At 40.5% G+C, this 128,048-nt stretch overlaps 3 protein-coding genes across 3 annotated transcripts; 2 read left to right on the top strand and 1 right to left on the bottom strand.

Moving 5' to 3' along the window:
- Positions 1 to 11,549: 11,549 nt before the first annotated feature.
- LOC135701549 (ATP-binding cassette sub-family G member 4-like) lies at positions 11,550 to 23,241 on the top strand. The gene is made up of 6 exons (XM_065222387.1): positions 11,550 to 11,758; positions 12,464 to 12,714; positions 12,804 to 13,378; positions 21,863 to 21,955; positions 22,053 to 22,367; positions 22,427 to 23,241. The coding sequence occupies exons 2-6, from the start codon at positions 12,497 to 12,499 to the stop codon at positions 23,026 to 23,028; spliced, it is 1,803 nt and encodes a 600-aa protein (XP_065078459.1). The 5' UTR covers positions 11,550 to 11,758; positions 12,464 to 12,496; the 3' UTR covers positions 23,029 to 23,241.
- A 6,482-nt stretch (positions 23,242 to 29,723) lies between these two features.
- Positions 29,724 to 30,437, bottom strand: LOC135701535 (uncharacterized). Its single transcript, XM_065222358.1, has 2 exons — positions 30,254 to 30,437; positions 29,724 to 30,126 (listed from the first exon to the last, which is right to left on the bottom strand). Exons 1-2 carry the CDS (start codon positions 30,397 to 30,399, stop codon positions 29,724 to 29,726), a joined length of 549 nt encoding a protein of 182 aa, XP_065078430.1. The 5' UTR covers positions 30,400 to 30,437.
- A 33,080-nt stretch (positions 30,438 to 63,517) lies between these two features.
- Positions 63,518 to 114,815, top strand: vir-1 (virus-induced RNA 1). Its single transcript, XM_065222388.1, has 5 exons — positions 63,518 to 63,977; positions 98,349 to 98,564; positions 98,720 to 98,877; positions 98,935 to 99,285; positions 113,864 to 114,815. The coding sequence occupies exons 1-5, from the start codon at positions 63,911 to 63,913 to the stop codon at positions 114,635 to 114,637; spliced, it is 1,566 nt and encodes a 521-aa protein (XP_065078460.1). The 5' UTR covers positions 63,518 to 63,910; the 3' UTR covers positions 114,638 to 114,815.
- Positions 114,816 to 128,048: the final 13,233 nt, after the last annotated feature.

Here is a 128,048-nt window from a genome sequence, read left to right as displayed (position 1 = left end):
GAACTAAACTCAAATTTGAGTCATTCTCATTCGCCGTGTACTAGACTCTTCTGGCATCAGTTGCATACAAGATCACCGTTCAAGTTAAAACATCTTGTGGTTGCATACCCAAAGGCGGTTCGTCTGCTGTACTATTACCAACAATCAATACGAAACTAACGATTTTAAATTGGCTCACCACTTTAGTAGCCTATTGGTCCCAAGCAAACGATTAACGTACCCTATTCTAGTTGAAATTCTATCACTACACTATGTTTGTTTTGATTCGCTATGAAAGTTTGACAGATAACATCAGGGGTGTGTGGATTCATGCAGAACATGCAGGGGTGAGTGAAATAGCTTGGGACTGCTTGGGACCGTTGTTCTGGTACTGAGTGAGCCAAAAATAATAATGATTTTCTTCGGGACCCAGTGGTCTTAGAGTTACCTCTATGCTATTACTCTTGCTCTGATTGATACGTTCGTTTTTGCGCCTCAAAATGAACAGCACGTGCCACTATTGTGCCACCGAAATCACCTGCCATGTTTTTTGCAACGCGGAATTTCATCTGTAATGCAGAAGTCTCACTTCATCAGTTTGGAACGAAATTACCAGCAACAAACAGCTCTTCTAGCTTTGCAAGTCGTGCTCCAATCTAATGGATGACATGCGCCTACGTAGATCAGTGCGTTGCGGTCACGAATCTGGCCAAGAATCAGAGCTTAACCAACATAATGAAATCCTCGAGAGTCTTAAGTCCTAAATTATGAATGAGCTGAAGAATGAATTGCGGCTGAACTTTACTGCGCTCAGTAACTCCACCTCATTAACGCCCAGGTCTGCAAAGCTAACGGACAGTGCATCTGTGCAACGTCGCTTTTTCAGCACACCTAAAGCAAAGAAGCCTCCTCAACCGCCTTTGAGGTGTGGCTCATTGTCTCCATCGCTTGATAATCTAGCAGCAGTTTCGAATAACAAATTCTTGCTGTACCGGTCGCGAATTTCTCGTAACGTCTCGGTTGAACAGGTGCGCTGATTAGCCACTAAACTCCTGGGCACCGACGACATGGAGGTCATCAGACTTGTGGCCAAAGGGATAGACGTCAGCTCTATGTCTTTCATCTCTTTCGAAATTGGGCTGAATGCAGAGTTTAAAGAAAAAGCCCTCTCGTCTACAACTTGGCCGAAAGGCATTTACTTCCGGAAATTCAACGATACTAAATCGGTCATAATTTTTTGGAAACCGCATCCCGAAGATCCATCACCATCGAAAAATAGAGGCAAGTGGTTTTTTTTTTGTTTTTTTTATTATAGTCACTTTAACGCTCTTCGGTCATTATCAAAGTAACCCCAAATCAAAATGCAGAAGTTAGGTCACAAAACTAAAAAAAATAGTGCAAATGCTTTAATTTTCGTTCAACATATTACTAACGAATTAACTCTTGGATCCTCAGTAATTGTTTTAAAAATATAAAATTTGAAAAACATTCATTGTTTTACGGTACTTGTTTATTTTACATTCATTATATTTTATATATTGCATGACTAGTAAATTATTTTATTTCACATATTTAAAATCTCATTATATCATTGTAACTATAATTTTCATTTACAGAAGGTGTATCAAATATCAAATCATTGTTATTTACATTTATTTTATAATAATATAATATGATATCTATGGTTTTCAGAATTTGGATTACCCAGAGAATAAATTGAATATCACCATATGTTATTAAATTGTTTTACCTTTGCAGAGTTTTGCTATTTCAAGAATTAATCATTGATGCTTATTTTTATAATTCTTGTATGTTCAAACAACCTCGATTATTTAGCAAATTGATTCTTTACTTAAATTGTGGATTCATTAAATAGGCAAAGTTGAGTTCAATCATACCATGCAATTAAAATATTCATATATTGCTTGAGTGTAAAGAATTTGAGTGACTAAAATCGAGGTTTTCTGTATTTTCCAGTGGCGTTTCCTTAACCTCGATCTACCTGTGCACCAACTCTCAAAACATAAATAATAATCAATATATTGCTTGCAATAGATAGATATCGAGTAAACTAGAAGATTGAGTGTATTTTCAACCGATTCGAATATGAATATGGCATTAAATCTGTGCACCAAAGGTAAATAGTGAGGTTACGGGACGCCACTGGTATTTTGTTATATTTTCTGTGTTTTAAGGAAATACCTGCATACATACATACATTTTGCATTTCACTACATATATTATATAAATTATACATTGCATGATATACTATTACCTTTAGCTTAATATTTCAGTTTACCCAAGCAAGTCATCGAAATTAATATGAAGCTGATGAAGCAGAAACATTAAATATTATTATATGTTTATAATTATTAAGCAGGTTATTTCTCGTCATGTTAGCTATTCATCACAATTTTTAGCATTATTGTTAGTATCATTCGAGCAAAATATATTTAATTGCTTAATATATCCTATTCATTTCAGTGTTGCATCCACCTGTTGTGAGCTGAGGAGGTGTAGAGCTGCATCTTAAATATTATATGTAAAATACTTCTTCATTGCAGTAGCAACTATATTATCCATATAAATGTATTTCATTATGTCATATTTTAATGTTCTGATATATTTCATTTCTCTATATATTTTCATTATATAAATAAATACTGGGTTGGGAGGGAGCATCAGGGTATCATTCAAACTGAAACTGGACGATGGTATGATTGACAGCCGGAGTCTAGGAGGGAATAAACACTATCATTTTCTTTATCCTACCCATTCGATTGTGGTGATGTGAATTCTACTCCAACAGTTTCAGGGCGATTGACGCGCCCTTCTTAACAAACCATCCAGCAGGAAGCTTAATAAGTTTTGCGAATTGTGTTATTCGATTTGTTGGAGCGTATCGTTGGAAGGAGATTCTAAAATTCCCGTGGATTTCGCGTAAGTGTCTCTGCTTACGGGTCCACCCCTCCGTTTTTGGCCCTTCATACAGCGATATAGTGAATTCAGATCGGTAGCTCAAATTGATCTTGCTATTAAGTGGAGCTGCATACAAGACAAGTCTTGAAGGGATGGTGGCTACCTTACATACATACATACATAGTCACTTTAACCACAGACAAACAGACGTAACTCTTTGAAAAACTTGTTCTTGAAAACATAGTATCTCAAAACATATAATCTCAGTAACGACATCTCTCTGGCTTCTCGCGGAAAACAAGCTTGCTCGCTAACTCTTAAACAATATTGCATAAAAGTTCTATAGAATATATAGAAACGTCAAAGTGATCCGATGCCAGCGCTGCGGCGAGTAGTTCGCGGAACTGATAATATTCAAATCAACCGTTAAATGCATGAACGAAGATACACAATGAAGAGTTACGTCTGTTTGTCTGTGCTTCAACGCTCTTCGGTCATTCGTGACTTGTCCGGGGGTGAGATTTGAACTTGTGACTTTGGCGTATGGATGCTAACCACTACGCCGGGGTCGCCCCCCAGCATGGATGGAGGAGTAGTTAAACCGCGACGCACAGTAGAAAGCATCATGAAGACCTTTTCTCAATTCGACGCCTTAATAAAGATAAATCAATCAATAAGTTCGATGCAGTACTGCCTCTTGCTGTAATCGCTCATCGGCGTCGTCGCGGTCTTGTTGTCGTATCTGCTGAAAAGGTTCTCCAACCTAATCTCCCAGGCAAGTACCAGCAATTTAGTGAACCTTCCTGATCGATCCTCCGCTTCTAACCAACATTGCCATGTAAGTGTATCCAGTAGACAGCTTTATGCACAACTCTCCCAGATTGGCATCCCGTATTCTATTACGGGAAGGATGATTTGTTTGTAGACAGCAAGCTTATTTTTCAGGGACAGGGTAGACCTTCTGTTGATAAGTGGATACTGTGGGCAAGCGCGTGGATCGTACCTATCGCGGACACCGAAGCGGAAACAATATTCAGAAAAAGGAAACACTCGGATAAGCAAAATAAAAGATTACATCGGAGCTACTTTTACAAACGTGTGTATTCAAGAAACTTCGCGTAACAATAACGAAGGGAAATAGAAAAAATAATTCACTTACAGTGGTTTGTTGGTGTTGGTAAGAACAAACCCACTGCTAAAACGCTGGTGCTCTGCATGTGCAAGGTGCGTGATGTGAAGGTGCATCAGTGCACCATCCCACACTCCTCCTCAATGACGACCTTCGCCATCATTTACCATTCACCAATCCAAACTGCTGGAATTTGGTCCCTCCTAGAGGTTTGGTTAGTGCATCCGCCGTAATCTCATCTGACGGGCAATAAAGGAGCTTCACCTCGCCGCGCTCGCACTGATCCTTAACAAAGTGACGCCTTGTGCCGATGTGTTTGGAACGTTTGGTCGTTCGTTCCGCCTGCATGAAACTAAGGCAGCTCTGGTTGTCGTCATAAACAGTCGTTGCACCGGAGGGCTTCTCCCCCAAATCAGTCATCAATCGCCGTATTCATATCAACTCTTGACAGGCGTCGCTAAGGGCGATATACTCGGCTTCCATTCAAGACAAGCTAACGCAGAACTGCTTGCGACTTGCCCAGACGATAGCAACGCCACCCAAGAGAAACACGAAACCTGTTGTAGATCGTCTACTCTCCTGGTCGCCGGCCCAGTCCGCATCGAAGTAGCCAGTAAGCTGCCAGCCATCTCCTGGACCAAACACAAGCTGCATCTCCTTGGTCCCTTTTAGATACTTCACCACACGCTTAGCTCCATTCCAATCCATATACATCGGTGCGCTCACTCGTCGTCCGAGGATTGAGACACTCACGTTCCATGGGAGTCTTCTCAGACTTGCGATTCTCGAGTCAGAATCGCTTGATAACTACCTCGATGTAGCTGGTCAACTGCACACTGTAAATGCCCTTGTCGCAACGAACATTGTAACCCAAGAAATACTTTACCGCTCCTAGGTTCGATATCTCCAGATGCTCCGTCAATGCTTCATACATCTGTATGATCTTCGATGAATCCCGACATCCAACTAGCATGTCATCCACATAAACTAGAAAGATTACCTTGTTCTGGTCTTCTCCGCATACGTACAAACAACTGTCGGATTGACACTGCCTGAAACCTAGCGTGTTCAGAATTGCATGAAGTGTACGGTTGCAGCCGTGCGGACTGCTTGAGACCGTATATGCTTTTGTTCAGTTTACACACGTACTCCTCCTTTCCCGGGACGACGTAGCCTGGAGGTTGACGCATGTCATCCACTGTTCCGTGAAGATAAGCGGTTCGCACATCGAAGTGACTAAGGTGCTTTTTGTTCTTCGATGCAACCGCCAACATTGCCCGCAGTGTTTCATGTCGTGTGACCGGAGCGAAAACTTCAAGGTAGTCCACTCCCCACCACTGACTGAAACCCTGCGCTACAAGTCTTGCCTTGTACTTGACGTTATTTCCTTGCTCGTTTCGCTTTATCTTGTAAATCCATCGTGACCCGACTACCTTCCTTCCATCTGGCAATTTTGCCAGCTTCCAAGTGGCGTTCTGATCATGCGACTGCATCTCCGCATCCATCGCTTGTTTCCACTCCTTAACAAGCATTGCTTCACGGTAGTCCTTCGGCTCCTCTACCGCTTCAACCGCAACACCGACAGCAAAATCATTCAGGTGACTTGGCAAAACACCTGTGGTTCGGCGCTCTTCCCGTCGCAACTCATGCTCCACAGATAGGTTAGGCTCGTTGTCTTCAGCATCTCTCCAACCGTCCGACGAATTGCCATCCTCGGATTCCGTTGCTTCAGGCACACCGTTCGGCTTGGAAACACCCTGAATAGGAAGTTCTATCTCGTTGCATGGACTCTTGGAATCTACCTCTATATCATGCAGACTCAATTGCTCTGATCCATCTGCGAGTTCAATGAACTTAGCGTCCCTGCTTATAACCCCACGGTTAGTTGAGGGATCCAAGAACCAGTATCCCTTATGGTCATCGGAATACCCAACAAAAAAAGAGCTTTACCGCTTTATGATCGAGCTTGGAGCGCTTTGATTCTGGAATCTGAACATATGCCTGGCACCCAAACACTTTTAGATGGGACATATCTGGTTTGATGCCACTCCACAGCTCGATGGGGGTCTTTTCTACAACCCTGGTTTTGCAGGTATGCCACTGTAAGCACAGCCTCCGCCCAGTACAACTTATCCATGCCAGCATCCGCTAGCATACAGATCGCCATCTCCTGAAGGGATCTGTTCTTACGCTCTGCCACGCCGTTTTGTTGTGGCGTGTAGGGCGTAGTGAATTGCACTTTGATGCCTTCCTGCTCATAAAAATCACGCAATTCCCGATTTCGGTATTCGCCCCCACCATCGGAACGAATAACGAAGGGTTTCCTGCCGAATAAGTTCTGAACCCACCTTACACACTGTTTGATCTTGCTGGCAGCCTCGCTTTTATGAATCAATAAGAAAACGACGGTGAAACGACTAAAGTCGTCGATTATCGTCATGAGAAAACGATTGCCAGATGGAGTAGTAGTTTCCATAGGCCCACACAGGTCCGTGTGAATCAGTTCCAGGGGCCGCTTTGTTGTCCGGTCCTTCATAGGCGGGAAAGGTTTACGGGCTAGCTTTCCCTTCAAACAGCATTCACACGTCGTTCGGACGCCTATCCCCTCCCCCTCCCCCCTTAACAATAACCCGAAAGAGACATGGACTTTGACGATCATTTTTTTTTTCCGGGAAATAAATTTTAAGCAAACCACAATTACGTATAAACAATTAATTTTTTACATGCAGAGCCAACATTTTCAAAAAAAACAATTGCTTAACAGGAGACATACACTCGATGCATTACCAACAACTGACTGTAAAACATATCTGGTACCTCTATATATGCAATTATATTAACATCCAAAGTCCATCCTTTTTTACATATTCTGCACAAAAGAACTTTTTGCTCCACCCCATTCATAAAAAAAACGGCGGGAAATCCTATCAGGTTCGGTTGCACATCGTTCTGCTTGAACCTGAAAAGATATAAAACAGCGCTGCTGTCGTGCTTTAGCTCATGCTGTCTCAGGTGAATCTGTCGACGGTTCTCCGTTCACCTCGGAGGAACTTGTGACGCTCGTGGCCGAGGTCATCATCATCATGCGTACCTGCAAGACTCGATCTGAACAGCTTCATGACCGTGAAGCTATAAAAATTGCAAATTGGCTTGCTCACTGACGAACAAGCATAGAGAGCTACTCGATTTCCTCAACACCAAAGAGGTCGACATTGCTATCATCACCGAGACGCATCTGAAGCCCGAACTGAACGTATTCCTTCCCGACTTCCGGCTCGTCAGACTTGATCGCACCTGCTCTGGAGGTGGAGGAGTGGCCATCGCTGCAAGACGGAACATCAGTTGCCGGCTGCTACCAAACTTCCAGCTGAAAACAATTGAAGCCATCGGAGTGGAGGTGAGCACATCACTTGGGAAAATCACCATCATCGCGGCCTACTGCCCCAAGCAAACCAACATCAGGGGCGGGTCGTCAGTGGCCCTCCGCAAAGACATCATCAAACTCACCCGGAGGAGCGGGAACTTTACCATCGCTGGCGATCTGAACGCAAAACATCAAGCTTGGGGCAACGGTCGGAGCAATAGAAAGGGCATCATCCTCAATGAAGACCTGCAAGAGGGCCACTATACCATCTTGGCCCCGGACTCTCCCACCCGGTTGAGTCGGTCTGGGGTCCATGCGACCATCGACATCTTCGTAAGCAACATGGGACACAACGTCTTGCAACCTGTGGCATTCCAGGAGCTGAGCTCGGACCACTACCCGGTGGTGGCCGAAGTTGGATCCTCGGTAAACCGATTCGAAGCTTCCCGGCGCAACTACCATCGAGTCAACTGGGCACAATATCAACACTGCGTCGACACAATCATCGACTACGATGTCCAACCGGGGACGTCGGAAGATGTTGACCGGTGTCTACAAACCATCGAGGAGGCGATTTCCCGGGCCAGGGAACAACACGTGCCAGTATCCAGACAGGTGAGTAACACTCTGAACCTTGACAGCCCTACCAAATATCTCATTAGACTCCGTAACACCATTCGTAGGCAGTACAAGCGTACTGGCCTGCCTAACTTGAAGACCAATTGTAATCGATTAACAAAGATCATTCAGGCCAGGATGGTGGATCTCAGAAATAACGATTTTGCTAGTAAGATCCGCTCTCTCCCAGATTGTGCTAAGCCCTTTTGGAAACTTACAAAAATTCTTCAAAACAAGCCTAGGCCCATTCCCCCACTGACCCCACTGGATCGTCCCGGCGACCCAGTGGTTCATCTGATAACTCCTGAAGAGAAGGCTGCCGCGATAGGTCAACACTTCGTCAGCTCCCATAATCTCGCATGAGGTTGCTGAAAATGCAACCAATCTTCATCAGATTCCTAACATTTTCCAGAGGAATCCGAGATTACGGCTGACGAACTGTTGGCCTATATAAAATCATCTAAAAACATGAAGGCCCCAGGTTTCGACAACATCCTGAATCTGGAACTCAAACACTTGAGTTCCAGATTCTACAACCATCTGGCACTGATTTTTAATCAGTGCCTCAGACTTGGCTACTTCCCCTCGTGTTGGAAGTCAGCTAAAGTCATACCCATCCGGAAACCTGGGAAGGATCCGTCCTCTCCTTCAGGTTATCGACCAATCAGCCTCTTTCAAACTGTTCTAAAGAGCACTGTACCACCGGCTCCTAACATCTGCCGATGAAAACAACTTGTTACTCGAGGAACAGTTTGGTTTTCGCAAAGGTCGTTCGACCGTCCATCAGCTGACTCGAGTAACAAACATTCTCAGACGGAACAAGTCTGTTTCGAAAACATCTGCCATGGCGTTGTTGGACGTTGAAAAAGCATTAGACAATGTCTGGCATGATGGCCTGGTGTTCAAATTGCAGCAGTACGGTCTTCCAATCTTCCTAGTGAAGATCATAAACAACTATCTATCAGACAGGACGTTCCGAGTCTCTCTGAATGGCATCACATCGGATGCTTTCAACATCGGTGCCGGGGTTTCACAAGGAAGCATTCTTGGCCCCATCCTATTCAACCTGTTCTCCTCCGATATGCCGGCTCTCCCTGATGGTGGATCGTTGTCTCTGTTCGCAGATGACACATCCATCGTCTACAAGGGTAGGGTCATCGGAGCTCTGACTGCCAAACTTCAGAGAGGCCTGGACGTTTTGTCTGAATATTTCAACAGCTGGAAGATCCGTATCAACGCGGCAAAGACCCAGGTCATTATCTTTCCACACTCTAAATCTCCTAGACTTGTTCCGTTGGAGAATAACAATATTTGCCTGAAAGGCACAGTGGTGGAATGGTCCAAAGAGGTAGTCTACCTCGGGTTAACACTAGACAGCAAGCTTCTTTTCAGGGAGCACGTTGACAAAACAAAAACCAAGTGCAACATCTTGATAAGATCGTTGTATCCACTTATCAACAGGAAGTCAACCCTGTCCCTGAAAAATAAGCTTGCTGTCTACAAACAAATCATCCTTCCTGTAATCGAGTACGGTATGCCAATCTGGGAGAGTTGCGCAAAATGCCATCACCTTAAACTCCAAAGAATCCAGAACAAGATCCTTAGGATGGTCCTAAACAGGCCCCCGCGGACTAGAAATTCTGAGATCCACTTCCTGGCTGGAATTCAAACATTAGAATAACGGAGAGTATTCATCCTGGAAAGGTTCAGAGACAACTGTCTGATATCAAATCATCAGATCATACGGGATCTAGCACGTTAGGTTAAGTTATACTCGTAGTTAGGTAGGTTATCACTTTTTTCAATTCAAATAAAACACATCCCCAAAGGGATATTCTGTAAACTAGTTGAAAACGCAAATATTAAATTAGAATATCAAATTAAACAAAGATGAAGAGCCAAGTAGGCTAATGATTTAAAATGATAAATCAATGTACTACCATAATCAACAGAAATAAACATAATTTTACTACTACTACTACTGCTTTAGCTCATTGTCGCCTCGGACGGCGTGGCACTTGGTCCTGCAGCAGGACCAAGTCAGTGGCTAAGGGTGGATATGGCGTGACCACAATGAGGAATGCGACACAATGAGGAATGAGGAAAAGGAATGTTTGTAAACCCCCTCCCCCCTTCACAACCCCCCCCCCCCCTCAACAATAATCCGAAAACAGATATGGACTTTGACGATCACTTTTTTCCGGGAAATAAATTTTAAACAAACCACAATTTGAGAAAAACAAAATTGCTTGAAAGACATATTCGATGATATTATGTTGGTGAATTACACACAACTGACTGTTAAAGTAGTAGTAGTATAATTTCATTTATTTCTGTTGATTATGGTGTATACATTGATTTTATATTTCAATTGATTAGCCTATTTGGCTCTTCATCTTTGTTCATTGGATATTCTAATTTAGTATTTGCGTATTTCATCTAGTTTACAGAATACCTCTTGGGGGATGTGTTTTGTTTTAATTGAAACATTTGATAACCTACCTAACTACGAGCCTAACTTAACTAACGTGCCAGTTCACGTATGATCTGAAGATCTGATCTCAGACAGGTGTCTCTGAACCTTTCCAAGGAGACCGTTTGTTTGGAGTTTTTATTTGTTCCACACATGATTTGTTGCAACGTGATCAACAAATCAATATCTATGTGTCGGCCACATACTTAATATATGTACATATAAAAACCATGCGTGACCACACATACTATTCATTTGCGTATAAATTTCATGTATACTTCTGAGTGGATTCTGTTTATGTGTGGTTAAATGAAGATCATGTGGAATTTTACATGGATATTTGTCAAGAAAAAAAAATAAAAATTGTTTTGAGTGAACCATAACCGAAACATTGAAATACTTGAAAATTTTAAGATAAAGTATAATAGTCAAAAATGCATGAAAAACATCAATTTTTGTGTGGTTCTACGTCATACTGCGGTCGTGTCAAGGACACAACCCTTTAATTTTTTATTCTATGCAAAAATTAAACCTTGTTGTAGAAGGAGGAGTTTCAATTCCAGCCAATCAAATCAATGGTAATGTTTTCTTCTTTCTGTGGTCTGTGACATTTCATACCTCTCCCAAAGCGGAACATCATTAGACTTCAATCAAACATACGTTAGATTTTAATCAATTTCCCCTCAGCACCATACCTAATGGGTTATCACTCTCAGACAATATCAATCGAAGAGCACGCGTTCCAGAACTATCCCATCTTGGTAGTTGAGTTTCCGTCTGATATCACGTTCACCACGGTGCTGCATCATGGAATAAATCGCTATCGGTTCCGCGAGGTTCATTCATTCACAAGCTCGATCGTAGAAGAATGAATCGAACCGCTAGGGAGCCAGCCAAAACAACAACAGAGCGAGCGTCTGCGCTTTGAACATGAGCGAGAACCAGAGAAAGCGCGAAGAGCAGCAGCCACGGCCACGAGTCTGTGCAGAGTCAGGTTATGATGGGGAGCAGCCGGTCTTGTGAACTTGACAGCAGCGTGGAGTTTAGTTAGTCTGCTCTCGCGTTTTGGTTGAACCGGTTGTTTGCTTGCTCGGTTGGTTCGAGGTTCGCCAGTTTCAGTGTTTGGGGGTGGAGCAGGGGCTTGTGGGAAGGTGCCAGTGTCTTAATGTCATTTGTTTTCAATTTGTGAGCAGTACTTTGAATGCTCTTGGAGGAAGTAGCTATCAGCGATTGGGTTCTGGATTGGTTTGGACAACTTTCCTTGTTGAGAAAGAAGGTAAGCGTAATTTGAGCTTGGGGCTGAATGTGCATTTGGTGACGTTTTAGACAGTGGGGGAAGTCGGAGCAGCAGCAGAAAATATGTGAATGAGTCAATAAAACAGGTTGAACTCCATGGGTAGAACATTAAACGCAAAGAAGGGGGCCGGGACAACGAAAAGGTGATCGAAAGCCGAACCGGAAAAGATTATCAATTCTCCCTGCTGACGACGGTAATATTCTTTTTCAACCTGTGGAGAGTGTGTCGTGCGGTGAATATAAATAAACCATATACACATGTTAGCTGTTCTGTTCTGAAGCAGCTTGAAGTGTTTTCTCGCTCGAATCCATCCAGTATCGAAGTTTTTTCGGTGCTTGGTTCACTCCAAACAACATTCCAGCTGGTGAGTGATTGGTCTGGGTGAACAAAGTAAATACCCGATCGAAATTTGCACAGCTGACGTCATAGAATGATCTCGGTGCGACGGGAGGTGTGTGTGAACGCGAAAGATAACAAACAAACATTATGAGAAGTCAGTGGTGTACACAGATCAAGATAAACTCATGCTGCTGGTAGTCATTTTACGGATGCTGCAGACCTGCCTCACGATCTTACAGCACACTCTATATGCTTTATGCGATTGCCATAATTGGCGGGCCGAATGTCTGTACCGTTCGGCTGAATGCTTAATTGACCTCTATTAATCGATCAACACGTTTGCAGGAGTGGCCGCCTCGGGGAGCGTGAAAAGAGAAAATGAGCTTGGATGAGACGGTGGAAGTGGTTATACCACTGGTGAAAACCATCACCAGCTTATCGTTTCGGAATCTCAACTACACCGTCAGTCAGAAGGAGAACAAAAAACAGCTGCTGAAGAACATCTCCGGAACGTTCCGTTCTGGACGATTGACTGCCATTATGGGCCCTTCGGGGGCTGGCAAGTCGTCACTGATGAATGCATTGAGTGGATTCAAGTAAGTACAGTCACCTCCATGGAAATGGATTCATTCGATGGAGGTGCACGGTGTTAACCAACTTGTCAAACTAAATTTTTAATTTCTAGAACCAAAGGCGTAACGGGTCGCATTCTAATCAACAACGAAATGACCGAACGGCAAAAATACCGTCAACTAGTTGCTTACAACACCCAGGAAGTCCCACTGCTCCAGAATATCACTGTTCAGGAAACGCTCCACTTTGCAGCGGACCTCAAACTGTCATCGAACGTCACCCGGATACACAAAACCAAAATAATAAACGACATTATAGCCTTGCTGGGATTGGAAAAGTGTGCCCACAGTCAGGCTAGAGTGCTTTCCGGTGGTGAACGGAAGCGCCTCTCGATCGGTTTGGAGCTGGTATCCAATCCGAAGATTATGTTCTTCGACGAACCCACCAGTGGACTGGACAGTGAGTCTTCGTACCAGGTGATTTCCTACATGAAAGATCTGGCCCGGCAGGGTCGGTGTGTGGTCAGTGTGATTCATCAACCGAGCTCGGAACTGTTGGAGCTGTTCGACGACATCTATGTGGTCGCGGATGGCCGGTGCATGTATCAGGGTGCTTTGGATGATATGATTGCGACGTTGGCGGGAGCTGGTTTCGTGTGTCCTCAGTATTATAATCGAGCGGATTTCGGTGAGTGGTGCATCTTTGCTATTTCATTTTACATATAAGACGGGCGTGATTTGAAGTTAATTAGCACATTTGAGAATAGAAACTACAGAGTAGACAATGACGGTGCTAGGATTTAGTCTGGAAAACTGCTCATGATCGGGAATTTAAACATATGACAAAGATAAAAATTAAGATCCTGGATTTGAAAAACATCTATGATTCTGAGTTTTATGTGATAAAAATAAGATTAAACAATCTTTCAAAATTACGGGCACTGCATAATATTTTTGGACTTTTTCATTATTCAGTAGATGAAAAAAAAATTCATGATTCAGGCAAGGTTGTTCAACAACTCAAATTAATTGATTTGATTTCAAGTCTTGGAAGTATTTTGCTGTTTTTTTTAAATCTGTTTCAAAGGTGATATTAGGAACTAAAATTAGGAAGGTAAAATAAGTGTAATGGTTTAGGTGTGTTATTAGATTAAACTATTCAATTAAATTTTCCACATTTTGTTTTTTCCTGGATGAGTTTGTCATTTGAACAGTATAAATGGTTATTTGCATGACCTAATAGCATGCAGCCATATAATATATATTTTATTTTGAATCCCAGCTCACGCCGTTGGATAAGTTAATGAAACATTGAAAAAGTTCTACGAAGCTTAAGAACGTCTAGAGTGTTTAAATGAATGATCAGGAGAGCCCAACAAGCTTTGTAGCAGTATAGGAAGCTTGGCACAAATATTGGAATTAAAAAAAAGAGGGTTAGGCATAAATTTTTTTTACGTAGGACTACGTCTTTGATTTCTATATTGGGGTACACTTTGTGAAAACCGAAAATGAAACATGTAACAAATTAAGAAATATTTTGAACGTTAATAACTCAGCTGTTCCTGGTCCAATTTCAATAATTTTATCACCAATCGATCAGAAATATGGCTACGCATCGAATGTTGATTTTCAACAAGAAACTATTGAAAAACTGGTAAATGTCCAGCATTGTCCAAAAACGTCGAATTAACTAAAAAATCCACCAATTACCTACATGCATATGCTGCTTCCCCAGCACAGTCGTCAGAGAGTAGTAAGGGAGGGAGGATAGAATTGCGTAATATTTTGCACACTGCGAACGCGTAGTAGTAGTAGTAAAACTATGTTTATTTCTGTTGATTATGGTAGTACATTGATTTATCATTTTAATTGATTAGCCTACTTGGCTCTTTATCTTTGTTTAATTTGATATTCTAATTTAATATTTGCGTTTTTCAACTAGTTTACTGAATATCCCTTTGGGGATGTGTTTTATTTGAATTGAAAAAAGTGATAATCTACCTAACTACGAGTATAACTTAACCTAACGTGCTAGATCACGTAAGATCTGATGATTTGATCTCAGACAGTTGTCTCTGAACCTTTACAGGATGAATACTCTCCGTTCTTCTAATGTTTGAATTCCAGCCAGGAAGTGGATCTCAGAATTTCTAGTCCGCGGGGGACTGTTTAGGACCATCCTAAGGATCTTGTTCTGGATCCTTTGGAGTTTAAGGTGATGGCATTTTGCGCAATTCTTCCAGATTGGCATACCGTACTCGATTACAGGAAGGATAATGTGTTTTTAGACAGCAAGCTTATTTTTCAGGGACAGGGTTGACTTCCTGTTGATAAGTGGATACAACGATCTTATCAAGATGTTGCACTTGGTTTTTGTTTTGTCAACGTGCTCCCTGAAAAGAAGCTTGCTGTCTAGTGTTAAGCAGAGGTAGACTACCTCTTTGGACCATTCCACCACTGTGCCGTTCAGGCAGATCTTGTTATTCTCCGACGGAACAAGTCTAGGAGATTTAGAGTGTGGAAAGATAATGACCTGGGTCTTTGCCGCGTTGATACGGATCTTCCAGCTGTTGAAATATTCAGACCGTCCAGGCCTCTCTGAAGTTTGGCAGTCCAAGCTCTGATGACCCTACCCTTGTAGACGATGGATGTGTCATCTGCGAACAGAGACAACGATCCACCATCAGGGAGAGCCGGTATATCAGAGGTGAACAGGTTGAATAGGATAAGGCCAAGAATGCTTCCTTGTGGAACCCCGGCACCGATGTTGAAAGCATCCGATGAGATGCCATTCAGAGAGACTCGGAACGTCCTGTCTGATAGATAGTTGTTTATGATCTTCACTAGGAAGATTGGAAGACCGTACTGCTGCAATTTGAACACCAGGCCATCATGCCAGACATTGTCGAACGCTTTTTCAACGTCCAACAACGCCATGGCAGATGTTTTCGAAACAGACTTGTTCCGTCTGAGAATGTTTGTTACTCGAGTCAGCTGATGGACGGTCGACCGATCTTTCCGAAAACCAAACTGTTCCTCGAGTAACAAGTTGTTTTCATCGGCAGATGTTAGGAGCCGGTGGTACAGTGCTCTTTCGAACAGTTTTGATAGCCCTGAGAGAAGGCTGATTGGTCAATAACTTGAAGGAGAGGACGGATCCTTCCCAGGTTTCCGGATGGGTATGACTTTAGCTGACTTCCAACACGAGGGGAAGTAGCCAGATGGTTGTAGAATCTGGAACTCAAGTGTTTGAGTTCCAGATTCAGGATGTTGTCGAAACCTGGAGCCTTCATGTTTTTAGATGATTTTATATAGGCCAACAGTTCGTCAGCCGTAATCTCGGATTCCTCTGGAAAAATGTTAGGAGTCTGGAAAAGATTGGTTGCATTTTCAGCAACCTCAGATTCATGAGGGCTGACGATGTTTTGTCCGAGATTATGGGAGCTGACGAAGTGTTGACCTATCGCGGCAGCATTCTCTTAAGGAGTTATCAGATGAACCACTGGGTCGCCGGAACGTCCAGTGGGGTCAGTGGTGGAATGGGCCTAGGCTTGTTTTTAAGTTACGTCGTCATCGCGTACAACCCACTAGTCCGAATGACACTAGCCCGAATCCAGCATTCTTAAAACGTGTCCCGCCCATCGTACCCGTCCAGATTTCGCAACTTTCTGGAGGCAGGGTTTGCCTTAGAGTTGCGCCAGCTCGTGGTTTATCCAAAGATGGTCCTAAGCACTCGTCATTTGAAAACACCCAGTGCTTGTTGTCTCGTGCCTGTAGAGAACTACCGGTCTTATCAGCGCCTTGTACATGGTACATTTAGTACGGAGGTGAAGTATACCCGACCTCAGGGTCTTGTGGAAATCGGAAAGAATGCGGGTACTTCCCAAGAAATTGAGAAACTTGCAGTTCCGAGTTTCCAAGTTGCTTGGGTCTATGCCAATTGTTCCGGTCCATATTTACATTGCTTGCTTCCTGTACTTTTGTTTTTTTTTTACGGCTGGCTTGTAGGGCCTGCACCAACCTCCATTGTCTCGCCGGGGGACCATCGTGCACAGCACTGCTTAGAGTCCCACGCTGGTACCAGGACGTTGATCAGCCGATCCTAACATGTAGAACAGACGGCATTCAAAGACGGCACTCCCTTCCCTGTCAGTATACGACCAAGGTCCCACCGGGGTTGGTTACCCGATCTTCCCTATGGTTACTCGTACTTCAGCCGGCACGGTTGATCAAAACGTCAAACAAAAGAGTATTTATTCAGCTTTCAAGTTATTACATTCCATCGTTTCGAACGAACTGTCGCACTTTACTTGTGATCGATGCCATCATGATCTACACAGTCGCTGGTGACTGGCGAATTTATTCCACTTTCAACGCATTTGTTGTGCATTTGTCACTGCTTTACCGCATCCTCGATGTTTTTGCTTGACAATTGCCCAATATTTTTCGATCGGTCTGAACTCAGGGCAAATCGTAGAATTAATCTCTTTGGCAACGAAAATAACATTGTTTGCAGCATCCATTCTAGTACCTCTTTAGAGTAGTGGCAACAATCAATACGAAACTAACGATTTTAAATTGGCTCATGATAGATGCGCTGTGCTCTATCCACACTTTATGATAGATGCGCTGTGCTCTATCCACACTCAGAGTATCCTTGTAACGTTTGATTACAAGACTCACTGTTGACTTTTGCTATTTTTGAGGCAGACCACGAAGGGTTCTCTAGATGTTTGTGCACAATTAATTTTCTTTTCTCAAGTTCCATGATCCGTAATTTCATGATGCGTCGATCCATCGAGAAAAACTTTTCACCAATTTCTTCGTCAATAAAACATCAACAAATGCCTGTCAAACGTTTTTTGTTCCAGCCACCAGGGGCGCGGTGGTGTATTATGCCGTGCGTACAGATTTACTTTGAATCGAGCTTTACTAGAAATTTCACAATGAAACTCACGCAGTGTAAACAATACACGATGAGGCCACAATACAACAATAATACAGTCTCACCCAGAATTTCATTAAGATTAACCCAAAGGGCCAAAATTTAACAGTTTTTTTTTTAAGTGATGCAATTTAACTGTGGACACCCTTTGGTCTTCTGATAAACTCTTAATATAATGCTGAAGATTCTACAATTCTCAAGTCAACTATATCGACTTCCTTTAAATTCTAAAGATATCCCTGAAATTCTCAGGACTTATTGGAAGTTCCTGCTTCTTCTGTGAAATTAAAGAAACCACCTTGAATTTTCCGAAACTACTCTGAAGTTCCTGAAGTATTGCTGAAGTTTTCTGAACTTCCCCAATATTCTAGTACTCTGTGGATGAAACTTCTCTGAAATTCGGGGAATTTACTTTCAATGCTCGTAGCTTCTATAAGGTTCCCAAAAATTTCATATAGATAATTGAACTGCTCTGAAGCTTCCCTGAAGATTTTGGAACCTCGCATACGTTTTCACAATTTTCCCGATAATGTTCTTCAAACTGCTGCAAAATTAATGGAATTGTAATAAAGAGCCCTGAAGTTTTGTGGACTTTCGTGAATTTCTCGAAACTTCGTTGGTTACAATCGTTCGCAATGGTTACGTTTTTAACAGTTCTCTAAACTTGAGTTATTTAGGATTCACTGAAATTGTCGAAACTTTTTAAACGTTTGCACTATTTTCATAAATTAGGGCAGCTATCTTAATCTTTTCGAAATTTTCCAGATATTCATGAAACTTTAAGCTCTGAAGTTCTCAGAAATGTTCTAAATTTTACGTTGCTTTACCAAAGATCTCTAAATTCGCTTTCTATAAAGGACTTCCCTGACCTCCTATTAAATTCCTGTAATTTGTCTGAAGTTATTGGAACTAGATTTGCATGAGGCGGCCCTAATAAAATCATATTATTTCAACTTGATGGCCCACAACAGTTTAATTTGCGATGAGCGTAGAACATTTTCCATAGTACATTTTAAGTCGTTTTGGACGTAGAACAACGTCTTTGTCGACTATACAGGGCTGCAAATCAAAAAATATGTGTGGTGAAGGAGTGTTAGGTTTTGAACGCTTGTAACTTTGTCATTTATAGATGAAATTAAAATCCAAATACGCAAATCGATAGGATATTACATTACGAACCTGCTGAAATAATCATTTGTCCAATTTTGCTGTTATTAAACTTTTGAAAATGTACAAATGATAATTTTATCACTGTTTTCATGAAATAAGCCTTTTTCCCAAACCCAGTCATCATAAACGAATACCACTTGGTTGCACATCATTCTGCTTGAACCTGAAAAGATATAAATCAGCGCTGCTCTCCTGCCTCGTGGCTGACGAAGAGTGCGTTCGACGAGTTCCTGTGAGGGGTAAGTTTCAAGCAATTGATTCCCACACCAAACTCTTGATTCGGCTCAGAAATGTTCGTAGACGCCAGTTTCAGCGGACTGGGGATCTGCAGCGTAAATACGAAATGGTCGATCTGAATCGGCAGATCGCTTCCAGAATGGTCTCAATCCGGAACGAGAGTTTCGGGCGGCTCGTTCAGAACCTGGACGACCGTTCCAGACCATTCTGGAAGGTTGCCAAGGTGCTGAAGTCTCACCCCAAGCCCATTCCACCACTTAGAGTCAATGACGAACGGCTTATCACCAACGAAGAGAAGGCCAATGCGATTGGGGAGCACATTGCCCAGTCGCATTTGCTTGGCTCTAAAATCCCAAGTCCACTCGAGAACCAGGTTGCGCAGTGCGTCCTGACGTTAGATGCCTCCCCTTGTGCCGTCCCTCCAGAAGAACGGATTACAGAGGAACAAATTTGCTCAGCGCTGAAATACAGTAAGAACATGAAGGCTCCCGGGTTTGACGGAATATTCAACCTAGCATTGAAAAATCTCAGCCCGAGGGTGCACTCGCTGCTAGCTGCCACCTTCAACAGATGCTTGGAGCTGCACTACTTTCCAAGCATCTGGAAGGTGGCAAAAATCATCCCGATCCGCAAACCTGGGAAAGACCCTTCACTACCGTCAAGCTACAGACCGATTAGCCTGCTCTCAGCGCTGAGCAAGCTGTTCGAAAAATTGATCCTCAGCCGACTAAACAAGTTTGTGGAGGAACATGACATTCTTCTTCCGGAACAGTTCGGGTTCCGTAAGGGGCATTCCACCAATCATCAGCTAGTGCGGGTGATGAATAACATCCGGAGTAACAAAGCTGTATCCAAGTCCACAGCCATGGCCTTGTTAGACGTCGAAAAGGCGTTTGACAATGTCTGGCACGACGGACTTATATACAAGCTTTGTAACTCCAACTTTCCACCATACCTTGTGAAAATCACCCGTAACTATCTCCAGCAAAGGTCGTTCAGGGTGTCGTTGAATAGTTCCCTTTCGGGACAATTTCCGATCCCAGCAGGTGTTCCGCAAGGGAGTCTGCTGGGACCACTGCTTTACAGCATCTACACGTCGGACATCCCTCCTCTAGGAGACGGTTGCGTGTTCTTTCTGTTTGCAGATGACACCGCGATAGCCGTCAAGGGTAGGATGCCTCGTGAAATTACGAACAAGCTCCAACGATGCCTTGACACCTTTACTGATTATGCCACCACGTGGAAAATCAAAATCAACGCCTCGAAAACCCAAGCGATCATGTTCCTTCACAGACAATCATTAAAACTTAAACCGTCTCCCTCCTGTACCGTAATAATGGATGGTACAAGGGTCGAGTGGTCCACTGATGTTACTTATCTCGGGATGTTGTTCGATGAGAAGCTCCTGTTCCGCTCGCACATAGAGAAAACCCTAGTTAAGTGCTCCGCCTTGGTTAGGTGTTTGTATCCGCTCATTTGCCGCAGATCCCGCCTCTCAAGGCAAAACAAACTGGCTGTTTACAAACAGATCATAGCCCCCGCGATCTTCTATGCCGCCCCGGTGTGGGAATCGTGCGCTCAGACCCACAGGAACAAAATCCAGGTTGCACAGAATAGAGTGTTGAGGATGATCCTAGATCGTCCATTCGACACAAGAATAGCAGACCTCCATCAAGAGGCAGAAATTCCCAAAGTAGATTCCAAAATTGATGATATGACAACTAAATTTATTCAAAAATGCAATCTTTCTGAACATGCTTTAATAAGCAATTTGTACATAGTAGGTTAAGTGTATATAGTAGAGTAGGTTAGTTTTAAGCTGTAAATAGTAGTATTAAGTAGTTTCTCTTCAAATTCTAAAAACAAAACAAACCAATCCCACCAAGGTGGTCGACCGTGTACTAAGTCTAGGACTAATCCTGTAAAACAAATTTTAAATTTTGCCCATACCTAAAGATGAAGAAAGCAATTAAATCACTTAGTAAAAATTTATATGGTAATCGTCCAAGTTAAACTAAAATAAAGATCATTTAAACTAAAAACTAACTGCCTCTGCTCATTACCGCTTCGGACGGCGTGGCACTAGGTCCTGCAGCTAGCAGGACTAAGTCAGCGGCTAAATGTGGATCACGGCGTGTCCACCACAATGAGGAATGAGACTTGAAAAAACGTGCATGTTAAAAAGGAGGGACGTCGGATGTTAACTTAAATGCATATATCATGCATCATCAAGATGAATAGATAGGTTCTACGTCATAGTGCGGTCGTGTCTAGGACACAACCCTTTAATTTTTTTTTCAAACGTTTGTTTTTGCATTTGTTATACCTACTTCCATTTCACATTTAAGGGCGATGACTGATTCTGGATTAAGACAGAATATTTTCGATGCTGTATGTTTACAACGATATTTTGCTTATATGACCACATAGGAATCTAGATGGGTGTTTAAAAATTCTCTTATGCATTTTGATACAGCCTGCATTAGTGGAGCGTATGTAGATCGTAATTTCTGCGCCCAAAAATCATCAATTGTTACTATACAGGCCTGCCTGGAATATTCTCAAATTCTTCAATCTGTGTCAATGAAATCCATTAAGTTCCAAAAAACCAAAACATTGATTAATATTTATCAAAAACTTACAAAATTGAACTAGAGATGAACCAACCACTTACAAATCTGCAATAATAGGTATTTAAGAGTTACCTCTAATTTTTGTCAGTTACAGTACAAATACTGTAAAAAACAGGCAAAACCTCTCGTGACGGTCACGTTCTTTAGATGATGAAAATACTGATGCACTCCCGTTTTTCATTTCCAGCTATGAAAGTGGCATGCACGGTGAACACTGACCCGGATAAAGTCAACCTTCTCATGAAACAGATGCAATCCACCAGTAGCGACCAAATGAATGGTAAGTAAGCAAATGAATCATCTCTCGCGCCTAAAAGCATGCTCTCGCACGTTACTCGCCATACTGAATTTCATCGCGAACACCATCTCCATTGCAGGGTTTCACGACGAACAAAGCATCGACGGTGACGGCCAGCTACTGAACGAAAGCCGGGGAGGTTCGAGTCCTCAATATCCGATATCGCAGTTCCGGCAGTTTCTGATTCTGACCCGACGAACGGCTCTGGGCACGTTCCGCAATCTCACGCTGACGCGGTTGCGGTTTATCGGACACTTGCTGTTCGGGTTGATTGTCGGCTCCGTGTTCTACAACGTGGGCGATGATGGGGCAAAGGTGCTGGCCAACATTAGCTGTCTGATTATGATTCTGATGTTCATAGTGTTTTCCAATTCGATGACTGTGGTGCTTACCTGTAGGTTCTGCGATCGATAAAATCTATTGGGGATTTAATTAAGAGTTTCCTGTTTTTAGTCCCGTTGGAAATGGCGGTATTTGTGCGGGAGCACAAAAGCAACTGCTACTCGGTGGCGGCGTACTTCTTCTCGAAGGTAGTGGCCGATTTCCCGCTGATGTTGGCTGGCGTGACCTGTTGCCAGATAATAGCGTACTACCTAACGGGGCAGCTGAACGAAACCGAAAGGATAGTGATGTTCTGGGGTATTTGCTGTCTGATGGGATGGACGGCGCAGATGTACGGGATGGTGGCCGGCTGTATCTGTCCGGTGGAAGTTAGCCCGTTTGTGGTGCCTAGTTCGATAGTTCCAATGGTCTTATTTTCCGGGTTCTTCATCCGATATGGTGAGCTGCTGGACGTGTTTAAACCGCTGACATACGTATCACACTTCCGGTATGGATTCGAAGGGCTGGCGTTGGCTACGTATGGGTTCAATCGGACGGAGCTCGGGTGCGAGGAGATGTTCTGCTACTATAGGAAGAGCAAGAAGGTGCTGGAGCTGTTGGAGATTGAAAACAGCAACTATTGGTTTGACGTTGCAGGGCTGGGCGTTTGGATAGCGGTGTTGCATGTTATGCTGTATGTAAGCTTACGATTGAGATTAAGGTGGAACCAATAGTTTGTTGGGAAAAGTCATGGAAGTGCATTTAAGATCTGTAATTTACTAGTTAAATTTGAACCAACCCGAGATTAGAATAATGGAATCTGTTACTAACGTTACCTCAAAGTTTACAGTGGTTAAGCACTTTGTTTTAAGTGAGCACAAACTGCCTTGTACTTTACACCGACTAACCATTTATGTGTTAAAAAATAAGCATAAGAGCAGATGAGAAATATATTGACTAACGTATTGATACAAAATTAAAAACTTTAATTCGAAAGAACGGTAAGTCATACTCTGCCGCTCATGGCAAGTCCGTCGAAAAACGCGTTTTAAGTTTGCATAGTACCAACCAGATTGGCTGTTTTCCAAACTTTTCCTGAACAAAAATGTTGAGTTCATGCAGTATTATGAAAATAAGAGTTGCTTGCTAACAACAATTTCCATTGAAAAACTCAGTTTTGACGAAAACGCTAATGGGACCGACTTGCGATGAGCAGCAGTACTGGACAATTCTGAAATGTGTCTTATGCCTTATTGTTATCTCCACGGCACCTTCTCCACTAGTAAAGCAAGTTCCTCATCATCCTCCTTTGGTTGTCACTGTCCAAGAATTTCCACAAACGTGTCACACGATTTTCGGAAAGCTGATGCTAGCAGTATCATCAACGTGCTGTTTAGCATAGACTGGGGAAGTGTCCTGGACCCTGATAACGTTTTTTTTTCACAAGTCTTTGCGTATGTCATTGACAGACACGTTCCAAAAAGAGTTCACCGAAAAGGGTCACACCTTCCTTGGGAGACGAGCCAATTGCGAAAGTTGAAATCAACCAAACAAGCGGCACTAAGGAAATTCACCAAGTATCGTACGCTGTCGCTGAAACACCATTACGTTAGGCTCAATCATGAGCTCAAGCGAGTTAGCCATCGATGCTATTCGCGATATCAACGTGGGATTCAGAGTAAACTCAAGTCACACCCGAAGTCCTTCTGGAATTACGTTAACGAGTAGCGCAAAGAGTCTGGCCTACCATCGTCAACGATGTTCAACGGAGAAGTTGCTTCCACCTCTCAGGAGATCTGTCGCTTGTTTTCAGACAAGTATTCTCTGATGAGATATTAACCGACGACCACGTTACCCTAGTAGCTAGTAATATACCACTCTCCGGTCAAGCGTTGGGTGCAATTGACGTCGACCCAGCCACGTCAGGGATACCTCAAGGAAGTCACCTAGGCCCGTGGATTGTTCAATTATGTACTTCAGAAAACAACTATCAGCCGTGTCAACCACGTAAAAGACCTGGGAGTTATTCTGGATTCCTAGTTAACGTATAAGTAACACACTCGTTCATTGTCGACAAGGCGTCAAGATCTTTGGGATTCATTTTCAGAATTGCAAAGAATTTTTCCGATATACATATATTGTCTCAAATCGGTATACTGTTCCCTGGTGCGCTCTTCTCTGGAATATTGCTCTGCAGTATGGAACCCAAGCTATAACAATGGTGCTGAAAGAGTTGAGTCCGTTCAGCGTCGATTTCTTCGATTTGCTCTGAGGAAGCTGCCTTGGAGAAACCCTTTTCGTCTACCCAGTTATGAAAGTCGATGTCAACTGATTGATCTGGAGCTTCTACGTACTCGGAGAGACACTTCGCGGGCCCTGCTCATCGCGGATAGTTTACAGGCTACAATCCTGGAGAGGATCAACGTGAACGTCCAACCCCGAGCGCTGCGAAATAACGCTATGTTAAGATTGCCTCAGCGTCGCACTAACTAAAACATGAACGGTGCTACAGACGGCCTTCAACGTGTGTTCAAACGAGTTTCTTCAGTGTTCAATTTCAACCTGACACGAGAGATGTTACGCCGGCGCTTTTCCCGTATTTTCTCTAACGCAGTAAACCGTTGAATGACCATCTATTTTATTGTTTTGTGTATTTTAGTAAGCTGGACTATGTATTTTAATGTTATTCACTTAAACATCATTGGGGCTACACTCAGCCTGTTGATGTAAACTAATAAATAAATGGTCAGAAATAAATGCCATGTTTGATAGTATAGGGAGTTCCAGAAAGTAGAAAGTAAGAACACAGTAAGATTTTCAAATGCAAACTTTTTTGTCTTAAAGAATTTAATTTGTGCACATGTTCTTTTTAGTATAGTCTTGCAATTGGATAAATTAATTCCGTAATTTTGTTAATCTTATGTCAATGACCAGACTATTGACATAACGCTGTCCAAACACTTTTGCAGGCCCTGTGCAGGGGGAATGTCGGCTTCAGCAATACCTTAATCTATTATCGTCAGGGGGGGAAACAAAGTCCTAGAGCACTCAAATTTGGCCAAAAGATGCTTTGAAACACAATATATCCACATGCCAGAATCGAGCTTTCAAGGACTTTGTTTTCCCTCTGACGATAATAGAATATGGTATTGTCGAAGCCGTTATTTACCCTATATGTTTTGGCCATATTTGTTTTTTTTTTTCGATGTAATTCTCTTATTTGAAGCGTTTCGTAGATAATCATTGGTCAGGGCTAGAAAAGTTTTATTATGCCGGGCTTTCAGACAACATTGGTGTTTTCGGGCATGATGATTTTTTGCTCAACATTCCATCATATAACTTCCGAGCTTTCGGTTTGTTGGATGCGGCATTGGACGATGGATATTACTCGTCGATGTTCCAGTTTTTAGTCAAATCTCTAACAATGACATTCTTATATTCTAATCTAATCTAATCTAACACCAACACAACCAGTTCTTGAAAGCATCCTGGAAAATGACATATATACCTACATCATTTTTCTTGTCTATTTGATATATGTTTCACATCGAAGATGCGTCACACATATCAAACCGGCCAGGCCTACTGTGCAGCATTTAAGGGGCAAGATGATTCAGAAAACATCGGGCCTGTTTAAATCGAAGGATTTAAGACACTATTTTCAAATTCCGTTCAATCTTGTCACGTTGCCAAAATTAAACCCCGTGCCAAAAGTGAACGGTTTTGTGATTTTGTTGCTAAAATCGAACCGTGCCTAAATCAAAATACTACTGTACAAATATTTAAATTAAATAAATGGTAAGCTCTCACCAGATTCTGCAGTTGTTTGTGACCATTCAACACTGTTGACCATCATAAACACAAGTGTTAATAAGTAGGAACGAACTCACCAAATGAATCCATGGGCAATGTCAACAGAATGAAAATGCATGGCGCTACTGGTACTTTCATGGTCCACATTTCTTGCTTGAATCTGGATGATATCCACTTGACACTATTCAACAGAATTAACATGTTGCCTCTCCTTGAATACATCCTGGTTCCTGGATTGGATTGGTGATTCATTTTCTTCAGTATCTGTTATCTTTTTGTAATTTTCACATATTGATCATCCATATCAGGTTCAGCTAATATGAAATATCACTAAAAGAGACCCCATTATCAGCCCTTGTGGTTCACTTCTCCGTGACGTCGTCGCAAACGAAATAACGTCGGAGGTTCACTGGAGGAGTTTGTTTTCGGAGCTGCTGCCTTCTGAAGCTCTGAAAAAACTTCATGACACGGGTTTTGTTGAGAGTCACGGAAAGACACACCCTAACTTGAATAACTTTAGAAATCACTATCAGATTGGTTTTTATATTGTTTTAAAAATCACAGCAAAAATGCACGTCAAACTTGTTCAAAGGCAGAGCCTACTCCGTTCCTAACAAAGGCATTCTTAAATTAAAAAAAAAGTTTAAGGTGATACTCTAAAGAAGCCTTAGCGTGAAACTTCAAAGGCACAAATGTCAGCTTCCACAAAACATACAAATTTGAAATTGCTACTCTCTGTTTGTAGGTTATATCCGATGTTGTTCTTCAAGAATGTTCGGATTAATGAAAGCAACTTCCTCAGAGCAGTCTCGTTTTGGACAGCTTGAAGCTGAAATAGGTTTTATTATAAGCATTAAGATTGGTTTTGATTTTATATTAGTTTAATAAAACCTATTTCAGCTTCAAGCTATCCAAAACGAGACTGCTCTGAGGAAGTTGCTTTCATTAATACGAACATGGCTATATTTTTATGTGCGCAAACATGATTTTCTATGGATCACTTTCTTTAGTTTAAGGTTCACTGCTGAATGTGTTATGGATCAAATGCAATATGTTTATGGGTAATTCGTACAATTTCAATGCTCATTGCTTAGAAATTAAGCGGTACATTTTTACAATTGTGTTGCTAAATTTTACATTAAATATGGATCATATTGATATTTTTTATGGTTCATTTACACTTTTTTAAGGATTTTCTCCGAAGTTTTATGGATCATTTGGATGTTTTTTATGGAACGTTTTCCAATATTTTATGGATCATTTATTGGTTTTTATGTTCAAAAGTATGTTTGCCCAAATAATTCGCCTATATCATCACGATCTTGAGATACAGCAGCACAAAACATATTGACTTTGAATGAATGCTCACTAGCGTCGCCTAGCCTAAGAAATCTGAATTGTTCTGTCTACCATCAAATGGTCCTTGACCTCTTGTTCAAGTTTGCCAAAGAAATCATTCGTCTAAATTATCAGGATCATAAGATACAGCTGTACAAAGCATACTGACTTTGATTGCTCACTAGCGCCGCCTGGCAGGAGAATTCCGAATTGTTATTTCCATCAATCAATAGTGCTTGACCACCTGACAAACTTTTCTGAAGATATCACCCATCTAAATAATCATAAAATATTCGGATTTTACCTGAACCTTTGTAAAGTAATATATTATTTGAAAATCTATACAATTCTCTTCTCTAAACTTCTCAGAAATGCTGTGAAACTTCACAAAAAAATTTTAACTTCTGTAAAGTTCTGAGAATTAAAAATAAACTAAGTTTTGAGAACTGCTCTGAAATTTTGGGAAATGATTTTCAAATTCTGATGATCTTTGAACTTCTCTGAAATTCCAAAAACTTCTATAAACTTCTGTGAAGTTCTTATAATTAATTTAAGATCTTTCTATGAACTCCTTTGATGATGTTGGTTCAAAAATAGATCGTAGCTAAAGATTCTATGAATCTAATTTGGTATATTTCTGTTGTTTTAAAATCTGTCACAATTTTAGAAGTATTTCGATTAGAGCAAAATTTCAAAAGAAGAAAACTTTATTGCAAATCATCATTCAAATATGTCAAACAAAGATTGTGCAATGCACAACACACATTAATAATCTTCGATGATTTCGATGGCGAATAGTGCAATTGCCGGGCACCTAGTATGCATCGGAAACGATTTTTCAGTACTCCGATGGTCCGGTCAATTATGCCCCTCCCTACACTATGCAACCTATTGAAGTTGCTTTCAGGACTTCCATCCTCCGGTGCTCGGTGTGGAGTTATCAACCATGGCTCAGATGGGTAACCTGCATCGCCTAAAATAAGATTTAGAACATAATCCGATTAGGAAAGGTTGTTGATGAGTGGGGGAGGGGTTAGGAAAGGTTGTTGATGAGTGGTGGTGGGGGGTTAGGAGAGGTCGTTGAGGGAGGGGAGAGATTGTTGTGAAGGGGGAGGGGGAGAGGTTGTTGTGAAAGGGGGAGGGGGTTTACATCATATTTGTGGTCACGCCGTGATCCACCTTAAGTCGCTGATTTGGTCCTGCTTACTGCAGGACCAAGCGCCACGCCGTCCGAAGCGACAATGAGCAAAAGCATGACAGCAGCGCTGTTTTATATCTTTTCAGGTTCAGAACCTGATAGGATTTCCCGCAATTTTTTTATTAATGGGGCGGAGCAGAAAGTTTCTTTTGTACAGAATATGTAAAATAGGATGGACTTTGGATGTTAATATAATTGCATCTATAGAGGCACCAGATATGTTTTACCGTCAGTTGTGTGTAATTCACCAACTGAATGTCATCAAACATGTCTTCAAAGCAATTTTTTGTTCAAATTTGGTAAAACTTGGTTTTACTAATGATTGTGGTATGTTTAAAATTTATTTCAAGGAAAAAGGGATCGTCAAAGTCTGTCTCGCTTTCGGTTATTTTTTTTTTTGTTGGGTGGGGGGGGTGGGGTTTAGGAGAGGTATTTTAGGGGGGGGGGGTTTAGGAGAGGTATTTTAGGGGTGGGGGGGTTTAGGAGAGGTATTTTAGGGGGGGTAGGAAGGATTTGATGGTGGAGAGAAGGGTAGGAGAGGTTTGATGGTGGGGGGAGGGTAGGAGAGGTTTTTAAAGGGGCGAGAGGTTGTTGAATGGGGGGCGAGAGATTGTTGTGAAGGGCGGAGGGTTTACATTTTTGCTTTTCCTCATTGTGGTCACGCCGTGATTCACCTTAAGCCGCTGATTTGGTCCTACTTGCTGCAGGACCAAGCGCGACGCCGTCCGAAGCGTTAATGAGCAGTGGCATGAGAGCAGCGCTGATTTATATCTTTTCAGGTTCAAGCAGAATGATGTGCAACCAAGTGGTATTCGTTTATGATGACTGGGTTTGGGAAAAAGGCTTATTTCATGAAATCAGTGATAAAATTATCATTTGTACATTTTCAAATGTTTAATTACAGAAAAATTGGAAAAATATTTATTTCAACAGGTTCGTAATGTAATATCCTATCGATTGGCGTATTTGGATTTTAATTTCATCTATAAATGACAAAGTTACAAGCGTTCAAAACCTAACACTCCTTCACCACACATATTTTTTGACTTGCACCCCAGTATAGTCGACAAAGACGTAGTTCTACGTCAAAAGGTTGCGGTTTACATTCGGAGGAATAATTTTTATATGTGTTCCATCAACACACATGATCACGCCAGGGATACCAGATTTCTCATAGAAAAATCGTTTTGCTCGACACATTTCTTCATTTGACATGCGTATGTTTATCCACTGAGGACAAATTTTCCTCTCGAAAACAGTAAGAATTTCTGAAAGGATCTTTGAAAACGTTGGCTGAGCTACTGCGACATCAAAGTCTTTTCCGGTTCCATGCTGATAGCTGCCTTCGGCAAAGAAACGAAGACAAGCTGCGAGTTTCTCCTTCACGGAAAGGGCTCCTTGCCTTTGAGGGGGAAATTCGTCAGTAATTTCGCCAAGGATGTACAGAAATGCTTCCTTGTTCAACCGGAAGTTTTTGATGAATCTAAAACAAAATCACAAGCATTAGGACACAGTTGTTGTTGTGTAAGTGGCTATGTTGTAATCTGTTGTAGCACAGTGAGAAGATGTAAGCAGTTATATAAGTACACAAGTGTTATTTTATTACTTACTCTGCATCCGGCAGCTCCATAATATCGGTAGTATTACGCAAATTAGACCGATGCCTTCTCAAAGAGCGCAGCTCTTCCTGCTCTGCAAAGACAGCCAACATTACAGTATCCATTGCTAAAAACAAGAAAATGATGTTAAAAATCATCGAACCCTTCGATTTAAACGCATATTTACCTGATAATCTAATTCGTTTTCTCAACTTTTTCAACAACAATTCATCTTGTACACATCGAACGCTGTTTATTATTAGTTGTTTTGACAGTTTTGGCTGTTCCGAATTGCTTCGAACACTTGTGTTGATGTGGCAACACTTTTTCGCATACGAATCGCATTCGAATACATTCGAACGAAAACAAGAATGCCCTTTTCGAATTCGTTCGAATCGGTTCGCTCGTACGAATGTCGGATACGGCCGTAAACAAGAATAGAGGTGGTAGTCTCCCTCGATTTGTCCAAGGCATATGATATGACATGGAAGCTTCCTATCTTGACTTCCCTTTCTACAGAACCATAGGTTCCTGGTTTTGAACGCTACCCCGAGGTTGCTGGAGAATGGTATCCCGCAACGGTCTGTCATCTCGGTTACAATGTTTCTCATTGCGATGAACTCAGTGTTTGAACGCATTCCCAAGGAAGTACACATTATTGTGTACGCCGATGATATTACCCTCATCGTGTTTGGTAAATACGGTAGGGTGGTTAGGCACAAAATGCAGGATACAGTGCAGTCTGTCGTTGACTGGGCAGATAGTGTTGGGTTTGTGATTTCTCCCGAGAAGTCCAAACTGTTGCACGTCTGCTTTGGCCATCATCACAGACCGAGTCTGCCATTCATTAGTATCGGTGAAACTGCTTGGTGTGACTATTGATAACAGACTCCGATTTGTTAAGCACGCCAAGTTGGCGAAGGGTAATGTCAACAGCAAGATGAATATCCTTCGGACCTTAAATGGTCGCTTCTCTGAAGCCTCTCGTCGTACATTGACCAATGTTGCTAGAGCTCTGATTGTCCCTAGCATCCTCTACGGGACGGAACTGTGGAGCAGGGGTGGTGTCTGCCTGCTCAAGATTCTGGATCCTCAGTACAATGAGGCGTACATAATCTGTAGTGGAGCGCTGAGGTCTTCACCAATAGCTTCCCTGTTGGTGGAGGATGGAAAGGTACCTTTGGTGAATGTTGTCACGAAGACTTGGCCACTAAGACACTGAGGTTATTGGAAAGGGATCCCATCCTCAATGACAGGCCCACGGTTGCAAGGGCGAGTGGATGGTGGAGCGACTTGACGGGAGTAGATTTTCCCACGTTAGCCCAGCGAGTTAGGCTGTGGCAACGGGCATGGGATGCTACTGCCCCGAAAGTTGATTGGACGGTTAAAACTATGTGTGGGGAGGAGGCCAGCTCTGGTGTGGCGAAAGCTGCATTCAGAGAGGTTGCTGCCTCATACGAGGGAAGACCCATGCTATTTACGGATGGTTCTTTGATCGACGAGGAAGTTAGTTATGGGGTTTCTGGGGACGCCACAAGTCGCTGCGGCCGGTTATCCGGTCTCTGTGGTACCTTGGAGGCTAGCAAACGAGTCTCAAGCCGTTGTATTCTCTGACTCAGCGAGTTGTCTTTCTGCCCTTGAGCAACGACAGGTTGGACACCCGTGGTCGTTGGAGGGGCAGCGGTACGCTAACATAACCTCTGTATGGGTACCTGGGCAAGCAGGTATACCAAGGAATGAGGCTGCTGATAGACTAGCTAACCAGGGTCGTCTTGCTCACCTAGAGGTCACTTCGGTGCCCTATAGTGACGCCACCCACTGGGTGAAGCAGACCTTGCGATACGCATGGAATGGCATAACAACTGTGATGCATTCCTGCGTAGAATCAAGAACACTACACAAGAGTGGAAAGATGTACCCGATTCTCGAGATCAGAAAGTTCTGACTCGGCTGAGTATTGGTCATACACGGCTCACTCATGGACCTTGTTTTAGCGGCAGTGTGGCTGCCAGGGATGCGGTACGGTGTTAGAAGTAAATCATCTATGGGTGGAGTGCCCGGCTCGAGCACAATTGAGGGAAGAAATGGGTGTCGTTGGTTCAATCTGTGAAGTATTGTACAACGACAGGAATATAGAACAGACTGTACTCAATTTCTTGCGGGCGGTTGACTTAAACGATATGATATAACCATAAGTAGGTTGAAGTGGCATTAGAAAGAAAATAACTTGCATAGTCACTTCACTTCTTTTTGACAAGAGATTAGTCTTGATAGTCCTAAAGACAATGGTGTGTGAGGGTAAGTGATAACGGGGAGTTATTGATGCTCGGAATGGTTGATGCCTTATGCCGTCTCGAATGAACTTAATTTTACTCTACCAGGGGAACAGTTTAAAGAGAAGTTAATAAATTTAAGCACAGCTAATGCTTCTAACGTACCGCAACTATAGGATCGTATCCCCTATGGGCTCTGTATTGAAGACACTTAGGCTGACATTAGGTACTCTACCGAATTTATTCTGGAGTAAGGCGTTTCAGAAACAGAAGCTTTGGAGTTAGAGTTTAGAGTTCTTAGACTAAATACATTTCATTGAAGCTCTTTGGAACTACATGTGGTGAAATATGAAACACACCTTTTAAAGTGAATTGCAAATAACAATGTCCAGTGTCATCACTTAGTCACAAATTAAATGTGCCTTGACCAATATAAGAGTACAAGCATACCTTTTGATTAACCTTGCAAATAAGCACCTTCATATGTATTGACATTTAGCTCTGAATAAAGCAGTTGATGAAAAATTACGACGCAGTAGTAAAATTGGTCGCGAATAACAAGTTCGAACAAGTATCATTGATCCGAAAAATTGATTTTTCGGTCCGCAAATACCGCGAACAGTGAAATATCATCCGGAAAAACACCGGATAAACATCGGATGCTGCGCGATAGGATTATCATGGGCATACGTGACGTCAACCTCAAGAAGCGTTTCATCTAGAAGCAGGATTTAACATCGGCGGATGTCATCAAACAGTGTCAAACGGAAGAAGCTACCAGGGCAGAAATGGAGAGGAATCACTTGTACGACGCTGGACCATCAAATCAAGCAATCAACAAAGTTACATCTTTCAAGAACAGGAAGTGTGCGTTTTGTGGAAAGGGCTACCACCGAAAGCTTTCGGAGTGTCCCGCTGGTGGTGTGACGTGCAATTACTGCAAGCAGAAGAATCACTATGCGGCGGTATGCAGAAAAAAAAATTGGGGACTCGCTTAAACATGTTCCGAGAACGAAGCCGAACAAGCAGAAGTCCAACGAAGTTAGAACTGCGTCTAACCAGGGAAAAGAAACGCTGTCTGACAGTTATGAGGAATCGGTTACCAGTGCACAATTCCTCTACAGTCTGAACCGCAACAACAAAGCACCTCCACTAAAAGCCAGCATCAGTTTCTACATCACGAATAAAGAAGTAGTTCCAGTATAGTGCATTGTCGTTCTGGCGATCATTGTCGAAGAACCGAAAAACACATATTGGGTGAGCAACCTGGTTAAGCGCAACAACAAGTTACGGGTATGCATTGACCCAATAGTTCTCAACCAAGCAAAGAAACGTCTGCACTACCAAATGCCGACTGTGAATGAGTTGCTACCCGAATTGTCGAAAGCAAAAGTTTTTTCGACCGTGTCATCCCAACGCTATAGGTGGCTCCCAATGCCGTTCGGTATATCGCCAGCTCTTTAAATTTTTCAGAAAAAGTTACACGAAACCTTACATGGTCTAAAAGGTGTTCGAGCATTGGCAGGTGACATTTTGATCTGCGGATGTGGTGATGAAATCGAACAGGCGATGATGTACCACAATAGGAACCTGGAGTCACTGTTAACAAGGATCAAGCAGCACAACATGAAGCTCAACAGTGAAAAGATTAAGCTGTGTCTGGAAAAAGTGAAGTTCTTCGGTCATATTCTTACATCAACCGGTGTACAGTAGCATCCTGGATATGAGCACACCTCATGTCAGCACTTCAGCGATTCCTTGGGATGACCACGTACCTGACCAACTACTTGCCGAACCTAGCAAACGCCGCGGAGCCTTTGCGGAAGCTGACCAGTAAAGATTAACCTTGGATTTGGACACAGGAGCACGGAAACGCATTTCGGAATTTGAAGCAGTTGGTAACGACAGCACCAGTACTTCGCTATTTCGATGCTACAAAGGATGTTGTGATCCAATGCGATAGCAGCAGTGTGGGGCTCGGAGCAGTTTTGATGCAGGAATGTCTACCTGTTGTTTATGCTTCGAAGACTCTTACGCCAACAAAGCGCAAATACGCTCAGATCGAAAAAGAGGCACTGGCGTGTCTGCGTGTCACAACCAGTGATTGTACAAACGAACCATCAGCCTTTGATTCAAATTTTCAAGAAGCGATTAACCAAAGCTCCCCTCCAAAGAATCCAACGAATGTTGCTAGGTTTGCAACGATACAGGATTACACTTCGTTTCACCCCAGGCAAGGAAGTCGTGATAGCTGATATGTTGTCGCGAGCAGCTACATCGGAAGGTGACAACACGAGTCGGGAGATCTACGACATATATGAGATGGAGCAAATTAACTCTGTCCAGTATATCCCTGTATCTGATGATCGAGTCGAAGAGTTAAAGGCAGAATCGCAGGTAGACCCGGAGATCTAAACCATCATACGGTACATTATTGATGGATGGCCAATGAAGAAAGACGTCCCTGAAACTATCCCACCGTATTGGCAGTATAAGGAGGATTACTGTACTTAAAACGGACTCGTATTTAGAAATGACAGAATTTTGATCCCCCGCAGACTGCGTAACCAGATTGTCGAGAAGTTGCATCAGTCTCATTCTGGTATTGAGGCAACGATGAAGCTTGCACGAGATACAGTGTTTTGACCCGGATTGAACGACCAGATTCGGCAGAAAGTTCAGCATTGCAACGTATGCGCTAAGTTTTCGTCGAATCAGCTTGAGCAACCAATGCAAAGCCACCAGATTCCCAGCTACCCATATCAGAAGTTGAGTATGGATCTATGTGAGGTGGAACTAGGAGCGAGGAAGACGGTCTATCTCCTTACGGTGGATCATTTCTCGAACTATTTCGATATCGACGAGCTAACATCATTGACCACAGCTGCAATCGTGAAAGCTTGTAAACGGAATTTCGCAAGATTTGGTGATGAGTGATGAGTTTCGTCAGTTTGCACAGGCGTGGGGCTTCCGACACACTGTCTCGGCGCCTTTCCACCAGCAGGCAAATGGGAAGGCAGAGTCTGCTGTGAAGATTGCCAAACTATTAGTGAAGAAAGCTTACGAATCGAACCAAGATTTCTGGGAGCTCCGGCCCAGCGGTTGTTCAACAGACGTACCCGTTTCGGAATTCCTATGGCGGATGAAAAGTACTTACCGAAGATCGAAGAAGGCGTCAAGGAGAAGTTCTACTACAACAAAAAGGCTAAAGTTTTACCACCACTGGAAGTTGGTATGCCAGTCTACGTCAAACTCAGGCCAACCGATAAAGAATGGACATCGGCAACTGTAGTCAATACAGTCTCTGATCGCTCTACCGTTGTAGCGATTGAAGATAACCAATTTCGTCGAGCCAGCTTCACTTGTTCCTGCAAAAATGGGGTCAGTAGAGAGCAAGGCTTATGATGTCGAACAACGAAATTGTACATCTCAAGCCTACACTACCGAACTCCCTAGTCCCAGACGTACCATCCAGCCGCCGAAGAAGTTTGCTGATTATGAAATGCATTGAATGAGTAGAATGGAGGCTTGCTTAAATCAATGCAAGGGAGATGTTTGAGTACAAGTATACCTTTTGATTAACCTTGCAAATAAGCACCTTGATTATATTAACCTTACGAATAAGCACCTTCATATGTATTGACATTGAGCTCAAAATAAAGCAGTTGATTTTCACACATCATCGCATCCACTCGTCTTTTACAAACAACCAACTTGTCAGAACACGCCCTAACTCTCACTGAACCAAAGGGCATGGATATTACAAAAGATCCCAAAATAGCCGAATTTTCCAAAGCCCCTGAACAGCGAATGCAGCTGCTTGGATTGACATCCAATCTGGAAGAATGACTTTTAAAATCACATTGAATTCTCCTCATAATTCTCTATAAATGCACCTCGTAACTATCCTTGGAATTTCCTAGAGTCTATTTTCAGAATTCCTTCGCAATTTTGCTCGGAAAATTCGATTTTATTGATATTCTTCTCAAAATTACATTGAAAATAACTCTTAAGAAGACACTAATAATTATTCTTAGAGTTTCTTTGGAATTTGACCCAGAATTAATTTGAAACTATCCTTATAATTCAAAACCCTATGAGTTTTTTTTTGAATCACAACATGCTTTAAATTAACTTCAAAACTTATTAAGGCCCATGGTAGTAGCTTTCAACCTCGGCCAGGTCACAACAGATACGAGAGCGTTTATTGCAAGGGTCATTTATCGGTCGTATTTATTCATCTAAGTCCCACGCTACTGATTAGTCATGTAACGCTTAATTACGGAATTCCCCCTACTAAACCTTTAAAATGCATGATCGTCAAATGCTCACATTCTGTAAATGCAATCAATTTACAGATGCGATAAGCACAATGAGAACAACCGTATTTGAACAAGTGTGGCACATACTCTTTCTGGTTCGTTCCAGAACAAATACCTCTCTGGAATGACTAATGAAGCCAGGAATAATGACCCACGGTACAATTGCATCATTTGATACACACGTCGCAATATCTGAAGAGCGGGACTTTCCCAAACTTAGTGTGACTTACGAACGTCTTCTTTAAGATCAACAAATTTCTGTTCCAGGAAGTGCTCTTCAGTGTGCCATTCCATCAGGTGATATTTGAAAATCACGTTTTAAGACCACACGTTCCCGGAACGACGCTGGCAAAGAAGCACTCTCATCCTCGCGCCGAACGGGGAGCGAGCAAGCCCATCACGACTGAATAATTAACTGGTCATCTCGGAGGGATTCAATTGAAGGTAATCACACATTTTCAAACGTGCAGCGAAACGTAAATCAACCACTTGCAACTTTTAAAATCGATTACAAAATCACGATTGGCCAACTTTTCTCAGCAAAGTGAACTTTCCGCATTCATCTTGACCTTAGGTGCACTTTTATGTTCCATGAAAACAATAAGCCACACTCCATCTGAGGCTGGTTAAGATCGGTTCCCCTCCGCCCGCTGGCTGATGAGGGGTCATCTCTTAAGTTGGCAGCAAGTAGCAAAAAATAATAAATAATCAAGACGGATAATAATCGATTTTGGAACGAGTGGCCAACTTGTGCAGATGAAGAGATCCCCTCGATAGCCGGTCTTGCTTCGGCCCGTCTTGAGGTCAAGTTAAGCGAGTAAATCAGCGAGACTCGGTTGGGCGAAAAATTGAATCCCCATGGCTCGATGAGTGTATGTGCTCTACGCAAGCGGATTGCGACATAATCTGTGGAGTCTATTGAAGAGTTGAGGCACACGCTATTGAAAATTTACTGTGCAAAGATAAAAAAGTGTTGAGAGGAAAATTTAAACCAATTTGATCATGCTGGTTTTGAGCCGAATGGCACCGCGTGCGGGCATTCAACATGCGAACGTGTTCATGAGGATAGATAAACTGTTGCGATTGGGAGGTTAAATGTGACGCAGTTTGTGGGTCTATTTTCGACAAATTGTAACGTGCTAATGTGGAACGGAGCGAAGGTATGCAATATATAGTACAATGGAGAATTTCATTTGTTGGTTTTCGAATTAAAAAAATCAAAAGAACACAAACAGCAAACAATGGTACTGGAAGACTCACACAACGGATTAAGACCTTGATACACCTTAATGTTCCTCAAACTACGTGATAATTCGGAATCTATGACAAAAGGTCGACTGACAAAAAGATGAATGGAAAGTAGGTCAAACGGACAAAAGCTCGGATGGAATAAATGATCGAATCACAACCATTGGAAATGAACTAAGAACTTAGCAGTCCCATGCTATTGGTACCCTTCAGGTACTGGACTATACGTTTGAGTGATTACCAATGGTTGTCCGTCGGGTTTTGTTGAAATCTTCACAGGTAACTAATTGGGAAGCACAGATCTGGCCTAACAGTTGTCATCTGATACATCAGGCTTCCAAGAAGTTCCCCATACGGCTCTGCAGTTCTCTTTCCTTCATGGTTCAGATGAAGTGCCTTTTCCATCGGAGTATTCGAAGCTTTGCACTCTGTCATCCGGAACCTACTAAATATTTTGTTCACGTAGACCGTCTGGAATAGTTTAAGCTCACCTGAATTCCGACGATAATTCAGTCTCATCCCCAAGAAAAGTTTAGCTTCACCGCAGTTGGACATTGCAAATTCCAAGGCCAGTCGTCGTTTCAATTTTAGAATGGTCTCCAAGTTCCTATCGACAATAAGGAGATCGTCCACGTACAGCACTAGATAAACCTCGTCGGATTTCTTTATTAACACGTAGAAGCAGTAATCCCGCTTTGATCTGGTCAGGCCCAACTTCAACAATACGCCGTTGAGGCACTCGTTCCAACAACGTGGGAGTCCATATATCTATTTTCGTAGCTTGCAGACAGTATTTGCTTACGTTTTCATTCCATCGGGTACTACCATGTACAGCTCTTCCTTCAGATCGCCGTGAAGAAAGGCGGTCTTCACATCCATTTGATATGTATGGAATCCTTGATGCAGCTACTGCTAGAACCAACCGTACCGTAGGTAGCCTCGCCACACTCTTCCGATTCCGAGACGCCGCAGGAAGCCTTTCGCCACCAGCCGGGCTTTGTGTCGAATGAGCCGTCAATTTTCAGCTTGCACACTTTCCAGCTCGTCTTGTACCGCAAAAGTTGCAAAAGGTACGCAGTGGGTAGCATCGGAGATTCTTCTTCTTCCTATTTATCATCAGTGATGTGGAATTTCAAATTTGAAGTCTCCGAAACATCACTTTCATTACTGCTTCCATCGCACTTGCTGTTATCCGCCTCTTGCTCGAACGTTACCGAAACTATCAGTTCCTCCTTCTTTTGAGTCATGAGATTATCTGCCTATGGGAAGCTGGCTTCATTGAACTTAACGTCACGAGCAATCAAAATTTTACGTAGGTCCTTGATCCACAGCAGGTATCCGTTAGTGGCGTAACCGATCATTATCAGCTCTCTACTTTTAGCGTCCAAATGTTTTCGTTGCTGAGCGGGAATCCAAGCAAATGCTTTGCAATCATATACTCTCAGCTTCTTGAGATTAGGCCAAGGGGTGGTCACTCTACACACTTGTTTCGCGCCAACTTTTTTTTCTCAGTGTACCTCAGTGTGCCGAAGCTGGCACGGTAGTGCCGAGAAGTAATTGAACTGACTTTTGTTTGCTTGTGAATAATGACTTGTTTGGCAACCCGGTATTTTGACAACCCTTGGTTTTGTTTTGTTTTTCAAAACCTGAGGACTCAATTGACGACGACGGCCGGATTTTGGGCGGCCGGAGCCGGAAAGCTACAGCGGTCAAGAAAGTAGTGGACACTTCCGGACAAGTGTTTTCGGAAGTAAGATTACCTCAACTTAATTACCTTAACTCACCTGTGCCACATTTCCTGTGCCATCTAGCGGGCGGAAGCATTGGACAAACAGTCAAAGTATTCTTTGGCCAGTGGGATGCGCTTCAATCCGCTAAAAGGGGACTTTCGATGAAAAATTTGTCAATCGTGTTGTGTTTGTGGTGCACGCTGCTTAAATTTATTTATAAAATAATTAATTTAACAGTGTTAATTTTAAATATAACCAGATTTTATTTCAGCAATTATTAACAGTAGCATATGGTAGCATAATGAAAACGACCATTTTAACCATTTGTATATTATCACTCAACGGCGCCGGTGGTGTAGTGGTAAGCGTGATTACCTCTCACCCCAGCAGGCCTGGGTTCAATCCCAGTCGGCGCCGCCGGGATGTTCTGAGGCATAACATCTCTGATCACGCCTTCCTTCGGATGGGAAGTAAAGCCGTTGGTCCCCGGTTCATGAGTTGATGGGTCGATAGGTAGGGTCCAGGTGTGGGAGCTGCCTTCCTGGCACGTCGGTAGCATTGGTGCTCAGCACGGAAAACAAGATCGACGGAAAAAACAAAACCAAAAGAAAAAAAAAATATATATATATTATCACTCGTCGGCACCTTCCTCTTCTTCGTCGAACTCTCCTTCCTCGTCAATTGTCGTCTCCGAAACCAGATCATTCATGTTGATCTCGGCTTCGGTGAACTCCATGTCGTCCGTTCCCTCGCCGGTGTTCCAGCGTAAGAAGATCTTCCGGTGGAACATGGCCGTGAATTGTTCGGCGAAGCGTTTGAAAATTTCCTGAATTGGCGATGAAGGTGGACGACATTTTCAAACGACGTGATGGAATATCGCACACGGCGGTTTTCACGTTACTGGGAGACTATGAGTGATGGAACGACGGAGAACGAGTTCATGATGCGATCCGGGTGTTCGTCTTGAATCTTGCTACTCATGTGCTCATGCTACTGAATTCCGCTAACATTACAAAAGATTAAAAATTTACCTGAACCAGTTCCACCGCCGAGCGAGTACGTAAGCTGAAAGCCCTGCAGGTAATCGCAACCCTCGGTTTCCTTACGGACAACATCCAGCACATAATCCACCAGTTCGGCACCCTTGGTGTAGTGTCGTTTGACCCAGTTTTTACCAAGTTATTCGGTCGGAACAGCTGTTCAAATGGTCCCGCTCGGACCGAATCCATAGTTCCCGGCTCAAGGTTGATCAGAACCGCTCGTGGGACGTACTTTCCTCCGGTCACGGAAGTCTGCGTAACGACTTTAATAATGGAGCTGGAGCCGGTAATGTTGAGATGGATTGAGTGGTGTTGCTATGCAAACAATTGTCCTGATTTTGTCATGTACCTACTTCTTCCGACAGGCAATAGGATGTGCGCTAACTGTACTTTGTGCAATTCAATTCGATTTTGAAGAATTACTGGCGGGACTGGATGGAGATTCACGGTTTTGGTTTGTAAAAATTGGATTGTATTGTGGCAACATCAATCAGAGCTGCCAGGTGGTTTTATAAAAAATCTGTATCAATTCTATTAAAAAATCTGTATTTTCTGTATTGACGATTTTTTTCTTAATTAATCCTGTTTTGTTGTTTTACAAATACAGTGCATACAAAATAACCATAAAAAGTGCTTAACCACCTATTCGGGCTATCGTACTAACCATACGGGATATAATTGCGCCATTTGTGATATCGTCCGTACTTATTTATAAGAGTGATATGAAGCCGTTTGAAAATGTATGGAGATTTTAGTTTCTATTCATTATCTTCCTGATAAGCAGTTTTAAATGCAAAAAAGTGCACGAGTTCATTACTATTTGATATTTTTAATATACTACCGTGACGGGCGTGACTGCGTTTTCCGTTGGAGGGAGTGAGAGAAGCATAAAAGAAACAGCAACGCCTCGAGCAGATCCCACTGCAAAAGATATGGTTTTTAGCACAACAATTAATTTTGGAGAGAAGGGGGTACGCTGATAAAATCGAGCAAGTTATTTTGTTTTTATTAATTTTGAATTTTTTTTTTCTCAAGCATTTTATAAAAATCTGTATAAATCTGTATTGTAATTTAAAAATCTGTGATAAATCTGTATTCTGTATCGGGTCTGTATTAAGATTAAAAAAATCTGTATAATACAGATAAATCTGTATAAATGGCAGCGCTGACATCAATAACAAATTTTGACACATGCACACTGCGCAGGCGCAGAAAAGGTTCAGTGATGCCAGTAGCTTTAAAGATCATACAAATTGTAACCATGGGTGCCAAACAGCGCGGGTGTGCCCAAGTTTTATTTTGGCAAACTGTGTAGAATGACCAACCCCTTGGATTGGGCTTTTTCTTCATCCAGCATTCCGCAGGTGTTGAACTTCTTGAATTTGGTCTTTCATGATACTTACATTGTGGTAGATAGAGTTGATGTGGAATAATAATGATAAATGATAACTTTATTTGAAGGTACAACAATTTGAGAATTAAATCAAGTAATTAAACATTCAATATGAGCAGAATCTAGTTAGCGTGGAACATGGCAGAGGTGATAGTAGAAAAGAGAACATGAGAACAAAATCCTATTGCTTCATGAGGGGAAATCCCGACACAGCTAGTAGCACTGGGTAAAGAAGGGGAAATTAAGTAGGGTATAAATACGGGCTAGCTGAGCTCGTTGAAGCATCACTCACTCAATTCACTGCTTGATCGTCAAGCAGTCTAGTCCGGTTTCGTCCACTCTCTCTCTCTTGAGTATTAGTTTTGTGACAGTCCGTTCGCGTCTCCCTTTCGCGGTGATAAGTGAAACATCGTTCGATCCCAGTATGGGAAAACCGCCGCGTGGTGATGGGGTTGCAAGCTCGTCCGGGAAGCGTTCCCATCAGGAAATCACCAACGCCCAGTCGGCCTCGAAAAAGCTGCTGTCCAACAACCGGTACGCCATTCTGGAAAATGGTGATGAACCGGAAATAAAGAAGAAGGAGAAACTACCACCCTTTTTTGTCAAGGGATTCCCGCCTGGACTTCGGGAAAACATCGAGTACTACATCGAGAAAGGCTTCATGAAGTGCACCATGCGCCTGTGCTCTGAAGGCATCATGCTAATGTTACCAGCAAGGAAGGACTACAAGGCCGTTGAAGTGCTGTTGAAGCAGAAAAAATGGGAGTATTTATCTCAGGACATCGAGGAGGACAAGCCGCTCAAGGTGGTCGTGCGTGGTCTGCCCGATATGGAAATCGCCGCGCTGTCGGATGAGCTGAAGAAGAACGGCCTAAGGCCATTGCAAGTCTTCAGGATGAATCGGCACGACGCCTCCCGCAAGTACCGTGACCAGCTGTATTTGGTCCACCTCGAGAGAAACACAACGTGTTTGAAGGACCTGCAGTGTATTCGGGCGCTTTTCCACATCGTGGTTAAGTGGGCATGGGACCAAAAATTTCCACATGGCTCATCGCTGCAACGAATGTGGCAAACACCACGAACCCGAAGAATGCGAGAGCATGGAGAACGCCGATCCACAATGTGCCAACTGTGGTGCAGCACATCGAGCTACCAGCAAGTCTTGTCAGAAGGGTGCGGAATTCATGGAAATCCGCTAAAGGGCCTCCACGCAGAACCAGCCAGGTCGGAAAAAGGTACCGGCACGCAATGAGCAGAATTTCCCCGCCATTAGCCAACGGCGTCCGATTCCGATTCTTCTGCCACTACCGCTCAACAACCGTTTGGCTGCTGCTGCTGCATCGGTCCCGCCAACTGCTGAGGTGCCAAACCATCCGGCTAATCCGAGTCGTCAGTCCTATGTGGCAACGGTTTCGTCCCCTCCCCCGGGTCTATCGTGGCGTCGAGATGATGCCCCACCATCGCATGAAAACGAAGAGCTACTCACAACAGAGGAACTTATTACCATCATGGCAGAAGCAATCATCATCAAGCGCTCCTGCAGAACCAGAACCGAGCAGATTCTTGCTGCGTCACATTTCATCGACAATTATGGACCGTGAAACCATCAAGATCGCCAACTGGCACGCTTGCTCGCTCAAGAGCAAGATCATCGAGTTCGTTGACTTCCTCAACAAACAAAATATCAATATTGCCGTTATCACCGAAACCCACCTGAAACCGGAGGTAAACGTCTACCTTCCTGACTTTCGGCTTCTAAGACTAGATCGAACCAGCTCCGGGGGAGGAGGAGTTGCTATTGCTGAATGGAGAAACATCTGCTGTCGGCTTCTGCCGATCTTCCAGCTGAAAACCATCGAAGCTCTAGGGGTAGAAGTCTCCACTCCTGTCGTCCCTATCACCATCATTGCGACGTACTGCCCCAAGCAAATCATCATCAGGGACGGGTCGGCAGCAGACCTGTGGAGGGACATCATCAAACTAACTCGACGGCGCGAAAAGTACATCATTGCTGGCGACCTGAACGCCAAACACCAGGCTTGGGGCAATAGTCGGTGCAACCAAAACGGCACCATCCTCAACGACGACCTGCAAGAGGCTCGCTACACCTTATTAGCGCCGTACTCTCCCACCCGGTTGAGCCGGTCTGGCGTTCACTCCACCATTGACATCCTCATCAGCAACATGGGAGACAACATCTCGCTACCTGTGACCCATCAGGAGCTGAGATCAGACCACTATCCGGTGGTGGCCGAAATAGGCTCATCTGTCAACCGATTCCAAGCTTCCCGACGCAACTGGCATCGTGTCAGCTGGGAGCAGTTCCAACACTGTGTAGACTCCACTGTCGACTACTGTGTCCTTCCGGAGACGCCCGAAGACGTTGACCGGTGCCTGCGTTCCATCGAGGAGGTGATATCCCGGGCTAGGGACCAACACGTGCCAGTATCCAGACAGGTGAGCAATACTCTGAACCTTGATAGAATTACCAAAGATCTCATCAGACTCCGTAGCTCCATCCGAAGGCAATACCAGCGTTCTGGTATGCGTGTCTTGAAGACCCATTGCAATCGTCTTACAAAAACCATCCAAGCCCTGGATGGTGGACCTCAGAAATCAAGATTTTTCTAACACAATCCGCTCTCTCCCAGATTGTGCAAAGCCCTTCTGGAAACTAACGAAAATTCTTAAAAACAAGCCCAGGCCCGTCCCGGCGACCCAGTGGTTCATCTGATAACTCCTGAAGAGAAGGCTGCCGCGATAGGTCAACACTTCGTCAGCTCCCATAATCTCGGACAAAACATCGTCAGCCCTCATGAATCTGAGGTTGCTGAAAATGCAACCAATTTTCATCAGATTCCTAACATTTTTCCAGAGGAATCCGAGATTACGGCTGACGGACTGTTGGCCTATATCAAATCATCTAAAAACATGAAGGCCCCAGGTTTCGACAACATCCTGAATCTGTAACTCAAACACTTGAGTTCCAGATTCTACAACCATCTGGCACTGATTTTTAATCAGTGCCTCGGACTTGGCTACTTCCCCTCGTGTTGGAAGTCAGCTAAAGTCATACCCATCCGGAAACCTGGGAAGGATCCGTCCTCTCCTTCAAGTTATCGACCAATCAGCCTTCTCTCAGGGTTATCAAAACTGTTCGAAAGAGCACTGTACCACCGGCTCCTAACATCTGCCGAACAAAACAACATCTTACTCGGGGAACAGTTTGGTTTTCGCAAAGGTCGTTCGACCGTCCACCAGCTGACTTGAGTGACAAACATTCTGAGACGAAACAAGTATGTTTCAAAAACATCTGCCATGGCGTTGTTGGACGTTGAAAAAGCGTAATAGAATACGGGATGCCAATCTGGGAGAGTTGCGCAAAAAGCCACCATCCTAAACTTCAAAGGATCCAGAACAAGATCCTGAGAATGATCCTCAACAGTCCACCGCGGACTAGAAACTCTGAGGTTCACCGCCTGGCTGGTCTCCAGACACTGGAGTTACGGAGAGCTGCCTTCATCGCAAGGTTCAGAGATTGCTGTAGGCGATCCGACCAACAGATCGTCAGGGATCTGGCACGTTAGGTTAAATTAGGTTAAGTAGGTAGAATAACAAATTAAAACATTCAAACAACATACTTCACAAGAAGAAAATTGAAAAACATTACACAGTAAAACACAACATGTACAACACAAAATCAAAAAGTTCACCAAAGATGAAGAGCCCTTCTGGCTAACCTCTTGCCCTGTATTAACAAATGTAAACCACATAACAAATCAAAAATAAAGAAGAATGTTACTACTACTTTTACTACTCGTTGAAGCATTCTTGTGACGATTGTTGAAAGCAACGGATGCACAGCAGCAGCATCAGAAGCAGCAGCAGCAGCAACAAGAACAACAACAGCAGCAGTGGAAGGAAGCAGATCAGCCGAGATTCGTGTAGCCGTGACCGAGGCTGGAAACCTCGGTCCGGTCACGACAGGCAGCAGCCGGACTTCGGTTAAGCAGAAATACGCCTGTCAGCATTGCTTCTCCCCACATTGTTTTGAGTATACTCGAGTCGATAAGCATGGTCCGTATTTTCTCAGTCATCGTCCTGTTGTGTCTCTCGGTATCCCGTTTTGTTTCGGAGATTACGCTACTGTAGATTCTTTCTGAATTCCCTTGCTCTTGTAAATTTTCTTCTGCTCACCTGAGCTGTTAATGTTTCATATTCCTTAAATGTTCTAAACACCTCTGACTTCTACTTCAAAGAAACGCCATCGCAAAGTGAGAGTAGTCATCAATATATGTAACAAAGTAGCGATATCTCTCCCAAGTCGCTGGCTCAATAGGATAACACACTTCCGAATGTACACGTTCCCTGTTCCCGGCACTGTTTTCCTTGAACAGAGGTATTGAAGAAGTCCAACTTTTCTGGCTTGAAATTCATACCGAGCACAAGATCGTCTCGTATAATCGCTCCCATGCCACTTTCACTGTCACTATACAAGCCGTCGATGCCACAGGTTTATCTGTCTACCATCAAATTCCAGCTCGTATAGGTTTCCTCGGAAATACGCAGTAGCAATTGTTTCGTCACCCTTCCGTAGCGTTGCCACTTACTTGTTGAAAATTATTTCAACTCCAGCCTTCGTTAACTTCTAAATAGGCAGTAAATTGTCTCGGAGTTCCGTTACAAACAGTAACTCCTCAGCAAACATCATGATATCACGATTACTGGTTCCAGAAATCATTCCAGCTTGCTTAGCTACTGTCCATCTTTAGCAACATTGCTAACAACTGGTTAGTCCAATGAGCTCAAAGACTTGAAGAAGTTCTTCGTATTCACCAGATGAACACTCGATCCAGAGTCAAGTTTAAACGTTATCTTCCTTGGAAACAGCACTGTCAGCCATGAATACAACGATCTTCGAACCAGCTGTCATGTTTCTTCAAGTGCCTTCTGTTTCCACATTGATGGCCCTTTCCGTTAAACTATCCGAATTTCTTCACTTTGTCTCCGGCAAACGCAGTAGACTTCTCCTCTGAATTCTGCATCCGATCACTCCGTGTCGACTCTTCGTTGATCAATCGTGACTTCATCAGCTCGTATGTCATATCCTGCTCCGAAAGGTTTTCCAGCGCCGTCACAAGTGGGTCGTAGGATTCCGGTAACAGCCGATCCAGCCATTCGAAGTTGGCGAATCAAGTCTTCGAACTCCAGGAGATGAGCACGCCTCGACGCTCCTTACTTCAAGTGTAGCCTAGCAATCTGCTTCTTGATCATAGTCTGCTTCTCTGCTGACTTTTTTACAACCGTGCCCTCGAGGCTCTTCCACATAGCCTTCACGATAGTTTTGTCCCGAACACAGCTAAGGTATTCATCGGCTACAAAACTCACCAGAATTGCCTTCGCTTTCCGGTTCATCTCTTGTAATTTCACCGCTTGAGCCGCTTCTGCATACGCTTCCTTGATGACCGCATCCCAGACTTTGGAGGCTTGCAAGTAGATCTTCACGCGAAACTGCCAGGTGTCATAGTTTTGACCAGTGAATTGTGGAATTCCGTGGCTTGAAACTTCATTTCGTGAGTCGCCCATAAGCATATTCGTTGATTATCGGGGTTGAAACAGTGCGATACGGAAATTTTTGTCAGTGCGAACCTCAACCTGAGATAGTTTTTAAAAACAACCGATCAAACTGACGCTTGTCAGTAAACAAGCAAAACTCAATCTTGATACCCGATCCAGGTTGAAACTGAATTATAAACGAATTCGCTAATAGTTTCAACATCTTCATAGGATACTATGATAGCGGAGCCGGTGGTGTAGTGGTAAGCGTGATTACCTCTCACCCCAGCAGGCCTGGGTTTAATCCCAGTCGGCGCCGCCGGGATGTTCTTGAGGCATAACATCTCTGATCACGGAAGTAGAGCCGTTGGTCTCCGGTTCATGAGTTGATGGGTCGATAGGTAGGGTCCAGGTGTAGGAGCTGCCTCTCTGGCGTCGGTAGCATTGGTGCTCAGCACGGAAAACAAGATCGATGGAAAATAAAGCAAAGGAAAAAAAAAGGATACGATGACAGCTGGCTTTATTCAATGATTGCTTCGTTTCTCAACATTCTATTTAAAGGGCGAACACGAAATTATTGCGACACATTCAACAGGGCATAACTTTTTTACCATTGGGTAAAAATCAACCAAATTTTGCACACTTTCTCATTGATGTGTATTGTGTACATGCTGTCAAACTCGAAGTCGTGTTTTTCGATTCAACGAAAATGGAGGTGAACCAACGCGAGTTGAGAGAACAAATTCTTTCCAAACACCTGGAATTTCCTGACCTGTCGCACCGGCAGTTGTGAAAAATGTTGAACATTCACCATTCAACCGTCTCCAGAGTGTTGAAGCGGTTCCAGGAGCGGTTGACGTTGGACCACGGCAAAGGAGCTGGAAGAAAACCGGGACCGGAGAACAAAAAGACGGAGGGAAAGGTGAAGCGGATGATTAAAGCAAATCCCAACGTCTCAAGCCGTGATTTGGCTAAAAAGATCGGCATGTCGCAGAGCTACGTCCAGAATGCAAAGAAGAGAGCTGGACTACATACATACAAGGTACAGAACTTCCCAAACCGCGGCTAAAACTCGGGCACGGAAGCTCTACGAGAAGATGCTGACAAAATATGGCTGCTGTGTGATGGACGACGAAACGTATATAAAAGCCGATTTTAAGCAAATTCCGGGGTTGGAGTTTTTCACCGGCAAGAGCAAGTTCGATGTGGACGACAAATTTAAGAAGAAGAAAATGTCGAAGTTCGCCTCCAAATATCTCATTTGGCAGGCCATCTGCTCTTGCGGACTGAGTAGTGAGCCTTTCGTGACAAAGGGCACAGTAAATGGCGAGATCTACAAATCTGAGTGCCTCGAGAAGCGCCTTTTGCGTTCTTGCAGCAGCACGACGAAGCTCCGCTATTTTGGCCAGATTTGGCATCATGCCACTATTCTAAAAGTGTCCTGGAGTGGTATGAGGCCAATTCTGTCCATTTTGTTCCAAAGGACATGAATCCGCCAAACTGTCCGGAGCTGCGCCCGGTGGAGCAGTACTGGGCAATAATGAAGCGGGAACTTCGGAAGAGCAAGAAGACAGTCAAAGACGAGAAGGACATGTTAAGATAATGGAAAAAAAAACTGAGAAACTGGTACTGGATGACACTGTAAAGACTTTGATGGAGGGCATCAAGCGAAAATGCGTTCAATTTTACACTCAAGGCTCCATCGATTAACTTTTCTTTTGATTTTTGAAGTAAATATATGTATAAAACTACCCTTAAATTTTGGTTTGATTCTAAACATTATAAGAAAATTGGCATGACATTTTTGGTGTCGCAATAATTTCGTGTTCGCCCTTTAAAATTCATATGAACATTCCTTAAAATTCCAGTGCAATTCACCGCAGAAAAATGTTGTATTTCTGCTCATGTTTATCTTGGAATTCTACTACGAATATTTTTAAAAATCACCTTGAGCTCACTTCTTAGTGAGAAGTGAGCTCAAGGTGATTTTTAAAAATATTCGTAGTAGAATTCCAAGATAAACATGAGCAGAAATACAACATTTTTCTGCGGTGAATTGCACTGGAATTTTAAGGAATGTTCATATGAATTTTAAAGGGCGAACACGAAATTATTGCGACACCAAAAATGGCATGCCAATTTTCTTATAATGTTTAGAATCAAACCAAAATTTTAGGGTAGTTTTATAATAGCACAGAAGTTCTTACACGTACAGGAGTTTTTCTTTGCAGAGAGCGAACGTACGTTAATTTGTTAGAAATTGACAATTGAGCTAATTGCATCTCAGCCAAATAGAACTAAACAAGCAAACATCCACAAGGTTCTTTGTGAATGATTTATTACCTTCAGACGAGAAATTCGTTTCCGCTCTGTAAGTGCAAAATCTTCACCCTGCGTCTTCCTACATTGTCATATCGTCATATGCTTTTCTTATAAAAGATATGATTCAAATTTTTAAAATGTAATAGGCACTATGAAATTTCGATAGCAAAGAACCAGCCTCTCCCTCCTCCCATGGAGTTTGCCACCAAATGACTGCATCTTGGTGATTTGCATCTGAATCATTCTGCTAATGCAGGACTTTATACAGCAAAACCGCAACCGTAAAGAATGAAGAATGCAGCGCTTGACAGTTCGGTCGGCCAAGTTCTAGCAAATTTCAGTCAAATCAACCTCGGAACGATTGTTCCTCCCACGCCACATGATCAGTTTTGATGAGATTGAAAATGACAGCACAAATTTAAAATGACGGATGACTAACTGTCCAAACGTCTTTTATATAATTTCGTCGCATCTCCTGAGAGTCTGAGTCATTCAAATTAACACATTCATGTCAATCGATCGCAATTTACTTTAGTTAACTAACACTTCCGCTACGGATGCATGGATTGTGATTTCTCTGTGGAACATTCCGAAGATTTTACACGTCACATTAAAGTGCATGTTAGACAGCTCGGTTGATCTGGAAACCACCCGGTTGTGCAAGTTGATAACAGCTGAATCCATAAATTGCTACAGTAACTGTCTGCCTTACCGGGTTCTGTTTACGGTGCAAATGAACGCCGATATGTTCAACGGAAGGTGTCAACGCTACCTTCAGTTCTAGTGAGATAAAATGTTAAAACGACGCATAGCTAAAAAGGCTACCTTTGTAGACTAAGGTTATCACTTAGTCATGCACTGGAACCAGCACAGCGCTCTATCATTCACCGATGATGACACAGGACAGCCATACGTGGTGGCTGCAAATGAGTTTTCTTTGAATGGGCGTGCAAAATTGAAAAATACATTGGCAGGAAATAGCGACTGTATTAAGCCATCGGAATTAGCAAAGGCACATCATCTATCTACCGCCTCATCGCAAAAGGGAAATTAGGTGTGACGAGACCCTGAGATCGGGAATCTTTTGTATTATTCGAAGAACAAATTGATTGCCTCGCAAGCACAAACAGTCGGGCATGACCTTTCAACTCTTAATGGACTCTCTACGGTAAGACGACTCCATTTCGGAAAACAGAACCGGCTGTGTAAGTTTTGTGATTGCTTACCAGATGGTATTCTACCTTTCACATATGTAACCGGTTTAGAATAAACGCAAATCCATAAACTCTTCTGCTAACTCGCAAACTAATGAAAAATTCAGTCATAGGAGGGAACGGTCGTAAAAAAGCATTATCCGAAACGATCAGCCGGCCGGATCAGCAACGCGCGCGCGCTCGTTCAGTATGTCAGTCAGACAGTCGGTCGGTTGACTGGAGATCAACTGTGAGGGAGGAGGTTGAACCCGGCTGGAGGACTGCGGTTGCCATTCGGTTATTTGCGTCAATTGAGATTAGCACATTCGAATTTCGGAACTGTTGGTGAGATCCGACAGACCGACTGCCAACTGATGCGGGCCCACTGCGGTACTTCAATGAATGTCGGCAAGCTGGTAACTAGGGGGAGTGGATTTTTGCATTTCTAACAGTTACGTGGGGAAAGAATCATCAGACAGTTTGCGTGTGCATTTTTGGCTGGAAGATGGAAATTGAAGAATTCATTTTTGCATTTGTGTTTATGCGATAATCAATTTATTGAACTTCTTTTTTTTTTGGCAATCAATAATATTAATAATACCGTTTGAGTTTGTGTAAAAATCGCATATCCTATCTCAATACAATACAATAGATATCAAAAATAGCACACTCGTGACATTAACATAAATTAACTAAAACGATAAACAAAAAACAAAGTTGGTGACATAAAGACTGGAACGCGCAAAAATTGGTCGACAACAAAATCGTTCCTTTCAGTCAAAATTCATATCACAAAAATCTTCTTATTTTTCTTTTGGTAGTTCAATTCATATGTATTTAAAGGAAAAAATGTTCGTTTATTCTTTTGGTTTGCCAAATCCGAACTGCCGTGTCTTCCGCTTAACCCCTTCCGTTAAATTTTGCACAGTGGTCTCAGCGACCTTATTCGCCGGCGTACGCCAATAAGATTTAAATTGCTGCTTGTTTTAGCTTGATTTATTAGTTTTTTTGAGATTCTGTTTGACCGAGGCCCAATACCGTTCGATAGAGTGGAGTTCTGGGCTGTTGGGAGGGTTGTAGCAGCCGCTTTTCCAGGCACTCCTGGACGACGATCTCTTGATTGATGGTTCCCGTAGTAATAAAAATGCCGCTTTTTAGACCACACGTGCATATGGCCTGCCAGACGAGATATTTTTTTCGGGAACTTCGATAGTTTGACGGTTTTGAATATTTCAACCACCTTCCCTTTTCCTGATGCGGTATAAAACTCCTGTCCCGGAAGCTGCTTGAAATCCGCCTTCACATAAGTTTCGTCGTCCATGACGACACAGTCGAACTTTGTGAGCAGATTCGTATACAGCTTTCGGGACCGCAGCTTTGCTGACGTGTTTTGTTTGTAATTTCGGTTCGTAACCTTCACCTTCTTAAACGTCGACAACCCAGCTCGTTTATTTGCCCGCTGCATAGTAGTATGGGAGACAATGAGCTTGCCAGTGACTTCCCGGATGGAGAGGTTAGGATTCCGCTTATATTTTACCGCCAGCTTCTTTGTCGTCGCTACCACGTCCGGATTCCGATTGCCGCCGCTTCCACCGAAGGTCGACAGACGCTCTCGAATACTTTTAAAACGTTTGTCACGGTCTATTTGGCCACATCCAGTAATTTGGCCAACTTGGTGTGTAAGAACGTCGGATTCTCTTGCAGCAAAATTTTGACACGCTGCTCCTCTTGCTTGGACGTCATTTTGAAAACTGGAGAGCAAACGATGAAAACTCATCATAGCAATCATTGTAAATACACTCAACTTCCAAATGCAGCATTACAGGTTTTTTATGCAGAAATACACCAATGTTAAGTTGACCAATTTTTGCGCGTTCCAGACTTTAATCCTTATAACTTAGGAGTAATGGAATATAACGCACCTATTCAAAAAGATAAAATTGCCCATAATTTTCATTTTGTTATTCTTCATTCAGCCTGCGCTTAAATGTTTTGACAAAAGAATTAAGGTCGAAGAGGGTGTAGACATCGTTAAACCTAGTCGACATGAAGCGAACAGGATCATGAAGGTGTTACTGGGAGCTCCTGTGCTCAACAGCAGAAAATGTCGTGGGTTAAGCAAACTTTGAGGAGCGATTGAGTTGACTTATTTTTGACAATTTTTGTAGTAAATAAATGACGTAAAGATTGAACACGAAAAAATTCGGACACATTAAAATCGCTGCCATGATTTTTTTTAAATTTCACTGGATCGAGCTAAGAGTATGTAGAATCACAGTAGGCATTGGTTGCCAGGATATGTTTACATCATGACTTCACCGAAGCAAGTACGTCGCGATTCGATCCTGCACGTTCGAAACGAAAATCCCAGTCTATCTGCTCTTGTCAGTTTTCAATCAAATTCCTGGGCAGGAATTTTATACCTCAGTTGACCGGAAGAGTGCTCCGGAAGAATTTTAAATCCAAAAGCAGTCATAATTCCCCAAACAAAAAAATCCTTGTCTGGTAAGCAATCTGCAGTTGTGGGTTGAAAAACGAAACATTATTTACTTCTAAATTCCACCAAACAATGGCACAGTGATAATGGCGTCACAGTGGATGAATCAGGCCAATACTCCGAAACTGAGGCCAATTAAGGGATACTGGTCAATTGTGAAGCACATACACAAAAGGGTGGAACTATAATTGACCTGAAGGATTTTTAGCTTTTAGATTTTTTGAATTTGTCAGCCAAACAAGTGGGAACAGCTCTCGTGCAAAGACGATGGGCCGTGTACGATGTTCGACAAATAGGCCATATAGTAAGAAGTAAAACTGAAGCAATGGTCTTACAATAAGCATAATACCTACTAATGTATAACTTTTACATTGAACAATGAAAAATAAATTGCATATTTAGACCAAAACAAGATTTTCTTGTCCGGATTTTTTCGTGCTAACCTTTAGAATATTTTTGACCTTATTTAGATAGATATTTCGCAGTGTGCGGAAAAGTTCTGAAATTTTTAAAAGCTACTATTTCATTTTTCTTTCTGTAATTTTTATCAGGGTGTTGAAAATTAATCAATGATTGATGATTGATAGGGAAATTAAAGACATTTATCACTAATCTTTTACCGTCATTTGATTAACGATTTTATTCCTTAAAAGTACATAGGGTTAACTACCCCATTTTCGGCCTATTAAGCACAACCCGCACGTAGTCTAGCGCATCTAGCGCAGTTTAGCACCAAACGGAATGTTATTAATACTGATGGCTTCCAAATTTATTTACCTTTCCGTATGTGCCGTAAGATTGGATAAAGAGAAACCAATCGTTGAGATATTGTCAAAAGTCTAACACTGCTTCTTGACGCCAAACTCGGCCTACGGATTCTAAACTCGGCCTAACGCATTGAAACGCCAATGAATTCACTTCGGCTTATCGGATGAAGAAAAAATTGATTCAGTCGTAGTGCTTCTTTTGTTTTTGGGAATAATGGGTGCAAACCTTCATATCACGCGTTTTCATTGACTTCATTCGGTAGCTTATTAACTAAAGTATCGTACCAAACGCATAATTGACTTGTTAACTCTGAAATCATGGATTTATTTGAAGTTTTCTGCACGATAGGCCCAAAATGGGCGATTAGGCCGAAGTAGTTCTCCACCCTACGGTCAATTCTCCAGAACTCGATATTGAAGAGGACAAATTTCACGCTAACTCGACAAAGGAATTGGCAGCACCCTCTCAGTTTTCAATGAAACTTTGTGGGTGTGTAGATTTCGTCTACTTAAGCAACTTTGCATACTAATTTTTTTTTTTAAACGCTAGACCAACTTTTTTTTTATTAATACTTTCTTTAAAAAATTATAACTCAATAATGTCAAGTCCTACAAAAATGCTGTCCAAAAATGATTTGTAGATTTATAAATGAGCTTGCATAATAAAATACCAAAACATTAAAAATAATATTGCTACACTGAGGAAGAAAATGTTTAAAATTTAAAATTAAGATTTCCCAAAAATTCAATTTTTTTTAATTCGGATTTTTTTTCTACATCTATAACTCGTTCATATATCTCAAGATGGGCACTTTTAAAGAAAAAAAGTTTTAAACAAAAACTTTTACGTGTTCGCACTGAATAAAATCAATGATTTTTTTTAAGTGTAGACATGAAAAATATTGAAATGTTGAGACTCATGTGAAACCTACCACTTAACCGGATTTCACTCAACAAGCTCCAAATGAAAGGTACACCAAAAAAGATATTGAAGACGTATTCAATCCTAATGTGAATAATATAGAAAATTTAATTTTAATGTTATGTTTAATTGGCAGAGTATGAAAAAATTGTGTTCTTATTTCATAAATTTTTATTTTATCTTATTTAGAGAATAACTTATACATATATACAGGGGTTACTCAAAATAACTAGAATAGGCAAATTTTTGGTCAACTTTGGAGTGTTGTAACTTCGTCAAATATGATCCGATTTTAAATCTTCCAAGAGCATTTGACTGCAAAACTAATATTGTGCTACGGTATAGCCACGAAAATAATCCTGGTCACCGGATACCGGAGATATTCCGGGTTTCCGGAGGGTTTGTCTAACCTGGTGAAATTTTATATATGATGCTGGTGAAATATATAAATTTTTAGTAAATACAACAAAAGAAGAACCATTTCATATGCCGAATCATATGCCAAGAACAAAAATCGGCCCATAATCAACCAAGATCTGGCCATTTCCCTGGAATCGGTTCTGGTGAAGGGTTCTGAATGCGGGCAGATCATTTAATCACTCAAAACATGCCGTGCGACAGCTCTTTCTTCATGGATTTTCATGAATATTCTTTCTATAGACTTAAAGTGAATCATTTACCACATTGGCCGCTCTCGGGACCTCCGGTATGCCCCCGGGGGAACCTGGAGCAGAGGACAATTGCATTCTTACACCAAAACATGCCGTGCGGCAGCTCATTGTTCATGGTTTTTCATGAATAGGCATTCATTAAACTTCAAATGGATCAGTGACCCCATTGGCCGCTCTTGGAATCACGGGATACCCCGGGGGGAACCTGTAGTAGGGGGAAATTGCATTTTTACTCAAAAACGTGCCGTGCGACAGCTCTTTCTTCATGGATTTTCATGAATATTCTTTCTATAGACTTAAAGTGAATCATTTACCACATTGGCCGCTCTCGGAAACTCCGGTATGCCCCCGGGGGAACCTGGAGCAGAGGACAATTGCATTCTTACACCAAAACATGCCGTGCGGCAGCTCATTCTTCATGGTTTTTCATGAATAGGCATTCATTAAACTTCAAATGGATCAGTGACCCCATTGGCCACTCTCGGAACCACTGGGATACCCCGGGAGGAACCTGTAGTAGGGAAAAATTGCGTTTTTACTCAAAAACGTGCCGTGCGACAGCTCTTTTTTCATGGATTTTCATGAATATTCTTTCTATAGACTTAAAGTGAATCATTGACCACATTGGCCGCTCTCGGAATCACTGGATACCCCCGGGGGAACCTAGGGGACAATTGCGTTTTTACTCAAAAACATGCCGTGCGACAGCTGTTTTTTCATGGATTTTCATGAATATGCTTTCTATAGAATTGAAGTGGATCATTGACCACATTGACCTTTCCTGGGATGACCACATTGACTGGAATGCCCTGGGGGGAACCTGCAGTAGGATGCAATCACATTTTTACGCAAAACAATGCCCTTGGGGAGCTCATTCTGGAGCCAGCAGATGCCCCAGGATAACATGTAAGAGGAAAATTGTATTTTCACTTCACAATGCCGTTCGACAGCTCGAACTATCTGAAGTCTTGAAATGGACCATCGACTACTAGTAGTGGATAGGGAGGTTAGGTCTTTAAACTCTGGTTGTAGACCAATAAAAGTCTCTCTCTTGTATTAATGTAAGGTGTAGCAAGAGCACAACAACTCTTTAATGAACGAAATGACTGTCGACGTCAGCTCTGGAGATGTTCGCCAGCACTTTTGTGCTCGCTAGTGACCATCAGTTATTGCCATTTCCTGCATTTTAAATAAACAATAGTGACAGTGCGGAAAAACCATTATTATTTGAGAAGTTGCGCTTTTAATCTGGGTTCCAAAGCTATTTGCTATTTGCAAAGCTATGTATTATTAATGAATTATTATTTATAAATTAAGAATGCCATTTAAAATTGTAGGAAAATGTTATAATGGAACCGTCTAATATGATGTTGGCCTACCATTTGCTTCAATAACAGCTTGGATTCGTCTGGGAATTGATTCATAAAGTTTTTGGATGGCTTCTAGTGGAATGTTGTTCCATTCTTGGATCAGAAGATGTTCAAGCGGTTTCAACGACGATGGAGGAGGAAAAACGCTTCGAATACGAGCTTACAACGTCGACCAAAGTGGCTCAATTATATTTAAATCCGGCGTGGTCATCCCAGGAAAGGTCAATGTGGTCAATGATCCACTTCAATTCTATAGAAAGCATATTCATGAAAATCCATGAAGAAAGAGCTGTCGCACGGCACGTTTTTGAGTTAAAACTAAATTGTCCCCTGCTACATTGTCGAACAAAGTAAATTTTTTTGGATGCTCCGTTGAATTAGAATATTTTTAGCTGCAATTTGATTATCGGCAAAAGGCTGAAAACTGTGAAATTTTTGTGTAGCAGATATCGTCTTTGCGTGGTGAAACAAATCTTCTAGTTCTTCTGACATTTTTTCATATTGCTCAGTAGATATATAACAGAAAATCAATTTTGTGATGCTTTTCTCTGTTTGTTTAACTGCCCAGTCGTAGAGCTCTCGTTGGGTTGTAATAGTATTTCCGTATTCTTGGGCAAGGCTTACTCTTTTTGCCATTTGTTTTAAAGTTCCACCAATAGCATCACAGGGACCTTTGCCATGAGATGTTGCAAAGAAATGCCAATCTGCTTCCCATTTGTGCATTGATTTGAAGTTACATAGACTGGCAATTTTTTTTTCTGTTCTTATAATGAGCAGCTGCTCCATCTGACATAAATGTAATTTTGGAGAAATCTATTGATAGTTTCAAGAATTCTATCAGTTTTGAAATGAACAATTGAACTGCTAGTGTATCTTATCTAATCTAATCTAACACCAACACGGACAGTTCTTGAAAGCATCGAAGATTTAAACACGATGCTTCAGAGTCCAATAAATGGACGAAACGTGGACATCTCGTACCGTACGTTCCGATTTTGGTAATTATATGATTGGTTGGTCGTTGGAAGCATCAAAGCTAGAAAGGTTAAGTGATGCTCAATTTTCTTCTGACGGTTGGGGCATGAGCACTAACTCTTGTCCTAAACAGAAAAAAAAAATTTTGTTGAATAGTACATCCAAACTGCTGCAACCAGGTCAATCCATCGGTTGTGTAATATAACGTTGTACGATGTACATCGATTTTGCGAACAAAATTACATCCATTGATGTAATATTGTATCTGCTTTTTGCAATTACATCATTATTTCATACATCAGCTTGAATTACATTGATCGATATTACATTTTTTTTTTGCTGTGTAGCCTTTTATATGACTTATGGCTATAGCGCCATTACTCGCTTTCTGAAAAGAGAAAAGGGAAAGGAAAAGGAGAAGGACGAAGGGAAAAAGATTATGTGAAATCTATGAACATAAAAGATATTTTTGATTTGAAATATACAATATAGAAATGCATAACGGCGCGGTGGTCACTACCCGAGTCTTGTCACTATTATCAAGTCATAAAAAGTAACAAGGACTAAAATGTGATCCTTTGATTACTGGAAAATCTTGATTCCCTAGATTGAAGTTGTCACGACAAGGGTTCGGTGGTAGATCTTATACCAGTAACGCACCACAAAAAGGTGATCTCCCAACGTTACTGGTTTGAAAAAATAAAAATTTACAAAAAGGAACGAACTAACCAAGTTTAGCCAATTGAACCTGAAGGCTGCCTGACATGTGTTGATGTAGAATTCCAAATTTTTGACGAAGCTTGACGAAGCTTGACGAAGATCAACGTGAACTAGTCCAGTTTATGGTAGTTGCGCGGAACATCTTCCTTCGATTTGAGATAAACAAATGTTCGGGTGTATGTAGTCGATTTTTGATGTGCATTGGCAAGCCTTTTCGTGGCCAATAGTCAGGTTCAACGCTGCGACTCAACTAATGATGGGACGCCTTGTGGAGGTTCTACTTGGCTTCGGAACAGCTTCTCAGCGGCAAGTAATAGGGAACTAGAATGAGGAACTATAAAATTGTCTCCTGAGCCTGGTTATGGCCAAAGCAGCAACCGATTATAGATAAAAAAAAAACTCCACGGAAAAAAAACAAACGTCAGGTTCGAACACACGCACAGCCTACTCAGAACAATTGAACTGCTTTTGTATCATGGGCCAATACCTCTGATATTATTATAAAACTAACGTTTTCTATTTTACTGATGTAGTTGTAGCTAATATCAAAACCTAAAAAAGCTCTATACATTATTTTGCGGAATGCTGTTGATGAAAAAAGTTAGAGGCAAATGAATGTAAATGAATGTATGAAATGAATGCAAATCATTTTCCATGCCTGAGTCATGCGCAATGCTCGCTAGATCACGCTCTACCTGGTCCGCCCATCGTGCTCTCTGCGCTCCACGCCTTCTTGTGCCAACCGGATCAGTAGCGAACACCAATTTTGCAGGGTTGTTGTCCGGCATTCTTGCAACATGCCCTGCCCACCGCATCCTTCCGGCTTTGACCACCTTCTGGATGCTGGGTTCGCCGTAGAGTGCAGCGAGCTCGTGGTTCATTATTCGCCGCCTAGAGATGAACTAGCCTAAGGCTAAAAATCTCTTTAATAAAGATTGAAAAAAAAAAAAACAAAATTAATCGCCGCCACTCACCGTTCTCCTGCACACTGTAACCGTTTGGTCACAAGTTCATAGGTTTTTGTCATTTATGTTATATATTCAGAACCTTCACGTTTCTTGTGCAAGAACAGTAGTATACCACAGAAGTGATAGAGTTCTGTACCGCTGTGAAAATGTTGTGCCGTTACGTTATGTCCACCATAGAGCTACAAACAACTATACAAAACAAGGATGATGGGATGACGGGAGGACGGGATGAAGGAAAATTGGGAGAAAGAACGGCCATTGCCCAAAATCGACCTTTTTCAATATCAGGCGTCCGTGTGCTAAGACGCAATTTAATTAGCTAAGTGCAGTGGTTGGTGTTTTAGAACGTGAACTAGGACCCCCCCCCCCCCCTAGCAGCAGCTAGGTGCACTAGGGCAAGCTAACGTTCAGGTAACTAAATACCCTGGACCAAAAACCGTAAATTAATTACGTATTCGTCCGATAGGACCTCTTTTTATATTGGACCTTAAAAAGGTCATCCGTCAGCACACGCCGGCTCGTGAAATTGGAAACAGTTTCCGAGCCTAATTGTCAAGGACCAAAGAATATTATCTGGCCAAACGTAGGCCATAATCGTAAAGGAGTTTTCCCAAGGGGCAGGTCACTCCACACACCAATCTTGGGTAATCTTTTTTGTCAGTGTGCCACAAGTGTGCCGATTGTGCCGGTCATAGAGCAAGCTGCGGTTGTTTGTAAAATATCCATCCCGGCAAATCGGATTTAGGATGACGCGGGAAGTGGCGGGTGTGTGAAATTTCGGTGTTTTGTGTTCATAGGATAATAAAAGTCCTGTACTTTAGGGTTTCATAATACCCTCAAAGGCAGACCAGAAACTTAGCCTTTCGTGATATGAAACCAACCGGAAAGAGTTGGAACTGGCGGGGATCATTGTTGGAGACCGACTATAGAGGATGATGATTACACTTCTGTAGTGTGTTAGTTGCAGCATTATTTGAATTAATGGTACTTATGGGGTTTGATTTACTGCCTCTTTCTCTTGAGCTCGCTCTAGAACCTACATTTCGTATTAAGATCTATAAGTGAACTGCTGATCTGAGTTCCCATAGTATATTCAATCATCATCTAATTGAATATACATTCAAACAGCATGTAATGTTGTGAACAACTTCAATGACAGTTGTCCAGCAGTGCTCCCATTTTATGTACAACAATCCAATGCATACGAGATTGTGCCGAAGGTGTGCCGATGGATGTGCCCAAGCTGTGCCGAATCTAATTTCGGCACAATGTGCTAAGTGACTTACCCCTTGAGTTTTCCCTTCTCAGCTTGACCAAGGTGGCCTTGCCACGGTCGGCCGATCGTGCCAACGAAGGACGACGCCTGCCATCCCACCGTCCAGCAACGCCCGCTGGCCCGTCATCCGCTCGCTTCGCCAATCTGGCGAGAGTTCCGGCCGCACAGTAGGACAGGAGTCACTGTGTCGGCCATCCCGATTCACCATCAACGGCAGCAGCGGTATGTACCGGTACAGTAAACAACGTGATTAGGCTACACGACACATATTACACGAAATTATGAACAACACGCACATAATACAGAATGTGGCAAATAAATGCGTTTAAAGAAAAGTGAAAGTTCTTCGTTTTTGTATCGCGAAACCCTCTGATAACCCGTTTGCTAGCCGACCCTGGGTGTTCCGGAGCTTGCTCTTGTTGCCTGAGTCGACCGGTTGCTGCATGTTTGATCTCCGAGTAGGTAGTTGGTGAGTGCTAAGTTCTTACATCAGTTATAACACCGCCGAAGATCGTCCTTAGCACACGTCGCTCGAAAACTCCGAGTGCTTGCGGGTCCTCCTCGAGAATTTTCCATGTCTAAAATAAAAAAATAAATATCCTAAATGAATACTGATCAACTCTGCACACCTCAATCTGTGCCGATAGTTTTCGCTGTGCCGAAAGCTATGCGAAACGCTGTGCCGAAGCGTGTCAATCAAGTATCCCATGAGTTAGGCAACCCTGAAGATTTAATGACTTTTGTGATTGTGTAATTAAACGAAGCGTGATAAAAATAAATTGATGTTTGCAGCCTAAAATCACTGCTGCAGCACGGAAATTTCCCCAGAATAAGCTAACCAAACCAAATCTGTTCCAAGAAGACTGATGCATGCCGGTTGCTTAGCTATACCATAGAGGTAACTCTAAGACCACTGGGTCCCGAAGAAAATCATTATTATTTTTGGCTCACTCAGTACCAGAACAACGGTCCCAAGCAGTCCCAAGCTATTTCACTCACCCCTGCATGTTCTGCATGAATCCACACACCCCTGATGTTATCTGTCAAACTTTCATAGCGAATCAAAACAAACATAGTGTAGTAATAGAATTTCAACTAGAATAGGGTACGTTAATCGTTTGCTTGGGACCAATAGGCTACCAAAGTGGTGAGCCAATTTAAAATCGTTAGTTTCGTATTGATTGTTGGCTATACTCCGTCGGATGGATTTCGGAAAGCTGGATGTGGTTCTTTATCCGTGCCGTTGACTATGAAATAGTACAACAACTTCGGTCCCAAGCTAATCGATATACTCCTCGAAACATAGGAAAATCCACGAACCCCTCATTTTATCTGTCAAACTTTCATAGCGAATCAAAACAAACATAGTGTAGTACTAGAATTTCGACTAGAATGGGGTACGTTAATCGTTTGCTTGGGACCAATAGGCTAGTCAAGTAGTGAGCCAATTTAAAATCAAATGACCGTTATCCGTAAGGAATCAATGAAATCGACAAATTCTCTTTTATTTCGTTAGAAATAAGTCTGCACAAGTTCTGAGTAAATTTTCTCATTTTTGAATTTTCCACAGATTTTTAAACTTTTACCGAACAGTTCCGCAATTCAAAGGCCCAGTAAAACCTCACTGGTATAGTGTACAGGTACTCTAACCCTCACATACATTTCTGTATTCGGAAATGTTCATCCACAGTGAACGAGCATGTTTGATTGTTTCCATTCATATCCACAACTCAACCTCATGTAGGTATAGATAGACAGTGAGCAACACACATGCTTCTGCTCATCTCACTGTCGTCGTTGATGCGACTGTTTGTCCGCAGTTCAGTATATTATTACAGTACTCTACCCGTTTACGCGATCCATCGAATGCACGGTATTTTAACATTCATGGAAACGAACACCGCACAATCGAGCACCAGACTGTAGAGAGACGAACACAGCTGAGAGCACAGTTTTCTGTTTTACGACTGACTCACCACAACACAACCCACCGAGCACCGACCAGCGACCGGTGCGTCGATATATATAGAGGAGAGCATCGATCGCAGCCGGTTTAGTAGAGAGAACGAGATTCGCGAGAGTGGAGCATTTTTTTTATTAGTTACTGCGTTGAAGACAAACTCGGACGTGCGGAAGCAGAACGAGGAAAAACATTTCACCAGCTGCCAAAAATTTGAAAATCAATCGCAGGAGTTGGGAAAACTTTCGGTGTTGCAATAATTTTCCTCCAGAGGAAGTCCAAGTGAAAAGAAGTCAAAGTGAACGAATAACAGCAATAATCGAACAGAATCAAACGGGAGGAAGTTGACGAGATTCGGTACCTTTAGTTCAGAGTGTGTAGGAGCAGATACAAAACAACACGAGTGACAGAGTGAAGTTTTGTCAATCGATTCATTTGGTGGAACATTCCAGCAAAGTGTCAAAAGATGAAAACTTTTGCGACGTGCTTCCTGGTGATTGGAGCTGTGCTGGCCGCTGCTTACGCGTATCCAAGTAGGTGCTAAGTGGAAAATAATGGGAATTGGGAGAACATTCGCTCGGGGGTGGGCAGTGGGGTTGGGTGGTGTTTATTTGATTGTGTGTTTTTTTCTCGCTTCACTCCAAGCAAAACAATAACATCTGTTGAATTGGATGATTCAGATCAGCTTAGCAGTCACCTTAGCAATGATGAGCCCAGTCGGGTTGCTTTTCGTCATTTATCGTACAGCTGTAAATACGAGAAGATTACGTTGGTCGGTCAATGTCGTCGTCGTAGTTGTTGTTGAATTGAACGTTGTATGGTCGAGAGTCTACGGTACCCCTGCTCACCGTTGACCTGATGGTTGGCGCAATCATAAAAGAAAATCGGCTTTTCGTTGTACATACACAAATAATAGGTGATGTGAAAAAGATTCAGCTTGATGCAGTTCTGCATCAACGTCAGATTGTTTGAATATTTCATTACATTATTTATTTGGTCATCGGTCGAGCTTCATTGATGGGCACAAAAACCGGTTCAGGTTTATTCGTTAGACAAACTTGAGTTGAAGTGCATATGCATTATAAATACGCACGGCAAAAATGATTGCTTGCAATGAGCCGCCTTGAAATTTATTTGAATCCATAGAAGGCTTTCGACATTCTCTCAGGCGAAGAAAGGGTCACTTTGCATATACATTTTTCTTGTGACTTCTGAACGAAAGATTCGAAAGGTTTTTTTCAATATTTGATCATGAACAGTCCTGATAGAAAAGAGGAGAGAGTTCTGAACCGAATAATGGAGAAACAACGAGCACACAATTAATTCACATAATTAGGGCTTTTGATTTGATTTTAATCCCATTAGGTATCTCCCGTGCATAAGAACAAATTATTGATTGCATTTGTTTCTGATCAAAGGACTTCTAATTCAATAACTTTTCCATGTGTAACATTGGAATTGATGAACAGTAAATAATTATTTTGATTTTATAACAACAATATCACTGATTCATCATTAAAATTTCATTAACTCTGTCCAAACGCCATTGGGTTTTATTCGTCGTAAGGATGAAGATACACGGCCATTGAGAGTAAATCAGTAGCTGAGTCGAATTCAAATCAAAATTGCAAAAAGTCTGCAACTGCAACTCAACTCTTGCTTTGCTCATCGTTTTGTGAAAATGCACAAGATCAAGTTTTTAAATTTAAATATAAGCTTCCACAGCTCAACCGTATGCATAGCATTATCATTTAATTCTGAAATTTATATGATAAAGTCAACTCTCTCTATCCCGATATTAGAGGGACACTCAAAGCAATTTTTATATGAGAGAAGTAGACGAGGTAGCCTGCATCTCCATCCAGTTTAGGTAAATATCAAGATATGAATACATCGAGAAAGGGAGAGATGACTGTACAATCATGCTCTTGCCACATCCGTATATATGTATACTCCGGGTGTCCTCGATGCGTTACCTTATGGTGAAATAACAGGTTTTGGTACGAAGATGCACATCTTTATATATCATGCAACATATTAAACTACATTAGCATTCATAGCTTGATGTTCCTGAGGAAGAGGCCAGATCTTCATAGGAATCAGTAATCAAAAACTTCTTTCAATTACTTAAACGTGTGAGATTAACTCGATACTGATTGAATCACACTGGTCGACAGTGTTTTACGCCCTTCGAGAATTTTCGATGAATTTAATAGGTTTTGACTCGCTGAATTCAAAAATGTACTCAGATTTTTTGTAACACGTAATATTTTTGAGAAAACCGGGTTTTTCATTCACAAAAGTACTGCTCTGCCTTTTGAATGTTTCGAATTCTAAATAATGGACCATGTTGACTTCACATAGTAGATATATTTAAAACAAGGGTACTGGTTAAACTTGGTAAAACGCTACGATGCTTTACATCCAATGTTTAAGATTCTGGACGTGGCCTTCTTCAATGGATATAAAGTTATATGGTCTTTTATTCAGCGCAAATATGTAGCTTTACGTTCATAAACTAAAACTAAACCCCTGTATCGAACTGTTGCTGATAATAAAACTGACGTCAGCACTTTATCTTGAAGAAGACCTGAATCAAAATGACCAATTCTTCAAGATGTTTGAACCGACGCTTATTGAAAGATCCTGTAATTAATTATTGCGAATAAAAAAATTGAATGGGGCTGCGATTGCTTCGCCCACCGATTTTTACCGCACTGGACAACACTGAAAAAAAAATCTAAATTTCAATTTAAGATTAAGATTTAAAATGATAAATTCTAAATAAATTAATATTTTGATGTAAAGTGTTAAATGTACGTATGTAATTTCCTATTATATTTTATACTTTTATTGATTAACATTTAAACAATTGCCATTGTATTCAACATTTAATGTGAAATATTTAAACTTATTTTTACAATTATTACAATAATTGTATACCTTATTACGTTGTTTTCCGTTTAATTCTACTACTATGGTGAACGTTAAAGTGATACAATAGTAGTAGAAAAGGAAAAACAACGTAATGAGGTATATGAAACATTTGAAATTTTATATCAGGAATGAAAAATTTATCATAATCCAAAACACACTGAGGCAAATAATCTTATTACTTTCATAAGGCTTGACTTATGAATGACACATATGAATTTCATTATTTTCGTCTAACATGAGGTAGCTCTTATACGCCTTTAACCAATTAAATTTTCCCAAGTGTTGAAGGAAGAGTTACCCAATCACGTGCCCCGGAATCTCAACGTGCATGGTTTGGTTCCAGTATTCTCAGTTTTATTATTTGTATGTCAATATTATTTTCATACGGCAAATCAATGAAATTCATACCGATCTCTTGGGACTAAAATTCAAAAGTGGTTCTTATGGAATTTCTACTTGCTTTTGCTTCAGTGCATGAACTGTAGTAGCCCTAATAAAATTTGAATGACTATTTTGCTTAACGACGTTTTCAGAGTATCATCCATACCATTTGTGGAATAGTTCTATGATTTGGGTTATCGTTCGGGTGTAGCAATTTTCGTATTAGGGAAACATTTCAAAACTTTAATTTTATGATTGACATTGAACATATTACATTTCAAGAGCAAATTTTCATTATGTCGTAAGTAACATTCACACCGATCCGAGAAAAATAAAGTTTTGTTTTGATGACCGAAAAGTTATTCCTATTTCCAATTAAACACATATAATCTCATAGTGATAGCAATGTTTAACATATTTAGCCGGGTTTGAATCATACAAAGGCAAATCGCTAGTTTTCATGCTAAGAAATACTGGTTTTTGAGTCAAAAGTTATTATACGTCGTTTGGTGGCCCCTATTGTTACTTAAGTCACTTTAAGGAGAATTATCAATTACGTCTCCTTACGTGCAGCCCATTCATCATTTTAGGACCACCGAAATCATCTTAGCAACAAACAGTTCGATTTATTCACTTTAATAATGAGAAAGCGAAACGATGAAAGTACACTTTTCACGGGTTTCTCAGTGCTGTTACTTAAGACAAACGGCATCTCCATAGAAATCGGAAAACTATTTTGATCGGAAGGTGATTACGTCAAAAAGCAATTCGACTGGTAAATAAATTTAAAAATGGGATGTGATCCTATATTTGGACAGTATACAGTGTAATAGCAGGAGAATCGATTGACACTGATAGCTCGACTTTGTTTACCTTTGTTACATTCGACGTAATGAAAATTTGCTCTTGATTTAATGTATAGCATTTATCATATATAAATAAAATAAAGAACATTAACATTTTATTATTTGAAATTTATAATTGAATAATTGGAATTAAACATCTTAAATTGAACATTTAAAATTTAACATATAAATTTTAACATTTAAAATTGAACATTATTGATTGCATTTTTAAAATTTAACATGTAAAATTCAGCAATTAAAATTGAAAATTTAAAATATTACGTATAAAATTTAACATTTAAATTTGAGCATTTAAAATTGAATATTTAAAAATTAACATTGAAAATACGACCATTAAATAGGACATTTAAAAATGACATTTAAATAGGACATTGAAATAGGAAATTTAAAATAGGACATTTAAATTGAACTTTTAAATTTAAACCAATAAAATTGAACATATAAAATTGAATATTTAAAACTGAACATTCAAAATTGACCATTTAAAATTCAACTATTAAAATTTAACATTTAAAACTGAGCTCTTTAAATTGATCATTTAAAAATGGGCTTTTAATATTAAACATTTTAAATTGATTTTTTAATTGAACATTGAACATTGAACATTTAAAATTTAACATTTTATTTTTTTTTTTACATTTTAAATTGAACAATTAAGATGGAACAATTAAAATTGAACATATAAAATAGAACATTTAAAATTGAATATTGAAAACTGGACATTCAAAATTGGCCATTTAACATTGAACATTTATAAATGAACTTTTAAAATTTAACATTTTAAATTGAACTTTTTGAAATGAAAAACAATTGAAGATTTAAAATTGGACATTTAAAATTGAAAATATTAAATTGAACATTTGAAATTAAACATTTTTAAATAAACATTTTAAACTGAATTATTCAGATGGAAAAAAATTTAAATTGAACATTTAAAATAGAACATTGAGAATTTTTTTTTTTAAATTGACCATTTCAATTGAACTTCTTGAAATGAACATTTATAATTGAATATTCAAAATTAACGCTTTAAATTAAACTTATAAAATGGAAAATTTTAAAATTGAACAACCAAAATTGAACATTTTATATATAACATTTTAAATTGAACATTTAAAATTAGACATATAAAATTGAACAAACTAAATTGACCATATGAAATTGAACTTTTGAAATCAAACATTTAAAATTGGACATTTAAAATTGGACATTTAAAATTGAACGTACAAAATTGACCATATAAAATTGTAATTGAACGCTTTGAAAATATAAAATCGAACATATTAAATTGAAGATTTAAAATTGAAAATTTTAAATTGAACATATTAAATTAAACATTTAAAAATAAACAATTAAAAGTGAGCTTTTCAGATGGAACAATTTAAATTGAACATTTAAAATAGAACATTTAGAATTGTTTATTTAAAATTAAAAAGTTAAAATTGAACAACCAGAATTGCACATTTTAAATTGAACATTTTAAATTGAACATTTTAAATTTGACATTTAAAATTGAACATACAAAATTGACGATATAAAATTGAAATTTTGAGATTAAACATTCAAAATTTAACATTTTAAATTGACCATATAAAGTTGAAAATTAAGAATTGAACATTCGAAATTGACCATTAAAAATTGTACTTTTAAAACTGACGATTTAAAATTGAACATTTTAAATTGAACATTTTAATTTGATCATTTAAAATTGAACATTTAAAATTGAACATTTAAAACTGAACTTTTAAAATTGAATACTTAAAATTGAACATTAAAAACTGAAAACATATATAAAATTGAACATTTAAAATTGGACAATTTAAATTGAACATTTTAAATTGAACATTCAAAATTGAACCTTTATATATTGAACAATTTAAATTGAAAATTCAAAATTGGACATTTAAATTGAACATTCCAAATTGATCATTTAAAATTGAACTTTAAAAATTTAATATTATAAATGGAACATTCCATATTGATCATTTTAAATTGTACACTTCAAATTGGACGTTTAAAATTGAACGTTCGAAATTGACCATTTAAAAATTAACATTTAAAACCGAACATTTAAAATTGGACATTAAGAATTTAACATTCAAAATTGGCCATTTAAATTGAACCTTTAAATATTGAACCTTTAAATATTGAATTTTTTCAATTGATCATATTATATTTAAAATTTAAAATTGCACATTTAAAATTGAACTTTCAAAATTGAACATTTAAAATTGAACATTCAAAATTGAACATTCAAAATAGGGAACATTTAAAATTGGACATTTTAAATTGAACGTTTCAAAATGCACATTTAAAATTAAATATTTAAAATTGAACATTCAAAATTGAACATTTTAAATTGAACATTCAAAATTGACCATTAAAATTGAACCTTTAAATTTCGAACATTTAAAATTGATAGTATAAAATTGAAAATTTAAAATTGTACATTTAAAATTTAACATTCAAAATTGACCCTTAAAAATTTGAACTTTTAAAATTGAACATTCAAAATTGAACGTTCAAAATTGAACATTTAAAATTGAACATTCAAGATTGACCGTTTAAAATTCAACATTTAAAATTGAACATATAAAATTGGACATTTAAAATTGAACATGTATAATTTAAAATTCAAAATTTAAAACTCAAAATTGTACAATTAAAATTGAACTTTTCAAATAAAACATTTAAAATTTAATAAATAAAATTGATCAGTTAAAATTTAAAATTTTGAATTTAAAAATTTCACAGTTCAAATTTAAATTCAACATACCTATAATAATCTACATATAATCATCAAAATTATTTAAAGTTTTCAGCTCTTCTCCTTGGCCGTCTTTTTTTCTTCTTCTTCTTCTCCTTCTTCTTCTTCTTCTTCTTCTTCTTCTTCTTCTTATGATTTTTCTTCTTCTTCTGTTTCTTCTTCTTCTTCTTCTGTGGACCGCTCAACAAATTTATGATCTTCCCACATATATTTGTCTCAAAACCATTTATCTTATCTGACGTTCCCTGGTCTTCGCTGAAAATGTCATTCGCTGAGTTTCTCAGAACTTCTGTAGAGTGCCTGCATTTTTTTAAAATAAATTGAATTGCTCTCTTGTCTTTCCTGATGTTCTCGAAGATACCCTGCAGTTATGGAAATTCTCCTGAATTTACTTTCCAAGAATTCTCCGGACGTTCCTGTAATTCTCGGAACATCTAAAAGTTTCTCAAAAGCATCCTCAAGTTTATTGTGGTGTCTTGAATTTATGGAAACTGACCTTTACAGATCTTTAAATTTCCCCGAAAGTTTGAACTTTTCTGAAGTAACGATACCAGAAGGCAAGTGGTGCCATGTGGTGCAGAGATATGTTTCGCTCTACCACTATGCTACCGTAGACTTGATGCTACCAACCGGTGAAAACTAAAGATTTTAAATTGGCTCACTACTTGACTTGCCTATTGGTCCCAAGCAAACGATTAATGTACCCCATTCTAGTCGAAATTCTAGTACTACACTATGTTTGTTTTGATTCGCTATGAAAGTTTGACAGATGTAATGAGGGGTTCGTGGATTTTCCTATGTTTCGAGGGGTACATCGATTAGCTTGGGACCGAAGAGAGTACCAGAGCTGAGCCAAAAAGTTGAGCACGTTTCTTCTGGACCTTCTATGGTATAACCATTCATTCCTTTGAACTTCTCCCTACAGTTTTTGTGAACCACCCCAAAGCTCCGATGATTTGCCCTGAAAATAACAAAGCTGTAAGTTATCAAAATTTTCCTGAAGTTTTCTGAAGATTCCTAACGGTCCTTCGATTTTCCGAGTTTTTATGGAAATCCTAAAGTTCAAGCTCTCTGGCCTTTCCTGAAGATCTTTGCACTTATCTGATATGTTTTGGAGTTTCTTGAAGTTGTTGAAAACTTGCTGCAACTTTCTTGAAGGTATTTGAATGGTAGTAAAGTTTTCTGATCTCCATCTAAGTTCCTGAAGTTCTCGGAACTTATCCTTAAATATCTTTGAACTTCACAAAGTTCTGGACTTTTCTGTAGTTTTCTCCCAGCAAAGAAATCTTCTTCAAAGGGGGTCTTGTTATTCCCAGGAGGGTGGAAACTATTGGTATTCAGAAGCGAAAATAATAGAGTTCTACTCGGATGTCCGAAGGTTCTGCTCGTCGGAAAGGTCAAGTATGGAGAACTAGCCGCTTCCCAAACAGAAACCATGTAACTAAGTTTCGAGTGGATACAGGCATGGTAAAAAGTGACGAGCTGCTTAGTTTAGTAAGCAACAATGTGAAAGCAAGTTTGCAAATGCTCATTTATGCTAAAATGTCAGCACGGATGCAACTAAACTAGGGTATTTTAATTGGCTTAGCCTGTAAGTGCAACTTCTAATTTCTAATCACTTGTAAACTTAAATTTTATGTTAATTAACAGTATAATCTAAATCACATGATTGGGCACATCTCGTTTTAATAGTCAATATAGCCATGACTGGTACCATCTACCCTAAAGATATTCACCCAGAAGCTGGTGGAATTGAAGCGCAATTCAAAACTCTTCCCGGCGACCGCACGCGCGCGCATGATCTCCGTCATCCCGCATTTCTACCGGTCAGTTGGACGGACGGACATCGGATGACGCAATTATTCCACCTCTCTCGTCGAAAGTGCATCTTCACATGCTCCGAAAAGGTGCATCACTTGCACTCACCACCTTCCGTTCGCCTCTACTCTCACATTCAATCTACTCGATTCAATGACCATGATGGGACAAGCGGGCGAGAAAACGCTTCATAAACGCGCTACAATTTCGACGGTTCTGTCTGATTGTTACCTAGTTGTGTTTTTTTTATGTTTTTCGTTTTTCACAATTCACACAAGAGTCGGTGTGTGTCCTCTCTCCTTGCTCGGTTGGTGGGTAGCAAATTATGATTGCCGCCAGCATTAAAGTGCCTAATGCAATCATGCTGAGCAGTTCAGATTGAACGAATTGTGGCGTGCTTAAATTGTAGGCCTCAGTCCACCGAATTCGGCAATAGGTAAACAACAATTTAAATGGAATTATTTATTGGCCGCAGCACCGAAGAGCACAACAAAATCGAGAGCGAAGGAAAGTGATCGCCCTAGCTGCCATGGCGACTGCCGTGAGCCGTACACCTTTAATAAGGTCAGTGTTTTCTCTTTCGCTACGCACGCAACCCAGGGCACCATGTGACGGATTGGCGAAATTGTCAAACTTGGGTGATGTAAATCGCTGCACTGTCAGGTGATTAGTTAGCACTCGAAGTGCCATTCGTAGAATTCTCGTCATCGAAACAAGCCGGGCCTATTCGATTCGAGCTCAAGTGTAAAGAATTTGAATGATGATTTTACATTTTTGGACTTCTTGGAAACACTCGAAATGTTTTCGCTGCGCTGCCCATTGAATGTAGTGGGAAGTGCTAAAATGACGGGACTTTACCCGAGAAAGTGAGATGCTAATGGGTTATTCAGGGAGGAAGCTGTGAGGCGTTATTTTTTTTTTTTTTTTTTGGCAAGCTGTTTGACGTGTTTCGCTGATCAACATCATCACTATCTTTAACTATGAGCTACATGATTATGAGTCGTTAATTAGCGTGGACAAAGAATTGAATCAGAGAGTTACTCATTTCTGAATGGTTTTGAATCAGTAATGTCAGGGCATCTGTTGGATAATTTCTCGATTACTTTTTCGAAGGGACGTATCAGCTTTTGTAAACAATGCTTCAGATCGTCGGGGTGGCGTAGCTGGTAGCTCACCCACGTATACTTACACCACTATCAAGTAGGGGCTAATTTTCCCTATCTGATGGTAGTGCTAGCATGCGTGGCTGACCTACCAGTTACGCCAAATCGTCGATCAAATGCATTGTTTACAAAAGCTGATACGTGCCTTTGAAAAAGTAATTGAGATTTTGTGGCAATTATCTGAGTGAGTGAGTGAGTTGGGTCAATTTAAGTGTTCATAAGTGACATAAACGCTGTCGAAGAGTCTATAGAAAATCTCAACTACCTCCGTTTCCTCCAATCGATGTTAATTGACAATAAACAAAGCTTCACCATTTCTTCCGAATCCGCTTTCCGTGTGTGGCCCCCTGCCTAACCGTGACTTCCCAATTTACTTTCCCATCACATCAGCGCTCATCAGCGCAGTGGGCGAATTGACGGAGGAACAGTAATATATTAATAAGCCGCCAGGTAGGAAAGTGGTGGAGTTGATTTTGGAGCAGAATCGGTTTCACCTTGATTAGTTCTTGATTCATATGAAATGCGAAAAATTGACGGTCATGTGCCGATGCCAGGGGCTTTTTAGTTATGTAATAACTCTGTAAGTGGTGAATACTTTTCACGAAGGTCTTCCCCACACATTTGGAAGTAATTGAAGTGAAGACCAGACCCATTGTTCTGCTCATTGCTGGTAAGCGGAAAATTGCCACCAAACGAATTACAGAAAATTGAAAATTATTCAACGTGTGTTCCTCTCAATAGCATTTGTTGTTTTCCATACAATGGAACCGTCAATCGCCTGTAGTTTTCTGAATCACGAGGAAGATGCCCTATTCACCGGAAAACGTTGGGAGCCCACGTGATCATCAACACAGGGCCAATCATCTTCCTTTAGTAAGCCACGGTCCACGATCAAATGGTAATCAATTATCCGGTCATTTGGTCGTGATCTACTCAGTAGAACGTGGCGGTAATTCGCCGGCAGGGATGGATATTATTGATGGTAATTTGGTATCAAGTTGCTGAGAAATCGGCATTCAGGAAAACATTGTATGCCGGTCGAATTACAACGAACAAAACACATGCACTTTTACGTAGCATAGACAGAGTTGCACGCAGTCGAACACGTCATAATAGAATGCATCACGCGGGAATAAATGACTTCCCACAAGTAATTTATGAATATGGAAGTCATCCGTGAGCGATCATTCCCCAGTCCCTCGCTCGTTTTTTGAACACAGTGCTCAGTCTACTGAGATCATGCACCTTTTTGTCGGGTGTGCGTTCTGTAATAATGTATGCACTTATTTGTGATTGCTATGGCGATACTGCGCTTCCTTATGAGGGCTTGGTTGCATACTTTACGACACCTTTGTGGTAGGTATGTCACCTTTGTGGTCAAGTTTTATGCTTCTTAGAAGTGTTTTAAAAAGATTACTGCTGCTTGGAAAGTGGATTTCTTTTGTTCAGTTTATATTTATGTCGATTGTAATGGAATCCGTGACGTTATAGATCAAATCTCGAACCCACAATCAATAGTGTGTGGAGCTCTTTGATATTCAAATCAGCACTTGATACAAATGAAACTACCAAAATAAATTCATAGAAAATTAAGTTAACGCACTAAAAATATGGGAATGATCCATAAATTAGACATGTTTTGGACATTATTTTCTTTAAATTTTGCTCGAAGCGACGGACAAGATTTTAAAATAAGCTTCATAAAAAAAACTTCTACTTCTAATTCAAAAAGAAGCTTCTAATAATTCTAAAAGAATCATCAACAAGAAGCTTCTTAAGAAAATTATTAAAAAAGTTTCTATATGCAAAAGTGTGTTTGCCGGAATCCTTCTTAAGATTCCTTTACATCTTTGTTGAAATTAGATTCATTTGATATTATGTCCAAAATTTTATTTGAACTCAACACTCTCCTAAGAAATCCTCAATATTCTCTTCTAATTTAATTTTCTCTTCTTCTATTGTTCCAATCTTCCTCAGTATTCCATTTATTTTATCTGCAGAGCCTTTTTTACAACTGCGTCCATTACTTAGGAATATTGTTGTTTGACCCATTTTAATTTGGTGCTAGTCACATATCCTCTCACAATTAAGGTGTGATAGCCATTTGTTGACACTGCACGCTGTCCCAATCAGGCACAACTCGTCTTATAAAGTCTAATACAATTTTGGGATTGCTTTGCCAAACTTCAAAGGGTTCTAATATCCCTTTTCCAAATATTGACATTCTTTGATTGAACAGTGCTCCACAGCTGCAGAGTATATGTTCAGCAGTTTCGTTTTCAAATTGATAAAACCGACATTCGCTAGACGGAATTTTTCCTATTTTATATCACTTATATATCTGCTAGGGCAGTGACTGTTAAAATGATGCAAATCATGAGATCGAGAACCTCTTGTCGAATAACATTGATACATGCTGGAGAATTTCCTCTATTGCATATGTCAATATGTTATTCAGAAGATCCTCACCTCTTTTGTTAATATCAGTACTACCCCATATTGTGTGATGGGAATTTGCATCACACCCTATTCTAAATTGGGTATTTATTTTTTTTACAGTAGTTGACAAACTGCACAACCGAAGAAGGAGGCACTTCATCAACGTCTCCTGGAAAATAAGCTGAAGCAATGCATACCTCCGTTTTTCCTCGGGTCGTAGGTACTTCCATCTTGATCGCCACGATTTCAGTAATTGGAACAAATTTCAGTCTCCTATTTACTTTAATTGCTGTCCTTGGTTTGGACTGACTCTCTTCATACAATAATCTGCAATGATGTGAAAAGCAACCCAGTACCCTACCATTATTCACCCAGGGCTCCTGGATCAGACCCACGTCCAATTTTTCTTTGGTAGATTTTCTGCTGAGTACTGCACCCTTCGCATGATGAAGATTCACTTGAATAAATTTTATCAGACTCATTTGTGGGAGTATTCAATAGTGTTTTCTAACACTATGGGCATAGGATTGCCTTTGGATGTCTAAACCACTGCCCCCGGCGATACCAATAACTTTTGCGGAACTAGCCTTCTTAGTGTCTTTGTCCAAAACTACTTCAAAATTGGACCCACTTGTCCCTGGCACTTCTGGGTCTTGTTGGACTTCAATGGAATCCATGGCCACTTCTTCTGGGACATCAGTAGGGTTCACTTTCACCAGATTGAGCAGGGTATTTCTTTTTGATCTGAATCTGCCCATATCTGTAATTAAGTACAAACTTTCTGTCCTCCAATTTCCGCAAAGAAGAATCGTCCACTGTAAGAGCAAGTTCAACGTGATCACCCTTTAAATGGCGGTGAAGAATCCTCCATGCATCAGTAAACAGTTTTTCATTCTGACCTTCAATCAGAGATAGAATCATGTCATTGCCATACCTGACACTCCAAGGAAGGAAAGCGAGTAGCACGTTAGGACGCGGGATTTTATCTTCATCCACTACAACTAGATCGGCTCCTTCCCAAAGAATTAAGGATGGGAACTTCTCTTTGACCCAATCTGCTGTGTCTTTGTTCTATCATGTGAGCACTAAGTACCCAGGCTTGAACCGACAGCAGGTAAATTTGGGTTTGACCTGTTTCCTACGATGTTGTACAACTTTCAACAAGAGGGCTTGTTGAAACCATTTCTTGTTGATTAGTTGACATTTCAACCGTAGGGTAGTTTTTAATCATGATCCTTAATCCAACCCTACTAGCAATGCCACTGTATGTTGGTGCTGGAAGGGCTTCTCGTCCTCGTCCAAGCACTGTTTTCGGATTGTGTGAGTGCATAGGGTCTTTAGAATCCCTAGCATTTTTCTCCACATTCCGAACAGTTGTTGAAGTTATGTTTGAATTATTCGCATTGTTAAAATTTACCTTACGAGGTGGGCCTGTATCAACCCTGTTCTCCTCCTTTCCTTCTTCAGAGACTCGACCATCACATATTTTCTTCGACGCAGGCTTTTCCTCGCTGCTGTTGGAACGGTCATGATCAACCGTTCTTAGCCTCTTCGGAGTGCTGGCTAGCGGAAGTTTCGCCCGTTCACGGGCTGCAGCATAGTCCATCCCGTCTTTCAATAACTTTTGAAGTCGTCTACGGGCAGCACCACACAATCCGCGACTGAGTGGCTTTTCTGGCTCCGTTTCTCCTGGTGTCATACTGGTATTTTTTTCATCGCAATTTTCCACTCGATGAACCAGCGGCTTAATTGCCCTAATGGTAACATTTACACCGTAGTCTTCCTCTTCTAAGTCAGTGTTTTCTTCTTGCACTTGCATCGGAGAATTCAGTATTGACGGAGATGGTGTGCGCACTTCCACTAGCGATTCACTTTGAAGCCCATCGTCCAGAACATTTTCATCACTACTTGCCATTTCACTTGATATCTTGGCACTTATTAAGCTATCACTTATTAATATTCTTTAATAGCTAGTTAATAATATTATAATAGAGTTTCCCTTCCCTCAAATTTCATTTGCACGCACTTGATTCGATTTTATCTCCCCCTGATGAACAAATGTAGCACGGAAACTAGTCCGATAGCTGTGGGCTCTGCTCACTGTTGAACTTGAGCAAGCTTAATAACCTCTGATTGTCATCAGCAAATCACTGTGTGCAGAGTCAGAAAACGTTGCTAAGAATCTCTTTCCAACAACGTGATCAACCAATTGGTCGAAAAATGAGCCATCGAACAGGAACATGCAACAATGAATGGGGAGAAGAGCCCGCCTTTATTCATGAAATGTTAGCAACAGGTAGTTGACATGTTCACTCTCCCCATCCAAATCGCTTCAATTTTGTGCCCTGATGGTCCCTCCCCATCCCGGATATTTGATATATAATAAATATATAGTTGATTCTTAGCATAGAAGCGTAGATGCATAGGTGAAGGATACGAGAAAGGAGACTCAAAGGGGTTGACATGCACAATTAGAAGTCGTCGAGATTTAATGCGCATGATTAAATATCGTTACTCCACTTACCCATCATTTAAATTTGCATTTCATTTAGTTATGATTATTGTCAATAATACTAACATTTCGATGAAGATGGTGCTACCTATTTTATCTTTTATGTAATACCAATCATCACAGAAGCCAACCTCGAATCTTATGCCAGGTCCATTAACAATACACTCGTTCTGAGTAGGGGCTCTATGGTACAACTCATACTCTTCCTTTTCTTACGGTACGGTACATACGGTGCTTAGTTGATTTGATATGTTTAGTAATATCAAATAGTGTTACATGGAAACGAAAAAGAGATACAACCAGGATTTAATAATTTCATCTGAATACCCAGCTAACTATCGTACCTCAGTGCAATGTCTCACTCAACCTACATTTAAAGTTATTTTGTGATTATATGGTTATTTGGATACTCAGATAAAATGTCGTGCAAGTACCACAAGTTCATTAACGCCCAACTATAGACAGTAGAAAAACGCAAACTTTATCTCTTCAATCGAGAACAACTCTTTTTTGGATCCATTTGGGGTCACAAACAACTGTGCAAAATTTAGGGACGATAGGTTGTAACTCGGCGTTCCGCATTGTGTTTGAAATTTGTATGGAAATTAGTATTCCAACTTTTTTGCATTTTTATCCCTAGAGACAAAATGGTGGTCATTGCATGAACCGTGCAACTAAATATTTTAAAATATAGTCCAGAAAGTGCCTATCAACTTTGTCAAAGGAAGTAAGGTGCTAGAATGTACCTAAAAAAAGTTATAACTATTCAAATATTTATGGTTAAGTTAAACACCAAAAATCCCTTTTTCTGCCAACACTGCCGGTGTACCAATGGGAGTCAGATTCCAAACTGAAATAATATCGTAGTTTCGTATCTTACCGATTTGGTATGTTCAGAAGAATAATTCAAAAACAATTGCTCTATCTCATATGTGTAGTTGGAGCGGAGGGGGGGGGGGTTATAATAAACCCCGTCCCTCTCACACCCCCCTGCAAACTGAAATAACTTCGGAGTTTCTTATCTTATCGATTTGGTATGTTCAAGATGAATTATTCAAAAACATTTGCTCAATCTCATAAGCGTTGTTAAATAACGGGGGGAGGGCTTACCATATGTAGTTTTTAAAACGAAAATTGTTGTAGTGTAAATATGTAATATCCACTTGTCCGTTCATTTGTTAGTGAGGAGATGTTGTTTGAATTATTAGCAGCTGGAAAATTTTAAATTTTCTTTACAAAGCTTTTATTTGATATATTAAACTGCCATTCGGGCCACCCGGACATAGAAAACACAGAAGTAGTCGTACGTCAAGAACCAAAAACAAGAGAAAACGAAAACTGTCTTCACCCCTTACGTCTCAGACACATGTACAGTCGGATTTCGCTTGTTGAACTAACTTTAAGTGGGCTAAGTTTCAGTTGGGCTACGAAGCCTAACGTAACTTCTAACAGTGCTGATTCCTTTTTGAAATTTCGACCGGCTTCATGCAAAAACCGGCAAACGAGTGGAGTAATGACACAGATTATTTCAATGCGATACAACGAATTCCTTCCTTGCTGGTTGTCAACGACACGGCTGAATGAGGGGTGAAGCTAATTTCTGACTTATCAAGAAATCCACCCGAGACTTAGTTAAACTGCAATATTTGCTTAAAGGGATAGAACAGCATCGAAATGAGTACCTTGAGAAATCGTAGAATATATTAAAATGAAATTTAATCATTACAATCCAATGACATTTGTGTGAATATATCTCACATTGTATATTGCACTAAAAGAGTAGGGAAGAGAATGGGAGTGCTCGCTTTACAACTGCTCTTATGAGTTTGAGCAAATGTTTTTGAATAACCCATCCGAACAACTCAAGAGAACTCCGAAGTTATTTTAGTCTTTACCTTTACTTTCATTGATATAATTGAGGGCCGGAAAGCATACATTAAGCCCCCCATATCTATTTACACCTATTAAATAAATGGAGAACATATTTTTGAGTACATCTGAACATACCAACTTGACAAGATCAGAAACACCAAAGCTATTGCAGTTTGAAGCTTTGCTTCTATTTATATGAGTGAGGGGGGCGGAGGGTATAGTTAGCTCCCCTCAACTCTTAATATGCCTATGAGATTGACAAATTGTTTTTGAATAATTCATCTGAACATACCAAATCGATAAGATAAGAAACTCCGAAATTATTTCAGTTTGAAATTTACTTGGTACACCGGCAGTGTTGGAAGAAAAAGGGATTTTTGGCATTTAATTCGAAACATTGATCTTTGAATAGCTATAACTGTTTTAGGACAATACGTCCTTGAGCAAATTTGTTAGGCACTTTTTGGGCTATACTTTAACGTATTTAGATGCGTGGTTTGTGCAAAATTGTGGTCCCTAGTAATAAAGAAGCAAAAAAGTAGGTTTTTCCATACTAGTTTCCATACAAATTTCAAACGCAATGCGGAAAGCCGGGTTACAACCAATCGTCCCCAAATTTTGCACAGTTGTTTGGGATCTCAAATGGAACCAAAAAAACATTGTTCTGAAAAAATGATCATTATGACCCATCCTAGAAGACAGCTCAATGTTTATCCCATTTATTCTTTGAATCAGCGAACACCAACATGATTATCTGCTAGGAAATTTCAAATAATATAGGGGAAATGACGGCTTCGGCATGACAGACTATTTTCGGCAACCGAAATTGAAACACTATGTTCACTGGATTTTCTTACGAAAACACTTCGCTGAATGCATGCAAACGATTCTTTATGCTTTCAGCTTCAATTTGACTATATTTTTACCACTGAGAAAAAGCAATCTAGCAGGGTTTTCTTGAAATGAAACACACGCTCTACAAATTGTAGCTGATTTCGAATTGCCGATAATAGAACAGCAGATTTACATGCAGTTCAAATGGAACGGTTGCCGAAGAAAAACTGGTTGCCGACAATACTCGCTCTCACTAGAGAAGATTGGAGCTTTGTAAAAGCGTTTCAAAACAGTTTTTGACAATTCTTTCGACTGAAATTGTTAGAGCAGCTGGCAGCAAAAGATTGTAACAAACCAATACTGCATATGTGTGCGTTCCATAGAGAAAAAGGCTATAGAAAGAAGGTCGCTGCTTAGGTTGCCGAGAATACGTAAATTCCCCTATATAGGGGAATTTACGTATTCTCGTCAATCTAAGCAGCTTCCTCACTTCTATTAGCATTTTCTCAGTGTCACGCATACATATGACGTGTCTGTTTGTTTACATTCATCTGCTGCTAGCTATTCTATCCATTCCAATCAACAAAACTGTCCAAAACGGTTTGAAAACGTTTTTAAGGCGCTCCAAACTTCTCAGGTGAGTGTGACTATTGTCGGCTGCCTCTTTTACTTCGGCAACCTTTCCGTTTAAACTGCGTGTTAACCAGCTGTTCTATTATCGGCAACTCGAAATCAGCCGTATTTTGATGTGCTTATGTTTCTTTTGAAGAAACACCTAGCATAACAGGTTTGCTCAGTCGTAAAAATGTATTAGGATTGAAGCTGAAAGACTAAGGAATCGTTTAAATACATTCAGCGAAGTGTTTTAGTGAGAAAATACATCGAAATTAACGTTTAAATTGTGGTTGCCGAAAACAGTCGATGGCTGCCGAAGCCATCATTTACCCTAGTACATTTTTGGGCTGGAATTCGCAGTAATCGCAGCTCATTCGTTTTGGTGCGCAGGCCTCTGACGTTTCGATTATAGATGGACATAAAAAGATCGGTTGTTCGGGCTTCATCGTCGATACTAGCGATCAAGTCGTATTCAACAAGTACTTGGTCGCTGAAACTCGAAGAATCATTATGCGGGGAACAAGTCGAGAGAAGTGGATACTTTCTTGGTAGTGCAGGCTGGAAGACCCCTTCACCTGACCCAAACACAGGGTCGGGACGACTGTTGAACGTGGGCAGGAGATGGGAGGCTCAAAGTCTTCCAATGTACTTAGTGTACCGTGCGTTTCGGATGTTGTTTGGTAACGTTTGAGCATGCTATCATGGTTCCAGAGAGTTTTTGATGACGACAAAGATCGGATAGGCTTGCATTACGGTGTTGTGTTGCATCAGAGGTATTGAAGCTGCGAGATGGAAGATTTTCAGCGTACGAATTGTTCTTATCAGAAGGATACTTGCCTAAGAGGGCAGCTTGGAAAACCCCGCCTCTAGAATTGAACACAGAGCCAGGATGACTTCGACGCTTTTTTTTTTTGTTATGTTCAAACATGCGGACAGTAATTCCATCAGGCCAATACCACAGGTCGCCAACCAACTCCGATATCGTTTTGGATACGGTCCCTTTGAAAGAGTCGAATAAAAGATCTTTCAGACTCTTTCCTAGAGGGACTAGCTTGGTAATTTTCAGTTGAGATGAACCAACAGATATTTTATTTATTTATTTATTTATTGTAATTCATCTGACAGTAGTTGTCTTAATGAATAAAACTACGATAATACACAAAAACAGCAACAGATATACAGATAACAAAAATAATCACAATCTTCTCAATCGGTTTCGAAATTGGTTCCATGTTTCTCCGAATTCAAATGCTTCTTCCACAGCGGAGAATGCCCGAATCATCGCAAACATTGACTCATGGTATCCATATGCAGTCCGATGGAATCTTGGTTTTAGTAAGGATGATTGCCGCAACATCCTTTGAGGAACACGGAAGTTTAATTGTGAAAGCAGTTGAGGGCAGTCCACATCGTCATTTGAAAGTTTCTCTACAAATAAGGCTTGTTGCATTTTTCTTCTGTGTTCCAATGTCTCCAGGTCCAATAGCATGCATCGGTCTGCATAAGGTGGCAAATTCATTGGATCGTGGAACGGCAGGCTACCCAAAGCCAACCTCAAAAATCTCGAAATAAATCCCAGTTGACGATTCGCCTTAGAGATGATCGAGGAATAGTGAACATTGAAGGTCAACTATACCTACCAAAAGAACACAAAAATCAGTCATACGTTCTACTCTGCAAAGCGTTACATTTTCAATGCAGTAGTCGTAAGGGATTGAACTCTTAGAGCGGTGAAACGTCATCACTGCACACTTTGCAACGCTGATGATGAGCTTATTGCGACGGCACCAATTCACAAACAAATCTAGCAGAGCTTGAAGACGATGACAATCCTCAATCAAGTGAACTATGACGTATAGCTTAACATCATCTGCATAAACGAGCTTGCATTTAACTGCCAACAACGCTGCTACATCGTTGAAGAATAACGTAAACAAAAGACCCAGGTTACTTCCTTGAGATCCTAGTCGTACTCAAAGAGTTCGTCCAGTCAAGTAGGAATGTAACCACGACCTAAGTTGCTCAGACGCTTCTAGTCGGGAAAGCTTGCATAACAAAACCTTCTGGTCGATTTTGTCGAATGCGGCTTTCAGATCAGTATATATGACGTCGACTTGTGCCTTATCCTCCATCGCGGTGATGCATGTAGTGGTGAAATCCAAAAGGTTAGTAGCTACCGTTCTACTGGGAATAAATCCATGCTAGTCAGTTGAAGTGTAGTTCTTCGATCGATTCAGGACAAATTCGCTCAAGATGATTTCAAACAGTTTGGACGCTGCCAAAAGACTGGTGATACCTCGATAGTTCTTAACATCCCGTTTATTGTCAGCTTTGAAAACAGAAAACATATACGACTGCTTCCACAATGTTGGGGATTTTCCTTGCTCAAAGGATGTATTAAATATGGCTGCTAAAGGATTTGCTAAGGCATCTGGACCAGGAGAGAGTGAAGTTTTCGGTCTCCTTGCTGCTGAAAGTACCATATCCCGAGTTACTTCGAATGTGCTCAGTTCCACTAGGCTTATCAGAGGCAGTAGAGCTTAAACGCCACTTGTCATATTTTTATCGAAGACAGATAATTCTAATAAGACACGTTTCGCTAAGAGAAGTGGACTCTTTTCCATCGAGTATACTCGGTATACTCGAATCTCTCCTTTTGCTGTTGACAAAGCTTCAAAAATTTCGGGGGTTACGCCGAAAAATTCAACTGGACTCTGAGGACGTGTGATTTGTACAAGGCACTGTTAAGTTTAATTCAGCTGTTCTGTGACGACGTAGTTTTCCCTGGACTTCGTTACGCTCACGCTTCAGCACTCTAAGCTGAGGAGTACTCCAAACTGGGGAAATTAGTCGTCTTTTGAGATGAATATTTGATTCCAACCAATGTTGAATAATGCTACAGAAACGCACAGTCATCTCATCAACATCAATGCATTCAAACACATCGGCCCAGTCTTGATCAAAAAGATACTGCAGTAATGAGACATAATCCACGTTACAAGCTGGGTGAGATGGCCAGTCAAGTGGAGCAGGTGGCGACACAATTAAGGAAGGATAGTGAGCATGAATAGGTTAAATCGGCACAGCGGATTCGTCGATATCGAAATCATTTTTACCGTTGCAAAATACCAAATATAGCGTGCGGCCAAATTCATTTCGGACTGTATTGTGTTGACTGAGATTAACGAAATCCATTTCATCAACGAGAGCAATACTTGCAGCGGTCAGTGAAGATGTTTCGGTGAGGTAGACCCTAGTGTCATCGATTCCCCACTCAATACGAGGCTGATTATAATCGCCACAAACAAGAATCTTATCATCACAAGATGCCTTGTCGCACAACTCTTTGGCCACAATATTGGTGATGTCATAAACATGCTGCCTCATTCTGTTCTGCGTGAAGGGAGTCACGTAGAAAGATAACATGTCGTTGACTGTCTGGTCTTTCTTTGTAACCCTCAGAGATGCGATATTCGGTCGGGTACTGCCACCAGCTTGAATGCGGGTTCTAGTGCTTTCAACGGCAGAGTCTATGCGAGACCCATTTCCTTCATTATGGGAATCGATGTTGATGATGTCGATGTCGATGTGCCACACTATGAGTTTGTACCATTATTACCACCTGCGCTCACCGGACCTCTCGTTTCCGGAACTGTTCCAACCATATCTCCGGAACCAGTCGATCAATTCCAAAGATATTCAGTTACGAACAATATGACTGTAGTACCTTTCATGTGTCACTTTTTGCGTCCAACTTGGTGCAGTGGCTGCCAAACAACCCGTCATGGTTCGTCTTACTCCGTTGGTGGTCGTTCTTTTCCCGCTTTGAAAAGAACGGTTTTTTTTATCGTTCTGAAAATTGGTGAAAAAACCAAAAAAAATAAATCGAAAAGCGGACAATTTTATAATTGTTGTCTGTAGGTGAATGAACACTTATTGATATTTAGCATAGCAAAATGTGAAGTTTATTACTCATTTCAAGCTACTAAATTTATTGCTTAGGGTAGTGGTCTTACCTCGACTTCCCCCATTTGTTTATTCCGTATCGAAAGCAAAACTCGATTGCGAAGGGAAACTAGTGAATTATTTTTTTTTTCATCGACATATGGAGAATATTTTGTTCCTAAATATTTTCTAGGGCCCGCCGATAGCGATCCAGATATAGAGAACTGAATGTATGGGAATCTGAAGGTACTGCTCATATCGTTGAGATAGGACGGAATATCGAGATATACAACATCGAAAAATGGAGTACATATTCCAAAGCGAAACAAACACCGATACGTGATGTTTAAATCGTTTAGTCTGAGCCCTTCTCAACATCCCACCCCCACCCTTTCATTCAACAACAAGTGTCAAACCTCGAATCGGGATTCATTAAAATCTATTTAAGCATCAGAGGTGGTCAGACCGACAACCGCGCAATAGCAAATACACATCCCATCGTACATCGCATCGCGTTCTATAGGCACTAGTGTGGTACTGATGACCGGACAAAAACAACGACAAATCACATTTTGGAACACCGTAGCCCCTCTTCCCTATACTCTGCAGAGTATATCCAATGTGACAGAATGTGTCCATGGGATGTTTATAATGAATAATAACAGCACTGATAATTCCCGTTAACGAGACTAATATCTGACCACGACGATGGCGACGGCCGGGGCTGGCAGTGAGACAGTCGCGAAGCTGTCAATTTTATCTGGCCATGACCAGAGTGGCCAGAGTGCAGTATGATCTCTGTATTGCTTCGGAGTATGTAGGTACTACATTGATCGCCGCTGCGCCAAAGGCCGAGTCATGTCCACCGATGGTACCGCTAATAGCATGTTGTATATGTCTAACGTTTTGCCATTTTTTCGATTTATTTCCCGTCTACCAAGCGTTGGTTGATGAGATCGGCGGCAGCTTTGCTTCTATGCTGACATCCGGAGCAGTATGGGTAGCGGTTGAAAAATCACAGAATAATGCATATGTAGTTGGCAGCGAATTTATGCTGCGGTTATAATCCTCCAAATCAGCACAAAAGCGTCTCGAGCATTGTACAAGCACAATGCATAAAATGGTGTTTTCATCGAAGATTCCAATCGATTCGATTCCGATGCGGGTTGTAGAGCATAATCAATATGGTTGGTTGCGACTAGGTATTGTCCACCTGCGCTGGACGGGAATCCACAGAGCTTCAATGTTTGTCTGTTGCGGTTCGATGAGCATTTATCGGGCGGTGTAGTAGCGCTTGATAAATGCATGTTTAACAGTGTGATCTTGATTTACGTTACGGCTGGCATGAAAGGTCATTATCGGACCACACTGCACGGTTATTAGTGCTGGATTAATTGATAAAAGACCTTCGACTAGATTCGCAGTGGATCAAATTCAGTGTCATCTGACAACGGTGATGCACTTTCAAGTTCAGTGTGGGTCTGGTCTGTTCGTTGAATCAAAGAGTGGTATCAGTTTTGATTATTTTGATCATTGGATTTTGGTTGTGAGGGTTTATTTGAATTGCGTTCCAAATGCTGGCCTCAACCAAAAGATAAATTTTTGATGTGGCACATTTTTTATGCTCTTGGATAGTGGATGATTAAAACATCCATAAATTTTAATTTTATTAGAGAAAGGCACTTTTCGTAAATTGTTTTCAAAAAATCAATATTATAGCATCGTTATTGTCTTCATGATTTAAACTTATATTGGAAATATAGTCATCGCTCTACAACCCGATATTCGTCAAATCAATATCGAGATTTAGAACCATTTTGAAGGTTTACTTTGTGGGCTACTTTAATTGCACTAACTCACATAAAGTCTGTATCCATAATAGTCACATAAAACATAACATAACACATAAAAATTTAAGTAAAACACAAATTTCGCATTATATTTCAATTGAAGTTGTTTATTTCAGATTCATGGGATATGATTTAAAAATTCACGAAGTCATAACATAGTTATTCGGTAATTGCATAAAGTTTTCGAACTTTGCTCTTAACTCGATCCATTAGGGTTTGTATAGACTTCTCAGATACCGTGGTGGCCGTCTTTGTCCAAATTGGTAGGAAGTGTTTGATATCTTTGATTCCTTGTTTGTTTCCAGGAAGCTTCCGCTTTATCAGAGCCCAATATCTCTCGATTGGACGTAACTCTGAATGAGGTATTTTTTGGGAAATTTCGATACCTTCTTCGTCCTGAAATACTCAGCTGTAGCATCGCAGAGCAGAAAGCCAGCCCTAGAAGCAGCTTGAAAGCCTCCGTCCATAACAACGCAAGAAAACTTCATCAAATATTCGCAGTACAAACGTCGAGCCCGTGATTTTGCTGTCAAATTCTGTTTGTCGTTGCGATTTGGATCTGTTCTTACTTTATACGACTTCAGCCCCAAACGCTGTTTTGATTTTTGGACAAAACCAGATGACATTCCTAAATACGAGCCATCGTTCGAACAGAGAGATTCGGGTTTCCCTTTAAAATCCTCTTCACCTTTCGGTCCATGACAGAATCAGCACGTCCAATGTTTTTATCACTTCTCGGATTCCTCTCGGCCGTCAAACGTTCCGAAAATGATTTGAGCACACCGTGAACGAAGGATTTAGGTAAATCAAATTTTTCAACAAGTTCCCGTATTGACAACTCAGGATTTGCATTACGTCCGTACAAAATCTGCCCGCTAAACGCGGAATGTAACAAGGGGTACTCAACTCTGCACATCTCAATCTGTGACGAATATTTCATCTGTGCCGAAAGCTGTGCCCAGCATTGTGCCAAATACGCCGAAGTGTGGAGATCAAGCTTGTTACTTCTGTGGGAGCAGAGCTCTCTATTATGGCAATGTCCCAGGTCCCTGGTCTAGAGCCACGGTGACCAACGGGCTTTCCACCAGCCTCTTTTGTTGGCTTAGCTCACGACTCTTCCCCAGGTCGTATCTCGACAAAGAGTGGGATGGTGAGGCTGATCAGGGTGCAAATAACCTTCTACTCGGTTTTCTGTTAGGCACTTTTTATTTAGGTTATTGCGTTACGTACGAATAATAGGGTGTGTGTACCCAAACACACAGGTAATTGGAATACTCCATTTGATATCATTTTGGTTGACTTAACGGTTAACACAGCAAAAATGAGAGCAAAATTTTACACTGTTGAATCAAACGGAAAACTAATTCTGCTTTCAATTAAATCAATTTGATTACTAATTTTGCATTCATAATGTTTGACTGAATACGGGCCTGTTGTAAATGATTAGCATCCATGCTTCTCACGCTGAAAGATTTGAGCTCAAATGTCACCTCGGGCTAGTCACAAATGACCTAAAATGTGTTAAACAAAACAAATAAACAATAATCGTTAGTTCAACGACAGATGAACTTAAATCAAATTTGAAACAAGAAATTAACAGAAGAACTTCAAGTTAAGTTGCTTTGATTTAAAAAGTCTTGACTGCAAAATGAAAGCACAATATGATATCAGACTTCTGTCGCGACAATTGAAATCAAAATGAGTTTTCATTATGATAGGAACTGCAAACTTTAATATCGATTTGCTTTCATTTTGTTAACTGACTTTGCTCGGGCAGCGTGCTGGATCGTGGAGCGCTGGGCGGATGACCCGGCGGATGATCTGCTACTGGCTCCGGAATGACGCGATTTCGTGTCTCCCGACACTCGCTTGGTTGACCGCTCCGACGGTCTAGAAAGCGTTCGGTGGCTCAACGCTGAACAGCAGAGACTTCAACTAAGGACAATGGATCCTTGGGTGTAAAACAATGGGAGGTCTTACTATAGGGAAACTACTGGGCAGTTGGGTTATATATGTTACCTGATTCTTTTGATTAACGCGTTCCAGAGTTGTTTTTCCCCTTTTTTAACTGGAAAGTCACTTCGACTAGAATTATTACTTGTTTGTCGAAGTGTTTGACTTTGATCTGCGAACTATGCTCCAAACCTCCTTCGAGAAGAGTTGAAGTGGAAAAGAACTTGCCTATTCGATCTGACCCAGTAGTAACCTCGATTTTCTCCTATTTGACCATACTCCCTGTTTCCACCCGTCATACTTTCCATTTATTTCCCTTTTCTATGATCCGATCCTGTTTGTGGTGTCTGTATGGGAAGTGTACCTTATGTTTAACAAATTGTGTTCTGCTAATTTTAATTTGACCGTTTTTTTTGGAGTGGTATTTTTAATCTGCTCTGCTATCTTTTACACATTTTCATTTGTTTTTAATAAATTAAGTTTTATAACATAGAACATTAGATAAATAAACAATAACTTTCGGTATAAAAGTGAAATAAATACTTATATAATAAATAACTCAATGGCATATTGATAGATACCTACACTCACTCTCATTGCTCAGTGCTGGTTTGGGTAAACTACCCAAACGGTAACAAGCTGTCGGTCTCAGTACTCCATGAGTTTGGCAACTCTACAGTTATGACTTTTGAGATTATTTGTTTACCTTTGCAAGTTCTCACGGATGATTAAACGAGCTATTTGTGTGCATACTGCATAGCATATACGAGGATAATCACAGTGCCTGTCCTGTTTATAAGTAATACGAGCAGCAAATAAGACGCATGTGAGTCTTTGATATGTAGAACATTCATTCCTCCTCTTGGTGCAACGATGCCAAACGATTGAGAAGATTGACAAGCTCTTGATCGTCGGCCACTTCTGGAACTGTTAGCCAGTATACGCTGACCGTTGCCAACCTCGAAGTTCTGCCCTTCCACGAGAAGGAGAAGGGTGACTGATGGTAGAAGTTGTCCACCAATTGAAAGAAAGTACCGGCTGTCATTCTGGTCGCCGTTCACCAAATCCTGTATCATAAGTACTCACCCGGCAAGTGAAAGATGTGCATTACATTATTATCACTCGGGCAATCAGGAAGAATTCGACCTAAAATTCCCACCGGCGATAGTAGAAGCAGCACTAGACCTTCAGTAGCTTCCTAATGTCAGCAGTTGCTGTTGGGTACTGAATTCATCTAACTGAGCTATACTGAATAAAAATAAATAAACTGGAGGCCCAAACCGCTGAGATTGTTCATTAACGAACAGGTGTTACTCTTCTTCATTTTTATCATGGCTCTCAACTTCTTACTTTCAATCCGTTCATCCACATCTTCCATCGACTAATATCCAACAGTATCCCAATGCTGGTCCAGAATCTTGATATCGGTTTTTTTTTAACTAGTTCGTTTATTTGGAAGGCTCAATCGCGTTAGCTTTACGGAGTTGGGCCCAATACTCGCGGCTTACTCGAGGGTAGGATCAGGGGAGGAGCTTGGGGGTAGGGTTTCGTTGTCTCATCAGAGCGTTGTCACCAGTTGATATCGGTTACCAAAGTTTGTTATTCATTCATATTTGTCATCCTTGCTTGGTCTTGCCGGAATTACACATTTATAGCCCTGAAGCTGCTGGCGGTTCCGATTGCGTTTATTCATACCACGGTTCAGATTGGCTTCGTTACCTCCGTTCTTAATCCTTCTTAATGTTGCTAAATAATATGGAATCTACTAACTCCATCAGCCTCCACAGTCAATCGAAACTCCGAGATGGTTCAGTCCATAGAATGAGCTGTACGGCTGACTGATTGGTGGACCATCAATTGGACCGAGTGGTTCTCCGGGAGAAACTGCTGCGGTTGCAGACGTATCTACAGAATAGCAGGACCGTTCTGCACCGGGTTCTTGTTGACACCATCAATGTTGCAATTGGAACTGGATTCTGAATTTTTTTTTAACCTGAACAATTTGCATTAGGTCCGGATCCTATGGCCACCTGGGGTAAGCAGGCCAATCTTAGGCGGCAGGGGACTCTGACTTATTTGTTTAGGTTCCCCCCAAAAAATTAATCCTTTCAAAGCTATGGACATTTAACTGATGCAAATTTTGACATTTTCGCTCCACAGGGCTCATACGGTTCCAAACCGGGTCCTGATTAGTCTGCCAAAATTTGAACTCATTTGAAAAGAAACTGACTTGGCACAAACCATTTGAAGTTTATATGGAAATTACTATGGGAAATCAAAACTTTTTGTTCATTGTCTTCTTACCTTTTTCCATATTGCACTGTTCAAAAATTCAAAAGCTATGCTTATGGAAAATTTTCTCAGCTTCAACTTAGCAGAATATAGTTCTTGAGCCAAACGTCAAATAAAATAGTTATTAATTGTTTAAGAGATTGATAATCTTATGGCATGATCAAGCAGCTGTTTTGTGAGCAACACTGTATCTTGCAGTGTGACATAGCCATGATTTTTGTGCTCTATTCTACGCGCCAGAAACACCAATGTTGCCTGCTGAACAGTTGATTGAGCATAATCGTAAGACATTAGTGGCTTGAATTATTGATAACTTTTGATGCTTACATTATATTGAAAAGTGGTTAAGTACAAAGTTGTAGCTGAGAAAATTTCCTACGAGCTCAGTTATCATTTTTTAAAGCAGAGCTATTTGGTAAATTGTTAGATGGATATGAACAAAACATTTGGTTTTCCTATAGTAATTTCCATATTATCTTCAAATGGTTTGTGCCAAGTCAGTTTCTTATCGAAGGAGTTCAAATTTTGGGAGACTAATCAGGACCCGATTTGGAACCGTTTGAGCACTGTGGAGCGAAAATGTCAAAATTTGCATCAGTCTAAAGGACATCCGTCAAATACCCTCTAGACTTTCTTTAGAGGTCCATCCCCAGGGCACGGAGAGTCTCGTCAATTGTGCAATCTTTTATTTTGATTTGGGAAAACTTCGGTGGAAAATCGACAAAAATTAATAAACTGAAAATGAAAACTTCCTCCTAACTTTGAAGTAAACAAAGCAGTAAACCTTAGCAACAATTGGTAAAATGTTAACACAAAGCAGTGATGCTGTTTTGTATTATATTCTGTGCCATACTTGTCATCGTGTGCCCTAGCGTGCCGATCAGTGTTCCACGTGGTGCTTCGGCACAGTGTGCAGAGTTGATTACCCCTTGGAACGCAAACACTAATCATAGTCTTTTTTGTCAATGACTCCTCCTGAATTCTTTAACTCTATCGGCTGGTTTAAGGTGGTTCGCTGTGAGATCCTTATTCTCGCTACCACTTCGAAACTTTTAGTGCACAAATATTAGCCTCCACAACTCGAAACTATTACTCCACGTTTGCTGCGCTGCAGCAAACATGCAGTAAATTTCAGATTTGAGACTTTATGATTCTTGTAACACTAGCGAATTCTTGAATAGTGACAGGAAGCAAGATCAAGCCCAAATATTACAGATTTGTCATGCTGTCTGATGAAGGGTAGTAATCTGTTTTGCAGTCATTTATTCACGTAAACTTTGCCATTCATTGTGTATGTTGTTATAAATGGTCGACAGAGACGAACCAGCCTACGGCTGAAAGTCTCTTTAATAAAGAAATCAAATCAAATATAAATGGTAGAGAAATTTTTCCACACTGGCATATCGCCTGGCAAACCCAGACCTTCTTGCCGAATTTTTCGATGTAAATGGCTTTGACCGGTTCCAGAACATCCTTTCCTTTGGGCGAAGTGTAGAACTGCGGTCATGGCAGAGTATGATAATGGAGTTTAACGTATGTCTTATCATCCATGATTATACAACCCGGTTTTTTTTCCCCAGCATTGAGTCGTACAGCTGCCAAGCTCTCGTCTTCACAAATGCAGCCTGCATTTGGCTTCATTTTCGTTGCATCTGCTTCCGATGGGTTTCCATTTCCAATCCCAATCTTTTCTTGGCCCGCATGACATTTGTTGCCGAAGTACCGATCTTCTTCGTCACATCTTGCACTGATGCTGATGGATGCTGTTTAAAATGATCTTCTACCTTCCGGTCGATTGCAGGGTTTTCTTCCACCCCTCGGAGAATCTTCGAAAGTGCATGATTCTTAATACTTCCGTAATGCGGTTTGTACTGCTCCAACGCTGACCAGTTTTCTTAAGGAAAGTCCCCTCACGGTACATCACTTGTACACAATTCGTTTTCTCGCAAAATATATAAAAAAAACTGACAACACGTATTAGAGCACCCGCACCAATGCGTTGCTAAAGCTATTTTAGCAACCTTCACCATAACGCAGTAACCGCACTATTAAAGTGCGGGAAATAACAATCTGCCTTTCGGTGAACAGCGGGTTGACAAATATAGCAGCGCGATTGCAACTTGCCCAAGCATTGCTATCTATGAAATGTTTGTTTTGTTTTTCATTTGAACATTGTGATATATGAATTAATTTGGATTTGGGACAAAAATGTGGACAAAAGCGACAGTAAAGCATTTCTCTGGAAGACCCGGAACATCCGTAAATGTGGAAAATTTAGTAAAAAAGGATCTAGATTTTTTAATCAATTTGTTGTTATGCTGCATGAACTAATTTGGATTTGAAACCTGTATGTGCACGCTGGGGACCATGAAACGGTCCTTTAAAAAATCCGGAACTTCCGTAAAGGGGGCCAATTCGTAGAAAAGATCCTAGAGCTCCGTATTTTTTCAAATCACTTATTTTGATGCTACATTAATGAATTTGGATCTGGGACAAGCATGCAAACTCTACTGGCCACAACCCGGTCTTTCTGGATGTCCGGATCATTCGTTAAAGTGATAAAAAAGATTCAAGAGCTTTACGATTCACGTATTCTGAAGCTACATGTATCATTAGGATCTAGGACTAGCATATAGAATCAGGTAGTGGTGTGATTTTTTGGAAGATTTTGAACATCCACAAAAGTAGTCCAGTCGCGTAAAAATCCTAGGTTTATTTGGGCTTCCCTGAGGTCTTGAATCTTTCCTGAATTTCATTAATTTTTCTATTGTTCCGAAATTTTTAATCATATTTATTAAATTTTCTGAAGACCTCGCATGGTTTCTGAAGCATCGCAATTTTTTTTTAAATATTTCAGAATTCCTTTGAATTCCCCTTAAACATGGATCTTCTGTGTAGTTTTCTTAATGTTTTTAAGTTCATTCCCTGATTTTTTTTTACTACCCTTAAATTTTCGAAACTTCTTGATGGTTTCCTCTATTTAACTGAAATAAATGAAACTGCCATAAAGTTCCTCGAAACGCAGCTAAAGTTTTAGGAACGTCCCTTAAGTTCTCACAGTTTTCCTGATATTCAAGGAACTGCCCTGACATTTTCAGGACTTACTCGAAGTTCACGTAACTTACTCATAGGTCTTTAAGCTTAAATTTTCCTGAATTTCATAAAATTGCCCTGAAGCTCTTGATATTTGCTGAGAAAAAGATCGAAGTAGGTTCTGCTCGCGAACGGTTGAGTTTCTTGCGATGTCACGAATTTCTTTAGCTTTCCCGAGTGTTTCCCGTCTAAAATTACTTTTTCGGTTGTGTAATTCTTTGAAAACTTTGAAGTTTGTGAATAGTTCTGGTAACGAAATTTGCCTGCGGTGTTTTTAGACAACATCGATTACTGAAAGGAGTTCAGGAGTGAATCTGGCAGACCAGAAATGTGGAGGATCTGTATCTGATTATTGTCGTTTTAACTGCGTGAAAACGAGAAAAAAATGCGATGATCAGGGCATACTAAAGGCATTACAGATAGTATTCCACGAAGTACTTAGTGCTTCACCAAGTCTCCAAAAGTTTTCCGTAAATCATTCATAAAACACGACGATGTATGCCGGACAATTTGCTATGAGAGATCGAGAAAATATGTGTCGTGTCGTTGATGCGTATTATGTATCATTTCAAAATCAACAATTGAAATGACCTCAGATCCATTTTGTGAACAAGCCTTCTAAGGCCATTTTCTCGGGAACCGAAACCTACATTCGTAATCCTAAGCCACAATCGGGTAGAGGAGAATTTCCCCTACCTGTTCATTATGTTGTTTTGCCTTGGCGGACGTCGGTTCGCGAGAAAATGGCCTTTCAAGGTTTGTTTACAGAAGTGAGTTGAGGCCTTTTCAATTGTTGGTCTTGATTTGTTCAAGTGAGAGTGTTTTTGAAGAAAATAGAAACCATGATTTATCAGTGACACGGCAATGCTATGCAGTATTTTGAGACGTTCTAGTGCCAGTATCTTGCATCCGACAAATTTTCAGATGGAGAATAGAATTTGTATAAGCAGCACATTTTTGGTAAAATGTTGGCATATTGTAAGATCGTTTCATTACATCTACTGTGCTTTATATTTTACATATCGACAAATAAGTTTTTTTTAACTAGTTATTTAAAATGTGTGATAAAAGTGCAAATTTCTGTCTAATAGTCTTTGCGTCTGCGGTTTTCTTGCAAGAAATCAAAACGAAACTTTTAAGCGCAAAAGAATCATTACCAACATAGGAGAACATTCGGTAAGATCCTTCCATTGCATTATTTTATGATTATTCAATAATGTACAAATATTTACACATTACACACAACTACACATAGTAACTCGGAGCGTTTGGTACGGTATGTCCACGCATCTTTCCACCCCTGTAGATTCAAGAAATGTTCCCATTAATTTCCAAGAATCATCTTTGCGGCAAATACAACGCAGTAGGCCTGGCCGTATTGATGTTTATATCATATCTCAGATATGCTGTAAACATCAATTAGACAAGAAAAATGATTAGACCTCATCTCACCTAATCATTTTCCAGGATGTTTTCTCGTACTGGCTGCGTTTGTATTAGATTAGATTAGATTAGATTAGATTAAAGCTCTTTATCTTCGCTGAAATAAATTTTCCAGGAATCTATTAGATTACCCTGGAGCTGTCGAAACTTACTCTTAAGATCTTGGGCTATTCCGATCTTCCGGAGAACCATTTCTTGACTACCTAGGTCTGTAGTTGGATCTTAACCTTCAATATTCAGTCTTCGTGCTTAGGTATATCAATATTGTCGAAAAAATACAATCACGAAACTATGTGATAAATTTCAGTTCGAAATTTGACGATAAGTTTAGCAACCATCTGTGCGAAAGCCGAAAACGTAAATTCACAATCGTGATAGCAACGACCGGTGCGTAAACAAGTTGCTAACTAAAATAGCAATGGCAAAAGTTGTCAAACTAGCAGCCCGAATAGCGACGCATTGGTGCGGGTACTCTTAGAGTAGGATGTACACATCAGGATGCAGCCAGAAATTTGTAAAATTTATATATATCGGAATGATCTTTGCAGATTTTTCGCAAACGATTTTTTCCGAGTTGATAAGAATTATATAACGCTTTAAGTTCTAATTTATCATATCATTTATTCAGGTTGTTTCTTACGATTTTCTGTAATGTTAGTCTGATTATTCTGACGTTCTTCCACCATATCTAGATAGAGCTAGAATTCGGGCGTAACAGCTTTTGTAAACAATGGCTTCTTTCGATGATTTCTAGGAAGTTAAGGCTCGCCAAGGCAAATCACAACACCATCGGACAGAGGAAGACTTCCCCTATCCGACGGTTATGTTGGTTTAAGTGAATGTACCTTGAGTTCCTAGAAATCGTCGATAGAAGTCATTGTTTACCAAAGCTGTTACGCCCTAATTCCAGCTCTATCTAGATATTCAATGTTCACTAGATTAAAGTTGTTTAGATGAAAATTGGCCAGCTTGTTATCAAAACTATGCCACAGAATGTCAAAAAGTGCCAAATCCATTTGAAACCCGCTTTGGTAAATCATATGACCATTAAGTGAATGTCGCTCGCTAGTAAACCCCACTGCACACATTTTCTCAGGCATTTTTCTGCTACGGACCATTGAGTGTTTGAAAATTATAGTCAGTTCAGAAAAAAAATTAGCATCCTGCATCGTATTGTGTCTAATTATTAATAGCATTCATAGCATGATGCCATTTGTAATGCTATTTTTTCCAAAGAATTGACTATATATGCTCGAAAAAGTAAACTATGAATCATTTACATTTTTAAAAAACTAACATTTCCATCATAAACACATGTTTCTATGAAGTTTCAGGTCATCAGTTAATACAGATTTTTTGCCTCGCGATACTGGTATGCAGATTTTTTCGCAAAAAAATACAGATTTAAATGTGGCAACCCTGAGCTTCAACTGTGTTTAAAATCGTGTTACGTAATCTAAACGTCAGAGTATCAATTACCTTGCTACATGTAATTGCACAAAATGTACTCATTTAGTCATGGATTGATGTACGAAATGAAAGCACCGTCTAGACGTGAACAAAAATGCTATGATAATCGTTGGCGAACTCTTTCATACCGATTTGTAACAGCAATACAAAAAAAACATTAACGTGAATACCCATCGTACAGAGGTTCTGTTGTTGTTATCAAACTAAATCATCTAGGAAAAATGTTTCCCGCTGCGCAGTGCATGACATTCGTACGCTTCGTTCGAGCCGACATAACCTGCATGGTTCCAGCGATTCAAAAAAATGTATCTAAATAGATGTCACTTGACTAAACGAAATCGCTTTCCACATATTTGTAGGTACCTACATACCTACATTGCATTACACTAATGGCATCGTTATTTTGCGTTGCGTCGTCAATTGAGTCATCATCTGCAGACTGTCACCGTCGTCATGATGTTCCTCTATTATTGCGATGTATGTACCTAGTTGCCTATGAATGGGGATGTTCTCTCATTGTGGGTGGTCTGACGTGTTCATTAGCGGGGATGTGTAACGATTTTTGCTTTTCTTTGGATACCTTTGACTTCAGTGGGAAAACCTTTCTGACGCAGTAGTGCTAATTTTTGCTATTTTTTTTGAACTACTCAACAGCAAGCAGCGAAAGCAAGAGCGACCCATCGGACGATGCGGAGTTCATCGTAGTACCCCTGGAGCATCAAAGGCCGTCCTACTATAATCGCTACCCAAGCAGCTTCGATAGCTTCGATGGTGTGTTGGACACGGAAGATTTCCCACATCAGGGACAGAGCCCGGTGTTCTTCCCGTCAGTCAACCCGTTCACGTGGCAATTCTCGTCTTACCTTGACGGTGAGTGAGTGCGCGAGCAGAAGTTTTGCGGTTACTCAACGTCTTCATTTCTAATTGCTATTAGCTAACTGGAGTGTTATATAAGTGTTCGCGGATGTGTGCGCAAACATATCGAGGGTAATTATTTCATTGTTTTTCTCTTTATTCTGTTGAAGATTTGATTAAGCGTCTTCGTGATCGGATGGCCGGCTCGTGGAATCCATTCTATGGAGGTAGTGACTTTTCCCATTCGGGACCGGGTGTTTGGCCGATTGAGATTCCCGATGATGACTCTTCTGAGGATGCCCAGACCAATAGCACGTCAACTGTTAAGGTAATTGATTGGGATAACGATTGACGCAGTTAATTTGTTTATCATTTTTATTTGCAGTTCATCGATGGCCACAAAGTAATTATCAACGACACCTACTACACCAAGAAGACCGGATATGGAACTTCGATCTACAAGGTCCGCGTTATCGATGTCAAGCCAGCTGAGGAAGACAAAACTGAGAAACCTGCCTCCGACGACAAGCCAGTTGACACCGGAAACCGTAATGGATCGGACGATGATGAAGCTACCAAGAATGATGAAGAAGGTGAAACCGACACCAAGGAACCGACAACTGAGGCACCAAAGCGTGACACCGAGCTTGATTCCAGTGACGAGGAAGCTCCTGCTGTCGATGATAGCGTAAATTCCATCGATTCCAACACGAACATCGACGCATCTAAGGCAGAGGTAATTACAGACGCTCCCGTTGATGGTGCTGATAAAGAAGATATTACTGCTACTACCGCTGCAAATACCACTCCTGCAGATCTAAAAGCTATCTCACCTGTTTAACTTTGTATTCCAATGAGCTGTACCAGATTTTCTACCTTCTAGAATTGGCATGCTCTGTAGCTCTAACATTTCTCTCTTAATAGTCGATCTCCTGAAGTAACACTAACCGTTTGAACTCATCTCAATAATCTACTTACCGCTCGAATGTAAAACAAAACCAAAAATGATCATTACGAAGCATGCCGTTAAACTATCCATCCATCCATCCAATCTATCTACTGCTGTGATTTCTCTCTCGTTGGACTGTTCTCCCGCTCCTTTCTTTTGTATATAAAGGAATTTGATTTTTTTTTCTGATCCAAACGTTTTTCGTTCATTGCTGCATGGATTATAGTAAAACAGGATAACTCGGATTCTATCCCACAACGGTTTACATGAACAGGAGTAAAATCTATTCAACTAACCCGCTGAGAGACCACAAACAGAGATAAAACGAGAGAACAGATTCGTCCAACGACCAATTTGTGTGTATGATATGTAAAGGCATTTCCACTAATGTACGATAATCTTCCATTACGGATGGCTAGTGATTTGATGATCAAAAACAACCCAACTAAATCCTTGAAACAATCATAAACAACAGCAGCTCACATGTGCGAGGTGTAGCACGCAACTTAATATAAATGTGTATATAGTTGAAGAAAATCGGCGGAAACAAAATACTTCTTGCGTAGCCAAACCAAAATGTTGATGGATGTTTTGGTTCTGCGAGTACTATGATGACGAATATATTTTTTAATGACTAAACGATACATTTTATGTAAATAAATAAAAAATGATTTAAAATAACAATAATACTTTTAATTTTATTAAATACCTTTCCCTGCTACTGCTCTTTGATTGAATTGAACTAAACCCTCTACTCTTACTGAACTACCATTACTGAAAAAAAAACCAAAGTAAAAACGCATGACTGAACAAAGCTAATGTACAAAGATTGTGTGAGAGGTAAGTGAGCTAACTTTTGCGATGCTTCGTTAACGTTTAACTTTAAGGAATTGGTTTGGATTAAGTTTAGGTTTGTTCATTAATGTTTGAAAATATATCGTCAAATTATTTTCCACTTTTGTATCATATTCCATTCATTCTTAAATATTGTGTTGTTCCGAATATGTTGTACGAACAATGTTAATAGATCAACAAGAGACGATATTGAAAATCAGCTTATTAAGGTTAACCCTTCAAAACGATCGTCCAAGGTGTAAAGTATGTCATTCGTCAGGAGTTATGCTGCCTATGAAGTTTGAACGCGAAAAAATCCGGACACAACACTTGTTAGGTTTTAAAAATGAGTTTTAGTTTTCATAGTTTGAACAGCTATACATTAGTAGGCATTATGCTTATTGTAAGACCATTGTTTCAGTCTTCCTTCTTACCAGTGTTGGAAAAGTTCGTGATATTTCACGAAGTTCACCAAGGGAAAAGTTCGCGAGTCATAGTGATCATAGTCATAGTCCATCACTGCTTCTTACCATAGGCCATTTTCGAACTTTACTTCGTACACGGCCCATCATCATTTGCACGAGCCCTGTTCCCACTTATTTGGCTGCCGCTTGAAATCCTTCAGGTCAATTGCAGTTCCACCCTTTTTCTTCAGCATGTGCTTCACAATTGACCAGTATTCCTCAGTTGGCCTTAGTTCCGGAGTATTAGCTGTATTCATCTCCCCTTCAAGTCCGACCGAAATAGAACTTATACTGCTCCAGAAAAAGCAGTATTCTCTTCCGTAGGCGGTAAGTTTTCTGGTTGATGGCCCAGAAGCAACGAAAGTTTTGCTTTTCAATCCACAACTGCAGATTGCTTGACAGGCAAGGAAATTTTTAAGGAATTTCGACTGGTTTTTTTATTTAACATTCTTCTGGGGCACTATTCCGGTCAACCGAGGTATACAATTCTTACCCAGGAATTTGATCGAAAACTGGCAGGAGCGGATAGTCCGGGATTTTCGTGTCGAGCGTGAAGTATCGAATCGCGCCGTGCTTGCTCCGGTGAAGCTATGATGTAAACAACCTGACAACCAATGCCTAGTGTGATTCTAGACTAGATGTTACTCAAAAAGGCTTAATGGAAGCGTTTTTAATGTGTCCAGATTTTATCGTGTTCAATCTTTAATCGCATGTCCCGTATGAATTTTCATCAATTTTGAGAACAACGTTATCCACTACACACTTATAAATACCTAATCTATAACCTATTAATTTCCTTGGGACAGTTAGGAATCTCCTTCCAACAACTTGATCAGCCAATTGTCAGAAAATCTACTTTCATATTTTGTGATAGAACTACAAACTTTGATCATGAAAAATGTGAAAACAACATCGTCAGTTTTTCCCATCAATGATGATGATGACGGTCCCACCTCTTACCACTACAAAGGTTTGAGCTGGACGATTTATGTTTAAGATAATTGAATATGACATTTTAACCAGGTTGGCAAGCAAAATATTCGCATATAAGTCCTATCCTGAAATTCAATCGTCCATAAATCCTGATGAATGTGGGTATCTTAGTGGAATACCTGTACAGTCGAGTATTAGTACAAGACACTGAAGAAGTCTGCACATTGTAGACGAAATACGCGTATATGTCAAGGATAAGCGAATAAGGTAGTGGAATCAAATGGAAATTACTAATCATTCTCTCTCTCTTTATAATCGTCGATAGTTCAAATTGAAGTTCTGATTTTCGAATGGTCATATTTTTCGATGAGATTACAAAACATGCAAGCTTCATTGAAACTGATTTTAACTTGAAACAATTATCAATAAATTTACAATGATTTTTCAAATATTTACATGTCATTTTTTCAAAACCTACTTTTTCCATATGGAACTGATATGCAGTATGTTTTTTTATTCCAAAAATATGCATCTAATTGAATGGGCATTTTCACTTTTTAAATTTTGTTCTGAATTGGGATGAGTTCGGAAGTTTCAGTTCCAACATATTTTTCTTCAAATTTTGATTTTTTTTTCAATTTAAATCTAAACTAAATAAATAGCACTAAATTTTGTTACAATTTGAGATCACACGATCAAAAATTCAGACGATAAAAAATCACTCTAAAATAGATTTGAGTTTATTCTAAATATAGCAATGAGTGTTCATTCGGCTGTCGACAGAAGCAGACCACTCACAATGTGTGTCACGCGATCGTCTGTTTACTCGGCAGCAACCATTGTGTGGTCCTCCTCATTGTTCTTCATCAGCAGTTCTTTCAGTCGATGCGTCGTCGACTTTGCAAAGCAACCGTTTCGTGATGAATGTGTGAGTGCTGACCACGTTTTGCGTCCATTGCTACAATGGAAGCGCTCTGACCCTCGTTGGCAAATTTGCCATACAAGTAAACCACTGGAAGCGGCTCCCGTTCTGGTAGACGGGGCTTATTGGATTTCGGAAGATAAAATGTTTGTGTGTTGCACCTTTTGACTATAGTTTTAAGATGTATTGTATAGTAAACAAGAATCCTCGGCTCTGTAAAGTTAATTTGGTTGAGCCTTATCAAATAAATTAATAATAATAAAAAAATATATATATGTATATATAGCAATGACCCAATGGCAACAATGATACGGTCTCTCACGCTTCACGCTCACTCAATTCCACTCATTTCTATTCCACACTAGCTCTATCTACTACATTCTTCCCCTTTTCTACTCTCCTTAATTGAGGATTGGGGGCAATTTATCAACCCTCTCGGGGCATTTAATCAACCCTCTCGAGGGAATTTCTTCTACCCTGTCGGAGGAATGTCTTCTACCCTCTCGGAGGAATTTCTTCTATTTTCTCGGAGGAAAGTCTTCTACCTTCTCGGAGGAATGTCTTCTACCTTCTCGGAGGAATGTCTTCTACCTTGTCAGAGGAATTTCTTCTACCCTCCCGGAGGAATTTCATCTACCTTCTCGGAGGAATGTCTTTTACCTTCTCGGAGGAATGTCTTCTACCTTCTCGGAGGAATTTCTTCTACGTTCTCGAAGGAATTTCTTGTACCTTGTCGGAGGAAAGTCCTCTACCTTCTCGGAGGAATTTCTTCTAGCTTCTCGGAGGAATGTCTTCTACCATCCCGGAGGAATTTCATCTACCTTCTCGGAGGAATGTCTTCTACCTTCTCGAAGGAATTTCTTCTACCTTCTTGGAGGAATTTCTTCTACCCTCTCAGAGGAATTTTAACAGCCCTCTCAGGGAGTGCCAGTAGCATCCTCGCAAGAAAGAGGATGGTTCTCACTTACCGAGTTGCGCCATTGTCGTGACTGGACCGAGGTTTCCAGCCTCGGTCACGGTTCCACGAATCTGCTGCTCCCTCTGTGCCGCTATCCTTTCTACTGATGGTCCTTTGCTGGTCGTCTGCTCTCTCCACAGTCCATCATAAGAATGCCGTCAACGAGCCTAGGTACCTCATATTTATACCTCTAGCTGTATCAAAATTTCCGAACCAATCAGATTCCATTTACATACGGTCTATCACGCTTCACGCTCACTCAATTCTACTCATTTCTACTCCAGACTAGCTCTATCTACTACATAGAGCACAGTCAATTTTACTGGAGATTGGAACTAAGGACAGAGAGCTTTGGAAGAAGGTGTTAAGATATATACATCCGAACCTGATGTTTCCATGCATGATCTGAGTAAAATATACGTTGTCAGCTACTCTACAGGAGAAAATACATTTTTAAGACATGGCTGCATGTCTTACAATTTCAGTAAACATCCAAATCACTTCATGAAACATAATGTAATGACCGAAAAGCGAGTAAGAAATGTAGGTGAACAATAGGATGGGCAATGTTTCTATGGTGGAACCAAATATATCATATTAACAATATGATCCATTCATGCCTTTTCCAAATATTGCAATGGCGACCCGTAAAATATTGCTTCACGCACCATCTAGCGTTGAAAAAGGTCAGCAACACTCATTCAATTACAATCGAGGGGTGCGAATACAGCTTTTATTACAAAAGTAAGAGTCAAATTATTTTCATTAATTACATTGTTTATATTACTTTCAAATTTTTCTGACATGTCACTGTTGTCATAAAATAAAATAAAATGCTAAAATATATTCATTTGAATTATTAAACAAATTTTCATTTGGTTTACTCCTCGTGACAACAAACAAATACATTGGTAGCCTTTTTGGCCACAGAGGTGCTTTTATCGCTAGAAATTCGGTTCTCCAGCTAAGCGAAAGAGTGGATCATATTGTTAATATAATATATTTGGTGGAACCCTATGCTCCCCACTTTGATTTCGATGCGCGTTAAGGTCCCCGACAACTGTGCACAATTGGCCCGAATTTAGTTATGATCTAGATTTGCGGGAGAATTTTAAATTTTGCATGAGAAAATACATGGAAAATGGCACGAAACTATTAATATGCTTACCAAGAATTCCAGAAATGCTCAATTTTAATTGGATTTAAATTGGAAATGGTATGCAGTACAACCAACCGGTGGAAATTAACGATTTTAAATTGGATTTGGTCCCAATCAAATCGATTACCGTACCTTATTCTAGTCCAAACTCTCCAATGTTTGTTTTGATTCACTATGAAAGTTTGACAGATAAAATGAGGGGTTCGTGGATTTTTATATGTTTCGAGGGATGCATCGATTAACTTGGAACCGGAGATAGTACTAGAGCTGAGCCAAAAAGTTGAGCACGTTTCTTCGGGACCTACTAGTCTAAGAGTTACCTCTATGGTACAACTTTGTCGAAAACTGCAATTCCTTTTAACCTACGTGGTACGGAGTCACTCAAAATGGTTGTCAAAACAAAAATCCTACTGGCGCTGTAAAAAAAAAATCTACAATCAGGATCAACATCAAGGCCTACGTCCCTTAAAAATATTCGTTTGAAATATGAAGTATTAGGATTAACATTCAAATTGAGAAGTAATAACTAAAACAAGTATATCTTCAAAGGCTGCCCAACTTTATTCGGACCAATGAAAAAGTACGATTAATTCGTTTCAAATATAATGATTGTAAACATCCTCAACAAAGAAAACTTAAGCATCAATATAAACGGGTCTGAGTAATTTTAAAGCTTATTTCTAACGTGACATGGCTCATTCAAGCAATTGTAATCAAATAATGAGAAAGTCATGAATGATTTCTCATTTTTGCTTTGTAAAAAATGATGTAAACAAAGGCCCGTAACGTGGGTAGATCACCTTTTCGTGGTACGTTACGGGATGTAAGATCTACCACCGATTCCTAGACTTCACTACTTCAAACTAGGGGAACAAGATTTTTCAATAATCCAAGGAACACATGATAGTGACAAGACTCGGCTTTGTCCACCGAGAATGATCTTGAATAAAGGAAAAAATGAGTTAGTTAGTCTTCATCTATGTGATTCCTAATCTTCTGTTCGTTGTTTTCTAGTTTGAAGTGGTCAAGACTAGGGTTCTGATGCATGGTCAGTATCGGTGTCATTCCTTAATTTTGTTGCTAAGGAATCCAATCCGGATCCTTGTGATTAATGCAAGAATGACAACAGTAAAAAAAATCGGATACTTCATCATTTCTCAATAGTGATGGAGTAATACGACATGCACTAAACTAAGGACACGGGATATACTACAACAGATCAAATTACTGGTCGCAGTGGTGTTAGGTCCCGAACAGAGAAAAAACAAGGCAAGGAAATTAATATTTTTCACCGCTCGTAGGTTTAACTTTTCGGAGAAATAAGTTATTTTAATTTTACCAAAGGCCTATTGCTGAGCACCTACCTACAGCCACATTATGAGCTTGTAGGTATGAGTATAATTAGGCATTTGGTGAAAGTAAAAGTTTAATAACTTTTTAAATATAAGTCAAATCAATTTACAGTCTTCGAAAAAGTTGTTCTGCATAAAAAATTTTGGATTTTGGTCTAGCAAATGAATTGTTTCGTGTTTTATTTTCCATACATATCAAGTTGAACATTGCATTAGGTCCTAAGTAACATTGATCAATTCCATTCATCGACTTTCTCTTTCGTTAATAACTTGAGCACATAACCGGTTCTTGTTGTGTTGGTCGTATTAGATGCTAGATAAAAGCTTCTATTATCGATCTGTGTGCTGAAAATAACTGGTAATGAAAGTTGACGAAGAGAAGCTTTCAATGTTACTTAGGGACACATATTACCCATGTCACTTCACGGTGAAGTGTCAACTTATCACTCACGGTGAAAGGATTCCCATTTGATTTACACGGCACCGTGAGTGACAAGTGGTCACTTCACTTCGTTTTCACCGAGAAGTGACACTCGTAATAAGGCCCAGGAGTAAATGCAATGTTCAGCTAGATATGCCCAAATTAAATGCAGGTTTAGTGCATTCAATTATAAACGTTGCTCAGGTATCAAAATCGTGCAACGTGGGTTTTTGGCTAGGTTTTGGAAAACCTCTAAAGCACACGGCATCGGCGTACATCGACCGACCCCAAGTTGGAAAAACTCCTTCGCCATTTCCCAACGTAACACCACCCATTGTTACAACGGTAACAGAGATGACGTCTTGCGCTTAGCAACGTCGAAATCCAATCTCCACACCGGACGCTGTGTCAAATCGTTCGGTTACTTTCACGTTACGCTGTACCGCATGTGTTCGACGCCCCCTTGTGTCGTTGGACTCAATACTGGCGTCATGAACCACGGTATCCACTAGTCGACCCAAAGCAACGCCACCTTGAACGGCTACCGGAACCAAGCCGCCCGTTCAACCACCTATCAAAACCGAGGAACTGCGGAATATTCAGGTCAGATCGAAACATTGTACCCCTGTAGAATAAGAATTTTATTACGCTAGGACAAATTCAGGTCCAGGGACAAAAATAGGAGCTGTAGCCCTAGTTCACTAGTTCACTCTTTGGCATACGCAATCTCGTTTGAAGTGATCGGGTTTGTACATTAGTCGTTTTTCCCTTTTTTATTGAATAGTGAGCTATTTTCACCTTGGTCGAGCCTTCGTAAAAGTCCTGCTTTTATGGTTTTTGTTGAGATTGGATGTCAAATGAAGTGAAGTGTTTCAGCCCGGAAACTTGAGCCCGCCTTGTTAAAATAGTCTGGCTGGATTAGTAGGTACTTACGTTCGCAGTCTTCGTTGTTGGGAAGTGGCGCTTAAGCTGCAAACGGTGGGAAGCAAAATAGTTCATTACAAGTATAGGAAAAATGTGACGAAATGAGAGTTGATTTTTCCTAAATTTAGCGTGAAGAATGAAATGGATCGCCCCTTAGATAAACTTTATACAAAACACAACAAAACAAAAAATCACGAGATGCCAAAAATGGGCAGGCATTGTATAGCACATACTTGCAATCCTTATGCACCCAATATGCAAGGAAAATAATGTTGAACGAATTCGTCTATTTATTTGATGTGTTATATAGTCGTAACAAGGATCGTAGGTGACCTGAATGTATCAGGTTTTTTTTTTAAATTATAGTCGCGTGAAATTAGTTTTAGGTCGTTCTCCATACTAGTAGCTGCACTGTTTATTCAGGCCAAACATTGTAAACCTAACGGTAGGCCCGTCCTCTGAACTTGGAGTTTTTTCTCCAGAATTCGATCTCATCGAACTTTCATAAACTCCCATAGGATATGAGAAATGGGTGTAATTTTGGTCTAAATGCCCCTAATTTGGGCCCATATATAAATTCAGCAATCGACTAAATTTTTAATAGGGACCAAAAATATCCATTTGTACTGAGATGAGACGTTCATCTAGATAAAATTAATAAATAACAGATTTTTAGCGGTGGGCCCAATCTTAGATCCAAAGGCGAACATTAGCGCCATTTTCCCTATGTGAAAAAAGTATTTGAGGTATAATTTTAACGGAATTCATTCCAAGAGGAATGTTTTTAAGAAGAATTACAGATGATTGAAAGTAGCTTTCCTGGTAAAACCTACGAGAAATTAAAATGGAAATTTGAGATTCCAAACGTAGTCCAAGATAAAAACAATAGTTTTTAAATAAAAAAAAATCAAATGCTAAGAGACTCGCTGAAAGTCTTTTAAATGAAGATAAACATCAACAACAATAACAAATAATTTTAGGACGCATTCGTATGAAATTTAGAAAAGACTTCAATGGAAACTTTGAAGAAATTTTGAGGATGGCTTAAATGGAGTTCTGAGGATTATTTCAAGGGAACTCTGATAGTATAACTTTAAAGAACTTCTGGAAGCATTCCAAAGAAGCTCCAACTAAAATTAACTAGATTTAATAATCTTTCATTTGACTTTCTGATCCAAAAATTCATTCCAGTGGTTCAAAAGTTATAATTTAAAAAATATAAATGCTTGGAAAAATGCTGGTTTTTTGGATCACCCTAACACGGGCTACTCTAATGGCGAAATTAAAAAAAGGCAGGTCTAATATTTTTCGATAAGGATTAAAATTATCAATTGCTACGAAGTTCTAAAATCCACAACATTTTTCTTTTTTTGACTCACCGGGATTTTGTCAAGCGTGTCTCTCTGTTCATACTCTTTAGTATGTAGCGCTTGACAAAGATGGCCCACAGTGACTCACGAAGAGCTTCTGATTCCGATCAATAGCAGTGCAGCTTCTTCCTCCTTCTATGGACGCCGAAAGCACTGCTGCTAATGCTGACGACCGGACACCACCACACACGGTGTTACAACTTAATCCGATCAGCGGTTGAGGTCAGCCTTGATAGTTTGCTGCTTGCGGAGAGCCTTTCGTTGTGTTCTGGAGAACACCACCATTCACTACGCGGTGATTGAATAAACACCGTTTGGTGAGACCGGATGGAATTCAGCTTTGAAATCTATGTTTTTTTATAATTACTTTATTTGTACAGGCTCAATCGAATAAACTTTACAGAGCCGAGTTATCCTTTTCGTTATACATTATTACTGTCTTATATTTAAAGTTAAAGGAACGGGACCGAGTACTCGTGGTTGTCTCGAGGTTAGTGGAGATTTACAATTTTAAGGGATGGGAAAAGGGAAAAAGGAGGTTTGAAATGTGGTTTACGATACAACTATTTAATTAATCCTAAAGCATGAAATTATTTCTATTCATCTTGAAAACAAACATTGAAGAAAAAAAACCCCACACGTACAAAATACAAACTAAGCACAAGGTTAATCAAACTTACAATCTAAGGTTAATATCCTTAAAGTAAACATATATGAGTTTCATAAACTCCAGATCGCGTCTAGCCAAAATATCCCAAACTGGAACATTAGGTTGTCTACCTCGAGCCCGAAGGGAATCATAAAAATGTGATCTAACTCCACGATACTCCGCACAAGACCAAAGGATGTGATCAGCGTCCTGGTAACCTTATCCAAATTCACAGAGATTGCTGTCTCCCAACCCCACACGGAACAAGTGAGCGTTTAGACAATAGTGATTGGACATGAGACGAGACATCACGCGTATGAAGTCTCGACCCAAGTCCAACCCTTTGAACCATGCAAACTTCGACACCTTAGGGATAATTGAATGTAGCCATCGTCCCGAACTCCTTTCCCTCCATTGACGTTGCCAGCTAACGAGTGACTGCTGACGATTAATAGAGAAAAATTCACTATAGGCGATTTGTCAATCATAAATGTCGCCTTTCATAGCGCCCACCTTCGCAAGTGAATCCGCCTTCTCATTGCCCAAAATTGAGCAATGCGAAGGGACCCACGCGAAGGTGATGATGAAAGAGCGCACGGATAAAGCACTAAGCAGCTCTCGTATTTTCAAGAGAAAATACGATAAGTGCTTTACCGGCCTAATGGAACGGATAGCCTCGACAGAACTGAGACTATCTGTAAAAATAAAGTAGTGGTCTGGAAGAAGTGAAGCAATAGTTTCCAAAGTGTAGTGAATTGCTGCCAGTTCAGCCACATATATAGAACAAGGAGCTTCAAGTTTTCGAGAGGCGCTATGAAATTCATTAAATACACCAAAACCAGAGGACTCCTCTATTAGAGATCCATCTGTGAAAAACGTTCTTGCAGAATCAACATGGCCAAACTTTGCAGAGTATAATGACGGAGCAATCATAGGACGATGATGCTCTGGAATTCCGCGGATTTCCTGCGTCATAGATAAATTAAAATTCACTGAATTGCCGAAATCGGAGAAGACTACACGATTGGGAATATTTCTTGAAGGGCTGACATCCTGTGTTAAATATAGGTAGTACAAAGTAATAAAACATGTTTGAGGATTTAGCTCCAGGAGCTCTGAAATCTATGTTAGGGAAATCGATTTTCGCAGGTAATCGGTGATAATTTTAATAACCATAGCAATACTTGCACATTCGTGCAGTTTTTAGTAGTGACATTTTGAAGAATGATGAAGTTTTAATTTTAACAGATGCGTAGAAATATTTCTAATCGAATGGTGATAACATTATTGAAATTGGTCCAGGGGCAGCTGAGATATCAACGTTCAAAATCTTTCATAATTTTGTTACATGTTCCATTTTCGGTTTTCACAAAGGGTACCCCCATATAGAAATCACAGACGTAGTCCTACGTCAAAAAATAAGTAAAAAGAATTCCACTAGCAACCTAATTTCATTACTTCAGTAAAGGGTGATACGGTCAAAATTTGGTCAAGGGAAAACGCGTGTAAATCGGTGAAATCGTTTATTTAAAAAATCAAATTAAATTTCTTTTTCAAGTTCAATTAGTATAAAATTCAGGAAAAATATTCAGTTAGGCTTCCGCTTTTCCAAATCCGAATTGCCGGGCCTTACGCTTGACCCCTGCCATCAGATTTTGTACAGCCACCTTGTCCACCTTCTTCGCCGCAGAAAGCCAGTTTGCCTTGAACTGCTGCTCGCCCTTAGCAGTTTTTTGGTCTTCTTTAGGTTCCGCTTGACAATAGCCCAGTATTTCTCAATTGGGCGGAGCTCTGGCGTGTTGGGAGGGTTTTTTTTTTTTTCCTTTGGTTTGTTTTTTCCGTCGATCTTGTTTTCCGTGCTGAGCACCAATTCTACCGACGTGCCAGGAAGGCAGCTCCCACACCTGGACCCTACCTATCGACCCATCAACTCATGAACCGGGGACCAACGGCTTTACTTCCCATCCGAAGGAAGGCGTGATCAGAGATGTTATATGCCTCAGAACATCCCGGCGGCGCCGACTGGGATTGAACCCAGGCCTGCTGGGGTGAGAGGTAATCACGCTTACCACTACACCACCGGCGCCGTTCGTGTTGGGAGGGTTCTTGTCCTTGGGAACCACCTGCACGTTGTTGGCGGCGTACCACTCCATGGCCTTTTTACCGTAATGGCAAGATGCCAAATCCGGCCAAAACAGTATGGAACAACCGTGTTTCTTCAGGAAAGGCAGCAGACGTTTATTCAAACACTCTTTCACGTAAATTTCTTGGTTGACAGTCCCGGAAGCTATGAAAATGCTGCTTTTCAAGCCACAGGTACAGATGGCTTGCCAAACCAGATATTTCTTTGTGAACTTTGACAGTTTCATGTGCTTGAAAACATCTGCTACCTTTCCCCTTCCTTTTGCCGTATAAAACTTCTGTCCCGGAAGCTGCTTGTAGTCGGCTTTGACGTAGGTTTCGTCGTCCATTACCACGCAGTCAAACTTCGTCAGCATCGTCGTGTACAGCCTCCGGGATCGTGCTTTGGCCGTCGTATTTTGTTTATCATCGCGATTTGGAGTCACTACCTTCTTGTAAGTCGATAGTCCGGCTCGTTTTTTGGCTCGATGCACGGTTGTAGACGATACACCCAGCTTATTTGCGGCATCTCGGAGAGAGAGGTTAGGGTTTCGCTTGAAACTACCGGCAACTCTCTTTGTCGTCTCAGCGGCTTCCGGTTTTCGATTTTCCCCCGATCCAGACTTCCTGGCTATCGACAAACGTTCCCCAAACACTTTAATTACATTTGTAACGGTTGATTTGGCAACTTTTAGCGATTTTGCCAACTTTGCGTGCGAGTAGCTCGGATTTTCGCGATGCGCGAGCAAAATTTTGATACGCTGCTCTTCTTGCTTGGACGGCATTTTGACAACTGAAGAGTGAATTCCAAAATCAAAATAGGAGCAACATTCTACACACACACACACACCTTCAAAATGAGGGGTGTTCAGGTTTTTTAAATGCAAAATTGAAAGAAATACGTCAAGTTGATATTGACCAAATTTTGACCGTATCACCCTTTATGTACTTTTGGATGTTTTTCCTTATTAAAGAGTTATTTTCTCCTTTACTTTACTTAAATCTTTTTTTTTTAGTTAGGTAGGTTCCGATTCTACAGATTGTAGTTTCATTTGTATACCTGCACGGGAAAAAAAATCCGATTCCATTTTCATGATTAAAAAATCATGAAATAAAAAAACTTGCCATCCCATGAAATCATAATAATGATTCATGATTTCGTTATGGAAATTCATGATTTCATAATACAGTGGAATCATGACCGCTTCAAGCGTTACCCAGAAAACCGTGTTCACCGCACTACATAAGTATCTCTTATATGCCTTTTGCCTTCCTACTGATAGTCTAGTGGGTGCTAGTGGTCAAAGTATGGGTTTAATGATCGTAAGGTTCATGGTTCGAATCCAGTCTGTTGCTTTATTTTATTCTTTCATATGTTTTGGTTTAAAAACTAAAAGTTAAAATCAGGAATTTAGTTCATGATTTTAACTAGGATAATTCATGATTTCGGGAATCTTGGGTGCGTTACGCAACCATAGCACACGCTATCATGAATATTATTCATGGTGTATTTTCATAACATGAACATACGCTATGTTCATGAAATCATGAGTCATTTGTCTCATTTCGGATTTTTGATTTGTTCCCGTCTGTGGTCTTGACATTTTTACGTAAGGGATGAATACTTAAGGGGGTTAGATTTTGATAAGTCTTTAGTGGGATTGACACTGATGAATACTGCTAATTGTAGTCGAATTACGTATCTGTCATGGATACCAAAATCAAATGGAAGATAACTTTTTTTGCTGTTTTATTTAAGAATTCCGCTAACCAGACAAATTTCATTACTTCATTCAAGAGAAACGCAATCATGCCCTGGAACAAATTGATCTTTTCACTCATATTTTTCTTGTTCTACGCCCTCAAAGTTGGTACAAATGTTATAATTTATCAAACATCGAATCAAACTTTTGCCTATAACTTATCGAAAATATCATAAATTGTAATGATTTTTTGGCGGAAATTCTAGTTATAAATGACCTTCCAAACAAGTCTTTGAGTTTCATATTGCACAGGCTTCAAAAACCTCAAAACGAACTTTTACCCCACTCGAACTTTATCCCCAACTTATCCTAATACAAAAAAATGTCGAGTAAACTGTAATATTGAAAACCTAAATTGTGTTTTTTTTTAGTTTGCATAACAAGTAAGACACTCGGTATCAATTTCGATAATTTCCATGAAAGAAAATTGTAATCGATAATAACTCATCATAACTTTCAAATGAACTTATCCCAAAACATTATTTCATTCAACAGGAACACACTCTATCTGAGCACGAATTGGACGAAGATGACCTTATGAACGCCGTACTGAAATCCTTCTATTCGGAATCGGACTCTGTGGAACGAAACATCCTGGCCAACGATCCCACGAAGGACCGGGAAGACGTCAGTTCGGCTGAACAAACGGATGATTACTTTTCTCCGGACGAATGGAGACAGAACCAGGACGATCGGAAACGAATCGTAGTCGGTGTCAATGGCATCAACCGTTATCCCGTTCGCAATCAGAACCAATTTGACGAAAATCCCACAGCACCAACCGGATCGATCGATCTGACAAATGACATTGCCATCAATGACATACTAGCCGATCAGTCGATTCCTCTGCATCCGGATGTGGAGCTATTTGCACCTAACCGCAGGCGACCTGCTCAACAGGATCCGATGCAATCGTTCCCGATGTTCCCGGGATTTCCTCAGCAGCTCCCTGGGGGAAATCGGTTCCCACAGCAGTTCCCACAACAGTTCCCACAGCAGTTCCCCCAGCAGTTCCCTCAACAGTTTCCCCAGCAGTTTCCACAGCAGTTCCCGCAACAGTTTCCAACACGACCACAGTTCGGTCAGTTTCCGGTGCAAACATTCCCAATGTTTCAAACACAACAGCCCAATCCACTCCCCTTCGGTCAACGACCTCCAGTGCAGCAGATTCCAGTCCAACGACCCGGTGGATTTGGTCAGCAGTCACCGGTCCTGGTGATGACTTTCCCATCCAATTTCCCCTCTGCTTTTCGGGATGTTCAGCCGTGATTGAAGAAATAGTTAGGTGACGTTTTATTTATTTATTTATTTATTGACTATTTATTGATAATTTATTGAGTCACGTTAACCTCTAAGCCACCAAAGATCAGGGAGATTCCAAGAAGGATAATTGTATTAAAATACTCGCTAGAGTATTCAACTTTGTTAGTACATTTTGAATTGCAACTAAATTTCACAAATAAATACTGACTGACTGACTGAGAATGCTGCGTTTTAATTTGAATGTACTTCGAAAGCAGCACCAGCAAAATAATTCAATTTCACAGCACAATGAACTTGTTTATATGTGGAAACCTTACAAGAAACATCCATCAATATCATCATCCGTATCGTATCGTCTTGAATGACTCCCTCGTTCGCAACCTCTTCTCATCAAGATGCAAACCATTATTATTATATTGATATTGATACAGCATCCTTTTGCCGCACTCGAATGTGATGTATCATCATAATATCTTCGTCATCATGGTAACATTTATGTGCATCGATTAGCTTTCCTCCCATGTATTACTCTTGGGCTGCACAGCAGACAGAAGAACAGAGTCAGGAAGCTGACTACAATGGAAAATATATTTATTAAATTTTGAAGTATGTTTTCCACTTTCCAACTAAACCGAATGCATATTTTATTCTGATCTCGTAACGGACTGCACGGAGCTTGGTGGAGCCCACTTGTCCTTCTTGAGGGAGTGGGCGGCGACGGAAGCGGTTGAAACTTTGAAGCACATTTTCTATTATTACCTTCTACAACAAGTTTGAAGAAGATTCACCTGTGTCGTCCTTGTTGCTGCTTTTGTCATTGCCTATAGATTGCCCTCCCCCCCGGATCAGTCGGAGATAGTCGATGAGTGTGCGATTGGTGTGTTATGGATAGAAGATTGGCAGTGAGTATAACAGACGTACTCCGGGAAGTAGGCTTCCTACCGGTTCGTTCACGATGGAACAGAGACGTTACTTTTTGATAGAGGCGAATTTGCTGTTTAATGATTCAAATTGAGTGTGCATAATACTGTTCTACGGAACTATTTGTGATATCGTTGAATCGAATAAGTTTGTACAGCAAACGAATTTAATTACATACAAAAGCTCATTCCAATATATTAAATAACACAAAACAATCGTCAAGTAAAACAAACCTTTATTTCAACCCACACAGTTTTATAGCTTGTCATCTGTGGACTGTGGAAACAGAAGTGAAATGTAGCAAAGCAGCTTTCTTCCGAAGAGACACGATGCTTGGCAAATTAATTACTTTATTTATTGAAGATTAAAAGACAAACAGCAATTGCTAATTCTAGGTAAACACCATCCAACCAACGATGGAGGACGGATGATGGTGGAGAGTGGAATGTCTCCGTCGCCATCTTCCGATCGTTTGAGATTATTTGTTATGACACGGTCTGTTGTAGATGTTGTCAGGAAGGATACAATTTTATGATCTTATTTTGGCTGTATTACGTCCCCACTGGTATTTTAAACCGGTCTTCAATTTAGTATTCTTTGAGCACTTGCATAGTTGTTAATTGAAAGCTTTCTTAGCGTGTACAATTTTGAATAGGTTTATTTGGCGTGACAAGTACAATCATACTCTACGCCGAGAAAAATCGAGAAATTGTCCACCCCGAAAAGTTTGTACTGTGTTCCTGACTTTTAACGAATACAGTCAAGATTCCTATAGTACGGTTAATAGGGACCGCACTATAGGAACCGGCATTAACGAATACACGTAGCATATGGGATTAGAGCTAATTGGGGACAAACTATTATTGTAGGGTAATTGGAAGAGATAACTTCCTGGTGTCTTGTGAAAAGTTATTAAACAGAATATTTGCCACCTTTTGGGAACATTTAGCATCCGGAACGTCAAGAGCCTGATCCTCCGGAAGACCCGGAACATCCGTAAAAGTGGTCAATTCATGAAACTAATTCAAGAGCTCCGCGGTTTTTTCGAAACCGCTCATAGACGTTTTATCAGAATGAATTCGAAATTGTGAGTGGAATATGGACCCAGGGGACCACGGGATAGTCCACCGGAAGATCTGGAACATCCGTAAAAGTGGTCAATTCATGAATCTGATCCTAGAGCTCAGCGGATTTTTCGAAATCACTCTTAGACATGTTATCAGAATGAATTTGAAATTGTGAGTGGAATATGGACACTGGATACCACGGGATGGTCCACCGGAAGATCCGGAACATCCGTTAAAGTGGTTAATTCATGAATCTGATCCTAGAGCTCAGCAGATTTTTCGAAACCTCTCATTGACGACTATTTAGAATGAATTTGGAGTTGTGACTGTAATATGAACCCTGGGGACCACGTTATGGTCCTCCGGCAGATTCGGAACATCCTTAAAAGTGGTAAATCCATGAAACTGATCCTAGAGCTCCGCGGTTTTTTTCGAAATCTCTTAAAGACGTCCTATTAGAATGTTATGAGTTGTGACCGGAATATTAATCGTAGAAAACACGGATTGGTTCACCGGAAGATCCGGAACATCCGTAAAAGTGTTCAATTCATGAAACTGATCCAATTTTTTTCAAAACAGCTTATTGACGTCTTATCATTATGAATTGGGAGTTGTGTTCCAGTAACAATTCCAAATTCATTCTGATAAGACGTCTACGAGCGGTTTTGAAAAAACCGTGGAGTTCTAGGATCAATTTAATAAATTGACCACTTTTACGGATGTTCCGGATGTTCCGGAGGACCATCCCGTAGTCCGCGGAGTGTATATTCCAGTAACAACTCCAAATTCATTCTCATAAGACGTCTACGAGAGGTTTCGAAAAAACCATGGAGCTCTAGGATCAGTTTCATGAATTGACCACTTTTACGGATGCTCCGGATCTTTCGGAGGACCATCCCGTAGTTCGTAGAGTCTATATTCTGGTCACAACTTCAAATTCATTCTGATAAGACGTCTAAGAGAGGTTTCGAAAAAACCACGGAGCTCTAGGATAAATTGCATGAATTGACCACTTTTACGGATGTTCCGGATCTTCCGGTGGACCATCCCGTGGTCTCCAGTGTCCATATTCCACTCACAATTTCAAATTCATTCTGATAAGATGTCTAGGAGGGATTTCGAAAAACCTGCTGAGCTCTAGGACCAGATTCATGAATTGACCACTTTTACGGATGTTCCGGATCTTTCGGTGGACCATCCCGTGGTCTCCAGTGTCCATATTCCAGTCACAACTCCGAATTCATTCTGATAAGATGTCTAGGAGTGGTTTCGAAAAAACCGCGGTGTTCTAGGATCAGATTCATGAATTGACCACTTTTACGGATGTTCCGGATCTTCCGGTGGACCATCCCGTGGTCCTCTGGGTTCATATTCAGGTCACAACTCCGAATTCATTCTGATAAAACGTCTATGAGCGGTTTCGAAAAAACCGCGGAGCTCTAGGATTAGTTTCATGAATTGACCACTTTTACGGATGTTCCAGGTCTTCCACAGGACCAGACTTGTGACTTTCCGGATGCTAAATTCTGTTTAATAACTGTTCAGAAGACACCAGGAAGTTATCTCTTCAAATTACCCTACAATCAGTGTTTGGTCCCAATTAGGTCAAATCCCATATGCTACGTGTATTCGTTAATGCCGGATCGACCGCACTATAGGAATCCAGGGGTAACCGTACTATAGGAATCCGGCAAGAACGAATCCGTACTATAGGAATCTTGACTGTATACGTATTATCCGGGAAAACTGCTATGTTGAATTAGGCGAGCCTATTTAGCAATATTGATCCAGGGGTGGTTTATAAAATAATTGATAAATTTATGATAAATGATAAATTTACATTTCTATGAACTTAGTTTTTGTTTCATCATCACGAGTTTTAAAAATATCAAGACTAGAACTCCTGGTATTTGGTAGAACCTAAGTAATTTTTCTAATCCAACTTATGATTCAGATTATGTGATGAACCCTCAGGAAGGCAAGACTATGCTGGGGTTGTAGCACATTAAGATTTAATCTCCAGTAAAATTTGGAGATTTCGGAAAACTTTGCAATCTCAGATCTATATAATTATCATGGTATAATGTAGTTCCACAAAAATGTAAAGGTTCTAAAATTAATTTTCATTTTTATCGCGTTTTTCCTTAAATTGATGGAGCTGCAATGATCTTGGATTAATTAATGGAAATGCTTCCAATTTCCTGATGTTCAGTTAAATTCCTTGAAGCTCTCGGATTTTCCCTGAAGTTCTCGGATAATTCCAAAGGTTTTCTAAACTACTATAAAGTTCGTGAACTGCTCTAAATAGATCTTAATAATGAATTTAGTTCTTAGATTTTCATTGATGTTCTCGAAATTACTCCGAAGTTCATGGAACTGCCCTTAAATTATCAAAACCAATTCATTAAAATCATAAAACTTCCTTAACATTCGAACCGTTCTGCTATTTACCGTGCTCTCCTGATGCCCAACAGACTTCGCAGAATTTCTCAGTATTTTTTTAAAGTTCCTGCAATACCCAATCCCAGCCGGGGTCAGTGGGATTTTTCTGAGGCATCGAAATGTCTGGACACGTCTTCTTTCGGAATATAAGTAAAGCCGTTAGGCCCGGCCCATATATGTTGATGGTTGCGATATCCTACGCAGGTGTGGAAGCTGCCTCCCTGCACATTTGATTGTCGTCAATGGATGGCAATCGATGTTCGTCGGTGATTGACACTAGATTGTGGAACAGGGACCGATGTTATTTTTTTCCTTGATTTTTTTTTCCGTCGATCATGTTTTCCGTGCTGAGCACCAATGCTTCCGACGCCAGGGAGGCAGCTCCCACACCTAGACCCTACCTATCGACCCATCAACTCATGAACCGGAGATCAACGGTTTTACTTCCCTTGCGAAGGAAGGCGTGATCAGAGATGTTATGCCTCAGAACATCCTGGTGGCGCCGACTGGGATTGAACGCAGGCCTGCTTGGGTGAGAGGTAATCATGCTTACCACTACTTCATCGGTGCCTATTTGTGAAACTTATTTGAAACTCCCGTACCTCCCCGTGGTTGGTTATTTTTTTTTCAAGTTGCCTATATTTTCTAAATATTTTACTGGTTTCCATAAATCTTAATGGAAGGCTCTACAATGCTCCTGAAGATTTCAGAACATTCCTAAAATTTTCGGGATATCTCATTGTTCGTGCAAGCGACATTTACCGCCTTGACCCTAAGTAGATTATAGCAACCTTAACAATCGATAGATACCACCACTTGTTCTTACTGTTTCTCTGTAATGTGCTGTCTCTGAAATACGAATACAATAAATATAACACAGTATCATCTGCCTCTGCCATGGGAAGGCAATTCTCTGAAGTTTTTGAAACTGAAAATAGAATCACGGAACTACCCTTTTTTTTATCTAGTTCGTTTATTTGTAAGGCTCAATCACGTTAGCTTACCGGAGCCGATAATTCATTGTTCTCTGTTTGTAACAAAATTCACTTAATTCTATGTCTAGTAGGAGTTGGGCCGAATACTCGCGGCTTACCCGAGGTTAGAGGGGTACATTGTCGAAGGATAGGAAAAGGGGAGGAGCTTGGGGGTAGGGTTTCGTTGTCTCATCAGAGCGATGTCGCCAGTAAGGAACTACCCTTGAAATGTTCTCAAACAAGTGAAAACACCTATATGCTTCCTCACTCCGACGTTTCGGTCCTTTTTGAATGCTTCGAAATTCTACAGTGCTTTCTGGTCCAGTGTTGTTTTGTTGTTGTTCTTGTAACTGAACTTATTTTCTACATCAATTTTGCACCAAAATTAAAAAAAAAATTAGGTACTCAGTGGAATATTGAATCTTTAAAAAAGGTCCAATAAGGACCGAAACGTCGGAGTAAGAAAGCATATAAGTGATTTCACTTCTAAAGGCTGCAGATCCAAAATTCAAAAACATGAACAATCACAGCCAAATCAGCTTACGATGGATTTGAAATTAATTGAACTGTTTGTAGGTTCTCTACTCTGTCCTAATGTTCACTGAGTTCTCTCAATTCTCCAGAAGTTCTTTTTCCGGTCCTGAAATAAATGGAACTGTCCTGAAAACCTCAAGATAATTATGCTCTCTGGAGTTCTGTGAAGTTTCCAAAACATTAAAGGCTGATAAAAGTAAATTGGTACGCCTCTACTGTTGGGAATCGAAAATCTTTGACAGTGGTTTTGTTTACACTTCTATAGAGAACAACTGGTGCAAGTTTGATCAAAGTAGTCGACCGCGTTCAGAAATAACGTCAAATAGAACTCGAAAGAAGAAAGACATATCGTACACAAACACCTGGAAAATCCAGAGTGATCCGGTTCCAAGCTGGCTAAAGTGCTGAAGATGCCGAAAACAATAGTTTGTCGAGTGCTCAAAACCTACAAGGGAACCCTGAGTGTGGAAAGGAATCAGCGGACTTACGAAAAAACTGAAACCAGGGATCGTCAGCTGCTCAGCAAGGTGTTAAGGCCATCCCCGGTCTTTCGATCCGAGATGTGGCCAGAAGGTAAATGCCAACTTTCAAACGGTGCGGAACATCGTTGCCAGGGAAGGATCATACAAGTCGTGCAAAACCAGTAAACATCCGAGCCGGCACATGAAGCAGAATTCCGTGGCCTTAAAGCGAGTAAGGCTCTTGTACGACCATTCGTCAAACTTGATTTTAAGCAGCTTCCCGATCAAAAATTTCGCGACTGGACGTGGGGTGTGCCGGAAAGATTCAAGTTCGTGTTAGTCGACAAGTTCGCGAAGAAGGCCATGATTTGGCAAGCGATATGCAATTGTGGCCTAAAAACGGAACCATTCGTCACATCCTCGACGATGACATCCCAAGTTTACATCGAACAATGCAGGAAAAAGCGTGTATTGCCGTTCATCCGCAAGCATAGGGGCAAAGTCATTTTTTGGCCCAATTTGGTCGGCCGCCACTACTTCAAGGTGGCTCTGGAGTGGTATGCTGCCAACATGATCGATTTTGTCCCCAAGCTAATGGATCCTCCGAATTTCCCGGAATTTCAACCTATCAAATAATACTGGGCAATATCGAAAAATACAGCGACTTCGACGAAGCGGCGAGGCAGTCAAGGACATCCAGCAAATGCGGTAACTTTGAAGTTTTAATAAAAGTACAACCATTATTGGACTTTTTAAACTCATTGAATCACGAATTACAGGTCTTTTTATGCGTAACAATTTACTTATGATCAATGTTAACTATGTTCTTAGCAACATTGTTGAAGACGGAAAACTTCTATCTAGTCAAGATGTTAAGTTAAGGCGTAATTCCAAATAAATGTGACACTAGCACCGTCTCGTGAGTGAATTCTGCACTAAACTCCTTTCCTTAAGATAGGTATTGTCCATCTGAACAACTTTGCTGCAGACTGAAACCATCCATATGAGCGGCATCTGTAGATAGCATTTTATAATGTGTATTTACGGTGGCCCAACTTTATCATTGTCGATTCAATACTATCTAGTAAGTGAACGCTGGCATACACTATCCATAGTTTTAAAGACCTTGTTTTCTAAAATATCGTTGCAGAAGGAAACAACATCCTATGTGGATGGAATCTCGTGATAAAAACATATCTAACTTCAAAATATGACACTTTATGGGTATATTTTTACAAGGACCATCTCTATGAAAGATTCATCCCAAAAATAAGCTTTGATATTTTAAACTGAAAGTATACTAGATTTACTTTGCAAAACATTTTAAATTGAAAACATCCGATGAACCTCCGCTGAGCTATAACAATTTGAATTTTGGGTAAAATTTCACCAAGGAACAGAAAACGTAAGCTTTTTCGAAAAGTTATGTTCTCGGGACATTCCATATATTCCCGGAACTTCTTAGGGGTGCTAATTTTTTTTTATAAGCTGATGGATCTGTCTTGAATTTATTGGAACTTACCTGTCGTGTCTTTTCGGATATTTCGCATCTCTGAAGTAAACAACAACTCATTGATCTTGCTTCACTAAAGCCAATCACAAGACTGTCTTTTATTTTTATTTCTCTGTTTCTCTCCTGTTATACAATCGTTCTCATCCCACCTTCCTCTCCCTCTATTACTCCTTTGTCGACTTCTCACTCTCTCTACTTCTCTCCCTCTTATTATTCAGTTATTTCAAAACCCTTTTCAATCCCGTTATGATTTTTCCGAGTTTTTCTCAGTAACCCTCTCATCTTTCTTTACGAGCTTCTCAAATTCAATCATATTTTTCTTGCTATCCCTCTTGATCCCTACATTACCCTTACTGATGTGGGCTTTCATAAAGTCTTTATATCTTCCCTAAAATCATTGGAACCACCCATTAACCCCTCTATCTAAAAATCTCCTAAGATGTCTAGACCTAAGTAGTTCTCTTGACTTCCCTAAAGTTCTTTGGATGTCCCTGAAGTTATTAAAATATCGTCAAAACTCCTGCAGTTTTTGCAGTTCAGTGAAGCAAACGCCAAAACCACCGTAAAGGTCTTGAAGATTCTCTGAACTTCCCAATATGTTCCAGTAGTTTTAAAAACTTCCCTTATGTTCCAGCAATGTGTTTATGAAATTGTTCTAAAATTCTTGGCGTTTCCTTTCATTCATCAGAACTTATTTAAGGTTGCTACAATCAGGGCTGGAAAGTGCCTTAGAGCGTTTGCAAAACAACTTTGTGCATGCATCGCAAAAAACTCGATAAAGATTGTGTGGTTCTCTCATTTGCTCCACACACCCTTTTCCAACTTATCTTTAAGAAAGCAATCCACACAATCCGTGTGGCGCAGGGAGCGAATAAAATACAACAAGCCGTCTTTGCCTACCACGATAGCACTGCATATCAAAGAAGAATGTTTTATTTCTGTTGGGTTTCCCATTTACAGCCCTACCCTGAGGCTCTTTGCGTCGGAGCCGTAGGAGCGATACCTGCACATTGAGTTTTCGTTATTTCTGGGTGTGTCTTTCTTCTCTTTTCCGCTGCTTTACACTTATGTGGGGTGAAAGACAAGCAATATTTGTGTTTACTTGCTTCTAACTTAGTGGATTTCAGAAAATAAACGCATTGCATTAGGTGACCAGATAACAGTCCTGCCTACAATGATTGTAAAGTTAATGGAATTACCTTAAAGATCTCTAGTCCTTGCTGATATTCACGGAACTTCCCTGAAGTTCTCTATCTTACTTACTTACTCATCGGTTTCTGATGATGTCGACGATGGAGCTCAGTATTCAAGATCCAGTTGTGAGGTCACCAAGGATTATATACCGCAGGCATCGGTTGATGAAGACTTGCAGCTTTTGATTATTCTCCGCTGACCACGTCTCGCTGGCGTATACCAACACCGATTACACGTTTGAATTGAAAATTCGTATTTTGGTGCGTCGACTTATCTGGTTAGATCTGCATGTATTTCGTAAACTCGAAAAAGCAGCCTTCTAGCAACAATCAATACGAAACTAACGATTTTAAATTGGCTCACTACTTGACAAGCCTATTAGTCCCAAGCAAACGATTAACGTATCCCATTCTAGTCGAAATTCTAGTACTACGCAATGTTTGTTTTGATTCGCTATGAAAGTTTGACAGATAAAATGAGGGGTTATTGGTTTTTCTTATGTTTCGAGGGGTGAATCGATTAGCTTGGGACCGAAGAGAGTACCAGAGCTGAGCCAAAAAGTTGAGCACGTTATTTCGGGACCTTCTAGTCTTAGAGTTACCTCTATGCTTCTAGTTTCGTGCACCTATGTCGCTCTTGGTCCCACCGTCTGGCGCTATCTGGCTGCCAAGATATTGGAAACTCCGGAAATATTGGAGACTTTGAAGGCTTGTCCCGCTACCGTTCCTGTCCATGTTGACATTCAATAATTTGGTTTTGTTGACGTTGATGGTGAAGAGCGTTCGGCTAGGTCGTTGAGCCTATTCTGCATATCAGAGCGACGTTGTGCTAATAGAATAATAGCAATCGGCTATCTGAACTGGATACTCTTGGAGTAACCATGAGTAATCACCATGACAGGATTGAGTAGAATATCAAGATTTAAACTCCAGAATGATTTGGAGAATTCGAAATACTTTGTTATTACAGCTATAACCCGCATGTTGTTGATGAGTTCAACCCAGCCGCCTCCAGCATAGCCTTGCTTTATAGTTGAGCCCCTACCGACTGAGCTACAGAGCTACAGCTGAGATACAACTTGACTGTGTTGGTGTTGTTAGATGTTAGATGTTAGACACGGCTTTCAATATGTTATTCTTAGAATAAATGTGGCGCCAAAACGGTCAGCTGACCCGCAATCCTGGCCGGGTCAATTCAAATGTCCCGCAAAGCCGAAGTGACCAACAATACGAAAATCACTTTATGACAATTGTGCCTGTTTTGTGGGCTCATAGAACCAGAGTTGCAGCCTATCACAAACACGATCGTCAAACAGCTGAAGGTAGTAACGCTTGGTCTTGGTACATTCCTATCAATGAGCTCGTCGAATAACTCACCATGACCATCCATCAAGTTGACGAAAGAAGTAAAAAGCAACTGGTGAATGTCGTCTTCGGTGGTAATTCGACATTCATCTGTGCTCGTTTTGAAGAAGTTGCTGTTGGTGAGTGAACCCTACAGTTTCCGTTGAAGTTTGACAGCTTTGTTTGTAACTCACACAGTCGCGCGTGCCGAGACGAACTTGAAATGCATAGGCATTGTTTTCATTTTCTTTCGCTTTTTATCATCATCGTACTGCAGAAGTCTGCGCTGTTTTCGTTGTGCTTTACAGCATCAGTAGCGAGTGTTACGTTTTGCTTGTGAGCAGCGACCATTACTGGTGATTGTTATTTGCCATGACTCTACCTCTCACTACGTGACAAAACGTTCTGTCAGCGATAGTCGGTTGATGTGTTGACGAGTGTCGAGTGAGTGTCATGATATTCTGCATCACTGCATAGAACAATAAATCGGATTTATAAAACCCGTTTCAGTGAATTACAGCCCAATTGGATCACTCACTCACAACTCAAATTGTCAATGTTTGTCACCATTCCCACTTCACTTCACTTTATGGCGCTTCTTCCATAATTCTTCACTCGCAACTTTAATAATGCAAAAGCCAACAAAGTTTTCGATTTTCACAACACACACTCACACTCCCGTGGTGAAACTCGCAGGAAACTTAGCGCTTGCAAATATTGCAACAAATCAGTTTGCCCCTCATTCCTGCGCCATTAGTGGAGCTGAAAGGATTTTCGTTCCTCTTCCGAAAATAATTTATTTATAACAGTTTGACGACAAAGTTTTGGTAAAAAGAGAAGATTTCCGCTTTTGTCACCAACTTTAGCGAGTCTCGTCCTTTTCTATTTTCTTTTTTTTTTTCTCTCAGGCTTACACGTTTACACAATTTCCCGAGATTCTTTCCTTTACCTTGCACTGCTATCAATTCCTGGGAGGGGGTCTGAGAAGGATGTATGTTTATTGAAAAGTTTTCCATTTTCTAGTTTTTGTATCGCTCAGTTCCAATAAATACCGGTTGGCGTTGCCAAAATCTTGAGAGAAAAATCTCTTCTGGGAAAACATTCAGCTGTGCATTGTGAAGGAGGGGTTTTTTTTTTTTAGGAAAGAAACTTTGAAACTTTGCAAGATGAGATCTCCCGGAAGGTGAAGTTCATTCGAATGGTGGCGTTTCCCATTTGGCTTCGGTTGTAATAGATTTGATTGAACGAATGAATGCACCACAACGGCGATGGTCTATCGGAAGGTGTTTGAGAACAGTTGCCAACATACTTAATAGACAGGGAATTATTTCAACCTGTCCAAAAGTTCGATATGCGATGCGTTCGTTAGTGAAACTGCAACTGAAAGCATGAAATCGGTGCCTACAATCGGTTTATTTCGGAGGCACGAACGGCAACGAAGCCAACTGTCCGGCAAATAGATGGATGTGTCATTCAATATTAAAAGCATATTCGAGTGATCCCGAAGAAAAAAATAGTTGGGGATTATATGTCAATGGAAATAGGATAATTTTAATTTGAAAATTAAAGTATGCTCCGTTGTGAAGAGTAAAGTTTCAAATTTATTTTATTTTCATTAAAATAATATATTTAATCGTAGCGCTAACGTGTATGCATCTCATTAAATCATATCTCATAAATCAGTTAACTCAATTCTATTTCAACGCAATTTTCCAGATCTGTGAGATGACAAAGTGACGTAAACGCCACCATGGTCAATTTTCAATTCTCACCATATTCGAGTTCTGCACCATTAATGACACCCAAAAACACTCCACATTTGTACAAAAATTGATTTTGAAGCATGCAGACAAAGTGACGCAAGCCATACATTTTCGGAGAAACAGTGACAAATTTTCACTGTTTCTACACGTAACCCAAGTAACAAAATGAATTTTATGGTTCACTTGAAGAAATTGTCAAGACAAGTTCTATAAAACTGAACATAAAATAAATTATTCTACAAATAGCATAGCATAAGCCAGGTTGCACAATGTCGTAGGTGGTACGAGCTCCAAACTGTTGTTAAGAAGACCCACCTTCATTCGTTGCTGTAATTTGTGATTAATCACTACCTCTTAGATAAAGGATGTGTCTCCCTCCAATATAGACCAGAGCTGTCCTGGCCACGTCCTTGCATCTGGTGGGGAAAGGTGAGGAATGTTAGTCCGACACTTACTTAAGAGAGATGCAGAGAACTCTACGACCCCTCATAAGTGTCACTGGAAGGGTGAATTTTTGTTAGTAGGGAGGGTAAGCCATAGGATACGCCCAGCCGGCGTTGCTGGCAATCGCAAAGCATTTAATAAATAGAAGCTGTAAGTAGTTTATCGGTCCGTTGTTGCTAAACATATTATTCAAAAAAATCTTCAGATTTTGGAATTAAGAAACGTTATCAGCTCGATCCTGTTGCTCGTTTACACCTGAAAATGTTTGTTGGTCCTAAACACATGCACAATTCATTCTGATCGATAGGAGATTCTCATGTGAAAAAGGTTATTAATATTATGTGGAATCGTAGATTAGAATGAAGATTCGTTCTTGGCCTAACTCCTACTGTTTGGCAGTGGAATTATGGATAAAATCTGCCTGCAATCATTTCTTATGAATGCAAGAAGCTTGAACCCGGGAGTTAGAAGGTGACAGCTCTACCGCAGCTACAATAGCCTATTTCAAGAACGCAAGCATTCCAAAGCTATTTTTACACATGATAAGCCCCGCTCCAATACATTATCGATGCACCACACCATTGATAATGTACTGAAACTTTCAATCAAGCAGTAGTGCAAGACTTGATTGACACGTATTTAGTAAGTTTTAAAACTAATTATTCTACAAATCTACTCTAAAACAGCCATAATACCTTCATAAGACGAAGGAGGCCCATACTAAAGAAGGTTTTCAAGACTAGTTTTTAAGGTTCGCTTAA

Source organism: Ochlerotatus camptorhynchus, unplaced genomic scaffold (assembly GCF_037179485.1).
Source record: "Ochlerotatus camptorhynchus isolate MF236.1 unplaced genomic scaffold, CSIRO-AGI_Acam_v1.1 ptg000167l, whole genome shotgun sequence".
Classification (NCBI taxonomy): Eukaryota; Metazoa; Arthropoda; class Insecta; order Diptera; family Culicidae; genus Ochlerotatus; species Ochlerotatus camptorhynchus.
The sequence above is the reverse complement of the archived record's forward strand: the minus strand, read 5'-3'. Positions and strand labels throughout refer to the sequence as shown.

Bases quoted from the DNA above. Each gene is read 5' to 3' on its own strand.
- vir-1 (XM_065222388.1), top strand. From the start codon at position 63,911: ATGAAAACTTTTGCGACGTGCTTCCTGGTGATTGGAGCTGTGCTGGCC. The intron at 98,565-98,719 runs GTGAGTGAGTGC...ATTCTGTTGAAG, and splicing joins ATTCTCGTCTTACCTTGACG to ATTTGATTAAGCGTCTTCGT. The intron at 99,286-113,863 runs GTAATTACAGAC...TTCATTCAACAG, and splicing joins TCGACGCATCTAAGGCAGAG to GAACACACTCTATCTGAGCA.
- LOC135701535 (XM_065222358.1), bottom strand. From the start codon at position 30,399: ATGATTTTTAACATCATTTTCTTGTTTTTAGCAATGGATACTGTAATG. The intron at 30,127-30,253 runs GTAAGTAATAAA...ATTTTGTTTTAG, and splicing joins ATGGAGCTGCCGGATGCAGA to ATTCATCAAAAACTTCCGGT.
- LOC135701549 (XM_065222387.1), top strand. From the start codon at position 12,497: ATGAGCTTGGATGAGACGGTGGAAGTGGTTATACCACTGGTGAAAACC. The intron at 12,715-12,803 runs GTAAGTACAGTC...TTTAATTTCTAG, and splicing joins AATGCATTGAGTGGATTCAA to AACCAAAGGCGTAACGGGTC. The intron at 22,368-22,426 runs GTAGGTTCTGCG...TCCTGTTTTTAG, and splicing joins GATGACTGTGGTGCTTACCT to TCCCGTTGGAAATGGCGGTA.